The sequence below is a fragment of the Zootoca vivipara genome, chromosome 9 (assembly GCF_963506605.1).
Source record: "Zootoca vivipara chromosome 9, rZooViv1.1, whole genome shotgun sequence".
In the NCBI taxonomy this organism is placed as follows: domain Eukaryota; kingdom Metazoa; phylum Chordata; class Lepidosauria; order Squamata; family Lacertidae; genus Zootoca; species Zootoca vivipara.
Window position 1 is genome coordinate 6,608,185 of NC_083284.1, and position 144,179 is coordinate 6,752,363.

The 144,179-nt window shown below is 45.8% G+C and overlaps 1 protein-coding gene across 1 annotated transcript; it reads right to left on the reverse strand.

The window, feature by feature from the left end:
- Positions 1–12,605: 12,605 nt before the first annotated feature.
- On the reverse strand, positions 12,606–62,288 carry ADRA1D (adrenoceptor alpha 1D). Its single transcript, XM_035103101.2, has 2 exons — positions 60,229–62,288; positions 12,606–13,962 (listed from the first exon to the last, which is right to left on the reverse strand). The coding sequence occupies exons 1-2, from the start codon at positions 61,187–61,189 to the stop codon at positions 13,388–13,390; spliced, it is 1,536 nt and encodes a 511-aa protein (XP_034958992.1). The 5' UTR covers positions 61,190–62,288; the 3' UTR covers positions 12,606–13,387.
- Between the last annotated feature and the right edge of the window lie 81,891 nt (positions 62,289–144,179).

Consider the following 144,179-nt stretch of genomic DNA (forward strand, 5'->3'; position numbering starts at 1 on the left):
AATCCTGCCACCACTACCACCACCCCTCTCTGCCATCTAGTCATCCAAGGATGACCTCTCAGGAAATGGCTCTTCTTGACAGTGAAAGTTTCTGCAACAATAAATTGGCTGTACCTCTTACCTGAAGATACAGGAAACTGAATGCAGATTTCCAAAAAACAGCAAGGAGAGACAAGAGGGCCTTTTTAAACAAGCAATGCAAAGAAATAGAGGAAAACAACAGAATGGGGAAAACCAGAGATCTGTTCAAGAAAATTGGAGATATGAAAGGAACATTTCGTACAAAGATTACCATAATAAAGGACAAAAGTGGTAAGGACCTAACAGAAGCAGAAGACATCAAGAAGAGGTGGCAAGAATACACAGAGGAATTATACCAGAAAGATATGGAGGTCTCGTACACCCCAGGTAGTGTGGTTGCTGACCTTGAGCCAGACATCTTGGAGAGTGAAGTCAAATGGGCCTTAGAAAGCACTGCTAATAACAAGGCCAGTGGAAGTGATGATATTCCAGCTGAACTATTTAAAATTTTAAAAGATGATGCTGTTAAGGTGCTACACCCAATATGCCAGCAAGTTTGGAAAACTCAGCAATGGCCAGAGGATTGGAGAAGATCAGTCTACATCCCAATTCCAAAGAAGGGCAGTGCCAAAGAATGCTCCAACTACCGCACAATTGCGCTCATTTCACACGCTAGCAAGGTTATGCTTAAAATTCTACAAGGCAGGCTCAGGCAGTATGTGGACCGAGAACTCCCAGAAGTGCAAGCTGGATTTCGAAGGGGCAGAGGAACCAGAGACCAAATAGCAAACATGCGCTGGATTATGGAGAAAGCTAGAGAGTTCCAGAAAAATGTCTACTTCTGCTTCATTGACTATGCAAAAGCCTTTGACTGTGTCGACCACAGCAAACTATGGCAAGTTCTTAAAGAAATGGGAGTGCCTGATCACCTCATCTGTCTCCTGAGAAATCTCTACGTGGGACAAGAAGCTACAGTTAGAACTGGATATGGAACAACTGATTGGTTCAAAATTGGGAAAGGAGTACGACAAGGTTGTATATTGTCTCCCTGCTTATTTAACTTATATGCAGAATTCATCATGTGAAAGGCTGGACTGGATGAATCCCAAGCTGGAATTAAGATTGCCGGAAGAAATATCAACAACCTCAGGTATGCAGATGACACAACCTTGATGGCAGAAAGTGAGGAGGAATTAAAGAACCTTTTAATGAGGGTGAAAGAGGAGAGCACAAAATATGGTCTGAAGCTCAACATCAAAAAAACCAAGATCATGGCCACTGGTCCCATCACCTCCTGGCAAATAGAAGGGGAAGAAATGGAGGTAGTGAGAGATTTTACTTTCTTGGGCTCGTTGATCACTGCAGATGGTGACAGCAGTCACGAAATTAAAAGACGCCTGCTTCTTGGGAGAAAAGCAATGACAAACCTAGACAGCATCTTAAAAAGCAGAGACATCACCTTGCCTACAAAGGTCCGTATAGTTAAAGCTATGGTTTTCCCAGTAGTGATGTATGGAAGTGAGAGCTGGACCATAAAGAAGGCTGATCGCCGAAGAATTGATGCTTTTGAATTATGGTGCTGGAGGAGACTCTTGAGAGTCCCATGGACTGCAAGAAGATCAAACCTATCCATTCTTCAGGAAATCAGCCCTGAGTGCTCGCTGGAAGGACAGATCGTGAAGCTGAGGCTCCAATACTTTGGCCACCTCATGAGAAGAGAAGACTCCCTGGAAAAGACCCTGATGTTGGGAAAGATTGAGGGCACAAGGAGAAGGGGACAACAGAGGATGAGGTGGTTGGACAGTGTTCTCGAAGCTACGGACATGAGTTTGACCAAACTGCGGGAGGCAGTGCAAGACAGGAGTGCCTGGCGTGCTATGGTCCATGGGGTCACGAAGAGTCGGACACGACTAAACGACTAAACAACAAACAACAACAACCTCTTACCTACCAAAGACCTGTTCCTGTGCCCGCCTTTCAGTAAGCGATTCATAAGTGAGCAAATGCTGCCATCTCCTGGGCACAAGAACAAAACAACTACGGTAAGCTCTGGAGAAGAGCGGGGGCAAAGCAACTGACTGCTCACACCAATCGGTTAATGTCTCTCTCCTGACTGCATCCCTCCTTATCCCAAGGTTGCAGAGCCTGTAGCAGCAGCTTTATATCAAAGCAAGAGGGGTCTGTAGCCTCGGAGGACTTGCAATCCAAAAATAAGGTTGCACTTTCCAAACTTTGGATAAATGGCCGAGCAAACGGCAGCTTTGCTCGATGGTTTGACCTTCGTGGAGCTTAGGACAAGATCTTCCTTGTTCATGGAGCTACTGGAATTACATTTTGTGTGTGCATGTTCAATCAGGATGCAATCATGCTTCAAGTACTAGCTGGAAACCAGTGATGTAGCATGGGTTGCCATTGACTGGGGTAAGGCAAGTATTACACCCCCTAACCCGTGGTTCCGGTTAGGGCTTGATTGTTTTTTTTTACAGTTTTCTTTTCTTTTGAAATTTGCTCCCCCAAATTCTGCACCCAGAGCAACACCCCCTCTGCCCCCCCCAATCACGCTATGCCGCTGCTTGAATCTCATCCTGGGGGAAGAGCAAAAAATATTGTGATGCAATAGATCTGGCATGCCTTGAGATCTCAGGGTGATCAAACACCAGCCCAATGCTTGTATTGTTTTAAAATCAGGGTGCCCTGGACTGGCTGGATGACAAGGAGTGGTAGGAGGTACCAGCCGGCGAACCCCCAAGGGAACCCCCCAAGGAAGAAGGCTCAGAGCCAGGGGGTTGGTGGTGGGACATTGAGGAGAGATTGGAGAGAGAAGATTTGGGGGAAGGAAGTGTTGGATATAGAAGGGCAACAGGGTTTAGTGAGCAGGGAGAGCCAGTGATGGGAAGCAGCTCAGACTCCGAGGCTGAAGCAGAAGGGGGGACGGGACGTCAAGAAGCTGCAGAAGAATCCAGAGAGTCTCCTCCTGCTGTGACAATCTTCCCTTCCTCCTGGAAAGAACAGAAGTCAAAGGTGCGCAGATGCAGTTTGAAACTGGGAAACACCTGGAAGAGGAGGAGCCTTAGAAAGGGTGGAAGGCATGGACCTTTAGTCCTGGCAACTGTTCCACAGGAGCAAGACCTTCTGGGAAGTGTTGCTGGGCTATATTTCTTTTCCTTGAATAAAGAGTTACCGGTAGCTTCACTGACAATAGAGCCCTGCATCTTTTGTGCTGACCTGCATCTGACTCCAGTCCTGACCCAGGGGTAGAGAACCTGTAGCCCTTCAGAAGTTGCTGAAATACAACTCCCATGACACACAGTTTGCCCACCCTTGGTAAAAGGTAAAGGTAAAGGACCCCTGGACGGTTAAGTCCAGTCAAAGGTGACTATGAGGTTGCAGCATTCATCTTGTTTTTAGGCCAAGGGAGCCGGCATTTGTCCACAGACAGCTTTCCAGGCAGGGCCATCTTAAGCCCATCCAGCGCCCTGGCACTAGGTCCCTCCAGCGCCCCCCTCCAGAGCCTCTCCAAGGGCCCGGGAGTGCCAAGCGGACCCTAACCCTAACCCTAACCTCTGAGGACTCCGCGCTGCGCCTCCTTCTCGTTTCCCCAGCGCTGGGTTCCGCTCAGTGAAGCTTCGCCACCAGCGCATGAACCGCGGGACCAGCAAGAGCTGCTTGGGCGCTGTGCGTGCGCTGGTGGCAAAGTTCAACTGAGCGGAACCCAGCGCTGGGGAAACGAGAAGGAGGTGCAGCGCGGAGTCCTCGGAGAAGGAGAGAGACATGGCGCAGCCTCTCAGCTAGTGGAGCGCAATCCTCCTGGCCAGATCGCTGGAACCCTGCGCTCACTTGCCGCCCTTCCAGTGCCCTCCAGTGCCCGGCGCCGTGGTTCTCCACGCCACTAGCCTCTATAGCTAGGACGGGCCTGTTTCCTGGTCATGTGGCCAGCAGGACTAAACCACTTCTGGTGCAACAGAACACTGTGACGGAAGTCACAGCACATTGAAATGCCGTTTACCTTCCCACCACAGCGGTACCTATTCATCTATTTGCACTGGTGTGATTTCAAACTGCTGGGTTGGCGGAAGCTGGAAAAGAGCAACGGGAGTTCACTTCATCGTGGGGATTCGAACCGCTGACCTTCTGATCGGCAGGTCCAAGAGGCTCTGTGGTTCAAACCACAGTGTCACCCACGTCTTAGTCTATGTAGTCCAGTATGCTCTTTCCATAGTGGTCAACCAGAAGCCCATGAGAAATCCACAAATAGGAATTCAACGTCCTTCCCACATTGTCTGGCTGACAGCAATGGGTATCAGAGGGATATCACTTATGAACCTGGAGGCTCCCCCCCCCAATGACTTTGGAGTTTTGCATTTCTGTTGCGAAGGTCAACCGCTTCCCAATTGTTCGATCCTCCTTTTCCGTTTCCAAATCAGTGTGACTCACCCCCGCACCAAGCTTTCAGGGCAGGTTGGGATGGAAACAAAGAGAAAGATGTCCTGAGCCACTGTCGGTGAGACTAAATCGCTTACATAACTCCCAGCTTAAAACACCCCAAAATTAATTTGCTGCATTAAATACAGTGGCATTGATGGAACATCAGTATCGGAGATGAAGCACGTGAGATTTTCCCCATCACGATTCCTGCAGCAGCAAAGGAGGAGCTGGGCTTTTAGTATTCCGCTCGAGGGATGCTCTCGGTTAATTTAACACCGTCCAAATGACTTTGTTGGGTCCATCTCATTCTAGGCTAATGATCTTTAGCTTGTTGTTAATATTAGTCATGACAGCTGCAGATCTATGACTCCCTTCTAGTCATGGCAGCAGCAAATGCAAGAGCAGGATGGCGATTTTCACAAAGCAGCAGAACAGCCACTGTGGCATAGTGGTTAGACTGTTGGACTGGGACCAGGGTTCGAATCCCTACTCAGTTCTGAAACTCATTGGGTGACCTTGGGCCAGGCACTCACTCTCAGCCCAGCCTACCTCACAAGGGTGTTGTGACTTGGGTAGATGCAGTCATAATCCATGCATCTGTCCTGTTCTTCAATAGGATCCTTGTGAGCAATGGCATTACTTTAATGACAAAAGCATTGTGAGCAATGGCATTACTTTAATGACAAAAGCATTGAGGTTTCCTCCCAATGACCCATTTATGGAGCATTCCTCCTCATTTGATTGCACAAAGCTTAGTTTATATCCAGTCTTTATTGAACAATTCATTCTGATTCGTTTATGGGAAAGTTGTGTGAAAATGAGTCTTCTTTTTGTCCTGATATTCTCACACAAAGCTTATGAGGTGGTTGGTTAATAATACCCAGCTTTTATTGAACAATTTGTTCTGATTTGCTTGCAGAGCAGTTATATGACAATTAGCAGTTATCCCACATTCATCCTGTTTGGCTGGCAGGGTGTTTATTAAACATAGCTGCCAAGTCTCCCGCTGAAAAATGTGGGATCAGCAGCAGCGCGGCACCGGAAGTCGCTTCTACGCATGTCTGGACATGCGCAGAAGCAACTTCCGGTGCCGGCGCTGCCCGATTTCCGGTGCCCAGACATGGGCAGAGCGGCACCCGAAATGGAGCCTCCCTGGCAGGTAGGAAATCCGGGGGATTTCCAGGATTATTTTTCTATTCAGGATAAAAGCCAGGGGTTTCCCGTGAAAAACGGGAGACTTGGCAGCTATAGCGTTTATACGTCTTCCCATTAGCTGTTTATTTGCCCCACACTTTTCAACGCATTTCCCTTCCCCTTTCCGAACTGAAATTTCTTTTTTCTTTCATCTTTAAAAAGTGGATTTGTTGTGCCAGGGCAACGCAGGGCTAGACTCCACTTTAACTGCACAAACCCCAAGTTCTGATACACACTTGAATCCCTCCCATGAAATAGTCACCCATATAGTCATGATGAGTTTCGGCACCTCTTTTTCTAGAAAAATAGCACTGGACATCCCTATGCCCATCGGAGAAATGTTGGATGTTCTGTGACCCAGAAGAACCATTGGATCAGGACTCCCTTGCTGCGTGTGTGTATGTGTTGGGTTGTGGTTCTGTTTACTGGTGTTCACCCATGTTAAAAACAACCCTCCTTGCATGTAATAAACTAACACATCACTCGGGAGAAAGATTTAGTGCAGACCTTTCATTGATGTGCTATTTTTCTATCTGCAGGGGGAATTTTAGGTGGGACAGCGTTCAAAAATGCTAGGGTTTTTGTTTTGTTTTGTTTTTATGCAAACTGCTTAGAGATTTTTTTTTTATAATATCAAGCAGTGCATTTGTTTGCAAAAAAAATATGGCCCTGCCACTTGCAATCTGATGGAGCTGTCCAAAGCTGCAAAGAGCGATTGTGCCCCGTAATGAAATGTCATTAGTATTCTGATAACTCTTTGGGCGTCCCTTGATATTTCTGAAGCTGTTTTGTCTGACGAGTTTGCATTTCAAGGGCAACTCAATAGGCTCTTCTGGGAGCTGATGAATAAAGAGGAACACGTCACGTCTTAAACAATGCACCTTTTTTTTCTTTTTTAGGCAGAGTTGTGCATGTATTTGGTACAAATAAACAAAATAATAATAATGTGCATTCTGGTTTTGCAAAGGTATACATAAACCAATCCAGCAGAGTTTGCATCAAATGACAGGAAGGAAAAACCCACTCTGGCTAATAAATACACTTGCAGATTGTTAAAAGAGGGAAGAGAAAATAGGAACTAGACATGAAATATCCAAAGATTCATTAAAGGAAATGTACACCTATGTACACATCTGTAAACAATAAAATAGAAAGATTATAAAACACCAGTCCAGCATTACAGTGGATGAAGCTTTCTTCCCTCTATCGTATCATTGGTGAGATTTTGGTGATGTATGGAATTCAATCAACTGTGCTGAGCAGACGAGGGAAATCTGGGGATCAGATAGATCTGACATACACAATCCCTATGTTACATCCAAGGTCCAACATAGGGCTCTGCATTTGGTCGTTGCTGCTGCTGCTGTTTTCCTTCCCGCTGCAGAAGAGGCGAGTCTTCTGAACAATGAAACAGAGGCTTGCCTCTTCAGCGGTGGGAATTTTCCGCAGCAAAAGGACCAAGAGCAACGCTGGTCGTGTGCATAGCTCTGCCCTACATCTGCATGACCCTTCTTTGGATCACTCACTGAGGATGCATTCACAGATTCATGTGCTTACGTATCTGTCCCTGGATTCATGGTCTGATTCCATTTATTGTTAAACTGATACAGTTGACTGGAGTGGATTTTCTCAGAAGGTCTGGGCATGTGACCACTTTGCAATATATATATTTTTTCCTGGATGCAGGCCAATGTGATCTGGATACTTCTTCTTCTTCTTTCTTTCTTTCTTTTTTGAGTATTCACAAGCTTGGCTTAACACACCAGCATTTTACGAGAAGTTGACCTGACGCATAAATAACAAGCAAGCAGAAACAGTTCTATTTATTAGTCTTAACCTGGGCGCTCACTCTTGTGATCTCCCATTCGAAGGTAATCCATGTGATCCTGTTGAGGCTGCAATGAAGGCATATATGTTTGGTCACTCGAGGCAACGGAAACAGTGGGTTGCTGACGCAATCCAAGGGTGGGGTTGAGGAGTTGGAAGGGACCACAAAGGCCATCTATTCCAGCCCCCTTCAATGCAGGAATCTTTCTCGCTCAGTGTGGGGGATCTTTAGGGAAACCTGGTTCCGAACCTCCAAAACCTGCAGATTCTTTGCTCCTACTTTCCGTGGAAAGGAGTGCCAGCCAGCGATGAACCTTCTCATATAAGAGACTGCAGAGCAACTAGCAAGAGAGCATTTTCACAGACTCCACAGCATCGGAATCCACCTTGAGGCCATCCAACCTGACCTCAAGATGTGGGTATACTATTTCAGACCAATAGCCAGGCTGCCTAAACACCTCCAGTAAAGGAGAGCCCCCCCCCCAAGGTAGTCTAGCACACTGCAAATTCTTACCTCTTACCATCAGGATGTCTCCCAAAGTTTAATCAAAATCTGCTCACCTGCCATTTCTAACTGTTGGTTCCTATCTTGCACTCAGGCAAGAGAGATGCCCAACAGCATATCTGCATGGCAGCCCTTCAGATGTTTGGAGACAGCTATTCTGCCTCCTCTTTCCCATCTTCCCCATCCCCAGGCTAAACATCCCCAACTCTTTCTACTGGACCTTGTAGGGCTTTATTTACCATCCTGGCTCTACCCCTCTGGACATGCAGCAATGTGGAATAGAGAATTAGAATGTGCTACGCTGTGGGTTAAACCACAGAGCCTAGGGCTTGCTGATCAGAAGGTCGGCGGTTCGAATTCACGCGACGGGGTGAGCTCCCGTTGCTCGGTCCCTGCTCCTGCCAACCTAGCAGTTCAAAAGCACGTCAAAGTGCAAGTAGATAAATAGGTACCGCTCCAAGCGGGAAGGTAAACGGCGTTTCTGTGTGCTGCTCTGGTTCGCCAGAAGCGGCTTTGCCATGCTGGCCACATGACCTGGAAGCTGTACGCCGGCTCCCTCGGCCAATAACGTGAGATGAGCGCCGCAACCCAGAGTCGGTCACGACTGGACCTAATGGTCATGGGTCCCTTTACCTTTACACAAGCTAAACAATGGAAAATTGCTTTAGGATCTATGGAACGTTTCCCTTGATCTGAAATTGAGACTGAGGCAGCAAAAATGGATGTTTGGGGTGTATTGGGCTCCACAATGTCTTTATAAGAAGTATTGTCTGATACAGGAAGATGCTGGAGTTGTGATGTGGAAAATGCCACCAGATATACTCCTTTTGGGTCTGAAGTTGCTGTTCGTATCAATTTTGTACTGGCAGAACCTTTGATATTTGCAGATGTTTGTGTACTTTTCAATCACATTCCTGTATCAGGACAACTAAAGTAGATTTTCTGAGCTGCTATGGTCACTTAAAGACCTTAAGTTTGTGCTTGAAAGAATAAATACCCACCATCGATTAAGCAACAGTCTGAGGACCTCACCACACCCTGGCTAAATTTGAAAACATATTTTCTATGAACGCCTGTCTTGGGTAGATACCAATTTGGGCCTCTGGAGGGCTTACATCAACTTGTATGCATGTTTATTTTCAGTTGGATTTTAATTGCATTTTTAATATGAGCTGACCAGGTTTTATATCATTATGTTTATTTTGTTTTATTTCCCTTTCATCATCTTTGGGGTTGGACTAGATGATCCATTGTGTCCCTTCCAACGCCACAATTCTGCATCTAGGAATGGACACAGTTCTCCAGATACTGTACAAGCTGACCACTTTGTATCATCTCTCTTTTGCACTCTCTGTGCTTAAAACAGAGCAGCATCAAAGTACAATTGTGGCAACAGATGGCAGGATGGGATTCTGTTAACAAATTTTAAGTGTTTCACGGGGGCTTAGCAAAGCTGCAAACAGTTCGTTGTTACTAGAAAAGAGCTGCTTCCCCAATTGTGTATGCATTGTTATCACAGCAGTCAATGCTCCAGGAGAGAGCATATGTTTAGTATTCCTGTTACGAACCTGATTTATCTCCTCCACTCACTGTGCAACATCCGCCATATATATATATTGCTGCCTAGGAAAGCCATATATATATATTGCTGCCTAGGAAAACCCATCTTAAAGAAGCTTTTCATGTCATGGGAAAAGAATGGTTGCCTGCAAAAGCTTCCCATTAAGCTCTCCTAGTAGAGAGTAATCCAGGAAGCACTGCCCTCATGGCACCCAATAATTGCCCTCAGTTGCCCTCGGTTATGTCCTCACATGGCCAAATACCATTGGCTATATAGCATTGTGACATCATCATGCTCACAGCATGGTATCTTTGGGCAGGATTGACTAAATGTCCGGTAATTTCCAGTGTTTTTAAATACATCTTTCCAACCCACCAAAATGTCTATCTTTAGCTTGGTGGGGGAAAGGGGGGGGGAAAAGAAGCAAAACTAGAGAATATTCATTGCATCCTGACTATTACCTCAATGTTTGTGAAGCATCATGCACAGAAATTTGTGCATTGCATGGACGCTATCTGTTTTGATCCCAAATCAACAGAAATCCACAGATTTTAGTAGTACTCCACATTAACGGGTTTTTTGTTTTTTTAATTCTACATTCAAACTTTCCCATTGACCTCAAGTGGAATTTTGACTCTGCGCCACCAGGGTTTTGATGGCCAGTCAAAGTTGTTTCCTTATGAAAACAACTACAGGCGGCGTTCAATGGCTACGATGCTATTTTCAGCGCTTGGGTTTGATTCACAGTTGCTATGGGTCCTGATTTGCTGGCTGCCACCCAGGTCCAAATGAAAAAGGAAATGGGGTGGTGAGGGGGGAGGAATCATGTTTCGATCCAAGATGCCCTATTGGGATTTTTCCCCCAGTGATTTAGCAAATCTGGGGGTTCAGAGGATCTGCATGCAGTCACCGGTTCTTTCCAAGCATTAGTTTTGGCAAGTGTTATCTCAGAAACACACGCAGACCAGATGGAGTTGTGTGAGCTCAATCAGGGCCAGTTTTTGCCTGACACTATTGGCTGCCTTGGGGAAAATATTTTGATAAACACCAGAATGGCCGCCTGAAATTCATCCAGTCAGCATGTGCTATGACAGCACAGAGAAAAGGGAATAGAAAAATGTACATACAGCCCTTTCTTGCTGTCCCACCTTCCTTCCTTCCTTCCTTCCTTCCTTCCTTCCTTCCTTCCTTCCTTCCTTCCTTCCTTCCTTCCTTCCTTCCTTCCTTCCTTCCTTCCTTCCTTCCTTCCTTCCTTCCCTCCTTCCTTCCTTCCCTCCTTCCCTCCCCCCTCCCTCCCCCTCCCTCTGCTTTTCTCATTGTAAAATCACAGTTGCTCCCCATAAAATGCAACTGTAAACCTCAGTTTAGAGATTGAATCAAGCTGGAAACCTCTGCAAGGCCTACCAGTTTTTCCTTCTTTGGTCGATGCTTCCGTTTTGTGCAAATCTAAACATTCTCAGAATTCTGGGTGCTGGGCAACAAACTTGTGCTCCCACCGAACCCCTGCTTTCATTCTTGCTTAAAGTTTCTAGTCCTTATGACCACAAAGAGTCACTTGAAAGGACGTGGGCAATGAGAGACGCCAAGCTGGCTAAATAAGATTTCTGGCAGTCGGGTGGGGTGGGGATTGCTTTCCATGCATGAGCATATGCAGAGTGATTTCCCCTCACCGTTGAGTGACCGTCATCAACTCACAGTCATTTGGGCCACCATACAAAGACAATCATAGCAATGTGGGCTCATGTGGACGGCTGGTTGTCTGCCACACACAGTCATTGTGGCGAAGTGAATTTTATCACATTCCCCTAACCAAATGGGGAGTTTGCCAATTACAAATTGTGGGGTCCAGGGAAGGTGGTTAAATTCTCCTCGCCGTGTGAATGAGTCCAGTGGTGAAGCTGACAATCTCTCCAAACGGATTAAGGAGACCTGGTCCCCACCTTTTTTTTTTTAAGGTCCCTATTGTAATTCAGTGGTGCCTCTGGTTACGAACTTAATTAGTTCTGGAGGTCTGTTTTTAACCTGTAACCGTTCTTAACCTGAGGTAATACTTTAGCTAATGGGGCCTCCTGCTGCTGCTGTGCCGCTGGCGCGCGATTTCTGTTCTCATCCTGAGGTAAAGTTCTTAACCCGAGGTACTACTTCCGGGTTAGTGGAGTCTGTAACCTGAATTGTTTGTAACCCAAGGTGTTTGTAACCCGAGGTACCACTGTACTGACTTGACCTCACTTCATAGCTACGTTACATTTCATCTGCTTTTAGGATTCCTGCTGTTTTCAGCATTTCTTTTCTTTTAAATCTAAAGAACATCAGATTTGGGTTCTTCAAAACTCCAATTAGGAAGCAAGCTTCTAGAACACTTTGTTGCAGGAATAAATTTTGAAAATGGGGACATCTCCTGTTCTCTAAACCAGGGGTGGACAACCTTTTTCATACAGAGGTCCGCCTTCCCAGCTGGGTAGCTTTCTGAGGGCTGCATGCCAGCAATGGGCGGAGTCAGAGGCAGACATGGGAGGAGCAATGAATGCAAACGCTACCTTTGTACAGTAGGCATTTTTCCGCACATTCACACACTCTCTCTCACACACTGCTCTCCGTCTTCCATACAGAGAAGCAAAAGGCATCGTCAGAATTCAAGGGCGCACTTGAGCCAAGCAGAAACACTCGGGATGCAAAGCAGGGGCAGTGAGGGGCGTGGCCTGAGGAGAGGGCGTGGCCTGCAGACTGTTTCAAGGGCCTGATAGGAAGGCCTTGGGGGCCGCATTCGTGTCCCTCAGAAAGTTGCACTCCAAGCAGATATTCCCTCCATCTTACTTTCTCCCTTAAAACAACAATGACATGAAAGAGATATTATGTGCTAGACTCTGTTCCTCCTCCCCTCTGGATCAAGGGGTGGAGCTTCTGTGAGCTCTCTGATTGGCTACCCTCTTTCCCCCCTCTTGCCTGAGGTCACATGCCCTCACCTCTCCTGCTTCCACGTGGCCAAAAATGGCAGTTTTCTGCAGCCAATCGAGCTCAGAATAAAGAGTAACAGTTGGGTAAATTTATTGAAAAAAACCCCAAACCTGTCTATTGACTCGTGCCATTTATTTATGCATTTTGGGGTTGCTAGGCAAATACTTGGGGTTTTCCCGGTACCAAGTATTTTGGGAGGGGGCACAGATTAAAAAGGGTTTCCCAACCCTACCAAGACCACCACCCTTGCCTATCAGAGAAACAGAGATTCCCCATTGCTGTCTCCTGCGCTGACAAACTCTTCTTCCATGGACTACCCCAACGCTCACGGGAATCCGTTGAGCTAGACCTGCCCATGTAGACCTCGAAGGGTCCCATCCAGATCCATGGCAGATTTGACCGCAATATTCTGAGCACCAGTACAAAATGGGGCACCCCACACCTGGACTTAACATCGGGCATTTGCCAACCCTCTTTCATTCTGGTGGACTTTCCCCAGTAGAAGGAACGGGTGGCAACTTCTCCCCTCGCAGATTCAACATTTGATGACAGCTGAGGGAAAGAACTGGGTTCAAATCAAACAGTTTATAATCTGCCTTATCCTGAGTCAGACACAACTGAATCAGCATTGCCTACATGGCCAGGCAGAGGCTCTCCAAGGTATCTGGCGGAGAAGACACTTTGCTCCCCAGCTTTTGCTACCTGAGACCCTTCTTGGATGGGAGATGGCTTGCTGGGACAGAGCATGGGGCCTTTTGCACTCAAAGCCCGGGTTCCTGCACTCGCCTCCCAGGGCACCCACTCGAGTCTACCTGCCCCCCTTTTGACAGCCAACCACTGCGCGAGAGACATCGACAAAAGAAAACGGAACCCCAAAGGGCAGAGGTCCTTGCTGGCAATTAAATATCCGTCTCCTTAAGCCCGCAGGACTCGGAATCCGTCAAATCGTCATACATTTGGTACTCAATGCACTCCATGAACTCGTTGGGGATCCCGATGGAGACCGACTCCACCTCCGTTTTGTATGAGGCCACGGCGCCCCCTTTGACGGAGCTGCCCCGGATTTTGTGCGAGAGGCTGTTCATTTTTTCCTTCAGCTGGGTGGAGGGCTTCTGGAAAGGGGGAAAGAGCCTCCACCTCTTGAAGTTCAGAGTCCTCCGTTTGCTGGCTCTTTCCAAGCCGCCCGAGTTCAACATGAAGGAGCCGTTGAGGGTGGAGATCCTGGACCTGGGCTCCCTCTCGGAGTCTTGGCCGGACCCGTTCATGGAGGCCCCTCGCCAGTGGTTGTCGTAGACCCTCCAAATGGGCCTCCTCCTCCTCCGGCACTGGCACTTGAGGAGACGGGTGAAAGCCCTCTTGAACTCTTTGCTTGAGCAAGGGTAGATGATGGGGTTCACGCAGCTGTTGAAATAGCCCAGCCAGAAGATGACTTTGAAGAGCATCCCGGAGGGCTTCAGGGAAGGGAAGAAGGAACCTGGGCGGGAGAAGGGAGAGAAAGCAAGGCAAGAACATAAGAATGGCATCGTAGTGTCAGACCACGGACCTTAGCACCATAGAATCTTTTTTTATTATTATTTTAAAAAATTAATTATACTTTTCAGATATATACATTTCACTGGTTTTACAATCATGTTGACATTTTATTTTTTTTATTGATACACCAAAAAAGAAAACAAAAACAAAAATACAAATGAAAATATTGATAAACACAATATTAATAATTACAAAACAATACAGCAAAAAATGGTCTTTAGACATTTTGACGTTTTAAAACTTGACTTCCTTCCCCCTCTTTCTGCAGTTTCTTAAATTTATTTTTGATATCTTCTGCATATCCAAATTAACTTAACTTACTCATTTACTTACCTTCTTTAAATAGATAATCTTATGTAGCTGCAGGTTATTACAGTAATCCTGCCAGTATTGTTAACTGTTTACAATTTATCTGTAAATATTCAATAAACCATTTCCATTCTTTTATAAAAAGTTTGTTCTCTTAATTTCTTATTCTTCTGGTAAGCTTTGCCATTTCTGCATATTTCATAAGATTTTGTATCCATTTTTCCTTTGCTGGGACTTCTTTCCATTTTTGGGCAAGCAACATTCTCGACGCTGTAGTTGCATACATGAATAAATGTCTATACAGTTTAGGTACTTCTATCCTTCTTAGCATCACAGAATCATAGAATTATACAATTGGAGAATTGTAGAGTTGGAAGGGGCCCCAATGGTCATCTAGTCCAATCCCCAGCAATGCTTGAATCTACTGTAAATATCCCTTCTAGACATCTGAAGGCAGCCCTTTAAAGGGAAGTTTTAAATGTTTGATGTTTTATTGTGTTTTTAGTATTGTGTTGGGAGCCGCCCAGAGTGGCAACCCAATCAGATGGGAATTATATATATTTATTTATTATATATAATTTATTATTTATACCACGCCCATCTGGCTGGGTTTCCCCAGCCACTCTGGGCGGCTTTCAACAAAATATTAAAATACAATAGACAAACTTACTTGGTCTCTAAGGTGCTACTGGAAGGAATTTTTTTATTTTGTTTCGACTACAGCAGACCAACACTGCAACCTACTTACAACTAGAACAATTTGTATACCACCCTATACCCATAGGTCTCAGGGCGGTTACAACATAAAATCACAATATAAAGACACAAAATACATATGAAAAACAAAACAAAAACAAAAGTAGAGTTGGAAGGGGCACCAAGGGTCATCTAGTCCAACCCCCTGCAATGCAGGAAGCCTGACGCACCTGGAGGGCACCAGGTTGGGAAAGCCTGGTCTCCATTATTACTGGGAATTGATTGTGTCTGGGCGTTTGTGTGTCAACCCAGCCTCAGCCAAAACCTCAAGGCGAGATTCTTCTCCCAAAAGTAATAATGAGTGCTTGCCCTAATGCCATTATCCGCTCCTGGAGTTTTGCCTTCAGAAATAGAAAGCAGAACGGCTAAGAAGCCAGCAGGGCCAGTCCTTTGATTGTGGCATGATGTTCTTGGATAATTGGAAGAGGCTTTATTGTGCAAGCATCAAATCCTCTCTTGTCTATTAATCCCCATTTGTCCCCATTAATCCCCCACTAACCCTCTCGGAGTTCCGGCACGTGGCGTTTCCTGGCTCTGTCCAGCAGGTGGCTCTCTTGCACTCTGCCCGGGCTCCGTGGCTAATGCCCAGGGAACTCTAAGAATAACTCTCTGACTCAGCCTGACTGTTTTTTAATTTTAGATGAATCATGACGCTGCGTGACTGTGGTGTTAATTTGTATTATGGGTAAATAGCGTGCACTTCCAAGGCACTGGTGCTAAACCCCGGTGTCAAAACAGCTCCAAGGGGAGCGCTTGGCATCGCGGGCAAGGAAACATTGGAATCCTGAAAGTGAGAACAGAAAACACCCTCTCACAAGAAGGCCCCATAGTTTGCTGGCTGAGAAAAGGAGCCTCCGAAACCTGTTTGTAGAGGGGAGGAAAAAACAAACACCCAGCAACACTGTGGGGGTCCTGGATCTGCAGAGTCTGAACTGTGGGCTTCAACTTCAGAAGCTGCAAGATTCCAGGGCAAGTGATATATTCATTCACAAGAACATAAGTAGATCCTGAATACAGGCTTCAAGCTCTCGTGAGTTGCACTGGCAAACCAAACACAGGAAAATGATGCATACAGGGTCAGACCTTTCGGCTCTCCAGCTCAGGATCGTCTACATGCCAGAAGTGAACTGGATCTGGCCGGTGGGCCAAATCCTTAACTCCCTTACACCTTGCAGGCCAAATTTGACAGGTGGATGGGGAAACTCTCTTGCCAAGCAGCTGCCATCACAGTGACATCAGGTGATGGTCCTCAGGACTCCAACACACCTGCTCGGCAGGGTTGAAGTCACAGAATCACAGAACTGTAGGGTTGGGACCACAAGGACCATCCAGTCCAACTCCCTGCAATGCCGGAATCTTTACGCCCAACGTGGGACTCGAACCCACGACCCTGAGATAAAGAGTCTCATGCTCCATGCACTGAGCTATCCCAGGTGATAGGGTGGTGACTTGAAGCCTGCTCCCTGCAGGGATTGGCTGCATGACTGAGCCGGGAGCTTTGTGAAACTCTCCCTCCCTTCTTCCCTCTCCCTGTTCCACCTCTCTCCATATGAACCTCCCTAAACGCAGACATCATCCTCTGAGTCTCTTCTTTGAGGTCCAGAGGGTGGCAACATGAGAAGGGACATTTTCTGTTCCCCATTTGTGGGACGCCCTCCCCAGCTAGCCTCACCTGGTGCCTTCATTGTACACCTTTAGGCACCAGGCGAAAACATTCCTCTTCAACCATGCCTTGGGCTGATTGACATCTGACACCCTTTTAAATGTGTTGTAGAAAGGGGGGGGTGTTTGTTTTTGTTGTTTGTTTTTTATTATGCATTTTATGTTTATTGTACTGTGGTTTTATGTTGCCAACTGCCCTGAGATCTACGGATCAAGGGAGGCATATAAATAATGATAAACAGCCTTGTGGGCCAAACAGCATCCTCTGCTGGGCTGAATTCGACCCAAAGGACTGAGTTTCCTCAGCCCTGATCTGCACTGCACTGGATGGCAGCTACCTGAAGCTCTCCGGGATTTAAGACAGGGATCTCTCCAAGACGTACCTGGTGATGCTGAGGATTGAACCTACGAGCTTCTGCCTGCCAGGAAAATGCTTTGCCCCTGAGTTCTTGCCCTTCCCTGAAGACTCTGGTTGACTAATGGTGTGTGCCAGCACACAGGCAGAGGCGAGGATTTTAACCAGCAAATATTAACCAGTAAGGCTGTGAGTAAAAGCACACCCTTGCTTAAAAGTTGCAGCTATTTTGGAGCTGGTACGTTGTTAACTGTACCAGGGAATGAAGGGAAGAAAGAAAAAAGAGGAAACATTGAAGATGGACACCCCTTCTAACAAAAGATTTCAACCTGGAAATATATTTAGCCTGGAAAAAAGGAGAGGAGATATGATAGCCACCTTCAAATATCTCAAGGGCTTGCCAGATAGAAGAGGGAGCAAGCTTGTTTTCGACTGCTCCAGAGGGTAGGACTCGAACCAAGGGCTTCAAGTTATAAGAAAGGAGATTCCGACTAAACATTTGGAAAAAAAAACTTTCTGACAGTAAGAGCTTTTCGGCAGTGGAACAGACTCCCACGAGTGGTGGTGAACTGACTCTCCTTCCTTGGAGGTTTTAAAGCAGAGGTTGGATGGCCATCTGTCACGGATGCTTTTGCTGAGATTCCTGCATTGCAGGGGGTTGGACTAGATGACCCTTGGGTCCCTTCCAACTCTAGGATTCTATGATTAGCCTGTGTTGTTTATTAAATTGTCATGCTATTTCACACATCTCCCTAAAAGAGGATGTCACGTGTTATGCTCTCTCTCTCTCGGTTTTAAACAAAATAGCCGAGCTATTATTCTGGAATCCCAGGCAGGGATGCAGCCAGAATCTTTCAGAGGTTTCTTGTGCCGCAATTGGCAAGCCTCAAGTCCCTTTTGGAAGGGCATTTGTTTATCACCAGACTTGCATTCTGGAGCAGCCTGGAACCGACTCCCAAAATGCCTTGGTGATGCTCTTTTTTGCTCTCCCCCTTCAACTCCCTCCTCAAAAGTCCAACCGTTCTGTGAAATAAACACATCTCCCCACCGTTTAACCTCCTTCCCTCCCCCCCCCCAGTTGACCCTGCGGTGTGTCAAATTTAAGACTGAAAGTTCCTCTGGGCAGGGATAGCTCTGGTAGTAGAGACTCATAATCTCTGTGTTCAAGCCCCACATTGGGCAAAAGATTCCTGCATTGCAGGGGGTTGGGCTAGATACCCCTCATGGCCCCTTCCAGCTCTACAATTCTATTTACTTTTTATCCCGTAAAGCAGGTCCAACATCCTCAGGTAAGGCCCACAGGCACTGCCACCTGCCCCGGGTCTGCAAACCACCCTTTTGAATTTCCCACAATGCCCCTGAGGTAACGCCACCCCAGAGCATTATGGGAAAGGTAAAAATAGTGGCTGATCCCTGCCATCACTGAGCAAGTCCATGCCTGGGGGTCCACAGATATAGGAGGTGGACCACCAGAGAGCTATTTCCCTGGGAGACATTAAAAAAAATTACCAATATTTCTGGAGCGAGTATAGACAGTTGTGGCCTTTATTGACCAAAATAGATGCTTTGGGCTGCACCGATCCACCCTGATTCCCAAACAGCAGTGATTTATTCCAGCAGGAGAGTAACTTGCTTCTACACGGCTTCCTCTGCCCCGTGAGAAGAAGCATTTGGAAAACAGACAAGCCAGCCAGATTTTTTAGACCTCAGCTTGGAGGGAGGGAGAGATGGAGGCTGGGATATATGCAATTCAGCCTCAGGCCGATATCGGCAACTGTGCTCATCCACAGCACTCATTTTCATTCGGGTGCTCCTGCTTTACGGAGGACATTCCTCTGTTCGGTAGGGTCCTCTCTTTAAGGGGCTGCCTTGTCAAAGACCAGAGAGTTGGGGGACCCGAGAAGCGGTGCCCACCAAGACATTAACACCTGGGCAGCAGACCGACAGCACTTTGACTGCAATTTTAGCAACTGTTTCTAACTCTTTTGCCTCTGTGCATATAAATCGGGGCATGCAAATACGATGCAAATGTGTGCTCAATATAGCCCCCCCTCTCCCTTTTGGGGACCTGCTTGAATGGCACCTGCACCAGAGTTAGGAACACAGGCAGTTGCCTGAGTTTGGCACAGAAAAGATTGACAGGTGCACAGCTCCAGGGCTCTCTGTCAGCCTCTTGCCAGACCCCTTCACGGGGTATTTTGTGGGTGCTTTGGCACCCAAGGCCCCAGGGAGTCGGCACCTATGCTGGGATGTTCCCTTGAGATGCAATACTACTTAACTGCATCGAGAGGAAGGTAGGCGTGTCTTTGTGTGTGCATGCGTGGAAAAAAGCGGGCTATAAAGGCAAAAAATAATGGTGTGTTACCGTCTCCCTTCTTTCCAGTATTAGGAAATGGTCCTAGCTTTGTTGTTTTCCTTTTAAGTCTCACTGGATAGCTCAGTCAGTAAAGCATGAGACTCTTAATCTCAGGGTCGTGGGTTTGAGTCCAACATTGGGCAAAATATTCCTGCATCGCAGAGGGTTGAACTAGGTGACCCTCGCGGTCTCTTTCAACTTTACGATTCTACAGACTATAAGCATCAAATGCAGCATATGGTTAGAAGAAGAAGAAGAAGAGTAGTTTGGACTTTATATCCTGCCTTTCACTCTTTTTAAGGAGTCTCAAAGTGGCTAACATTCTCCTTTCCCTTCCTCCCCCACAACAAACACTCTGTGAGGTGAGTGGAGCTGAGAGACTTCAGAGAAGTGTGACTAGCCCAAGGTCACCCAGCAGCTGCATGTGGAGGAGCGGGGAAGCGAACCCAGTTCACCAGATTACGAGTCTACCGACTTATCCAGATGACTGGAGATTTGAACCCTGCACCTACCATCTGGAGGGAGCCAAGCAAACCTGGAGACCCCAAGGCTTGAGAGTAGCTTACTTGGTAGAGCATGAGATTCTCAATCACAGGGTTGTGGATTTAAGCCCCACATTGGGCAAAAGATCCATGCATTGCAGGGGTTGGACTAGAAGACCCTCATGGCCACTTCCAACTCTGCAATTCTACCATGATTTTATGATTTTATGAAACAATGAATGGGGTTCTCCGCTTCAAGTCAAATCTCCCTTTGGGCTTCCTATACTCTTAGCCACCAGAAGTAACTTACGATGAGGCTTCTTAGCGTTCCGCTCAACATTCCTGGTACGTGACCAAATTGAGATTTATTCATTCTCTAGCTCCCTGACGTGGCTGGAGAATGGAGTTTGGTTGTGCAGAGGCCTGTGTTCGCCTCACTGTCTGTGAATCGGGCTGCTGGCTGATGAATTACTAGCGTGTGACGAAATGCACCGATCGGCTTCCCAGCTGAACACCGCAGGCTTAGAGATGCGAGCGGCTGTTCTTGGCTCTATTCATCCCTGGGGCCACGTTCATCCTTAAAGCAACCCCAGCTCTCATCCATGGCAGTAAATGAATTTGCACCAGAGGAGAAATTGGCCCTTCTATTGCGTAGGCCCGAGAGAGCTGTTAAGCTCTTCCGCAGATTAAAATCTCCATTGGCAAAACAGGGGCCGGTGATATTTATTATCTGCTAAGTGAGATGAGCTTAATGGCCTGGTCACATACAGGACAGTCGCATGCTGGTCGCGAGGGGCTTACGAGGTGGATGAGCAGGGGCTCAATCAAGCTCTCCGGGGCTTGTGGTTTGGCCCCAGCATAACCCTACAAGCCCCCGTAGAGCATTTGCCTTAGAATAATAGAACCACAGGATAATAGAACCGCAGGTGGCGCTGTGGTCTAAACCACAAAGCCTAGGGCTGCCGCTCAGAAGGTTGGCGGTTCGAATCCCTGCGACGGGGTGAGCTCCTGTTGCTTGGTCCCAACTCCTGCCCACCTAGCAGTTCGAAAGCACGTCAAGTGCAAGTAGATAAATAGGTACCGCTCTGGCAGGAAGGAAAATGGCATTTCCGTGCACTGCTCTGGTCCGCCAGAAGTGGCTTAGTCATGCTGGCCACATGACCCGGAAGCTGTACGCCAGCTCCCTCGGCCAGTAAAGCGAGATGAGCGCTGCAACCCCAGAGTCGTCTGCGACTGGACCTAACGGTCAGGAGTAGCTTAATAGAACCACAGAATCATAAAACAAGGGTCCTCTATTCTGAGCCCCTGCAATGCAGGAATCTCAGCAAGAGCATCCCTCAAAGATGGCTATCCAACCTCTGTTTAAAAACCTCCAAGGAAGGAGAGTCCACAACCTCCTGAGGGAGTCTGCTCCACTGTTGAACAGCTCTTACTGCCAGGAAGTTCTTCCTGGTGTTTAGTCGGAATCTCCTTTCTTGTAACTTGAAGCCATTGGTTTGAGTCCTGTCCTCCAGAGCAGGAGAAAACAATCCGGAGGGAACCCGAATTGCCGTTACCTCTGACTGAGCGCTATGGCTCAGTCAGTAGAGCGTGAGATTCTTAATCTCAGGGTTGCGGGTTCGAGCCCCACATTGGGCAAAAAGATTCCTGCATTGTAGGGGGCTGGACTAGATGACCCTTGTGGTCCCTTGCAGCTCCACAATTCTATGATTCTATAGAGCATTTGAAGGCAGTTGGACAAAAGGAAGTGTGGGTGATCCCTGAGCTGGCGTGTCCAAATGATCCAGCCCAGCTGAAATGCCACAGAGACCAAACTTCATGATAGCGTCAGCACGCGCGTACGTTTGAGCATCGATGATACATGCAGAAGCAACTTCAGCAACCAGACTCCTTTCCCCCTCTCAGCCAGCTTAAGTCTCGGCCTGGCCTGCTGCATCTTGGAGGTCATGAGACTTTCCTTGTTTTGTTTTGACTGCCTCTAAGCAGCCCGTGATTGATGCCTCTCCTTTTAGTTAATTGCGTTTCTGCTCTTGATGCTTTTATTGTGACATTTTATGGCTGGCTTTATTTTTTTATTTTTATTTTTAAAAAAGAATGATGACATTCTGCTTTTATGCCTTCTGCTTTGAGTCTCCAGAATGGCAGCATAAAAACAAAATTAGAAAAATGAAAAAGCATGGTGGTGAAGTTGCCTCCTTGCCTCCCCCAGTTTCTTGCAGCGAGACAGCTTTTCTTCCTATCTTCTCCCCACCTCTTTCCAGCAGAGACAGGGAAGAGAGAATATGGGTTGCCAGTTGCAAAAGCAGGTGGTGCTTATCAAAGGTCGGGGACTGCCGGCTGCCACCCCTCGCAGTGAGAGCATGTCCAGACATGACCTTCAGACCTTGCTGCTGTTGCATGATCCATGTTCCCTGCATTTCAGCCAAGAAGACTGAGCAGGTTGTGGAGCGAAGGTGTCAGATTTGAGGTGCCAAGAGTTACTCAGAGACCCTATTCCCCCACCTGAGCTACAATTCTCTCTGGGGTTTAATCATAGAATCATAGAGTTGGAAGAGACCACAAGGGCCATCCAGTCCAACCCCCTGCCAAGCAGGAAACACCATCAAAGCATTCTTGACATATGGCTGTCAAGCCTCTGCTTAAAGACCTCCAAAGAAGGAGACTCCACCACACTCCTTGGCAGCAAATTCCACTGCCGAACAGCTCTTACTGTCAGGAAGTTCTTCCTAATGTTTAGGTGGAATCTTCTTTCTTGTAGTTTGAATCCATTGCTCCGTGTCCGCTTCTCTGGAGCAGCAGAAAACAACCTTTCTCCCTCCTCTATATGACATACTTTTATATATTTGAACATGGCTATCATATCACCCCTTAACCTTCTCTTCTCCAGGCTAAACATACCCAGCTCCCTAAGCCGTTGCTCATAAGGCATTGTTTCCAGGCCTTTGACCATTTTGGTTGCCCTCTTCTGGACACGTTCCAGCTTGTCAGTATCCTTCTTGAACTGTGGTGCCCAGAACTGGACACAGTACTCCAGGTGAGGTCTGACCAGAGCAGAATACAGTGGTACTATTACTTCCCTTGATCTATACGCTATACTCCTGTTGATGCAGCCCAGAATTGCATTGGCTTTTTTAGCTGCTGCATCACACTGTTGACTCATGTCAAGTGGGTTTAACAGTCCATCCCTTTTCTCAGGGAGCTCTGGGAACTGTAGCTCTGTAAGGAGACCAGGGGATCTAACACCTCTCCTCACCCTTAAAAAAAAACTAAAAAAAAAACTACAGCTCCCAGAATTCTTGGGGGGGGGGCAGCCACGACTGTTTAAAGCAGCACCGTGGTGCTTTAAATGTATAATGCAGACATGGCATTGTGCTCTGACGGCATGATATGAATAATGGTGATTTTAGCACAGCGCTGAAGTGACAATGATAATATGGGAGCTTGGAGCCAAATCTTCTTCTCGTCTCCCCCCCCCCCCCCCGCCGCCAAGTCAGATCTGCAATATTCAAGAACATGGTGCAGGCCAGGGGTTAACCTCCAAGTTCACATTCTTAGAAAACCAAAGGGAGGGAGGGACTTGGAAGCTGGAAAAACAAACACAGAATAGTCTTGGGAGAGGCTCGGCCATCACGGAACTATTTTTCCAAGTCTCCAAGTGAACAGATTTGAGCACCCGTCGCATTTGCCCTTTTATGATTTGTCTGGATGGATGATTTGCCATCAGTATTTCCAGAGTCACCTTTTGCTCTTTAGCAGGAAGCGTTTTTCTATATCCCCAGCGAAAAGAGAAAAGGGCGAGGGTTGGGGGGGGGGGGAAACTGCACACTCTCTGGTTCGATTAATGTGAATCAATCGGTTTTGACACAGACTAATCCGGCATGCCCCCTGTCAATCAGCATGCAAACCGAAGCACAGCTGGCTATCCTTTGAAACTGACAATTCCCTACTGCTGTGATGATACAGTCTGTTCTCCAACCCCAAACTGTGCAGGAAAATACCCATGTTGGTAAAAACAATGCACAGAACCATACCAAGGGGAGAAGGAATGGCATGCAAAATTGGGTGTATGAAGCAAACTTGTGTATTGTTTGTTGATTTGCTGGACAACCGCCCTGAGACCCCTGGGTTCAGGGTGGTATATAAATTCAATAAATAAAATAAAAATAAAATAAAATCAATACAGCAGCAGCAGCAGCAACAACAACAAAGAAAACCCACAGCTTCAAAACAGCAAAACGTAAAAGCAACTTCATTTCTCAGGGAACATTTTGTGTCTCTTGAAGGCCCTCCTCTTTCAATCCCAAAATATTTGCAGGCGGAAATTCAGCAAAACCCTAATAAAACTGTGAGGGGAGTCTTGCCAGATCAGACCAAGGGTACGTCTAATTCATATTTTCAGCAGCGCTCAGCCAAATTTCTCTGGGAATAATGAATAAAGGAAGAGCCCTGGAATTCAGTATATCAGGACAAAAGCCCATTCGGTCCAGCAGCCTGTTCTCATAGCAGCCAACCAACTGCCTATGGGAAGCCCCCGAGAAGGACCTGAGCACAACAGCGCCCTCCGCTGGGGAACAAATGCATTTGTCTATGCGCCAAGATGGTCAAGGGTCTGGAAACCAAGCCTTATGAGGAACGGTTGAGGGAGTTGAGTATGTTCAGCCCAGGGAAGAGGAGACTGAGAGGAGACAGGATATGTCATCTTCAGATATCTAAAGGGCTGCCACAAGGAAGCTGCAGCTCGGGGTCTCATCTACTCTACAATGCTATGATTCTATGTATCCTCTGGCCCCTGGGATGTCTTAGGGCAACAGAATCAAAAGCCTTTCTACGCTGAGATTTCTGTCTATTTCATTGATCTGACTTACACCATTCTGCTTATTTCCCTATTTATTTTCATTCTGAGTTGTTGCAAGTGGCTTTGGAGGCTGGCGACCAAGCCAGACGCAGAGCATCCATCGTCGGAGGCAGTAAATTCCTCCAAATCTCCAGTTGCTGGCAATTGCAGGCGGGAAGAGGGTTGTTGCGCTCAGTTCTGCTTGCAGCCTTCCCAAGGGCATCTGCTGGACCATGGTTGTGAGAGCAGGACATTGAATGGCAGGCCCCATTGGCCTGATGGCGCAGGGTTCGTCTTGCTCCCTCAAGGAACCGCAACCAGCCAACCCACCAAGGAAGTTGGAGAATGAGTGGACTGAGGCCAGGAGAAGACAAGCAAAACCAGAAGCCCCCCCAAAAGTGAGCCATGTGGCCATAGGGTGGAGGGGGGGAGAGTCCTTTGTGCCTTGAGCAGCTCCCAGCTGAGACAGCTCCCACACTGTCCCTTTTCAGGCTTGGCTGGGGCGCTTGCCAAAAAGAACACACTTGACTTGCCAAGTCCCCAGCTTTTCACCAGCTGATTCTGTGTGAAAAAATGCACATAATTTCCCATAATTTTTGATGACAGGGTGGGAGGGGAGGGGCCACCTCCTTCTCTCCAAGAACCTTGGTTGCTCTTCCTTCCCACCTAGAGAACCCAGCCAGTTTCCTTGGAAGTGTTCTGTGGAAAGATCTGAGCTGGCCACTCATGTTTAGCAGCTTGAGGAGGGCTACTCCATTTTTGTTCCATTGGTGGGGAAGGTAGAAAGAGTGGGGAGGGGTAAAAGCAGGACACCGTGAATGGTCCTGCTTGCTACCTTCCGCCAAAGGGAAAGACAGAACGGGCTTTGTTTTCGAACTTCTATGAGACGGATCTCTGCTTTCGTACACAATGAGCAACTTCCTCTGGGGTTCTTTGGCCATGTCCCCCTTTGTCTCCCTCTCGTTTGGCGCCTCCTTGTTTTGTGTCCTGCTCTTTGATGCATCTGCAACCTCGGCCCAGACCAGTGCCAAACTCAGCCAGCAAAGGAGGCCAGTAAAGGAGGTCAGCTCTCAGGAGCAGAGAACATGCTTTGCAGTCAACAAGGACTCAGGCTCTATTGCTGCAACCTCCGGTTCAAAGCAGGGCTAGGGAAGACATGGGCCCGAGACCTGGCAGAGGGTCTCCAAGGCGGTGCACGTGAGCATCAGTGTGACCCCTCAGTAGCTCCCAGGGTGTTCACAAAAGTAACCAGTGTGATGCAGCAGCAAACAAACAAACAAACAAACAAACAAACAAGCAATGACGCAAACAACTAATGCAATTCTAGGCTGCTTCAACAGAAGTCTAGTGTCCAGATCAAGGGAAATAATTGTACCACTCTATTCAGCCTTGATCAGACCACACATGCAACAGTGTGTCCAATTCTGGGCACCACAATTTCAGAAGGATGCTGACAAGCTGGAATGTGTGCAGAGGAAGGCAATCAGGATGATCAAGACTCTGGAAATGAAGCCTTATGAGAAAAGGTTGAAGGAGCTGGGTATGTTTAGCCTGGAAAAGGGGAGACTGAGAGCAGATATGATAGCCATCTTCAAGTATATTAAGGGCTGTCACATGGAAGATGGAGCAAGCTTGTTTTCTCCTGCTCTGGAGGGTAAGGACCTGAACCAATGGATTCAAGTTACCAGAAAGGAGATTCAGATTAAACATTAGGAAGAATTTTCTGAGGACAAGAGCTTTTCAGCATTTAAAGGGTGTGGCTTCCCCCAAAGCATCCTGGGAACTGCAGTTTGCCCCTCGCCAAACTACAGCTCCCAGAAAACTGCAGTTCCCACAATTCCTTGGGGGCAGTCAGGTGCTTTAAAAGTACAGTGGTACCTTGGGTTACAGACGCTTCAGTTTACAGACGCTTCAGCTTACAGACTCCGCTAACCAAGAAATAGTACCTCGGGTTTAGAACTTTGCTTCAGGATGAGAACAGAATTCACGCGACGGGGGCCTGGCAGCAGCGGGAGGCCACATTAGCTAAAGTGGCACCTCAGGTTAAGAACAGTTTCAGGTTAAGAACGGACCTTCAGAACTAATTAAGTTCTTAACCTGAGGTACCACTGTATGGTATGTACGCAATCTGAGTTTGCAGCCTGGTAAATGTAGGTCTAAAAAAGATGAACACCCCCCCCCCCGAATAATGTCTCCACCATCTCCTCTTGAGCACTGGGACTTGACTTATCACTGCCATGGCACTATCACAAAACTTTGCTTAAAAGTCCTGTCCCATTGTCCCTCAGGGACCAATAATGGCATTTTTGGAAGCTGCTGGAGGAGTTGCAGTTTCTCGGGCTGGAAGAATCCGGGCTGAGTCCTTGCAGGGAACACTCTGTTCCCTGTTGCAGCCAAGGGAAGCTGTGTATCTTTCTTGAGATACCTCTCCCAGTGACCCCTTGCGCCGTCACCACTGCCGCCGCCACTATCAGCTCATTCCTGGCAGGCTCCCCGATGATGTGTGCTCTCCAGCACATGAGCATGGGAAGAGGGCCAAGACACACATGTCCTTTCTGCAGCTCTGCCCAAAGGAGGGCGTTCAGTCTTGGGGAGAGGATCCTGGCATCTAATGCTGCCCACTTCTTAGCAGGACACGGCCCTAAAATGGCCTAGGAAAAAAAAAGCTCATCCATCACCCTTTGGGCGATAGGCTCTAAAGTGGGCCGACCATCTGTCACTTTCCAGCAGCTTAATCACCAAAGTTTCCTGGGCAAAATTGATGCAACATTTAGACAGCCTTGCAAAGAGGTGACCTCATTAGATCATGGGGGAATTACATAGCAAGACCTCTGCACACCCTCCAACATTCCTCTGGTGAAAATAGGGACATTTCTCACTCCCCCTCCCACAGCTGACCCTCCTCGATCCCCTGTTTTTGTGTGAGCAGAGCATTTCCTATCAGAAGAATGGCAAGTGTGACCAACCAGACACAGCACACATGCCTTCCATTGTCCTGAGAAAACCCCATCAGAAGGTGGCGGCTGTATCTCCTCCCATACTCCCCAACATTTCTCCTATGAAAATAGGGGTGTTCTAGGGTTGCCGTATTTTGAGGAGCAAAAAAGAAAAAAAGAGAGAGGAGGACGCTATGACGACTCTCATTTTAAACACCCCTACTATATGAAGGCTATAGAAGCTGTGATATATTGCCGGGGGGGGGGGGGACAGGAAAATTGAAGAGCAAAGCAAGTCTTCAACCATCAGTTATGTCTATGCCTCATCCAGAATGTATAGACAGTGACAGTTTGGCAAATGTTAAAAATCCACCCAGACAGAAATTTTACCCCTGAAAAAGAGGATGTGTCCTGGAAAAAGAGGGCACATGGCAACTCTAGATGTCCTATTCCATCATCATTAATAATAATAATAATAATAATAATAATAATAATAATAACACTCTGCCCATCTGACTGGGTTGCCTCAGGCACTCTGGGCGGCTTCCAAAATATATAAAAACATTGAACATTTTTTAAAAAAATACACTTCCTTATACAGGGGCTGCCTCCAGATGGCTTGGGGGGTTGCATAACCTCCAACATTTCTCTGATGAAAATCGCGATGTCCCAAGGAAAAGTGGGACAGTCCGGAATCAAACAAGAAACTGGGATGGCTTCTGTAAATCCAGGACTGTCCCTGGAAAATAGGGACACTTGGAACGTGTGCCCTAAGGCGACCTTGGAAAGAGCTGGCATCATTAGATCACAGGGGGAATTTGTTGCTGGACATCTGCTCTTGCTAAACCTAGGCAGCTGGATCAGAACAGAGCAAGACCTTTGCTCCTCTGCCATCAAACTACTGCCATTAGTATGACTAAGTCTGAACCTCTGAGAAAATAATCCTCGGTCGTTCTGGAAGTCCTTAGCTGCTTTGCAGGCAGACTTAGCAACGTACACCTTGCAATAGCAGTCGTACAGTCGTATCTTGCATCCGAAACGCCGTGGAACTCAGACGTTTTGGCTCCCAAATGCTGCAAACCCAGAAGTGATTGTTTCGGTTTGCGAACATTCTTTTGGAAGCCGAACGTCCAATGGGACTTCTGCAGCTTCTGATTGGCTGCAGGGGCTTCCTGCAGCAAATCAGAAGCTGCGATTTGGTTTCCGAATGTTTTGAAAGTCGAATGGACTTCTGGAATGGATTCTGTTCAACTTCCAAGGTGCGACTGTACGCTTACATTTGCCTGAACCAACAGGATCTCCTCCTCTTCCTCTTCCTCTTCCTCTTCCTCTTCCTCTTCCTCTTCCTCCTCCTCCGCCTTGTATTTTTATCAAAGATTTCTTGGTTTACAAAAGTATGTGCAGTGTCTCTTTTTTCAAGTTACATTTTCTACAGATCAGTTTTATTTGTTGAGACATTAGTGTTACATTAGGAAGAAAAGGGGGAAAGAGGTAGATGGGAGAAAGATGGGTGGGTGGCAATGTTTCTATTTTACTTAATGTATGTGTGGGGTTTTGTGTCAGCGTTGCTTGTGCAGGTTCTCTTTGCTATTCGCTTGTGTTCCTTGGTGGTGAGAGAGGTTGGGGTTGGCCTAGGCCAGGCATCCCCAAACTTTGGCCCTCCAGATGTTTTGGACTACAATTCCCATCTTCCCCAACCAGTGGTCCTGTTAGCTAGGGATCATGGGAGTTGTAGGCCAAAACATCTGGAGGGCCGCAGTTTGGAGATGCCTGGCCTAGGGTGTGGTTGTTCATTTGTGATTGGCTGTGGTGAACTTTGTTTTCATGTAAGAGTGGGGTGTGTAGGTGTTTTGGATCAGGTTAGCCATATTGATTCGTATGCTGTTGGTGGATTCTTGTCAGGGGCATAGGAAGATTTGGGCGGTGGGGGCGGGCCGCCCCTAGCAGCGCGACCCCAGGGGCGCCATCACGGCTGCCCACCCCGCCCCCAAAACACGCACCCCGCCCCTGCGCGTGGTGCGCCCCGCCCCAAAATGCATGCGAGGTGGCGGCACGCTTGTGGGTGGCGTGACACCCCTCGCCTCCGTCCAGGAAGAGCGCACGCTGCAGCAGGGAGAGCGTGCATTGGCTGAGCAATCCTCTGCAGCGCCTAGCGAGGTTTTAGCCGGGCGGCTGCCGGGCTTAGCTTGCTCCCTTGGCCGACGCGCTCTCTCCCTTACTGCTTCCACATGCTCTCCCTGGGTGGAGTTGAGGGGCGGGCCAGTGAGGATACGCTTGTGACGCCCCTCGCTGGCCTGCCCCTCGACTCCATCCAGGGAGAGCGCGCACCGCAGCAGGAAGGGAGAACGCGCGTCAGCCAAGGGAGCAAGCCAGCGTCACAATGCTGCGGAGCGGTGCCCCACCTCCGGGGGGTGCCTCCGCTTTGACGCCCCGGATGCCAAAGCGGCTAGCAATGCCCCTGATTATTGTCATTGTCTTTTTGGGCTGTGTATGTGATAAAGGGGAGCCATACCGGGGTGAAGGCGGCTTCTTCTATTTGTCCCCGTGTCATTTTTAGTTTATTGGTTAATTTTTCTAGTAAGGCTGTTTCCCATACTATTTGGTACCATTGGCCCATGCTTACTCCTGACAGGTCTCTCCAGTGTCAGCTTATGATGTTTCTGGTTGCTGAGAATAGGTAGGTTATAAGTTCTTTGTGATGTGAGTGGGCATTATTGTCTTGGAAGGTGTTTAGTAGGGCCAGTTCTGGGTGATTTCTAATACTTGCTTAGTTATTTTGCATATTTCTTTTATGGTTGTTGTCCAGAATAGTTGGATTTTGGGGCATTCGCACCACATGTGGAGGTATGTGCCTGTGGAGTTGCACCCTCTCCAGCATTTTGGTGAGGTTCCTGGGTGTATTAGCGCTGATTTCCTTGGTGTTAGGTACCACCTGTAGGTGAGCCAACAGGCTCTTCTCATGTTCTTATGTACTACTAAAAGGAGCACCACCTCTGAGAAGACAACCCAAACCATTGCGTTGTGGAACCTTGAATACTAATACGTTCATTATGACATCAGCCAGATTTGTGATGCATCATAGACATGGACTGCATATACCTAGCACATTTAAAGCACCCTCCACAATAATCGTGGAAATTGTAGTTTGTTAAGGGTCCTGGGAGCTGCTGCTCTGTGGGGAGACAAACTACAGTTCCCGGGATTCCTTTTTTTGGGGTGTGTGTGCATGGATGTGCTTTATATATATGGTGTGTATGGAATTACACACACAGACACAGCTGTGAAGGAAAAGCGTAAACGTTGGCGCTAAAAGGTCATGAAAGGCAAAAAGTACAGCCTCTGACAGTTCAATCGAAGCTTAAATGCAGGTGAAATAAGCATGTCACAACAGCAGCAGGTGGAGATAACAAAATCATCTTAGCATTGCCAAGTAAAGTAGCACTTCTAATGAGACAGGCCACCATTGTCTCTGTTCAGACCCAGATGAATAGGATTAAACTCTTGGTGAGTTGCAAAACAGTTTCGCCATCAACTTTTCCTTCAAAGTTCCTTTTTTCAAGGCCAGGAGGCATGGTGCACCTGAAGGTCAGTAAGAGAGTATCCTGATAGGCTGAAGTGTTTGAATGCTGCAATTGTCGCATGAAATCTAGATCAGCGTTGCTGAAATCAATGGTTTCACAGGCCAGTCCATCTGCTGTCCCAGTGCCCTGAAGGATATCACCTGCCAGCGCACCTGCTATTTGTGGTGGCTATTGATGCTCACCTTTGACTGCCAGGTATCCTTCCAAGGTTGGGAAAACAGCAACACCTAAGCACGTTTCTCCAGTGAGAGTGAGTGCAATGTAGCAGGTGTGGCCAGAGCATTAGCATTCGCTGTAAGTAGCCAGGAGTCATGGACTGGTTGGACACAGGGGAAAGGTGGGAGGAACCAGCTGGGGAACCACCAAGGGAAGAAGGATCTGAGCCTGGGTTTTGGTGGTGGGAGAAGACTGGGAAGAGGAGGTGTCAGAAGCTGAAGAAATTACAGGGCTCGGTGAGCAGAGAGAGTCTGTGGCAGAGAGAAGACCAGGAACCGGGGCAGAAGCTGAAGCAGAGAGGAAGGAGGCCAAGAGGCAGAGAGGAGACACCAAGCCATGGGTGTCTCTCCCTCCTGCTGCAAGCTCCTCGAGGTGCAAGCCTGGGCAGTGTGTATGAATCAGAGGACTCTTATTCTCTTAAGCAAACATTGCCAGTGGATTCTTTTCTGTTTAAGTTAGGTTTTATGGCCCTCTTAGTTTTAAAATATGTGTTTTATCTGTATTTTTAGTTTTAATAGTTTTTTATTGTTTTAGATTGCATTTTAATTACTTGGTGAACCACACAGCGAACTCAGAGGCGGACGTATAAATTCAGCTCATAAAACAAGTTATTGCAGGATTGATGATTGGCTGAATTTGATACCCAGAAAGGGAGTCTTGTAATTAGAAGCCCAAAAATAGCATTCTAGCATTGGCAAATGGTGAGAATGCTCTCAGAAGCAAGACCTTTGAGAAATGACAGCGGAACGGACTCCCTCGGGAGGTGGTGGACTCTCCTTCCTTGGAGGTTTTTCAGCAGAGGTTGGGTGGCCATCTGTCAGGGATGCTTTAGCTGAGATTCCTGCATTGCAGGGGGTTGGACTGGATGACCTTTGGGGTCACTTCCAACTCTATGATTCTACGATTCTATGATTCTGTCACGGGGAAAACAGCCCCTACCAACCAAAATCAGTGGAAAAACAAAGGATACAGAAAGCTGGGTGAGAGAGCTGCCTCTAGTGTGTTCTGCGGCTAATCCATCCCGGGTCTTCAGCACCACTTTGCTCTCCCGAACAAACATCACATCTGACATATGGCGATGCTTGGCATGCTCCTTTTTCAAATATGCCTTGCGTGGGTTGAGATGGGTGGGAAGTTGAACTTCTCAGCCTGGGATCTGGCCACTTTGAACAACCTACAAGCAGTTCCGTTTAAAATAAGTTCTGAAAACGTGGGTAACCAGTAGAAGAGTGTCTATAATAAACCTTCATGCTGAGGCCTGGTTTCCCAGGTTGCAAGAAAGGAGATTGTGACTCAACATCAGGAAGAACTTGATGACAGTAAGAGCTGTTTGACGGTGGAACAGACTCCCTCAAAAGGTTGTGGACTCCCCTTCCTTGGATGTTTTTAAGCAGAGGTTGGGTGGCCATCTGGCATGGACACTTTAGCTGAGATTCCTGCCTTGCAGGGGGTTGGACGAGATGACCTTTGGGTTCCTTCCAATTCTACAATTCTGTGATTCCACCAGGGTTTGCTGTGGAATCAGCTGATCAGTGCTGACAGAGAGCCATGCTTGCTGAGCACACTTCAAGGCCTCCTGTGCAGCTGTATCTTCCCTGTTTAGGGAAGTTTTAAAGGTGTGACATTTTAATGTATTTTAATCTTTGTCGGAAGCCACCCAGAGTGGCTGGGGAAACCCAGCCGGATGGGTGTGGCTCAAATAAATAATAATAATAATAATAATAATAATAATAATAATAATAATAATAATCTGTCCGACACAACCTCACATACAACATTGGGTGTGTCAGGTCTAATTTGACCCGCATGTAAGAGGTTCCCTTCCCCTGGCTGACAGTGACAAGAATATCTAGCAGAGCTACATCATTATATTTTATTTTTGAGATGGGGTGGGGAAGCTCTGTAATAGCTAATGGTCATTATAGCTCCTTATTCTAAAACGGAACCATTTTCATTTGTTATGTCAAGGGAAATAAGTTTCCACAGAGCAGCTTAACATGTTTTATGCTGGGATTTAAAGGAGCTTATTGGAATGCTGTTCTTTGCTGTCTCCAATAGACTTTCCTCCCTTCCAGACACAAAATTTTGCCTTAACAACAAATGTTGGTTCATGATGCATTTTCCATTTATTCTGGAAGAGCTCCTGCAATATGAACGAGAGGCAACTATCCTAGTATTGGATGCCTCCTCGTTGAATTAGTTGAGCATGTTTGCACAGTGCAGCTTGGCTTAAGCACTCTGAACACAGATGCCCAATAGCATCTTCCTTTGAATAGACAATTCTGTGGTTTGTGCCATCTTGCATATTTTATAGGATCATAGTCGTGTGTGTGTCTAGTCACACAAAGTCCCTTTGAGTTCAGTGTGGATTATTTATTAATAATATCAGAAATATTTATTTGTTGCATTCTTGTGCCTCAAAGCGATTTCTACAATTAAACATGTACGGTAAATAACAAAGGCATTAAAACCAGATCCAAAACCAGCAAGAAACAGAAGCTGAAATACTCGTCCAAAAATATGTTTCAGAAGACAAATCCTACCCACCTTACTTAAAAGATGAGTGCAACGAAGGGTGCTGACACAACTAACTACCTCCCCAATTTAAAAAAACCCCAAAGCCCTGTGTTAATAAACACATTTTTGCCTGCCACCTAAAACCAGACAGTGAGGGTGCCAGGCATGCTTCTCTGGGGTGAGCATTCCACAAATGGGGAGCCACCACTGAGAAGGCCCAATTTAGTGTCACCACCTCCCTCAGAGAGGGCACATGGAGAATGGACTCAGTGATGAAAGGAGCACCTGGCTTGGTTCCTGTGGGGAGAGAGAAGTGGGTGTGGATACTGATATGGGAGTTTGTATGGGATTGCATTGCTAGAACAAGCAACTAAGGAAATGCGTTGAATTGGCTGTTGAATCAGGCAATGCATTTTTTAAAAAAATTGAAATTCTTTAATATAGAAGTGTTTGTAAAAACTGCTCGTGCTATGATCTCTCTCTCTCTCTCTCTCTCTCTCTCTCTCTCTCTCTCTCTCTCTCTCTCTCTCTCTCTCTCTCCATGAAACAAAGTCTGCTCCTCTGCTTCAGAATCAGTATATTATGCAATTTATCCCCCCCACTTCAGAATCAGTGTTTATGCATAAATTGCATAACCAATTTATGCAAATGTCATCGCTTAATGAATCTATTAAAATTAATCTGCTTCATTAACTGAGATGCCTCCAATTGAGCGAGAGCCCTGATAATTTATACTACTTTTTGCTAATCCCAGGAACGGGCTGTGAATAATGACCCATCCTTCGTCAGTCATTTGAAATCTTATCTGGCCACCTCCTGGCTTTTGGGGTTTCAGCTGAGGTTCTCCCACACACCTTCAAGCCAATATTTGCATCCGTGAGAGCTAGACTGTTATTGGTTTTTTAATTGAAAGCTGAGATTCTCACGGAGTTGAATTCCATGCTCAATATCACATCCCGAGCTCTTTCTGCACTTCTGAGGAACCACGGAACCTGCTCAGCCCTGACAATCTGAAAATTTCCTCATCCAGATCACCAAAGCAAGGTTGGCAGAGCAAATCCGATCCCAGTTCTCTTATTTGACATGCTGTCCTCTGCTTGATTAAGCCTCGAATTTCCCCCTGAATTTCTCATTACGTGTCTCGTGTCTGTAATTAAGACAGAGTGCAACTTAGCAAACAGACTAATTTCCAGCCCGCCATCTTTCTTCAGGCTGTCTGCACGATGTAAAATATTTCCCCTCGAAAAATGCAGGGACCTGCAATTATCTTATCTTTCCTTTTCCTTTTCCTTTCCTTTCCTTTATTATTTTTTTTTTAAAAAAAGGAGTTGAAACCCACTCACAGACTGAACGAACAACCTTCATGCGAATGCCAGCCGCTAAGGAGGTAGAACAATGGCTGCACTTTGAAAAGTAATATTTTTAAAAGGGGAGAAAAAGGTTCCTCATTTGGCATTTTCAGGTTAACACAAAGGGGAAACGCAGTCCCGAAAATCTGGAAGGACCTCAAGTAACAATGAGGCAAACGGTTGCAGAGGTTTAAGGTTGGACTGCTTGTCAAGAATATTCATTGAAAGAGCTTTAGTTGGGCCTCCCATTGGATGGCTTTCCTTTCCTTTGCAAGCTCCAATCACCCACTGACACGCTGATATTATCTGCCACATTCAATTGTAAGTGCGGGCGACGGCAGATTCCACAGGGGTCCGAGTGGCTAATGGCTTCTTTCGAACCATTGCCATCACAGGCGCAGGGCAGACAAGCCAGTTGTGTTCTGAGCTTGGCCAGACCTGTGGAGGCCTGAGGTGTGCATGAAGTGGTGCTGTCCTGAAGTGGTTGAGTGGGGATGTACCGCTTTTTAGATAGCAGGTGAGCAATACTGTCACACCCCAACACAGACCCTCCAAGTATCCCTATTTTCCAGGGACGTCCCTGATTTGGAGAAGCCGTCCCGGTTTCTGATTTGATCCCGGAATGCCCCACTGTTCCTTAGGATGTGCCTAATTTCATTGGAGAAATGTTGGAGGGTATGGAGTTATCTGACCCCCGAGGCATCTGAAGGCAATCCTGTATAGAGAAGTTTTTTTAAAAAAAGTTTAATGTTTTATTTTGTTTTTATATATGTTGGAAGCTGCCCAGAGTGGCTGGGACAACCCAATCAGATGTGTGGGGCATAAATATCCTATTCCAGGGGTCCCCAAACTTACCTCTGCGAGAGCCGGTGCTGCCAGCGCCAATTGCACTGCGGGCCGGAGTGCGCGGGAGCGCGCACCCATACACGTGCACACACGCGATTTCCGACACACTTTTGGGTCGCCAGAACACCAGAAATAGCTTGTGTGCATGCGCATGGGCCTCCTCTGGCCCGGAGGTGCGCCGTAAATGACGCTTGCGCACACACACAAGCTATTCCCAATGCTCCGGCGACCCGGAAGTGGGCAGCCGCGCCCTTAAGAGTGGGTGGCGGCTGCGGGGGTTGCCGGTGGCCACATAAAAGAACCTTGTGGGCCGCATCTAGCCCGCGGGCCTTAGTTTGGGGAAGCCTGTCCTATTCCATACCCTCCAACATTTCTCTGATGAAAATAGGGACGTCCTAAGGAAAAGTGAGACATTCTGGGATCAAATCAGAAACTGGGATGGCTTCTGTAAATCTGGGACCATCCCTGGAAAATAGGGACACCAGGAAGGTCTGCTAGTTTTCTCCTTGCAGGAAGCTTTTGTGAAAAGGCAACCACCTCTATCTGAAGTAGAATTGTCTGTTCTACCATGTTAGGTCTATACCACCTCATTCTGCATGATGAGTAGATGCCACCTAAGGCAGGTCAGACTGTCAGGCGCAGGACGTAGGACAACACAGCAGAGATAAGACTATGTAGCATGATAAAATAGGTCTTAGATGGGAGGTTTGGGGTCGGTCTCCACCCCCAAATCTACCTTTATGGTACCCTCAACCAAGTACGTTTTCTACCCCTCGCCTTAGGAGAAGAGTTTTGACAACGTCCGCTCAACAGTGACACCTGGCAAGGCACAAAAGGCACAAATGAATGAAATAGGACTTTCTCCCCAATTACTGTTTCCATGTGTCATTTGACCCAGTCACCATGGCGATCGCATCCATTGGGAAAAGGCGAGGCGATGACTCACCCTAAATGGCTTCTTTGGAGCCACAACACCAAAACGGAGCAATCTTTAAATCTTCTGTCTGCCCCAACAAGCAGAAGTCGGGAGATTTCCTATGGAGACGTCGACAGCTTTAAAAGGCCTCTGCGCCTTGTGTTTTCATATTTCTTCCCTTGATTGACAGGGCTATTTTAATAAGGCTGAACTCAGAGAAGGCCACCCGTCAGAAAAAAACATTAGGCCCTATTAAGGAACTCGACTCAAAGGAATGAGGGACCCATACAAAGTGAGCAATTTGGGGTCCTCAAGTAAACAGCAAATGTGTGTATTTGTGCCCATGTGGCATAATTCCCATACCCAGTGCTTTTTTTTTTCCAGGAAAAATGTGCCGGTACTCACCAGCAAGTTTGTTGCGTGAATCATGTTCCAAGAATTTAAAGCTGTTCCAGTAAGAGATCACTGCTACATTTATGAAAGCAAATCCTATGTGCGGGCAAAAACCAAAACAAGCCCCACTTTCTTTTGCGAGTCCTAATTTTTCCAGCACACAGAACATTGATGGGCCGATGTGTTATGCAAGAGAGAAGAAGATGATCCAGAACGAGAATGCAGATTTGGTTAAAATTTGCATTTATGTGTATAGGTGCTATCATGAAGGATCTAGGAGTCTTGGTAGACAACAAACTTGACATGAGTCAGCAGTGTGATGCAGCAGCTAAAAAAGCCAATGCAATTCTGGGCTGCATCAGTAGGAGTATAGCATCTAGATCTAGGGAAGTAATAGTGCCACTGTATTCTGCTCTGGTCAGACCTCACCTGGAGTACTGTGTCCATTTCTGGGCACCACAGTTCAAGAAGGATACTGACAAGCTGGAACGTGTCCAGAAGAGGGCAACCAAAATGGTCAAAGGCCTGGAAACGATGCCTTATGAGGAACGGCTTAGGGAGCTGGGTATGTTTAGCCTGGAGAAGAGAAGGTTAAGGGGTGATATGATAGCCATGTTCAAATATATGAAAGGATGTCATATGGAGGAGGGAGAAAGATTGTTTTCTGCTGCTCCAGAGAAGCGGACACGGAGCAATGGATTCAAACTTCAAGAAAGAAGATTCCACCTAAACATTAGGAAGAACTTCCTCACAGTAAGAGCTGTTCGGCAGTGGAATTTGCTACCAAGGAGTGTGGTGGAGTCTCCTTCTTTGGAGGTCTTTAAGCAGAGACTTGACAGGCATATGTCAAGAATGCTTTGATGGTGTTTCCTGCTTGGCAGGGGGTTGTACTGGATGGCCCTTGTGGTCTCTTCCAACTCTATGATTCTATGATTCTATGACTATAAAGGCGGTGAATGTCCTGTGTGAGTGCCTGGAGGCCGTGGGAGGATGGATGGCGGCTAACAGATTGAGGTTGAATCCAGACAAGACAGAAGTACAGTGGTACCACAGGTTAAGAACTTAATTCGTTCTGGAGGTCTGTTCTGAACCTGAAACTGTTCTTAACCTGATGTACCACTTTAGCTAATGGGGCCTCCTGCTGCTGCTGTGCTGCCACTGCACGATTTCTGTTCTCATCCTGAAGCAAAGTTCTTAACCTGAGGTACTACTTCCGGGTTAGCGGAGTCTGTAACCTGAAGCGCCTGTAACCTGAAGCATCTGTAACCCAAGGCACCACTGTACTGTTTTGGGGGAACAGGGGGCGGGCAGGTGTGGGGGACTCCCTGGTCCTGAATGGGGTAACTGTGCCCCTGAAAGACCAGGTGCACAGCCTGGGAGTCATTTTGGACTCACAGCTGTCCATGGAGGCACAGGTCAATTCTGTGTCCAGGGCAGTTATCTACCAGATCCATCTGGTACACAGGCCAAAACCCTACCTGCCTGTGGATTGTCTCGCCAGAATGGTGCATGCTCTAGTTATCTCTCGCTTGGACTACTGCAATGCGCTCTACGTGGGGCTACCTTTGAAGGTGACCCGGAAACTGCAATTAATCCAGAATGCGGCAGCTAGACTGGTGACTGGGAGTGGCCACCGGGGACAACATAACACCGGTCCTTCCGGGCACAATTCAAAGTGTTGGTGCTGACCTTTAAAGCCCTAAATGGCCTTGGTCCTGTATATCTGTATGTCTCTACCCCCATCGTTCAGGCTGGACACTGAGATCCAGCTCTGAGGGTCTTTTGGCAGTTCCCACATTGCGAGAAGTGACGTTACAGGGAACCAGACAGAGGGTCTTCTCGGTAGTGACGCCCGGCCTGTAGAACGCCCTCCCATCAGATGTCAAGGAAATAAACAACTATCTGACTTTTAGAAGACATCTGAGGGCAGCCCTGTTTAGGGAAGTTTTTAATGTTTGATGTTCTGTTGTGCTTTTAATTCTGTTGGGAGCCACCCAGAGTGGCTGGGGAAACTCAGCGAGATGGGCGGGGTATAAATAATAAATTATTATTATTATTTTATTATAATGTAAATAGACATGCAGTCTGCCTCCACCTGCCAACTGCTGAAAAGCAACATCAAGGCCTCTGCTCCCTCTCCTACTTCATTTTTAAGAAATAGGCAACCCAGTCAGATGGATGGCCAATTAATAATAATACGAATACGAATATGAATAATAATAGACTGGTGTTTTAATCATGGCAAAAGCTTTTGTGGCCTTCAGTTGACTCTAGTTCATGAAAGCTTATGCCAGCCCTGTGCTGACTGGAAGCTGATGGGAGATGTATTCCAAAACCAGGCACCAGGTTGGGGGGAGATTGCTTTATACTTTAATGTGCCCTCAAATTCCATTTCCCCCCATAAGAAGATCACTGTCCATCATTCTTAAAGGTAGAAATTTTCTGTCTGGACAATGGCTTCACTTCTGAGCAAATCAAGCTCATGCCCAAAGAAGATTAGTTGTACGAGAAGCTACTACATACTGTACAAATAAATTTTTACAAAATACTATTTTTTTCTGGTTTCGGAGCAACTTATTCATGTCCAGAGATTTATTCACTTCCCAGCAAGGTCCTTTTCAAGAGACAAGGTGCAGGAAGAATTTAGACACTCTTCTGCAGATCGGCCAACTGATAGTCTTGGCAATACCTGTGCAACAGACTCTCTAACGTTGGGGTGGTAGAAATGAAGATGACAAAAAATTGATCCATTTGACTCAAATCAGATTGGCTAGACCCAATTTTTTTTTAAGGCAACATGGACTAGGTGGGATTTGGGGCCCTGAATCTACAGCTTCCTTGATTTCATAGGCAATCTGTAGCTCAGGACACTAGGCAGACCCAACTGAGACACCAGTCAGGTCTGATTTTTCACTAAGAGTTCCACTGTCAAACATCAGAAAGTTAATCCTGATGTTGCGTCGCAATCTCCTTTCTTGTAACTGGAAGCCTTTGGTTCAAGTCCTTTCTTGTAACTGGAAGCCTTTGGTTCAAGTTTGTTCCCTCTTCATCGTGACAGCCGTTGAGATATTTGAAGATGGCTATCATATCTCCTCTCAGTCTCCTCTTATCCAGGCTAAACATACCCAACTCCTTCAACCATTCCTCATACGGCTTGGTTTCCAGCCCCTTGATCATCTTGATCACCTTCCTCTGCACACTTCTGTAATTGTGATACCCAGAATTGGACAAAGTATTCCAGGTGTGGTCTGACCAAGGCAGAATAGTATGGGACTATTATTACTTCCCTTGATCTGGACCCTAGACTTCTGTTGATGCAGCCTAGAATAGCATTTCCTTTTATTTGCTGCTGCATCACACTATTGACTCACGTTGAGCTTGTGATCAAGGGTCAGGAGAACTGGCCAGGGGAATCTATTCACCAAGAGGGTATGAAAGCAACTTTGGGCCTGCGGAGGAATATCAATTCCAAGTGCAGAGCTTAAGCGTTTCAGCTGGACCCGGCGGGCAGCACCAGTGTAATAATGGGCTCCCATTCTAAGCCCTTTTCCTGAATAGCTGCCAAGGAAAGGGTTGAAGAGGCTGGTGAGGGGGGGGGGAGCACGACATCAAAGCCATCTGCTATAGCAATGGAAAAGGCAAGCATATTGTTAGCAAAAAGGACTGAATGTGAAGCAGCAAATCTGATGCCCTTATATAAATTTATGACACAGCCCACACGCGGATGCCACAAGCAGTTCTGGTTGCAAAAGGCTCTCGAAAAGCATGTTGCTTCGCAGCCCTGGAAGAGGTTCCGGAAAGGGCAGAAGAAAGGAGAGAGAGCTTTTGGTACACATTTCCTAATAGGGAACGGCAAAAAGGCATTTGCATTTGGAGGGGGGGGGGAAGTGTAAAGAAAAGAGAAGTGTGGGGGACACGCTCCGTGAATCAGGGCAGAGTGTGGCTCAAAGGAAATCTTCCATTTGCTCCTCAAAGTAGGACGTGAAAGCGAATTGGGACAGTCGAAGCGAGGGCCATTGCTCACATCACATTTTGCTGGGAAAGTATAGCATTAAGAAGTACAGTGGCTGGTGTGCCAGGCTAGGACCTTAGGAGGCTAAGGTTCGAATCCCCACTCGGCAATGAAGCTCACTAGGTGACCTTCGGCTGCTCACTGCCGCTCACAGGGTTGTTTGTTGTGGCGATTAAATGAGGAGGGTGGAGGAATATACCATGTATGCTGCCTGGAGCTCCTTGGAGGAAAATGTGGGATATGAAATGCAAGAAATAAATAAATGCCTGCAGAATAGCTGCCATTCAGCATGTACTAGCCTTCTTCTCCAGCTGCTTTGGGCTACAATGGCTGGATTTGCTGGGGCTGATGGGAGTTGTAGTGCAAAGGACCATATGAAGGTTAGGGAAGGCTGTGGAGCAGCTCATGGCATGTAACCTGCATTCCCCCCCCCCGATGCTGTGGACACCACATCCCCTCCCCTCCCCGGCCCAATGGTCTAGTTCAACAACACCTGGAGGTCAACAGGTAGAAAGCAATGCTCAACTAGATTAGGGCTGCCATACATCCAGCTTTCCCCAGATATGTCTTGGAATCACTCAGAAAAATGGCGTCTGGGTGGATTTTTGCTGAATCAGCAAAAGGTCTGGGAAAACCCGGACGTACAACAAGAAGTAGTGCTATTTTTTTAAATAAAAATATTTATGGAAAAATGAAACAAATCAAATCAAATGAAAAGATGTCCCCCCTGAAAAGCTCAACAACTCTGTCCGGATTTTCACTTTTGGGAATATGGCAACCCTAACCAGATGGACTCGGTCTAATGCAGATTCCTCTATTTCTACAAGGACACTTATCGCTTCAACTAAGCTTTAGTTTTTAGACATCAAGACTGCAAAATGTTGTGATGATTGCTATACGGGCAGCTTTTTAAACTACTTGATAAATTTACGGAGGGGGAATATATCACCATTCTGTGCAATCTGTCTTCTCATCCAGTATAGCCTGTAGTATAGTTGCCTGGGGTCACAGGGGGTCGAAGACCCTCTCCCAGGGCTTTTCCCCCAGCCGGAGCTCACCGGAGCTCAGCTCTGGCACATCTCAGTTGGGCGCCATTGCCATTCTTAGAGAACCAGGGTGAAGTTCATGGTGAGATCCCTACTCTTTTCATTTCCTGCATGTGAACTTTCTGGCAGCATCTGGCCAGATCCAGGATGCAGGACTACGTACCGTATTTTTCGCTCCATAAGACACACTTCTTTTTCCTCCTAAAAAGTAAGAGGCGATGTCTGTGCGTCTTATGGAGTGAGTGTGTGGTCCCTGAAGCCGAATTGCCCAGAGGTGAAGGCAGATCATGCTTTTTTTTAATAGAAAGAACTAAAGGCTAACAAGAGGGGAAGAGTGTTGAAAGGACCCGCTCAGCAGCTGATTGCAAGAGATCGGGGAGGGAGATAAAGGAGCTAGCTCCCTTCCCGGCCCTGCCCAGGCCTCAATTGTTGTCTGCAGAGAGAGGCTGCTTGTTTCCCCAGCGACATGTGACTGGCTGATTAGATTATCTGTCTGGAAACTGTAGAAACGGGTCCCTTTCCTTTCCTAGAGAAGCTGCAGAACTGTGAGTTGAACCCCATAAAACAGGATTTTTCCCCTTTGCAAGGTAAGCTCAACAACTTTGAGCTGATCCTCAAAAAAATGGAGCTTTCCCCCTTTGCAAAAAAAGCTTCCTCAAATATTTAATTGTGGGGGGGGGGGCAAAGGCACCTAGGCCTCTAGGAGTTGGCTGCTCTGCCTAGGACAATTCAAGAAAGCAATTTTTTTTTAAAAAAATCTTGTTTTCCTGCTCTAAAAACTAGGTGCGTCCTATGGTCAGATGCGTCCTATGGAGCGAAAAATACGGTAGACCTTGTATCTCAACCAGTAGGGTTCTTCTTATGTTCTTAGAACAGCAGGCAGGGAACTATTTCTAGTCAGCAGGCCAGATGTTCAGCTCCTTTTCTTAGGCTCTGCTCCTGCACTCCCTTTGCCCCCCCTGAAGTTGGCTCACTCAGGGCAGATGGAGAATTTGGGAGAAAGACCCACACTTTCCAAATCGATATGTGTTCACCCGTCTCTGAATTTTGCGGTGCAGTTATCCAACCAAAGGATGTGTGAAAAAATACATGTGTTAGTCAAAAAAAGTGCTTTTTTCTAAAAAAATATATATTTAGGGGTACTCTCATTTTGACTCAAGAAAATCGCCATTTTATAGTTCAAATCGGGAAAAATAAATACAGTAAATGAACAAAAGTACAAAGATCCACAAAATGTTTAGGGGTATGCGTATTCCTGCGTCCCCCCAGAAGAAAAAAAAAGCACTGGCTAAAAGTGTGTGCATTTTCAGTTGAGAGAAATAGACAGGAAAATGCACCCATTTTCGTGAAAGTTCTACTGATATACAGTAAAAACATTGCAAATGGATGCAGAAATTGAGCATATTGAATTTAACAAAAGAGGAACTGAAATTTGACCCAGGAGAAAGACGGTCAGCAAAGTTTGCTTACGAAAGCAAACAGAGCTACGTTTTCTGGGAAGATTCAGAGCTAAACATCAATCTCTCCTCTCCTGCTTTTTTATATGTGCATCTAGCAGATCTGGGTTTAGGATTCTGCTGCTATTGTCTAGTCTGGACAGCTGACCACACCAGTCTAAGGGACTGAGTCAGATTATCTCACCCCTCCAGCTACGCAAGGATTGCACACAGCTGTGGGCTAAGATTGACTTTTGCCTGCCAGTTATACTTAGATACGGATCTCCTATCGGCATATTCTTCCTCTCCTCAATTCAGGCATAAGAAAGGGCGTTGGAGAGAATGCTATCTTTGGGGGGGGGGGGAAATATCTGAAGCAATTTCAAAACCCCAAACCAGGAGATTTTTTGACCTTGATTACTGGTCTTGACATTTGAAAGGTTGGAAAACATAAAACGTATTTTTGATTGGGGCCAGTCACACCTGGGCAATTGTAATTACAAGTTTTGAGAACTTTCCTTGACACTCTAATTGGGCATGTTTGGTCTGCAAATGTCAGCAGCTGTTTCTACTCTCTTCCACAGGAATGCGAAAAGCTGAGGATAAAGCACTGCTCTATCTCCTGTTTCAGAACTCAGTCAGACTGTATAGGGCAGGCCTCCCCAAACTTCGGCCCTCCAGATGTTTTGGACTACAATTCCCATCATCCCTGACCACTGGTCCTGTTAGCTAGGCATCATGGGAGTTGTAGGCCAAAACATCTGGAGGGCCGCAGTTTGGGGATGCCTGGTATAGGGGCTTTGCACATGCATGAGCATCTCTCGCCATGGGGGTGTGCATGTGTATTTGTGGCGCTTATTGTAGAAGTCTGTAATTCCTTGCAAGTAGAAAGCTAGCAGGTCAAGGAGAAGGTGAGATTAGAACTCTCTTCTGTAAAATGCTAGTCTACTATTTGCACGTGAGCACACACACACACACACAAGCATCCAGTCACATCAACTGCAGTCTGAAGCAGGATAGACCAGGCAGTATAGGCCAGATGGGAACTGGACTATAGGCATCCAACTCATAACCTAAGCTGAAAGGATCGGGTTGCCAATGGAAGAGGCCTCTTGCAAACTGTTATGGAGATGTGGCATACAGACGGGAAAAAATGAGAAACTTGGAGAAAATGAAACCAGCACCCTCGCCCATTCCCAGATCAGGAGGATGGAGGAGAAATTTGGTGCAGTTCACGTTTAAAGGTGAACGTAACAATTCAAAAGAAAATGCAAACCAAAACACAGCCATCCTTTGAAATCCGCACAAATTTCACAATACAGTTCTCTAGCTAAGTAACATGTACAACTTATTGGGTCGACAAATCCCTTTTTCTTTTTCTTTTTAGAAAAGCCTTCAAAAATTAAAGACATTTCTATTCTTATTTCTGACTCACAGCTCTTGAACGACGAGCAATGCCCCATACGGCTGAAAGAAATGGCTCTCCTTTGTCTCCGCATTCTGACCCAAAGCCAGCACCCCTCCCTCCGAAACAGCATCATATTTCCAATGGGAAAGCAGATCAAAGGCTAAAAACGGTAATGCAAAGGAGACACTTTCCAAAACATCCCGTCCGGTCTTGTTATCGAAGTGGGCTGGCGCTGTGCCAGCTCCGCTTGCCAGCCACCCTCTTAAGCCATATGATAATTCTCTCGGAAAAAGACCCCGAGAGCAGAAATACCAAAGAGCTTGGGGAACCTGGCTAAAGCACACTGTCCCAGAGCAGTGGAGCAGAACCTCAGGCCCGTGTCCAAATGCAGCTCTCCAGGCCTACTTATCAACCCCCCGGAGCCTGCCTAGGCCACCCTCTGCCCTTCTCTGGGTGCTTTTGCCTGCCTGGAATATGTCCCCAAACTGCAATAATGCCTCTTGCTTGCCTGGATGGAAGGATAGAGGGATATGTGCCTGTCACCTGTCTGTGTATATGTATTATTTTTAAACTTGGTTTATTAATTTTATATATGGCCCTTCACCTAAGGATTACAGGGTGGTTTACAGTGTAATGTTTGTATATGTGTGCGCATATATACGGTTACAGGTAGGTAGCCGTGTTGGTCTGAGTCAAAGCAAAATAAAAAAATTCCTTCAGTAGCACCTTAAAGACCAACTAAGTTTTTATTTTGGTATGAGCTTTCGTGTGCATGCACACTTCTTCAGATACACTTGAAACAGAAGAGTCAGGCCCTTATGTATATACAGAGGGTGGTGGGGGTGGGTGGGAATGGGTGATGGGCTGATGGGAGTGGTAAACCTGTAGATGGCTGTTAACGACTGCTGATGACTGCAATTGGTCCTGTGGGGAAAAAGCAAGGGCTGAGGCGCTAAAGAAAGCTAGATCATGCATAATGAGATAAGAATCCTATGTCTTTGTTCATCCCAGGTGGCTCCATGGTTTTAAGCTTGGTAATGAGTTCCAATTCAGCAACTTCTCTTTCCAGTCTGTTCCTGAAATTTTTCTGCAGCTGTTTTATTACAGAAAAATCTCTGCTGCGTCTTGAAGGAACAGAGACCTCTCTCTCTGTGTATAAAATAATAATAATAATAATAATAATAATAATAATAATAATAATAATAATAATTTATTATTTATACCCCGCCCATCTGGCTGGGCTTCCCCAGCCACTCTGGGCAGCTTCCAACAGAAAAATGAAATAAAATAATCTATTAAACATTAAAAGCCTCCCTAAACAGGGCTGCCTTCAGATGTATGTATATATATACATGTATATGTGTATATGTGTGTGTGTGTGTGTGTGTGTGTGTGTGTGTGTATATATACTGTGTGTGTATATATATATATATATATATATATATATATATATATATATATATATATCTGTGTTGTTTTTTTCTGGGGGGACGCAAGGATACGCATATCCCTAAACATTTTGTGAATCTAAGTTTGGCATTGTTGAGGGGAAGTATTTCAAAGCTCTCTCTCTCTCCTGTCATACCTCGGATCTTGAATGCCTTGGCTCCCAAACAAACCAGCTCCTGAACAATCAAAACCCAGAAGTGAGTGTTCCAGTTTTCAAACGATTTTCGGAAGCTGAACATCTGGTGCGGTTTCCGCAGCTTCCGATTGGCTGTTCGGTTTCCGAACGTTTTGGAAGTTGAACGGACTTCATTCGACTACCAAGGTACGACTGACTGTATATATATCTGTAACAACATGCACGCACAATGTAAGGCTATTATCCCGCAGCGCCCCCCTCCCCATTGGAGGGTTTGTAGGGTATCCTCCCCAACCTGGACTTGCATGAAATCAGGGCAGGGGAGCAAAAACAACAGCAGAGGAAAACGGCGAGTTTAAAGGTAAGAGTCACATCCATTGTTCCAGCCACTTTTGCCTATGGCCCCATCAACCACAGGCAAATGGTACCCGGAACTTGCCCAGAAAACTTTAGATGAATGTATTGAATGAAAGCCTATCTATCAGTCAGTACTGTGCGTCAAAAGTGCATTCATATCCCAACCCTCATCTAAGGACCTCAGAACAGGGTGCACGGGTTGTCTCCCTTTTCCCATCACAAGAACCTTATGAGGTAGGTTAGGCCAGACAAACACGACCTAAAGCTACCTGAAGGAGACATTTGACTCAAAGTTTCCCCACGCTCAAGTCCAAAGCTCTGTCCACAAAAGCACGCTGGCTTACCTGGCACACATCTAACACACTGTGAGCGATATGAATTGGTGTGGGGAGAGGGCATAGCGGTGAGGTGGCCCTAATGTGGCAGCTTTGGATTTTTCTCACCGGGATTTCTGCACCGTGCACCAAGGGGCATGCGATGTTTTGCCATTTTACAGATGGGGAAAACCGAGGTCCAGTGAAGAGAAACAACGTCTCCGCCCGCTTGCAGTGGAGAAAAGGAAGATGGGGTCATTAACCATCTTGGCTTCCCAAGTCCCATTCCCAGCACCCTTTGTCCCCTCGGGTTTCCTCATCCTATTAGAATGCTCTGCAAGACACATTATTTCAAGAGTGCGCTTGTCCCTGTTGCAAAGCTGAGAATTCTTGAAGGGCACGGAAGACAGAAGAAATACCCTTTTCTATTTTGCTGCGTGCCAGCGGGATATTGTGTGCGCAGGCATGTGTGTGTTACTGTTGGAGGCTACAGCTTTCTGGCTTTCGACCAAAAGTATTAGTGAAAGTCCGCATCAACAGAGAGAGCTATCCATAAGGATTAGCATTAAAGAACCGTTTCCTCCAGTCAAATCATGCCTGCCTTTTGCTGTGCCAATAAATTACTGGGCATTATGAAATGTGACTTTCTCTGTTTCGCGGTGGCAGCCTTTTGATTGGTAGAACTACGATCTGGGAAACAGGGGGCAAAGGACAGGAACCTTCCGGGGGGGGGGGGGTTGCCAGCTGCCGGGGGTGGCTGGAGAGTGTTGCATTATCCCCAAATTTAAATCGGCACTCAGCTGCAAAGCTCAAAGCACGTTCATGAGGCGGTCATCACCTCTTGCGACCTGACCTACCTCGCAGGGCTGTGGTGAAAGCTAAGGGCGTTTATCAGGAAAGATGGAATAAAATTGTAACAAGTGGGAAGTGCAGCAAATTGTTATCGTGCATCTCCCTCTTTCCCAAGTTTTGGCTGAGCATGTGGATGAGGGGGACGATATTGGTGTCCGTGGGCCGTCCTCAATCTTCCCTACCCGTGAAAGCACCATAGAATCATAGAATCATTGGAAGGGCCGGCCCTACCATTAGACAGAATGAGATGCTTGCCTCAGGTGGGAGATGCTGGGGCGACAGGCAGGAATTGCAGAGCCAGAGCTTTGCATGCACTGCATGGCCTCTAAGCAAGCATCTTGCCATCAGGTGTGGTGGAAAATGCTGTCCTGTCACCGGGATTGAAATAAGATGCACTGGAAAAGCAGGAAGCTGCCTTAGTACAAGTCAGAGCCTTGCTCCTTCTAGCTCAGCATTGTCTGCACTGACTGGCAGAGGCTCTCCAGGGTTTTAGAGCAGGGTCACTGGCTGTAACCTGGAGATGCCAGGAACTGAAACTGGGATCTACTACATGCAAAGCAGATCCTCTGCCACTCAGCTTGGCTGCTAGTCCGATCAGCTGGACTGCATGGAATGGGGAAGGAACAAGCATCATTTTCAGCTCAGCCCATAACATGTCTTTCTGTGTGTGTGTGTGTGTGTGTGTGTGTGTGTGTGTGTGTGTGTATTTATTAATTTTTTTCTATTTTACATTTTAGAATATTCATTTAAACAACCTAAAAATATCAGTGACTTCCCTTCTTCTCTCAGTTTGCAGGCCATAAATCCCTGCACGTTTTACATAAACTAAACCATTCAGTATTCCATTTTTACATCCCTCAAAACTTATTTACACTGTTGAATTTATCTTAAAGCTGCCATCGTTTTCAAACGTACACAACTTTCACCCATATACTCAATAAACATTTCCCAATCTTCTTTAAACGTATGTTCTTCTTGTTCTCTTATTCTATAAGTTAGGTCCAAAAGCTGCACATATTCCATCAGTTTAAGTTGCCATGCTTCTTTAGCTGGGACCTCGCTCGTTTTCCATTTTTGGACTAACAAAACACGGGCCACAGTAGTGGCATATATAAACAGCCTTTTTTGACACCTGGGAATTTCCATCTGAATTATCCCCAGGCCCGTAACTTGTCTTGGGCTCGTCCTGGTTTGTATGATGCTCTTTTAATCATTTAGATTTGTTGCATACTGCGTGTGGTGGTCTTTGCAGGAAGGCTGCATAAAAATATTAGGCGCACACAAAAAATGTTAGGTGCACACACACCATAATCAAGAATGCAAGAGCAGAAGATGATCCCGGCTGGTGGAGCAGGCCAAAGGGGCCCCGACCTATCCAACATCCTAGGATCACAGTTGCGGGATATTTAAAGCGCAGCTAAATTCATGTATTGCTAGGTAGACACATGACGGGAACTGAAACTCACAGAGTTTCTGTGAGAAACACTCCTGTTGTGCCCCGACGGGGGGGGGGGGGGAGGGTGTAGGTTCAGTGCTGGATTTATGTATAAACTAAACAAGCTATGGATTAGGGCCCCGCTCTCTTGGGGCCCCCAAAAAAATTAAAGGAAAAAACACCTGGATGTACATTTCCAAACTATAAGATAAAAAACAAATAAAATAAAACCTACATACAGCAACAGTGTTTTGTGTTGTGTAGGCTCCTGTGGTGTAAGTCATGGGCCCCGTCTGCTAGCCTGCTCCCTAAAATATCACTGGTTTGCTCCTTTCTATATATAGGGTGCCTACGTTCTGCATGTGCAAATGGCTTTAGATACCTATGAGGTCCATAAATTACCATATAGCATATATTCAACACAAAAAACAGTGACAATCTGTGGTTGACAAAGGGCAGCGCTGGACATATAAAGGGCCCCATTACCTTCAGTAGCTTAGGGCCTCATCAAACCTAAATCCGGCCTTGTTAGGTCCAACCTGCTTGGGAACACATACTTCCTCTTTTGCCAGCCACATGAGAACATCTGCATCTTTGAGCTCCAAGCTCAGACACCATTTCTAACTAGACTTAAGTATGTAGTTGCAACCAAATTACTGTACCATTTGAAGCCTGCACAAAGCTGCTGTATCTGTTTCTCTTCAGCAAGGATTCTGAGTAAATGTTACCCCCCCCCCCTTACAAGACTGTTTATGTGGTTGTTATGTTAAGTTGGAGAAAAAAGGGGGAAATGCCAGGGAAATCCAGTCTGCCTTAGGGCATCCTCAATGACTTAAACCAAAAGGCTAAAGGTCTCTAATCTGGTACCCTCCAGATGTTTTTGACTGCAGTGAGGCTGTGCTGGCTCAGACCAGAGGGCACCGGCTTGGGGAAGGCTGGCCTAAAACGCTTTCCATGCTTAGGAAAAGGCGTGTATAAATAAGCCTGCCTTATTATATGTGCCTTGAGCAACTTCCTTACGATCCAAAGCTTTCCAACAAACCTTCACTATTTCTTGGCTCGCCGGAGTATAATCAGGGATTAATATACCATGCAATGGTCCCCAAATTTAATTTAATTACTCCCTTCCAGAGTGGATGGCACGGTGTTAAAACATTTTAAAGGGGGACATTCCGTTTCCAAAGCGCAGGGCAACAAATGGCTTTGATGACAAGCTATATTTCTTTGGGCACAATACCTCCATCAAATAAAAGTCCCCTTTCAGCCGGCAGGCTGTAAATTCAGGCTGCTTAGCCCTTCCGAGTCCATCTATTTCTGTAACAATGCTGGGCTTTAAGAGAGAGAATATATATCCACGCCGGGGAACAGCTTCACAATTAAAACTCTACAAGCACCATCACTTGAGTGGCTCAGAACCTTTCCTGTTTATCATCCCGACCCCCTTTTTTCCGTTCCTGAAGGTGGTGGGAATAAATTAGCGTGTTGGATAATTCTATTTGTTCCAGCAGAGTCAATTAAAAACACACACAAAGGGAATACTGGACAGGTAAGCAATGGCGAAATCAGAAGCTGGATTGCACCAGCTGCACCTCCCCACTTAAAAGAACATTAACCCACCTTGTGTTAGGTCAGCGCATCAGGGATAGCTCAGTTGGTAGAGTTTGAGATTCTTAATCCCAGGGTTGTGGGTTCGAGCCTTACATTGGGCAAAAAGATTCCTGTATTGCAGGGGGCTGGACTAAATGACCCTCATGGTCCCTTCCAGCTCTACGATTCTATTAGTTTATGTGATATTATGGATAATTACAATAAAAACAGCACAGCACCAGCCCTTTCATTAAAAGCAGTCAGTTCCAAAAAGTCTATAGCAATAAGGAGGTCTTCACCTGCTGGCAGAACGACAAATAAATTCTGTTTATTTTCAAAAGTGCTATGATACTTTTGTTGTTTTAAGTGCAGCCAGTCTTTGCTCCCTGACCCATGAGGTGATGTCATCAGAGCACAAGAAGACAGCTGCTGGATCAGGCCAATAGCCCATCTAGTCCAGCATCCTGTTCTCACAGTGGCCAACCAGATGCCCATTATGGGAAGCCTGCAAGCAGGACCTGACTGCAACAGATGCTCTCCCGCCCCCTGTCGTTTCCAGCCACTGTTTGCTCAGGAGCATGCATGCTACTTTCGACTTCAACATCAACTTCGTTGGACTGTTCATGTTGTGCGGATGCCTGGTTATCGTCTTTCAGAGCAACTACTCTACTCCGAACTGGCATTCACTCTCAACCCTTCTTGGGGATGCCGGAAATTGTCCCTGGGGCTTCTGCATGCAAGGCAGATGTTCTGTCACTGAGTCATAGCCCTTAACCCCTTCTCTAAGCCATCCACAAGTAAGATTAGAAAAGATAAGACGCATTAATCCTCCCCCTTGACAGAGAGAGAGCGGCCGCGGAGACCACATAACACCGGTCCTGAAAGACCTACATTGGCTCCCAGTACGTTTCCGAGCACAATTCAAAGTGTTGGTGTTGACCTTTAAAGCCCTAAACGGCCTCGGTCCGGTATACCTGAAGGAGCGTCTCCACCCCCATCGTTCTGCCCGGACACTGAGGTCCAGCTCCGAGGGCCTTCTGGCGGTTCCCTCACTACGAGAAGCCAAGTTACAGGGAACCAGGCAGAGGGCCTTCTCGGTAGTGGCACCCACCCTGTGGAATGCCCTCCCACTAGAGGTCAAAGAGAACAACAACTACCAGACCTTTAGAAGGCATCTCAAGGCAGCCCTGTTTAGGGAAGCTTTTAATGTTTGATGGATTTCTGTATTTTAATGTTTGATGGATTTCTGTATTTTAGAATTTCTGTTTTGTTGGAAGCCGCCCAGAGTGGCTGGGGGAACCCGGCCAGATGGGCGGGGTATAAATAATAAATTATTATTATTATTATATAACAAGAGAGAGAGAGAGATATTGCCTTCCCATGTTTTTGCTGACATGTTCACTGAATGCTGTTATTGTTGTTATTATTACAGTGGTACCTCTGGTTGCGAACAGGATCCGTTCCGGAGGTCCGGCTGCATCCCGAGGAATTCGCAGCTGGAGGACTGCTTCTGCGCATGTGCGCGGCGTGGCTTAGCACGTCTGCGCATGCGTGAGCGGCGAAACCCAGAAAAATACTTCCGGGTTTGCCACTTTCGCAACCCTAAGTTTACATTACCCTCAGGTAAGCCGAGGGTCCACTATATTTAAATTTGTATACAGCCCTAACCCGGAGGTCCCAGGTTGGCTACAGCATAAAATCACAACATAAAAACACAAAATACATGATAAAAACAAAAACAAAAACAACCCAGTAAACCCTGCCTCCCCAAGGGCATTGAATTTCAATCAGCCAAAGACCTGGTGATAGAGGAACGTTTTCACCTGGCCCCTAAAGGTGTAGAATGAAGGCACCAGGCAAACTTCCCTGGGGAGAGCATTCCACAAATGGAGCCACTGCAGAAAAGGCCCTGTTCTCATGTTGCCACCCTCCGGACCTCCCATGGTGGAGGCACACGAAGAATACATGGAGCGAGGACCAAGTCTGCTGGCCTTAACTTAAACCTCCACACATGCACCCTGAGATCAGAGCAACCATGTCAATGGCAGATGTTTTATAGGACCAGGAAGAGCCTTATTGGGCTGCTTGCATCACTTGATCCTTGCTGAGCTGGCATTTCCTGGCCATCCAGCTATCAGGCTGATGCAGAGACAGAAAAGCCCGAGAGAACCGGGGGCACAAGCGACTGGACCACTTCCAATTCTCTCGCTGTTTGGTTTTCCAGCCAACTGTGGCCTCTTCATTTCCACCAACTCGGATCCTTTAATCCTTATTCCAGATAGGTAAAAGCTGAGTCATGTCCGCTCTGCCAGACTGTATAAAAATAGCCTGGTCACTTTTTATCTCTTATTCTATCTGATAAAAATGTCCCTGTTAAATATATCCCAGGGAACATGAAATGGAGCAATAAAGATTCCGGACAACCTTGCTTCCCCAGTTTCTTTCTCTCTTTTTCAATTAAAAGCTTACAAGTTACCAGATGTTGGCCTGCTGCACTTGCTCCTGCTCCATGCCCATATAGGACACTCTGCCCCTCTTGAGAGAAGGGAACAGGCTACCTTATGGCTTCACCAGATATTTACAAGGGTTTCTAGGAATTTAAGTATGCCCATCTGCATAATTAGGGAGCATCCCATTGACACTGACATCTGCTTAAGATGCGCCTGCCATATAAATATTGTCATCTGTCTCCTCCACCCTCCCCCTGACTCCTCAAATGGAAAAAAGCTCCCCTGCATGTAGAAAAACTACAACAGGCAGCGGGTGATGCAATATTGTGAGCCATCCTGTGTCATTTTATCTTGTGAACTGCCCCGAGACCTGCGGGTATAGGGCAGTATAAGAACAGCAGCAGCAGCAGCAGCAACAACAACAACCCTTTTGCATTCTGAAATCACGCAGTCCAGAATTCTAGCAACTCAGTTTGCCACCTTTTCTTTGTAATGTATAGGTAAACTATACATTATACATAGGGACAAAGGTGAAGTTCTGCACTTAGGCAGGAAGAACCAGATGCACAAATATAGGATGGGGGACACCTGGCTTACTAGCAGTACATGTGAAAAGGATCTAGGGGTATTGGTGGACCACAAACTTAACAAGGGAGAGAATTTTTCAGATCTTCTACCGTAATTACTAAATCATCAGCAAAGGCTTTCAATTTAAATTCATTCTTCCCAGTTTTTATCCCTATAATCTCTTTTTCTGCTCTTGTATTTCTTGCAAGTACTTCCAGGACCAAGATGAAGCTGACTTCCTTTTTTGCTTCTGCTTTGCCAAATCAATTTATTTATACCTAATTTCTTCTTTGAAGCTTTATTTGGCATTTACCTCTAATTGGAAAATCAACTGCTTACGGTGACAGCATGTGGCTTTGGCTGCAGGGTGCGATGGAGCTATGAGGGGACTCAAGCCTCTTCCCCTTCCTCCTCGCAAAAATGGTAACGGGGAGGTCAGGGTTTCAGCGAGTTCTCGAACTGAACAGTGGGGGCGCCTAGCCCTAGTGCGAGTTCTCCCCACTAAACAGTGGGTTTTTTTTTAAAAAAGGGGGGCACCTAGCCCTAGCGCTCGCCCCCGGAGCCCTAACAGCCAGAACCGTGTCGTCCTTTACTCGGACGACACGGAGTGCGCCACCATTCCCTCTGCAGCAGACCGGAACAGGACTGTTCTTAAACCAAGGTACCACTGTAGCTTATAAGCAGGCAGGCTAAAAATATGCCCCTTTTAGAGGCTAGCAGACTTCTTGGAAGGGTGATTGCAATAAGACTGGAATTAGACAAAGAATGAGTCCACCAGCACAGGCAACCTGCTCATTATGGGACTAAAATCAGGGTAAATCTAAATGATAATTTTTGCATATGTCATTTCACAGGGATGCTGAGTGCCCCTTACGGCAGAAGTGTTTAACCCCCAAGGCAGGGAGGAAAAAGGAGACCACCAACTAATCAGCCATTTCTCCCTTGTTGAACAAACAGCTTTTCCAAATTGCCTCATTAGCCATGCAAACTTGTCTTGATTAATTGCACAGGTACTTCTTGATGACTGCATCATTACTCTGGGGAGCAGAGAATCTGTGGGGTTGGGAGGGAGGCGGCTCCTGTTACAGATACCCATCAAGGCAAAAGCAACCTTCACAGGTGGCATTCCAAACTTTCCGCAGAAGACACCAGAAAAAGATTCTGCAAGCTCTCCAAATAGCTCAGCCTAGTTGTTGACGAGGATCATGTTATGTAGGAGATTTTGCAACCCAGCTCCTTTCCTGGGGATAACACATGCCAAGATACATCAGGTGGGGGGGGGGGAGTGGCTCACTGTGGCTCCTCCGCACGCTGGGATTCATCGAATCATAAAATTGTAGAGTTGGAAGGGACCACAATGGCCATCTAGGCTGGGTTGGCGCCCAGGAACAACTTGCTGAAGGACAGACCTTGAGCAGGAAGCGACAGAGCACCACAGCTACGCAGCACATAATCAAACTATGAAACTCACCTCCCCAGGAGGCAGTGATGACCCCCAAGCCAGTTGGCTTTTAAAAGAGGATTGGACAAATTCATGGAAGAGAACCCTGGGAAGCTGCTGCCAGTCAGTGCAGCTAGCACTGGGCAGGATAAACGAACGGCCTTCCTCGGTATAAAGCAGATTCCTATGTCTAAAGCGCAGCCATGGATGGATTTGCGAACCATGGTTAGATTGGGGGCAGTTATCCACTCCTACAAACAAACGGGGAGAGGCCATAGCTCTGTGGCATCTTCTTTCCACGCAGAAGGTCGCAGGTTTGATCCTGGGCTTCACCATGTAGGGCTAGGAAAGACTCCCAAGAAGGAGCCCCTGGTGAGCCTAGACCAGGGATGGGGAATCAGTGGTCTTCCCGATCTTGTTGGACTACAGCTGCCATCATGCTTGGTCATGCTGGCTGGGGATGATGGGATCTGGAGTTGAGCAACATGGGAAGAGCCATAGGTTCCTCATGCGGGGCGGACTTTGGACTTTCAGATTTCATTAGCGCCCTGTAAAAGCCCCAAACTCGCCTTCTGTTCTGCTCCATTCACTATGCTATAGTTGTGATGTCCTGCAGTGCCCCCTAGGCTTGGTGCCCAGCATGGCAGAACCGGTTGCGCCGTCCTAAATCAGTCTCTGCCAAACCTGACATAAGGAGCAGTGGATTGACTTGCTAGACAGTCGTCTCCTCTCTGGGTTAATCCAATCACCCCCTTTTTATAATTTTAAAAACCATTGCATATTTTTCTATCATCTGTGGACACGATGAATAATTGCTTCCTCTTTTCTTATCCACGAATCATGAGGGTTAGAATTTAGCATACAAAAAAGTAAAAAAAAGGAAGAGAGAGTTTCTTCCAGTCTGCTTCTACAGTTCTTACAGGATTCCTTGCAACAGAGAGAGCTACTGAGCTACAGCCCTTCCCCAGCTAGCTTGCTCTTTTCCTCCATTTGCACAGAAAAAAATGCATAAAAGAACAGCATTTCCTAAGAAACAATAGGATATATACAGAATAGATATGGATTGTGGCTATTGTCATGTGTACCCCGGTTCCTAAACCAGCAGTGGCAGCATACTGGATACAAAGGAAACAGGAGTGTGCACACAGCTTTAGTTTGCAAGATCCTTTTGAAAATGATATGAAAAGGTGTTATGTATGTTTGAAAGCAAAGAGATAAATACCGGTAAAAGCATTCTAGGGTAGACTGCTTCTAAGCATGGAAGCTCCCTATTAGCATCATAGCAATCAGTCTCACCTCCTCCTTGCAGTGGGATGGAATAAGGTAATGATCCTGCCAGCAGTGGCGTAGCTTCATGCTCCGCCACCGGGAGCAGAGAGCAGGTGGGGAGGGGCTGGCGGGCATTCTGGGGGTGGGGCACGGCGCCCGTAGGGGCATGGTACACATTCTGTGGGTGGGACGCCCAGTGCGGGCGGGCGGGGATAGCCACCATGGCGCCCTCGGGATCGCGTGCTGCCCGGGGCGGAGCGCCCCCTTGCTACGCCCCTGCCTGCCAGACTCCTAAATTTATTTTTGGATCTGCAATCATTGACTTTCTGATGGTGGAGAGGAGAGGAGCATTTTTAGCATGTCATACTGTGCGATTGCAGAAAATGTTGGGATAGGCATGTCTATTTTTTGAAGGGGAGATTTGTTTGTGTTTGAGTCAGACTCCACCTTTGCCTCACACTCACTTCGTGGCCTTGGGAAAGTCCCTTGTCTCTCTCTCTCTCTGGTCCAGCCCTCTATCTAGGCTGCCTTCAGACTGCCATAATTCTATGAGCAAAATGATTCTCAAAAACATACCAGGAAATTTTGGTAGATTGGATTGAAATGCTCTGTTGCCCTGGCTCAAGAAATCCACTTTGAAAGCAAAACAAAAGCAGACTTTTCTTTTTTGCAGCGAGGAAAGAGACAAGGAAAAGTGTGAGCTGAACAAATGATTAATAGAAAGCTGTATAACCACCACTACGAAAGCAAAGTGGGATGAATACAGAATGGACACTCGTCATATAACCTCCCCACTAACATATCAGAACCAATATGCAATAAAGACTAGAGAGAATCTCATCTCTGCATGAAGGATGATGGCTCAGTAAGCAGGTTGCTTGGAGGAGTTCTGAGTCCAACCCCAGGCAAATGCCACTGGGAAACATATTAGTAAAAGCTAATGTTTCACTGTTGTTTTCCACTGTTGACTTGGAGCATAGAGATTCCATTTAGCTACCAATGGGCTCCCTTGGGTAGGGCAGGGATGCAATAGGTAGGCTTTGCATGGCAGGGTCTGTGGCACCCCATCACACTTTGGGGAGGCATCTTTCTGATGGTGGAAACCAACTGTTTTAGCTTTGTAGCATGGGTAAGACTAACAAATCAACAGCCTGCCTGTATCAGGTGACTTTGGAAAGACTGCCCAGAGTCAGAATGAAGAGGGAAAGTCTCATTGGCATATTTCACAGGGGAGGCAGTGATATCGGTCGAGGGTACCAGAAATCTGGTTGCAATCTGAGCGAAGCCTCCCTTTGCAAAGAGGATACCTGGGCACCTCTCTTGGATTTTCATGCAGCTGAGCGCCTGGTGTCCCAGCATCCTTTGCATGGCTGCAAAGGATCTTGGGAGACGCACCTTCTGATGTGCAGTGCAGCCGCATGGGACAGCAAATTGCTGGGGCCTCCACTCCCCATTCCACCACAGTCCTTGGAGTAGTCAACATCAAGCGGATTAAGCTCCCGTGCAAATTTGATGGGTGCTTCTTGCTTCCAAATGAGCATGAATCACTGGATGCTGACCGGTGCTTCGAAAAAGAGCACCGCCTCCTATCTATAGCATGACCTTGCCATGCAGATTAGAGGAAGGGCGGTAGCTCGGTGAGAGAGCATCTGCTTTGCATGCAGAAGGTCCCTGGTTGAATCCCCAGCATCTCCTGGTAGGAAGCCTTGGAGAGCCACTGCCAGCCAGCTAGGTGTACCAATGGCCTAACATGGGGTAAGGCAGCTGCTTCCTTTTGGGACTGACTGTGACTCAGTGGTAGAGCCAGGTTCAATCCCTGGCATCTCCAGGTAGGACTGGGAAAGGCTGCCTGCCTGAAACCCCAGAGAACCTCTTCTATGTAATATAGACATTGCTGAGCTCAATGGACACAGGCATGGCCAAACTTGGCCCTCCAGCTGTTTTGGGACTACAATTTCCATCATCCCTGACCACTGGTGCTGTTAGCCAGGGATGATGGGAGTTGTAGTCCCAAAGCAGCTGGAGGGCCAAGTTTGGCCATGCCTGCAATGGGTCTGATTCTCCTATGAAGCTCATATGATGAGATTGGCAGCGAGTGTTTGGATGCTACTCGAGTCTTTTCTGAGCCTTATGATAAGCATGGTTTAAAATTTGCATTTTCAGTCAATTAGTTGACAAGTACCAGTACTCCGTATGGCTACTTTTCTGCTTGTATGGCTCATTGCAACATGAGAAAATTTTATATAACTTTGCATGATTATTTACATCCATGTGGGACATTGTTATTATGGGATATCAATATACTTTTTTTATATATAAGCAGTTGGGTCTTAGTGATGATTGTGTTTTCTCACTTGCAGGTGGACAGAAACATTTCGGATAAGGAAATTAAATAAAGAATTGTCCTCTTCTCATCTAGCATCTGACCAACTATATTCTGTGGGGTCACAACAACAACAGCCCTGCAAGGGAGGCCACTGCTGGCTTAATTGGACAGGTGGAGTGACAAGGCCAAAACTTAATGATAATAATAAGCTATCCAGAGTACCTAAGGGGTTCCAAGGGATTATCATTGGCTGATAATTATCCCCGCTGCCAGCCTATTTTATTTCTAAGGGAACCTAGGAAAGTAGACTTAACAAGGTTGTAAAGTTCACCCTTGAGGAGCAACTGGAATTCACAATTTATTAATCACATTGCTTGATCACCTGTCCTCTAAAGGAGCTTAGGCCAATATACAATAAAACATTTTTTTTTAAAGTATCGTAAATAAGATGTAACAGTAAGCAACATACTTTAAAATATCTATCTATAAAGTCAGGACCATTAAAACACACCACATATAAAAATATAAAAGTGAAGACAGATGCAATGTAAGAAGAGAAGACAGATGTCATGTAAAAGATAACTCACATCGCACAAGAGAAGTGCCTCACTTACCGAAAGACAGTACGAAAAAGAAAGGCAGCCAGCAGAGGATGAAAACCCCAACAACGATTGCAAGAGTTTTGGCCGCTTTCTTCTCCCTGGAGAACTTCAAGAGGCGCACTGAGAGAGAGCTCCTGAAGGTGTGCCCTTTTCCCTTGGTGCTGGCAGCCAGGGAGTCCTCGAGGACACTGCGGCAGTGGATCCTGAGCACCACTTCCATGGACTTTCCACGCTCTTTCTTGACCCCGGCCTCCAGGCTCTTGGTGGTCCTCCTTGCCACCACATAGATGTTGAAGTACATCACCAGGATGACCATGAGCGGCAAATAGAAGGAGAAGAGTGAAGAGAAGATGGCGTAGCCCGGCTCCATTGTGATGCTGCAGGTTTCGTCGTTTTCGGGCGGCTCCTCCTTCCAGCCCAAGAGGGGCCCAATGGAGATGACCATGGAAGAGAGCCAGACCACCACTAGGATGATGACCGCCTTCTTCTCAGTCATAATGGTGGGGTACTTGAGCGAGTATTTGACCCCGATGTACCGATCCACAGAGATGATGCACAGGCTCATGATGGAGGCGGTACAGCAGAGGACATCTACCGCCGCCCAGATGTCACAGAAGATGCGGCCAAAGATCCACAGGTCCAGAACTTCCAAGGTGGCCGAGAAGGGCAGGACAGTGGTGCTGAGCAGCAGGTCAGCAATGGCCAAGTTGATGATGAAGTAGTTGGTCACAGTCTGCAACTGACGGTTGCAGGCCACCGAGAGGATGACCAGGATATTGCCCACGATGGCCGAGAGGATGAAGAGGGCGAGGAAGACCCCCACGCCCACCGACTGCAAGGTCAACCTCAGTGCCAAGGAGGTGCTGTTGTCGGGGTCAACATCCCCCCCTGCCCAGGACCCGTTGACCCCCTCAGCTTCTTCTCCCGTATGGTTCCCATTCAAGCTGGCATTAATCCGGTCAGGGAAAGTCATTCTTTTTCAAAAGGGACCAGTCTCCATGGGAGATGGGTTGAGCGTGATGGAGATGCCAAGAAGATGAGCAACAGGCATGGCTCACTCTCTCCCTGGTACCATCACCAGAATCACCTACAAGGATTTTGAACTCCACACTCCCAAGAGGAAAAAAAAGTCTCTCTTTTTGCACAGGAGGAGTTTCCTCCCACTTATATCTCTCCTCCTCTGCAATCCGTTTTTTTTTTACACCATCGTTTCCTGAAAAGGTGGACCTCTCTCCACGTCACTGCACGCCACCAGGGATGCTGTTGTGTCCCTACTCTTCTCACTTCATGCACACACACAAATGAGCAGCAAAATCCTCTTGCAAAGGTGCTGGATTTCAAGGAACCCACTTTCTCCCTCTTCCCCCGACAATGTTGCGCGGGCTACCACTTTCACCTCCCTCCCTCCCTTTCCCCCCTCTCACCTCTGTGTCCATCAGGGCCCCTGAGCTGTCCCCTTCGTCCTCAAGCCACCTCCTCCACTCAATAATAATATAAAAAAGTATTTGAGGTGCAAGCACCTCTCCCAACGCACGCGCGCGTTTGCAAAAGTCCCTTGTAAAAGGCTGAGCAGCAACAACCCCCGTACGGTTGGGGGGGGGGAGATAAAAAAATAAAACAGAAAATTGGGACCGGGGGTGAGAAGGCAGCAAATCACTCCTTTAAATAACTCCTTTTGGCCCCCTCGCTTGTTCCCCCCATCGAGCGTCCTTCATCCAGGAAGATGCGTTGGCTGCGGAGGCTTTGGAAGCAGGACCGAGCTGGGCGCAAGCGTCGGCGTCGTCAGTGTCCAGAGCCGGCGTCTTGACAGTTTCCCGGACATCCTTCCAGCTTGTCGGTCCCAGAGGATGCGACGCAGGAGAGCGGAGGGAGAGAAAAGGGGAACGGTGGGGAAGACGCCGCCGGTGCCTCTGCAGCTAAATCCGAGCCCCCTCTCCAATCGGACGGGAGAGAAGTGACGGTTGGGGAGCCAGAGGAGCAAAAGTAGCTGCGTCCAGGCGCGCAAACTTTGCGCTGGGGAGCTTTGCGCGCTCGGCGTCTCCCGGGTCGTGTCGTCAATCTTTCTTTCTTTCTCTCTTCATCTCTCTCTCTCTCTCTCTCTCATCTCTCCTCTCTCTCCTCTCTCTCTCTCTCTCTCTCTCTCTCTACTCTCTCTCTCTCTCTCTCTCTCTCTCTCTCTCTCTCTCTCTCTCTCTCTCTCTCTCTCTCTCTCTCTCTCTCTCTCTCTCTCTCTCCAGCGAGATCTACGGTGCAGCAGCGAAATCCAGCAAGGCGCCCTCCTCAACTCCTCCTAGAGGGCTTGTGGCATCCTTCTGCCGGCGTAGGGTGGCCGGAGGGGCTGGCTCTGCAAGTTTGGCAGCGAGGGTGGGTGGCCAACCGCGCGCAGGAGAGGCGGGAGGGAGGCACAGGCGAGACTCTCTTATTTTTTTTTAAAAAGAGGGACGGAGCGCGAGGTGGGCGGTGGGATAAAGCACTGGGTCGTCGGGGGGGGGGGGGAAGGCCCTTAAATATATATACAGTATACCGAAAATAGCTTCATTGAAGGATTTCCATTTCCTGGGCGAGGCGACCGAGAGACGCTAGAGAGCAGCAAAGGGCTGGTCGACGGCGCTGCCGCTAATGCTAATGCGCTTCTGGTCCATTGCAAAGCCCTCGGTGTTTATTAGAGAAGCCGTAATTCTGGGATGATACACCTCGGCGCCGGGGCTCCCTGCAACCTATTTGATTTGCTTTACATGGGAGGAAGCCGGAGGATTAAAGCCTTGCAGCTCCTGTGCTTTTTAATTTTTATTTTAAAAAGGCGTAAGTGCATGTCCAAAGGCAGATCTTATTGTACGTGGGTTCTGCTTGATGCCAAACCAAACCCACCGTTGCAGGCTGTTCCCAGGGCATCCAGGTGGTCGTGCGAACATATGCTGGAGAGTCACGGACGGCTGGTTTGCTCGTTTACCTGGAGTTTCTGATCCTCTCCTTCAACTGACTTCAGCCTACGATTCAGATTTCAATGTGACGAAGGATTGCAATGTGATGGTGACCACACAGAGGTCTGTGCCCCCCCCCCCCCCAATAGCCCAAACATTTTCTTTTACCCTGTGCAATGTCTCATTGTGATCAATGGATCTTATTTCCATGTAAACATATTTATTTTATTTTATTTATCTTGCCCTTCCTCCACTTGAAGGATCCCTAGAGTTGGATGGGGTGTTTGGAGTCCCAAGTTATCTAGTCCCAAAACCAATCTGGGTTGGGGAGGCCAGAAGGACCATTTGGCTCAAGCTCAAAGGGTGCCTCAGAGCTAGACACTTTTCAAATTTTTGGCACTTGCTTTTATTTATTTTATTTATATCCCACCTTTCCTCCAATGAGCTGAAAGTGGTACGTGTACATGGTTCTCTTCCTCCCCATTTTATCCTCACAACAACCCTGTGAGGTAGGTAAGGGGGAGAGAAAGTGACTGGCCTGAGGTCACCCAAGTGAGTTCCATGGCTTAAGTGGAGATTTGAACCCAGGTTCCCATCAGTCTGATAAGTTTCTCAACTTGTTTTTATGTGCATCAGACCAAATGGTGGAACACTCTCTCAGTTTGGAGCTGCAAATTTAAACAAATTAGAGCTGTGCTTTGCTAAAAGGCACTCTTTTTTGTTTTTTTGCTAACTGATATAGATTTTGTCATATGCTTAATGTCAGCTGTGACGCTGCACGAAAGCAATATTTCCCCTCAATAATTAGTGCAGTCGCACAGGAAAGGCTAGAAAAGTATATGTTAAATTGTATATGGGGCGGGGAATCAAATCGTGTCTCTTTCTCTCTTTTTTCAGTGCCTTATTTTGTTTTGATATGTTTCCATTTAAAAATTTTTCATTGTGGCTAGGGAGAGGATTCAAAAACTGGGAGGCCAACCTCCCTTCTCTCTCTCTTATAAATCTTAAAATAAATAAATAAATTAAGTTTTACATTGCAAATTTAAATTCAAACACTAGACATCAACATCATCATTTAGGATTCCCTGAATTCTTTGACTCCCCTCTGTCCTTCCATGGTTTCCATTCTCTCTCTTTTTCCAACTGCTTCACTTATTTTCTCTATTTTTCTTAAATAATCCATTTTTACCTTAATTTTTTTATACATTACAAGTGTTACCCAAATCCTGCCAAAGTTTTTAGTTGTTTACAATGTTCTCTTAAAATACATTGTAATCCACCCCCCCATTCCTTCTTAAGTCCCTTTCTTCCTGGTTTCTGATCTTCCCGGTCATTCTCGCCATTTCGGCATAGTCCATCATCTTCATCAACCATTCGTCTCTGGTCAGGATTTTATCTTCTTTCCCAACCTCTTTTCTCAATGCAGGACATCCACAGAGAAATATCCTGAAAAGAGCAAAGAAGCATAGAACTGGAAGGTACCCCCAAGGGTCATCTAGTCCAACCCCCTTCTCAATGCAAGAATGACAGATCATGTAAGCATCCTGAACAGAGTGGTTGGTATTTTTTTTAAAAAAAATAATTAATTTAAACTTCACAGTGGTACCTCTGGTTGCAAACGGGATCCATTCTGGAGGCCCGTTCGCAACGTGAAAAGCCCGCAACCTGAAGCGGCGTATCTGTGCAAGTGTGTGGCGCGATTTGGCGCTTGTGTGCATGCGTGAACGACGAAACCCGGAAGCAACCCTTTCTGGTACTTCTGGGTCACCGCGGGACAGAACCTGAAAAAATGTAATATGAAGCAAACATAACACGAGGTATGACTGTATGTTGTTGTTTAGTTGTTTAGTCGTGTCCTACTTTTCGTGACCCCATGGACCAGAGCACGCCAGGCACTCCTGTCTTCCACTGCCTCCCACAGTTTAGTCAGACTCATGTTCGTAGCTTCGAGAACACTGTCCAACCATCCCGTCCTCTGACGTCCCCTTCTCCTTGTGCCCTCCATCTTTCCCAACATCAGGGTCTTCTCCAGGGAGTCTTCTCTTCTCATGAGGTGGCCAAAGTCTTGGAGCTTTAAATGTTATGCCATAAGGAGAGCCTGGTGGATTAGGACCTACCATCCTGTTTCCACAGTTGCTGAACAGAAATCCACCTTCCGCTGCTGTGGTTTCCAGCAACTGGAATTCAGAAACATTTACTGCCTCTAATTGCGACATAAGAAATGTTTACATATAGAACGATGCTTTCTGGAAGTGAGTTGTGGGTAACTTACAGCTGCCTCAACACCTTCCACATGTTCTGGGTAAGGAAGTAGCATCACATGGCAGGACAGAGCCTCGAACAAAGGTGTGCTCTCACTAATAGATTCCTATTAGAAATTGTAGGTACCAAGATCCCAAAGGAATAGAAAAGACTCTTCATGTATGCGACAACAGCAGCACGGATCCTACTAGCCCAGAGCATAGCTGTCAAGTTTTCCCTTTTCTTGCGACGAAGCCTTATTCAGCATAAGGGAATTTCCCTTTAAAAAAAGGGAGAACTTGACAGCTATGGCCCAGAGATGGAAAGAAGAAAGAATCCCTACCAGAGAGGAATGGCAGCTTACCAGGCATCCCCAAACTGCGGCCCTCCAGCTGTTTTGGCCTACAACTCCCATGATCCCTAGCTAACAGGACCAGTGGTCGGGGAAGATGGGAATTGTAGTCGAAAACATCTGGAGGGCCGAAGTTTGGGGATGCCTGGCTTAGACTATGCTGAAATGGCAAAACTGACTGGGAAACTCAGAGACCAAGAAGACAAGAAATTCAAGAAAGAACGGGAAAAGTTTATTTAGGAGACCACTGTAAGCAGATGAAAACATTAGCAGGATTTTAATGCCACTTGTAATGTAACAAATACAGTCATACCTCGGTTTAAGTACGCCTCGGTTTGAGTATTTTCAGTTTAAGTACTCCGCAGACCCGTCTGGAACGGATTAATCCACTTTCCATTACTTTCAATGGGAAAGTTCACTTCAGGTTAAGTACGCTTCAGGTTAAGTACAGACTTCCGGAACCAATTGTGTTTGTAAACCGAGGTACCACTGTATGATGGATAATATGGATAGATACAAAATATTGACTATGAAATAATATGCAGTTGGAAATGTTGACAATAGGACCCATGGAGGGGATGGGGGGAAGTCGCGAGATTCAGAGAAATCTCGCCTTATGGATATGCATTTGGCATTGTAACTAATTTGCATTTGTAAAATCAAATAAAAATGAATTCCAGAAGAAGTGCTCTCCCAAGCCCACATTCCCAGCATGTTTGCACTCATGTCTCAGAAACATCTATGCTGGCCTGGTCGTGTCCATGGAATTGAAGATGGCAGGATCCCCAAGGACATGCTCTGGCTTCTGGCACCAGACCCACTGACAGACCAGCTACAAAGATGTCTGCAAACATGACACAGACAGTCAGGTTGTGTATCCATAGCAGTGACCAGAGGAGGAATGACCGTTGGGAGGAGCGCAGAGAGAAGAAACGGCCTGGTGCATCTGCAGCAGCACAGCTGGATGCCTTCCTCTGCCCCAGCTGCAACAAAACATGTCTCTCCTGTACTGGTCTCTGCAGCTGCAGCAGGTGCTCCAACCTTCGAACAGTTTGACTTCACTCCTCCATTGCCTCCCGAGACAGACGGATGCTGACCAACCAACCAGGGCAACACACATACATACTTCATTTCCATGGATCAGGCAACGGCTTGCGAGATTTCATGGGAAGGAAATCCTCTCGCACTGCTGAAGGGCTGGAGAACATTTGTGGTTCTCCAATTGTTGGACTCCAAGTCCCATCAGCGCCCCCCCCCCCCAGCATTACCAAATAAAAAAAGACATATAAACCATCAGTTTTGCATTGGGACAACCAGTTAGGCCATATACCTCTTTGCACTGGTAACATTACCTAATAGCCCACTTATCTTGCAGCCGGTGATTAAATAGAATATTTTGGGGACTTTCTCTGTCTGCTGTCTAACACGCATAGCTGCCAAGTTATCCCCTTTTTACAGGGATTTTCCCTTATGCTGAATAGGCTTCCTCGTGAGAAAAGGGAAAACTTGGCAGCTATGCTAACACGGTGGTGGGAAACCTCAAGCCTGGGAAGATCAATGTGCCCCCCCTAAGCCTCACCACCTGGCCCTTGGGACTCTCCCCAGCTACATCACCTAGTGGCCCTGCTTTGCACCCTCTTTGAAGGCTTCAGCTGCTTAGGATCCCTGGTAATGCTTCTTGCTTCCTTTGATACAGAGGGGTGGGGTATAGAAATCAGCCTGCATCACATCAATTACATCAATTGCTCCACCCACTTTTGCTCCTGGCCCCACCCACCAGTATCATGTGGTCTCTGGAAGGTAGTCCAGAAGGGACTGTGGCCTCCATTCTCCATTTCCTGGTCAGTTCTCATAGGCACCCTCTGGCAAAGAGATGAGAGCTGGTTCTATCAAACATCAGGGTTGTTTTTTTTTAATAGTGTGTTTATGTGTGTTTTTGCTTAAGAAGGAGGCTGCATGGAAACTCGAAAGCCTGGTTTTGCAGCATGTCCTGTAAACCATTTAGAAGTAGATTAATGAATTGTGTATCTTTTCTTTTCAAATCTGCTGGTGTGGGGTGGGAGTGGTGGGGTGAACAAAGCCCTTGGGACTGTTCCAGTTGCTTTAAGCCCTGACAAAGAATTCATGTGACTTTCAGAATGCTGAGGTACTTTTTTTTGGCAACAAAATATTAAAAGCCACATTTGATACTGCTTTGCTGTGAGCAACCCTCCACGTTGCATTCTCGCTTTGCTGTGGCTTGGACCTGGCATTTTATAACAGTATTGTGGCTTGCACATGCTGCTTTGCAACAAGACAACCTCAGCTTTAAACCCTGGCATCTAGTGAAGTTTTTCTTTCCAGCTAGCAAAATCTCCATCCTTCTCCCTCCCCAGAGCCCCCATCCTAAGGACTGCTGGGTTCCCCTCTGGAAAGACTTTTTGGATCCCAGAGTACACTAATTCCACTTAGCCTGAATTCCAGACTAAGATCCACAGTCTAATCTGGGCTTCAGTGGAAACAGAACTTGGAATGGTCTCTGGGCCTGGTGTGCCAGGATTAAGAAAAAGTATCATGGCTGTGAATAGCGTAGAATCAATGATAAAAATTTCCTTAATAAAACTAGTACAAAAGGCACCATAAATCAGTAGATCAGATTTATACATCAATATAGCTGGGTCACCCTTTATGCAAAGGGTGAGTTTTAAGCAGGCACCACAATGCAAATACTGTAGGTACCTGTCCACACGGCAGGTGCCACCACACTCAAGGCCCTGCTCTCAGTGGACGTAAGGCAGACCTCAGGAACATATGGCACTACAAGCAGTGTCTCCCACATGGATCAAAGTCAGGGGCATAAGAACATAGGAAGAGCCTTATGGATCAGGCTAATGGCCCATCTAGTCCAGCATCCTGTTCTCACAGTGGCCAGCCAAATGCCCATGGGGAATCTGCAAGCAGGATCCGAGCACAAGAGCTCTCTCCCCTCCTGTGGTTTCCAGCAACTGGCACTTGGAAACTGCTGCCTCTGACGACGGAGGCAGAGAACAGCCATTATGGCTAGTAGCCCTTGAGAGTCTTCTCCTCCACGAATTTGCCTAATCCTCTTTTAAAGCCATCCAAGTTGGTGGCCATCGCTGCTTCCTGCAGAAGCGAGTTCCATGGTTCAACTATGCGCTGTGTGACAAAGTACTTTCTCTTATCTGTCTTGAACCTTCCAACATTCAGCTTCATTGGACATCCACAAGTCCTAGACTTAGAGAGAGAGAGAGAGAGAGAGAGAGAGAGAGAGAGGAGAAAGCTTTTCTCTATCCAATTTTTCCATGCCATGTATAATTTTATAAATGTCTGTCATGTCACCTCTTACTTGCTTTTTCTATTTATGGAAAAATCCCAAATGCTGCAGCCTTTCCTCCATCCCCTTGATCAGAAAAGATGGCCTTTTACAGAACCTTTTGCAACATGACAATATCCTTTTTGCAGCGAGGTACCCAGAACTGTGCACAGTACTCCAAATACAGTTGTACCATTGATTTGTATGATGACATTACTGTATGATGATGTTGGCAGTTTAATTTTCCATTCCTTTCCGAATTTGCTATTTTCACACTTGCTGTACACTGGGATTACATGCCCATCAAACTATGACCCCAAGGTCTCATTCAAGTTCTTAACCTTGGCCCAGTAGCATTTCGGCAGCCAGTGCAGGTCTTTTAGCTGCCTCCTATCGACAGGGTGTCCACTTCAGAAGCATCGCTGTGACATTCTGCATTAGCTATATCTCCCAGCCCAATGTTCAGGGAAGCCACAGTTAGACTACATTGTAGTAATCCAGTTCTGGAGATTACTAATGCCTGGACGACTGTAGCCAAAGCTGTCCTGTCAACTGCCAGAAGGGACTCCTAACCACTGAAGCCACTTGCGCCACCAGTGACAAAGAGGGCAACAGGTGCACTCCCAAGTGATGTTCCTGATCCTTCATGTGGGATATAAAACACATAGCAGTCAAGTACAACATTCCCAGAATGGACATGCTAGGGGATGCTTTGTACCAGCCAGGAGAGAACTTCCTGTTTCCTCCTGAGCTGGGACAGAGACTCGCTCTGCATGTGACTTGATGTGAGTGTGGCCTGATCTGGGTAGGGGAGAACACGTTCTTCTTTTGCTCTCCTCTCTTCTCCATTTTGTTTTTCTCTATGTGTGAGCAGAAGTGACTGCCTGTCTGCAGTCACTTGGGACCATAGCTGCCAAGTTATCCCTTTTTTAAGGGATTTTCCCTTATGCTGAATAGGCTTCCTCGCGAAAAAAGGGAAAACTTGGCAGCTATGCTTGGGACTAACTCCCATATGGGATAGTTCCACATGTATATATACTTTGGGGACCTAAGTCTGCCTTCAGTGATCTAACTGTGAACTGAATGAATGTGAGTAAACCACTTTTATATTCACTTGATATTCACTTATATTCTTTTTAAGAGGGACAAGAAGGGATCTTACCAGGAATCTTATATAGAGAGGTTCAGACGAACCTGCAACAAGCAAACTGCTGTGTGTTTAAAGGGGAATGTCTAAACTTGGGCTAGTCACACTTCTCTGAAGTCTCTCAGCCTCACTCACCTCACAGAGTGTTTGTTGTGGGGGAGGAAGGGAAAGGAGATTGTTAGCTGCTTTGAGACTCCTTAGGGTAGTGATAAAGTGGGATATCAAATCCCAACTCTTCTTCTTCTTCCCCCCACACTTCAGAGATAGTCCAGCTCTATCCAGAGAAGCCCATCAGAGGGAGTGCAAGCTCAACCATTAAAGACCTTATATCATAAATGGGACTTCTGGGATATGCTCAAACCATGCTAGGTCTGATCTTAGAGTCGGGTTTGGAATCATTTTGCCCTCCCCCAGTTGGGACCCAGTTTGACCCAGATTCCAAGTGGGGCAGAATTTGCCACCACCCCAATCCCTATCACAGTAAGCCCTGTGTGTGTGTGTGTTGCACACTGCCTATCTCCATGTTTCCAGGATTGCCTTCTGTCTTCAGACACCCGGGACCACCTTCCCTTCTCTTTTGCATCTCAAGCCCCTGACAGTTTGTATCTGGCTGCAAGTCTTCATAACAACAGAGTGCAATGAAAATGGCTAGGCATTTAATCTTGAGCCTTGTTTACATAAACAGCTGCTTTCCCCATAGATCTAGGGTGAACCAACCAACAGAGCTCTTCCTTTCCTCCTCCTTTGCATCTGTATTTTTTTTTTTGCCTGGGGCTCCAGGTCTGTCCCCTTGGGGTTGCATTTAGCACTAACCCACTTAAAGAATTTTAAGTACTCATATTAATGCTTCTTGCCAGAGGGTACCTGCACCATGAATCATGCACCCCTGCTAAACCTTGTGTGCGAACCGAGATATTCTTGACTGCCATCTCTAAAAGACACAATGCAAATCCAAAATAATTTTGCACATTTACTTTGTATAAACTTTTGTAGGTTTTTTTGTGGGGTGGTGGTGGGATTTCAGAATCTGAAACTTGGGTTTCTGCAGAAGTGACTTTTTTTGAGGGGGCAGGAGAAAAGAAAAGCGATAAGAACAGAAGTCTGAATGGCATGCCAGGTCAGAGTCACCCGGCCTGCAATGGCTCTGCGGTGTGCCTGGCCCAGCTGGATGCAAATGGAGCTGGTCCAAAAGCCACAGAGGACCATTGACACCAAGATGTCGAGAGTGCAATGCTTTCCCAAGGGCCTTTTCAACCCCAGCTGGTGAGCGGCGGGGAAGGACGGATGACTTGGTCTGCACCGAGTGACAAATGCTTCAAGGGATTCCTTGCTGGGAGGAAAGAGGAGAGTGAGCATAACTTAGCCCAGACACAGAACACAGTTGTCCCGGGGGCTTCTAGCAGGGATAGGGAACCTGTGGGCCCCCAGATGTTAAATTCCTATGAGCTCCAATCATAATGGCTTATAGCCAAGGATTTTGGGTGTTGTAGTCAACCTGGGTTGGATAAACACCAATTGAGGTGACCTAATCTACATCATATTTGGGGCTCAATAGCTTTAATAGCTGTGGGATAAACCACTGAGCCTCTTGGGCTTGCCGATCAGAAGGTTGGCGGTTTGAATCCCCATCACGGGGTGAGTTCCTGTTGCTCGGTCCCAGCTCCTGCCGACCTAGCAGTTTGAAAGCTATCCTATATAATAAAGTCCAAGTGTCTCTGCGTCCAGTCCCTGTGTCCCTGGGTTTGCGCTACTGCGCATGTGCCCCACAGACACAGGGATTGGACGCAGAGACTTGACGCACAAACATGCACGCTCTCCCCACCCACCCCACCCCTCTGCCTCCCATTTCCCTGCGGCCGCCAACCACCGCTCCCAGCCGGACAGCCGTTGGGACTCGGAGCGGAGTGGCAGGGGCAAAGGAAGATGTGTGGTTGGGGGGAGTTGAGGAGCAAGGAAACCGTAGCGCCGCTCGGAGGAGGAAATGCCTTTGAAACCCCGGCTTCCCTGGGCTTAGGCAGCCCCAGCCTCCGCTGAAGCCCGATCCTGCATGAAACAGGTGGCTGCTAAGGCCGCCTGCGACCCCGAAGAGACGGATGAAGGCCGTCGGCCTCATTGAACATCCTGGGTCTTACTTGCAAGTAAACCGCCTTTACGAGCGGGCCCTTTGCGGGCTGAACGCGGGGGTGGTGAGCGGCAAAAATTCTGGGTCTTCAGCTCTTACAGGTCGGGGGATAAGACCGAGAGCCTTTTCAGCAGATGATGGCGAGGTTTCCCGACTGACCCGGCGGAGTCCCCGAGCCCTGCAGTGAGAATCCCCAGCTGCTCCCCAGGATCTAATATCGCGCTCGACTCTCTCCCCTTTATCCCCCGAGCTTTTGCGCTGACCTTCGTGATCCATGAATTAAAGTCCAGGCAGGAGGCAGATCTCGGCTCTGTAACATCATCCGCTGCTGTGCCTGCTTGGATTTTTTGTATGCGTGTTTTCATGTCCGACCATTTATTGCTGTAAAACAAAGATATAGAATGGGATGCCTTCATTTTTCCTTTCCTCTTCCTCTTCCTCTCCCTCCCCCCCTCTCTCCGAGGGTGTTTACTTTTCTTTTTTTCCTCCACAATAGGAGAGGGGAAAGGAGGAACGCTCCAGGAAGTGAAGCACCCCCCCCCCCCAATCCAGGATCCTTACAGGTTGGGGACACGCAATGGTTAAACGAACATTTAAAAACAGTATACCACTTTTTCCATAACTAACATTGAGGCAGAGTCGCCTCTGAAATTCTGTAGGACAAACATTTTTTTAAAAGTACTGAGAAGCACTCTAGGTGTCCACCAGTCCTTTAATCTTCTTGAGGGTGGACATGGAAAGGCTTTTCCGCTTTCTACTCGCTCCTGCCCCTCCCGCAGCCCAGCCTCCCCTGGAGAATGAGAGAGGGAGAGAGAGGTCTAGGCGCGCGCTGCTTTTTGCCTCACAGGCTCCCATGGAGAGCTTTCCCGCGCGCGCCGGCTTCCCTTCGCGGAAACAAGCGCCACGTTCAAGGCTCCTTTCTTGAGACATTGCGTGAGATAACCCCGTGCGAGCGAGTGCGCTCTGTCTCCACGCAGGCGCGCTCGCTTCTAAGCGGCAGCGGCCGTTACAAGTGGTGGCGGGCGAGCAATGTCAGCTCTGCTGTCTACTTTTCTACTTGAGGCCACTGCCATGAGATCAAGAGTCTCGTGCTCAACTGACTGAGCCATCGCAGCTCCTTTTTTTCCATTTTGGTATTCCCCTTGCCCAAAACAATGACCTAAATTAGAAATGCAGCGGTGGTGAGGTGCTCAGTACCTACGTTATTACACCCCCACCAGAAGTTACAGCATGGAAGGGGGCTGAGGGAAGGGACAAATTTGTTGGTCTTCCACTGGGTAAGCCAGATCTGCCACAAGCCTACCACTGTGCCTGGGAGACTTATGGGAGGACAGAATTAACAAAATGTAAAATGCCATTAACAGCATTTATTCTAAATATGGTCAAACTATCTCTCTGCTTTCTGGAACAGCATGTCCCTGTCGTGTCCTTCAGGGAGATATTGGGAATGTTTTTTAAAAAATGTGTTCTGCAGATTTCAAACTTTGGGGGCAATACCTTGATTTTAGTAAATGGACACAACATATCAGTACACTGCTTCTCTTCCATCCCTCCACTCACAGTAAATGGGGACAAAAAAAGTTTCAGAACAGGCTTGAGTTGCAACCAGTTGCAATCTTTGAGTTGCAAAGATGCTATTTATGCTGCAGCATTGCAGACACTATTGCACTGACCTGAGTAGGGTTCTTTTCAATGCTTCTCAAGTTTCATTGTTGCACCACATATGTTCTAGCACCCGTTAATTTAACGGGCTTCATGATACTAGTAGTGCATAAATTGGGTACTGACTCCAACAGCATCTGTGAAGGTTCCTCATCCCTTGTCATTACTGACAAGGCTTCCAACAGGGAGGCTTTCCCAGCAATGCTGTGGATTGAACCTTCCCTTTTGCTTGTTCAGCGGATAATTGTTCTGCAGGACCACGGAGAGCTCCTAAGGACAGCAGAGGTTCTTCCAACAGCAGCTAGTGTTGAACCTTTTTTTAAAAAAAATGTGGGTGGGGGTGGGTGGGTATGTGTATGGCTACACTGTGTGGTGAGCCTCTGAACTGCAGGCAGCTTCTCTGTGAAGAAACTTATTGGTCTGCCCTGCCCACTGGATCCTTCTAAGCAGGAAGGTGTTTGCAGTTGACTAATGGCCATGCTGGCTGGGGCTGAGGAGAAGGAGTTCAACCACATCAGGAGGGCACCACATTGGTTACGCCTGCTGTAGGAAATTGCTTTATGCAGAGGTAGACCGATGGCCCCTCCAAACTCAGTAATTGGATGGATAATTTGTTGGGGAGTGTGTTAATCTTCACCTTGTAAATCAGTAAAGGTCTTAAGCTCACCAACACCAACAAGTTTTTTTTAAAAGCAGAGTTCCTTTACTTAGCACACATAGAACACAAACTCTATATTTACACACTTTATGCAGGTTCCAGAGGGATTTCTGTACTTCAGAGTCCTTGCTTAACAAAGTCCACACACAAGTTTTAAGTCAATTTGCACGGAGTCCTGCAGCAGCTTAGAATTCTCTGAGTCCTGAAAGCTGGCAATTCTCGGATTCTTCTTCGAAGATGAGCTCTTCTCAAAGTGTTCAGGCAACTCCACAGTTCTGCAATAATCAGCTATTTCCTGCTAATGACCAGTGGCCCACTTCCAACGACCCACAACCAATGCTGTAATCTGACCCCTTTTATACCCAACATTACCTGCCTCATGTGCTCCGTAACACTGATAGGAAAGTCATGAGAGTCAGCCAGGTGCATCTCAGGAATGAGTCAGAATGAGTCAGCTCTTTCTTCTCTAATGAAAGGAATTAACCCATTACCTGCATTCCTTAACATCATTGGTCCTGATTATTGATTATCGAATTTCTATACTGCTTAAAATATTAAAAATATCTCTAAGCGGAGTACACAAAAAAAGCAGCAACAGACAACTTAAACAAAATACAGTGGTACTTTGGTTGTCAAACTTAATCTGTCTTTTTGACTCCCGGAACCGTTCAAAGACCAAGGTGTGTGAAATATACTCGGAGTCCTGTAGTGACTTCATGCTCTTTATTGCAGCTTGTAAAACAGTGAATGAAATGCCCCCCAAACCTCAGGCTTTTATATACATTATTTACACAATGAGTCCCATCTGATTGGCTGATTCTGCTTCCCTCCTAGAGCCTCATTGGTCTTTTCCTGCAGGCCAATCAGTTGTTGGACTCTATGATCCTACCAGCCTAATAGGCTGATTAACTTATTCCTGGAGCCCGATGGTCTTCTCCTGCAAGCCAATCAGTTGTTGCATTCTAGGATCCTACTTGCCTATTGTTCTAGGATCCAAGCTTAGTACATAACAGTGTGGCTTCCGATTGGCTGCAGGAGCTTCCTGCACTCAATCGGAAGCCATGGAAGCCACAACGGATGTTTGACTTCCAAAAAACGTTCGCAAAGTGGAACACTCACTTTTGAGTTTGCGGCGTTTGGGAGCCAATTTGTTCGGGAGGCAAGCCTTTTGACAGCCAAGGTACCACTTGTGACGATCACCCAAATTTAGGGACAGCATGGAAGGAGTTAAAGGGATTAGCCAGTTAGAACCCTAGGGGGCGGAGTTAGGAGGACTATATAAACCCACCCTGGGAAGAGGAGGTGGCTGATTTTTGGAGCTTTGAGGAAGGGTGGTGGGAAGTTCTGAGAGGGGCAGGGGAGAGAGAGCCTGAGGGTGTGAGAAAGATGGTGAGGAAAGAGGAAGGGAGAGATAGTTGGAACTGTGATTGATTAAAAGCTGTAGGTACAGGCTGGTATAGGAACTGTTATTAAAGATAATAAGAACTATTCATTCAGAAACCACATGCTTATGTACTGAACTTCAATAAACACAGTTTGTTCCAACATTATCCCTGACTGGAGTGAATGAAGAGATTACCAGGCATATACTAGTTGGTGGCAGTGGGTAATTGATCAGTGGCTGGTGCAGGTACCAACGGACCGTCAAACGTCTGGGGGTTCTGTGCAGGTGGAGTGAACCGCCACACCATTGTATTAAAAAAAAAAATACACAGTTACAAATAAAAAGTTGCATTAATACAAAGTTACTAAAAATATAGATCAATATCATTTCATTTTCCTTCTGACACACCCTCCCTCTCAGCCTCCAGGTGCTCATGCAAGCTCACCCAGAAAAGTTTCAGCTTGGGGGTTGCATAACTAGTCTGACTCAGCATCAAGATGGAGCAGGTGGTCTAACCTGGGTTAAAGATGGCTCAAGGTCTGACTTGGCATAAAGATGAATCAGGTGCCAGACTTGCTATAAACCACCTGCCTATGTAAATTTGCAGTTATATTTTTATACACCTCAAAATACTAGAAATAATCTTTTGCACAAATTCATATGCAGGATTTTTCTTCTTCTTTGTTTAAAAAACATGTTCTAGTTTACCTTCATTAAAAGTATTTCTGGGGCATTCCATCCTGTTTTGCTCTTGAGACAGAAGTGTGAATGTATAGTGAGTCAAAATAATAATAAAAATCCTTTTTTTAAATTTTTGTTTCAACTACGGCAGACCAACACAGCTACCAACCTGTATAGTGAGTGATTGCATAGTTTAATTTTAGGCTGGGTCTGCTTTTTCCCTTTTCCAGCCCATTGCTTTATGTTTGTATTTGCATCTCATATGCATTTGATCAAATGGCCACCATCTGAAGTCTCCATATGCTCATGTAAGAAACGGAACACAGAACTGCAGGATGTCGACAGGAGTGATTGTTTTTAAGGCAATTTGTACTTTGTCATCAGATGCCATCAAACATGATGTCAGCTCAGGAATTTACTTCTCCCAGCACCACTGAACGGATTAGAGCAGCTTAAATCTGAGGTTTTCCGCTTTAACTGGATTGCAAATTGCTGCCTTCACCTTCTGAGCCTATGAAGCAGCTGTGGAACATCAGCAGTTACCTTCTGCTGAGTGAGACTGTTGGGTCCATGTAGCTTAGTACTGTCAACGCAGGCTGGCAGCAGCTCTCCAGAGTTTCAGACAGACAAGGAGCATTCCCAGCCCTATCTGGGGGGTGTCAGGGATTGAACTGGGGTCTTCTACGTGCAAAGCAGGAGCTTTGCCACTGAGATGGTGTGGTTGGGGCAGAGCAGTTCCCCAACCCATGTGCCAGCGGAGACCCAGCTTAGAATTTCGAAAGGCCAAACTGCGCATGGTCTGAATGATGGGAAAGCAATTGAAATGGACACGAAATAAAAACCAAATAGCTGCAGGGAGAAGATGGTTTTCACTGTGATCACAGCGAGCGAGGAGGGAGGGCTTAACCCTTCCCTGCCAGCTGCTATTAGTCCCAGCACATTCTTCAGGCTAATGGCAGTTTGGAGGAGGGTTTTTTTTTTGGTCAGGTTTACAATGGGGAGGGGAGGGTTACAGGAGGGCTGGGGGAACTTATTCCACCCGAGGGCCACATTTCCTTCTGGGCAACCTTCTGGGGGCTGGGGGCCAGTAATGGGCAGGACCAGAAGAAAAAGTGGGTGGAACAATGAGTGTAAGTTTCACCTTTGTACAGTAGACTAGTTTCAACACACAAACATGCACATCTTCCACCCCACCAGTAGGGGGTAGGACCAGATGACCCGCATGTCCCTTTCAATGCTACAGTTCTATGATATAACAACAACAACAACAAACAACAACAACAACAACAACATATTTATGTGCTGCCCATCTGACTGGGCTGCCCCACCCCAGCCACTCTGGGTGTCTTCCAACAAGTTTAAAACATTAAGCACAGTAAAACATCAAACATTAAAGAACTTCCCTATACAGGGCTGACTTCAGATGTTTTCTAAAAGTCTGATAGTTGTTCATTTCCTTGACATCTGATGGGAGGGCATTCCACAGGGAGGGTGCCACTACTGAGAAGTCCCTCTGCCTGGTTCCCTGTAGCTTCACTTCTCTCAGTGAGGAAACTGCCAGAAGGCCCTTGGAGCTGTACCTCAGTGTCTGGACTGAACGATGGGGGTGGAGACGCTCCTTCTCGTTCTATCAAGTGCCTTTTCCTGCTGGTGAGCTTCCTCTGTGCTTTGGGCTGGCCGCTATGGGGAGTAGGAAGCTGCCTTTTAGGAATTCAGATTATTGGCCCACCTAGCTCAGTGTTGCCCACACTGACTGGCAGCAACTCTCCAGCTTTTCAGGCTGGAAATCTTCCCAGTCCTATCTGGAGATGCGCTCAGGGATTGAATCTGGGACCTTCTGCTCTGCCACTGAGCCATAGCCCTTCCTAGACCATGGACCAGGTTGACCTTTGGACTGATCCATTAGAACTCTTCTGATGTTCTTAGCCAGATGAAGAGGTCGCTCAGCTGGAGACCCTCTGATAAGGGAAGCTGCAAAGAACTTGTGAGCCAAGACAATGTTTAAAAAGCCTCACACATCGCTTCCAGCAGAGTGGAATTGACAAATCGGGAAGAGAGAATCCCTCAGCTTCTTGATCAGAGCGATTAGCCACCTGAAGAGAAATAATGGACAGCACCACATGAAGGTAAACAGTGGCAGAATGGTGGAGCAAAGGGCTTATCCACTGCTACAGTCTCCGACTGCCCGCTCCTTTCAAACCGTGGCTTTCTTTCCCTTCTGAGCAATCAAATGTATCAGCCGGCAATCAGCCTCCCACAGCTGCTGGCAGTTTGACTCAAAATCACTGGAAGGGCTCAGATTCTGCCCTCTCCTCCGGTGTGCCTGGCAGCCCCACCGACGGGCAGCTTGCTCCGATGAGAGCCAGACGTGCCTGCAGGTGCAAGAGGCAGCATCAACAAGGGCTGCCCACCTCCATCCCCCGTGTCAGTGGAGTCCTCTCCCCAAAGGCTTCATTGCCCCAGTCCCATTTCAGAGGCATTGGGCCTGCATGCCAATCCAACCACTCGCTTCGAAAGTCAGCAGGATCAAAGGCAGCAGACTCTGTTCATTATTTTAAGCCAAGAAGGTGGTGGCATGTTTACATCTGCAGGCCAGGTGCTCAGGGGTTGGTTTTGTGGTGGCAAAGACATAGTCAACCAATAGTGCGCAAAGTTAGAAAGAAGTCTCTGTGTCAAAGGACCTGTCAGACTGTAAACTGTGGTCTCTCTGGCTCTGCTTTGGGGCAGAATGTGCTGTTCCCCACAGAGCCTTGCTCAGGCGAAAATCCATGCGTGAGCAGTTTTTTTTGTTTTTTTTAAAATGGAAATCTTTAATACATATTTTTCAAGTGTTGTGTATAGACTTCTACATTAGTAGAACATGTAAAAGTCACTTCTATTAAGATGAATAAGGTTTTAAAATTGGATTGTTAAGATTATAAGGTTTTATGGACGTGCATGAATAAGCATAAAGCAATGAAACCAAGAGGGTGAGTGGAGGAAAGTCAATTGAGTTAAGATTTATGATTTGAATTTTTGTTTGTGGTTTTTTGTTTTTTTTTTGGTCATTATAAAATTTATAATTTTTTTTAAAAAAACATATAGAATAAGAGAACAAGAAGAACATACGTTTAGAGAAGATTGGGAAACGTTTATTGAATATATGGGAAATAACTGTGTGCAGCTGAAAACGCTGGCATCGCTAAGATGAATTCAACAGTGTAAATAGGTTTTGATGGATGCAATAATGGAATACTGAATGGTATAGTTTTTGTAAAATATGCAGGGATTCATGATATGCAAAATGAACGGAAAGAGAAGAAGGGAAGTCATTGAGCTCTTAAGGATGTAAAATGAGTATTTTAAATGGTAAAACAGAAATTTTAATAATAAAAAAAGAATCCTCCCTGTGCTCCATGGACTCATTCCAACAGGTGGCTCTAATGCCAGTGTGGTGTAGTGGTTAAGAGCGGCAGACTCATAATCTGGTGAACCAGGTTCGAATCTCCGCTCCTCCACATGCAGCTGCTGGGTGACCTTGGGCTAGTCACACTTCTTTGAAGTCTCTCAGCCCCACTCACCTCACAGGGTGTCTGTTGTGGGGGAGGAGGGGAAAGGAGATTGTTAGCCACTTTGAGACTCCTTCGGGTAGTGATAAAGCGGGATATCAAATCCAACTCTTCTTCTTCTTCTTCACCAACTTGGGTGGCTTTAAAAGAGGAATAGGCAAATTCATGGAGGAGGGGAGGGCTATGGATGGCTCCTAGCCAGGACGCCTGTGCTCTGCCTCCACAGTTAGAGGCAGCAATGCTTCCGAATGCCAGTTGCCATTGGCCTGATCCAGCAGGTTCTTCTTATGTTTTAGGTTTTTCCTAAGTTACCTGTTTGATCAATATGCCATTCAAGAGAGAAGAGAGGCAGGACTCTGCCAGCCAAAATGCGTCGATGGAGAAACACACGCTTTGGCAGACGTTCTGTACCCAAGTGTGTGGCTGGGATCGCTTGCCTGTGTTGTTTACGATCGGTTACCCGAGTTGACCTGGGAAGTCATTATCGAGTGTGTGTCCCCCCCCCCCCCGGGCATACCCGTTATTTGAATCAATCTTTTTAATCTCCAACCGATAAGGATCCTGAGAGCTAATGAGTCAACCTGACAAAGCCTTACTCTCCAAATGAGTCATGGAAAGCATTGGCGAGAAGACGGGGAACAACATACAGCATTGGCAGGATGGAGCGAAAGGAAGAAAAGAGCTCGGCCGTACTGGCAAAAGCTCTTGCAAGAAGCTCACATCAACACAACAATTCTAAGCGCATAAGAACAGCCTGGCTGGATCAGGGCAGTGGCCCATCTTAATCTAATACGCTGTTCTAACAGCGGCCAACTCCAATCCATTCTCTTCCAAAGTAGGCATCACAGTCCCTTGATGATCTGGCTGCAGAAGTTCTTCCATCTGTTCCCTGGAAGCCTACCCATCTTAATCAGGATATTATTATTATTATTTTGTTTAAGATTGCCTATACTTTCTTTTTAATGATCCTTCTCTCTCAGATTTTATTGATTGGTTACCTTTTTATTCTGCCCTTCCGCTGCCTCTTGGGAGACAGTGTCCCATGTTTTATTCCCACAATGGCAATCATCTCCCATCCTAAGCTAGGAACATCCTCAACTAGTATCCCCCAGTGATTGTCATGGGTGATGGACTATTCCAGTCTTGCAGAGGAGCCCACAGTGTGAACAACTTGCTATGACAAAGGCTAGAGGTGGAGTGAAGTATTTGGATAGTAGGCTTCTGGGTTACATTGGGCCCTCAGCCTGGAAATGGTTCCCCACCCCCAATTTAAATTATGGAATTTGACGAACTTCAGAATCCCTGGAACTCTCTCCCACAGGAATGTGATGCCCTCCAACTTGGAAGCTTCAGACAAATGTCACAGTGCTTCTGAATGCTGGTGTCTTGTAACCTCAGGAGGGGAGAATGCACGTGCGGTCAAATCCTGCTCGTGGGTTTCCCCACAGGGATCTGGTTGGCCACTGTAAGAACAGGATGCTGGACTAGGTGTTCTTATGTTCTTAACTATTCAGCTGTGAAGCAAGGCATGGTGGCTGTTCTCTCCCCTGGAAGGGGGTTGTCAGCCTGGAGCTTAACAGACAGGTCTCTTCAGTAACTGGCAGATAAGGCTTTCATTGGCTACAAATAATGATGGTTGTATGCCACCTCAAAGCAGTGAACCTCTGAATTAGCAGTTGCTGGGGAATGATAGTGGGGAAAGGCTGTGGTGCTCACGAGTTGCTTCTCAGGGGGTAAGTTTCCTCCATTGGAACCTTTCCCTGCCACATTACAATCTTACTCAGCCAGTGAATACACATCCTTGGAATGTGTTCCGTCAATGTTAACTTTAAAGACAAAAGGGCCGTACTTAAGCTGGTGATCGCCAAAGGAAAGCGCACCAGCCTCTTGGGAACAGACTGGTTTCCTGCTTTAGGGCTGGGCATCTCTGGGCTGAACTCAGTAACAATAGCCCCAGAAACATTTGATAAGTTTTATGGGGAGTTCGCATCATTATTTGATGGCAGTCTGGGGTGCTATAAAGGGCCTCCCATTAACTTCGAGTTGGACCAAGGGGTGGCTCCAGTTTGCCTCAAGCCAAGACGCGTGCCATTCGCTTTGCAGCCCAAGATAGAGGCAGAACTCGGCAAGCTAGTCCAGCAAGGGGTATTGGCACCAGCTGACTCAGCAAGATGGGAAACCCCAATAGTGACCCCGCTAAAAGCAAATGGGGAAGTGTGCACCTGTGCAGACTATAAATGCACAATAAATAAGGCAATTCGGGGAAATTCTTACCCCATTCCAGTGGTGTCTCAACTGCTGGCAAAAGTGGCTGGAGGCAAAATATTTGCAAAGATCTCTCTCTCTTAGGCATACCAGCAGCTACCTGTAATGCCACAAACAGCAGAAGCTCAAACTATTGTAACCCATAAAGGGGCATTTAAGGTGAACCGATTGCAATTTGGAGTAAGTGTGGCCCCAGGAATATTTCAGGGCATTATGGAGAGGTTATTAAGGGGGGTGCCTGACACCCTCACGTATTTTGATGATGTTTTAATATCGGGGAGGAACTCCCACGAGCTGGAAAGCCGCATCAGACTGGTGCTCAAAAAGTTCCAGGAAGCTGGGCTCCATCTAAAAAAGGAAAAGTGTAGTTTTGGAGTTCCTACGGTGGAGTTCCTTGGTTACACCATTGATGCTGCGGGAGTGTACCCCATGGAAAACAAGGTTAAGGCCATCGCCAATGCCCCCAGGCCCAGCAACAAAACTGAACTCCAATCGTTCTTGGGTCTGGTGAATTTTTACCATGTGTTTTTACCGCACAAAGCGGCAGTGGCAGAGCCTTTGCACAGGCTTCTGCAGAAGAAGTGCGTCTGGCATTGGGGAAAGCCGCAACAAAAGGCTTTCGAAACCATTAGGGGAATGTTGTCTGCTGAGAGCGTTTTGGCCCATTATGATGAGATGAAACCCATCGTACTCACATTTCAATATGGACTGGGAGCTGTGCTCAGCCACAGAGAGGCGGATGGGTCAGACAGACCCATTTCGTTCTATTTGAGGACTCTTACTTCCACCGAGAGGAACTACGCGCAGATCGACAAAAAGGCATTGGCTGTGGTAGAGGGGGTAATGAAATTCCACGACTATGTGTATGGATAATCGTTCTTAATCGAAACGGACCACAAGCCATTGCTGGGTCTGTTCAACCCCCACAAACAAACCCCTCAAATCCTGTCCCATAGAATGCTCAAGTGGTCGATTTTTTAAAACGGGTTCCAATATAATATATTCCATGTGAAAGGGAAATTGCTTTGTCATGCAGACACCCTCAGTCGGCTTCCACTCCAGGGGGCTAGTGATTGTGACCCAGCACCAGCCGAACAGGTCATGATGTTAGAGACACTGCTGGGTGCTCCTGTGACCGCAGAAGAAGTTGCGTCCAGGACTCAAAAGGACCCCACACTCTCCTGTGTCCTTGCCTGGGTAGGGAGGGGGTGGCCCAGTGGTGGCCAAGAAGAGAAGTTCTGCCCATTTTTAACGCGGCAGCATGAGCTATACCTTCATAAGGGGTGCGTACTCTGGGGGGAAAGGGTAGTCATCCCTAACCCACTTAGGAACCGCATTCTAGAAACCTTGCATATGGGGTACCCGGGAATGGTCAGAATGAAATCCCTGGCCAGCTGTTATGTGTGGTGGCCAGGGATGGATAGGGAGATAGAAATGTGGGTACGCACATGGAAGGCATGCCAAGAGGTTCGACCTGAGGTTCCCTGGGCACCTATTCATTGGTGGGAACAGTCCAGAGCACCATGGAACCGTCTTTACATAGACTTTGCAGGGCCCTACCAAGGGGAAACGTTTTTTGTTGTGGTCGATGCATCCTCGAAATGGTTGGAAGTAGCATTAGTCCCCAGTCCCACTTCAGCAGCCATTATCAAGGTATTAAGGCGGCTGTTTGCCACGCATGGTCTGCCAGAAACATTGGTGTCAGACATTGGGGCAGCATTCATGTCAAGTGAGTTCAGAGGCTTCCTCGCTGACAATTTCATACAAGGAGTGACCTCTGCCCCTTTTCATCCCTTGTCTAATGGTCAAGCAGAACGAATGGTGTGAACTGCAAAGGGTGCTATTTCACATCTACTGGAAGGTGACTGGGCAGCCCAAATAGCTCGTATGCTGTTCTTACAGCACGCCACACCATGCACAGCCATGGGAAAGTCACCAACCAAGCTACTGTTAGGTCGCAGGCTGGTGACAGCCCTGGACTTTGTGCATCCAGATAGGATGCCCTCCTGTTCGGCATGGGAGCCGCCCCAACCCGAAGGAGACAGAACGAGATACCTTAATCTGGAGGGTCTTGTTTGGGTGAGGAATTATGCCAGAGGTCTTGGGTTCCGAGGGTCGTTTCGCAGGCCAGCGGTCCTGTGTCATATTATGTCATGTTGTCACAGGGTCAGGTCTGGTGTACATGGATCAGCTGGCACATGGATCAGCTGAGACACAGGATACCCAGCAGGAGTGATGACGAGGGACCAAACACCCCCACATTAAATGAAGAGTTGCCGCCCCCGAGTCAGTGCACTGATTAATGACCCACCAGGGCAGTCGGAAGGTGAGCTCCTCGCTGGGAATACGGAGCTGGCAGAAGATAATGAGCTGGGGGTGGGTCATTGGAAGGGACAGCTGTAGCCGATACTCCCAAGGAGACTCCTCAGCCTCCAACCCCTAGTGTCACAACACTGGAAGTGAGACGATCTAGTTGAAGTCGCAGGAAGCCACAGTCCCTGAAAGACTTCGTGTGTAACTCTCACTAAGTGTGTGTGTGTGTGTGTGTGTGTGTGTGTGTGTGTGTGTGTGTGTGTGTGTTGTGTATTAAAGTAATAGCACAGCCAAGTATGTATTGTAATATAGAGTTTATTGTATTGTATTACAGAGTTTATTTGAATGTACAAGTTCCAGTGGGAACGTCTATCAAATGAGGAAGTGCTTTCTTTTTATCTGTCCTAAAGCATAAAACACCAAGGCAGTATACAACATTAGAACTCTGTTAAAACAAATATAGGTAACCATTAAAGTTTACAGCTTCAGTATCTGTACAGCCATTAATAAGCCCCTGGGGGTGGGGAGTCAATAGATAAAGATGCAATGAAAAAGAAGTCTGCCAGGATTAGCAGAGTCTCTAAATTTTAGTTTGGCCTTGAACTTAACAGCGGCCTGCAGTGACAACGAGTCTCATTTGGAGTTGTTAAGGCTGTGGCATTTGTCGGAGCTGGGGAGGAATTGAAGGAGAGCAGCCTCTGTTGCTACACAGCCCGAAGGTCCATCATCTCATAAAGCTCAGCACCAATAATGCAAAATTCCGGGCTTGCCATGTTAAACCTTTTCCCCTCAGTGTTTTGGCACAGAGGCATCCAATGACATTTGAATATTTAGCAGTGTTTTGGAAAGGGAACACTTCCCTGTCACCGTCGCCTCTCTTATTGACACAGTTGGGGGACATTTGTTTAATGGAAGTTGCTGCTGAAAAGAGGGGCAGGCTCCTTGAGCTCCTGTGATTGGTTTGCAGTATAAAGCCTCGGGATTGTTCAGATTTAGAAGCATAGCTTTTGTTTTTTTGACCGGGCCACAAAACCCCTAGCCAATGGGGGAAAGCTGTCAGTTTTCGGGGTCCTGAGGTGGTGAACAGATGCCCTGGTTTTTTTGGGGGGGTTGTCTAAAGCCACCTGGAGGGTTTGAAAATAAGGTTTAAGCTTGGTGCTAAGTCTCTTATTCTTAAAATGGATGAGCGGTCAAGTTCATCTGAGCCTTTTTTTGACCGGGCCACAAAACCCCTAGCCAATGGGGGAAAGCTGTCAGTTTTCGGGGTCCTGAGTTGGTGAACAGATGCCCTGGTTTTTTTGGGGGGGTTGTCTAAAGCCACCTGGAGGGTTTGAAAATAAGGTTTAAGCTTGGTGCTAAGTCTCTTATTCTTAAAATGGATGAGCGGTCAAGTTCATCTGAGCCTTTTAATCCTTTTAAAAACAGGGAAAAGAATTCAAGTCAATATTTTTCAGGCTTGCTATCACCGCTGCACTTTAAAAATTAAGAGTTGTTTGGATAATAAGGTAACCGCTTTTATTTTAACTGGCGTGACCCAAACCAAACACACGCTGGAAGGAATCAGGCCTATGCCAAGGGCGTCTAGACAGCGCCATGCGGGATTAAAACAAATGATTATGGAAACCAAAGGAATGGATCCTGCCAACATGAGTGGCATATATTAATTTCTATGTAGCTGCTTGCATGGGTAAGGGAACCCAGCCGTCAGGAGGCAAGAATAGGATTGAACTTGCCTGGAGTAGTACTGGGGTGTAGTGGTTAGAACAGGGGGGAGGTAGGCAAAGTAGAGCTCACGAGATGTTGCTGGACTACAATTCCCATCATCTCTGACCATGGATCAGGCTGGCTAGGGGTTTTGAAAGGCAGAGTCCATTCTCAGAGGCCCTGCACTTTCTGGAACAGTTAAATGTCTTCCTTGAAAGGCAAAAATCATTGCACACACTCAAACACAATGTCCTTAGGGGTTGTTTTTTTCAAGAAAAAAGGGCATTTGAGTCTTCTGAACATCCACAGAAAAGTGGAGTGGGGAGTGGGGATTTTAAAAAACAAAACTCGCCAGCACTTCTGCTCTCCCCATTTGTTTCTCTCTCTGTCCCCCATAAAGGGTGGGGAAGGTTCATATACTCTTCTGGGCAGCTTTCCAAGGTCCACCTGTCCATGGTGGGCAGGGCCAGAAGCAAACATGGGAAGAGCAACAGGTACAAATGTTGGCTTTGCACAGTGGGTGAGTTTCTACTGTCACACACCTCTAACCATCCTCCATCCTAAGAAGCAAAAGGCATGACCTTGAGGACACCTTCCAGCCAGGCAAAAACACCCAGGGTGCAATGCAAGGACAGTGGAGGGGCTGGCCTGGGAAGAGTTCAGAAGGCCAGACAGAGAGGCATGGAGGTCCGTCTTAACCCCCTAGGCCTGAAATCCCCCACACCTGCTATACAGGCTTCTAGTGGAAAGCAGTAGTGACCTCTGACAATACTTCACAAAAGCATTTTGTTTTGTTTTTTAAAAAAGCCCACAGAGTCTTTTAAAAAAATTGTATTTTCAAACTTATTTCATTATTATGGACAGAGACAAAAGCTGGACATGGCTACAGAAACAGGGTTCCCTGCTTTTTTTAAAAAAAAATGCATCCGCTGTACAAACTTCTTTTCATTTATTTTCTCATCAGACAGTGTCTTCCTTTCTAAAGTCTCCAGGGGAAACTTCCATGTTTTTATAGTATCTGTCAATGAGGCCTGAGACCATTTATTCTTCATCCCACCTCCAAGACATGCCCTCCTATGTGGTACTACCGGTATGTGTGCATCAGGGCAGAAGGGGAAATGGGATTAGCTGGGGACTTTTTACAGGCTTCTGCAAAGCAAAGAGCTGAATTTCAAGCAAGCACCTGAGCTGTCAAAAAGGCTTGTCCTGATGCATGTATAAAGCAGGAGGATGGGTGGGAGGAGGGAGCCACTGAGAAATCGCTGGATGGTTTGCAAATTGTTGGATGGTTTGTAATTCTGCAAGGCTTCCTGTCTTCCAATTATTCAACAACTGCAAGGGCAAAAAGTGTCATCCTCTCTTCCATTTACGAACAGTGCAATCCTGTGCAGGTCTACTCAGAAGTATGATCAGTGTTTTTTTTTCTAGGAAAGAAAAAAGGGTGCTCAAACTCACCATGAAGTTGCCACACTTTTAACCAGTGGTTTTCCTTTTAGAAAAAGGGTACCGGTACTGTGTATCCTTGAGTACCCCCAGAAAAAAACACTGCATAAGATAATTGAGTGCAACAGGGCTTACTCTTAGGTAAAGGGGGAAAACGGGGCTGCTTCATTGTGCCAAATCATCACCATCATGTATTAAATTTGTATACCACCCTTCATCCAAAAATCACAGGGCGGTTCACAACATAAAAATACAAAATGAAAACACAAAATACGTTATAAAACAAAACAAAAGCAAAACAAACAAAAACCCCAATTTCCCCAGACATATATTATTATAATGTGTCAACAGGCACCAGCCAATTCAGTTCAGGATCCGGGATTTAGCTGGATCTAATACATAGCCCGAGTATTTTTCTGAGAGACTTCCAGACCTTTCATGAGCAGGGATGGATGAAAGTAGTTAATCTTTTTGAGATTTAATGGGACACTGTGTTCTTTGGAGTAATTCATTCAATATGGATTGGACAGATAGAGGAGGGCCTTTGTTGCAAAAGCAACAGCTGATAATGTGGTGTGCTTTGAGGAACATATATTCCACAAACTGAATGGCTTGTGCCTTTGGGGGCTGTCTTTCAGGGGTTAAATGCTGTCCATTTTGTGGAAGTTCTCCCAAGACTTTATGAATGATTGTAATTGAGAAGTATTACACTGTAGTATGTAGTAATGAGGCCCCTCCATTTGGCCTTGCGGTGTTATTAAAACCCAAGAAGGAAGATGGTGTTGAGGCCCTACCTCACTCTTGGAGAGTTTTGGTTAACCTGGCTCACAGGGAGCTCTCCAGGGTCCTGTTCAGCACTCCTTTGCCAGGCTCACCGCTACTTAGATGGGACTTCTGTAATAACCCTAGTGCTCACCCGCACTTCCAATTATCCCACTGTTTTTCTCCAGGGAATCGGAACAAATGGCAATTGGGTTTTCCACAAATTGCTGTTTGTTCTGATCTAACATTAAATGGGTTTTCCTGGGGAAAGTGACAGGGTGAAGGCAAAACTTTTCAGACTCATGGCTAGAAAGCATGGGGCAAGTAGAAAACTGCTCAGACCCCTGCTTTCCAGCCATGGGACAAACATAACTGTGGAAGAGCCCTTAGATTGGACCTGCACTAATCTTGCTTGACCCATACCCTTCAAGGCCTAACACCTCTATGCAGACTTTGCATGCCCCAGACTTGACCTGAGGGAAGATAGGACAGGATTGTTAACTGATGAACAGCACATGGGTAGCAGTGTCTACTTGGAAGTAGGTCGCATTGAATTCAGTGGGGGCCTGCTCCCAGACAGGGGCATTGGCAGGAATATAAAGGCCTACAACATGAATTTGCATAAACATGTGGAGTTGTATCCAACTAAATCAGAGTCAACCCACTGGAATTCATAGTCATGACTAACTCAAAACCATGGATCACAATGGGTCTACTCTGAATGATGAAGGCTGCAATTCTAACACTAAACTGGGAATAAGCCCCATTGAATTCAGGAGCATTTCATTTATGCTTATTTATTTTTATATTTATATCCCACCTTTTAATAATAATATAATAATAATTTATTATTTATACCCCGCCCATCTGGCTGGGATTTCCCAGCCACTCTGGGCGGCTTCCAACAAAACATTAAAATACAATAATATATTAAACATTAAAAGCTTCCCTAAATAGGGCTGCCTTCAGATGTCTTCTAAAAGTCCGGTAGTTGTTTTTCTCTTTGACATCTGGTGGAAGGGCGTTCCACAGGGTGGGTGCCACTACCAAGAAGGCCCTCTGCCTGGTTCCTGGTAACTTGGCTTCTCTCAGCGAGGGAACTGCCAGAAGGCCCTCAGCACTGGACCTCAGTGTCCGGGCAGAACAGTTGGGGGTGGAGACGCTCCTTCAGGTAAACTGGACCGAGGCCGTTTAGGACTTTAAAGGTCAGCACCAACACTTTGAATTGTGCTCGGAAACGTACTGGGTGCCAAAGACCTTGAGGTGGCATGCATGGCTCTTTCCCTGAATCCTCACAACAACCCTGTCAGGTAGGTTAAGCTGAGAGACAGTGAACAGCCCATGGCCGAGTTGGAATTTGAATTCTGGCCTCCCATTTCCTAGTCCAGCACCCTACACTATGCTGGCCAGGATTGTCCTGTTAGTAGGAGACTACCTGCCAACTTCATGTGAACAAATTCATGCATCTATAATGATATACATGGAACATTCTGAAGATCTCAGACCCCAAAGAGTTGGGGTTTGGGCCCTTTGGGAAACCCTTTAACGCTGCTTCCCTCTGAGTTATAGCCTGGTAGAAATGCTTAGATCAGGAATAAATTCTCTAAACACCACTTAACAGCCACTACCCAGCAGAAAATTGAGAGGTCTGGCTTTCTTTTCCGGTGGATTAGGGTTAAATGAACCTGAAATGCTTCAATTTAGTCCAAAAGTTTTTGCTGCTTCTGCTTTTTAAAGTCCATAAATTAGCTGGCAAAGGCAGTTAGAATCATGTTTCCCCTCTGCCTTTTGTCTCCCAGGGTGGTTGGATAATCCCATTGCTGCTTCCAAGATGGAACCAGGACGCAATGAGATATAATTAAAGCAAACGAGAGAGAAAAAAGAGAGGGAGCTGCAAATAGTAATTAGAGGAGCCTTATGTACCGATTTCAACCTGGAGTGATGGAAAATTAAGATTCGGAAAGATGACAGGAAAGAAAATGAAACTGAAGGTCAGTTATTGAAATACAGAGTTTGAGGGGGGCAGGGAGGTTATCTTGCCCAACCAGCATTAGATGCAGGAATATCTGAGCACCTCCCGCAAATAGGCATATGCCCATTTTGGTTCTCTATTTCAAATCCTAAATCCAGTTCTCCACATTTCTGCAGAAATTTGCGTTTAAGAAATCCGTATGAAAATTAGTGGGCAGCATTTTAGCGTGATTTTCTCCCCCAAAATGCATTTTTTGTTTGTTTGCTGTTTTGACGTATTGCATTTATTTTGACAACTAGTTCCTTCTGGTATGATACATTTTTGTAAGTTATTTTTGCCGGAGCCCTCCCCCCTTCCTGTGGTTTCCAGCAATGGTATCCAGAAGCACTGCTGCCTCCAGCTGTGGAGAGAGAGCACAGCCTTCGTGGTGAGTAGTCTAACCTTCTTTTAAAGCCATCTAGGTTGGTGGCCACCCCTGCCTCCTGTGGGAAAGAGTTCCACAGTTTAACGATATCCACTACAGAGAGTTACCCAATATATGGTCTTTGCAGTGTCAGGTGAAAACCTCCTCCTCCCAGACCTTTTAAACCAGGCTTCCTCAACCTCGGCCCTCGAGACGTTTTGAGACTACAATTCCCATCATCCCTGACCACTGGTCCTGCTAGCTAGGGATCATGGGAGTTGTAGGCCAAAAACATCTGGAGGGCCGAGGTTGAAGAAGCCAGTTTTAAACTCTCAAATTTAATGTCCAAACTCTGTTGAAATTATTTCCTGGTGTTGCTGGCAAGGTTTTTCATTTTGTCTTTTTTATTGCATTGATTTTATTTGCTGGTTTATATTTCTCTCTCTCTCTCTCTCTCTCTCTCTCTCTCTCTCTCTCTCTCTCTCTGTGTGTGTGTGTGTGTGTGTAGGTAGGTAGCAGTGTTACTCTTGTAAACCACCCCAAGTTATTGTAAATAAAATAAGGACATTTTCTGGATCTTATCCCGTGCTATTTTTCTAGAAAAAGAGGTACCGGAACTCACCATGAACACCCCCTTGCTTTCTTATAATGGCAATGGCGCCCATCTGAGAGATTGAAAGAAAGCCCTGATCTTATCCTTTCTTCCCCTCTCACCAACTCTTTCCTTTTCCTAGCAAACTCCAATATTGGGTTCTAGCTTTGGAAGTTTTTATTCTGGCTTAAAAATAAAAAGCTGAAGAGAGAGTTCTCTGCCATGCCGACAGTTTGTTATTTCATTTACACACACCGGGCATCCTGGTAAGAAACCCATTGTGTCAGCCATTGTAATGAATAGCCGCAAGACAGAGGGAAAGGAAAGGAAGTCCAGAGGGGTGTTTTTTTTTTAAAAAAAGGAAGGAAGAGGGAAAGAAAGCACAGAGTAAACTTGCATTCTAAATGCACTTTTTGAGTTCAAGTTGTGCTTGGGGACTTTGCCCTTCCTGTGAGCCTGATTTTTGGGAATGGCGAAAGGCCACACACACACACACACACACCATGAATGAAATGCTCACAGCTAAAAGAGAAATGAAAAAGTTAGATGTATATGGACATAGCCACACTGCAGAACAAAAGTGGTGTATTTGCTACTGCCCTTTCTCCCCTACAGGGAACTGTAGGATGGCTGGGAACTCTAGCAAAATTATCGGCAATCTCATCAAACTACAGTTCCCAGGATTTTTGTTGGCGGGGGACACACAACACACAGATAAATTGTAAAACAGTTATTTACACCTGCAACTGTTCCCTGAGACATGTGACTATATGGGGTAGTCTTGCCTAACAAGGAAATAATTCTAGAAAGGTGTTCAAGGCAGACTCAAGCTGATACTTTGGGTGGGGCTGTCTTTAGGAATGTCAATTGTTTTATTGAAGTTCTTCCCAGACATTCCCCAGATGTCTCAAAAGCTGCAAGAAGTTTCCTAAGCTCTCTCTCTCTCTCTCTCTCTCTCTCTCTCTCTCTCTCTCTCTCTCTCTCTCTCTCACACACACACACACACACACACACACACACCACACCACACACATACACTGCTGATAATTGAAATATGGATGTTAAAACTTTGGGAGGTCGCCCAAATGATGACACCTGTTGTCCTACCTATATTGCAAAAATGGGTGTATAAACTGGATGCACTTGATTTAATTTCTGGAAGAAAAGAAACTGGAAAAAGGAAAAATTCCTGTTGCCAAACCATATAGATCAGGCATCCCCAAACTTCGGCCCTCCAGATGTTTTGGACCACAATTCCCATCTTCCCTGACCACTGGTCCTGTTAGCTAGGGATCATGGGAGTTGTAGGCCAAAACATCTGGAGGGCTGCAGTTTGGGAATGCCTGATATAGATCATGTGTTGCCTGATTTATGAAGATGCTTGACCTGCTTGGTCCTCTCTCCTTTTCACTTGTGGAAAAAGAGTACCGATTAACACACTGTTTGAAAAAACGGATATATAAAAGCTTATTGAGAAGCAGAGGAAAATACTTGAAAGCTTGAGGCCAGGTGGTCTAATCTGCACTCATCTGGAAAGCTGAAGACCATTTTCAGTCCTGCTCATTCTTCTAAGGGCTGACGGCTGAAACCACTGAAAGCTGATCTAGACTGATGAAGGCTTCTGGTCTTCTCTAGCCCTTGGTACGACATGTCCATTCAGTGAGATTCAGCTTATCTCTCTCCACATGCGCCCATCTCTAGATGGGAACAAAGCATTTTTTAAAAGAAATAATTGGTGAGGGAAGAGGAGAAACAGCAGGTAGGGTGTGAGCTTTCCTTTACTCCCAAGCTGCATCTCCAGTTGATAACAAGGCTTGTTATTTAAGTGTCTGTCAAGACCTGAGATGAATTTTCTACTGCCCAAGGCAAAGCACTGAGTTTGATTTCCCCCACAATAACTTGTGTCAGTCTGACCGAGAGGACAGCTTAAACTCCAGCTTCTGAGGTCAGGATATTTCCACGTGGCCAACTTTTATGGATAATCACTTGTCTCCAAAGAAGGGTTCTGAAAATCCTACTTTGCTAAAGAAATCCTACTTTGCTGTCTCGCCCAGATTGCTGAGAAAAAGTCCTCTATGTCCTCACTTGAGTCCTGTCAAGAGTTCTTCTCTGATGTGTAAATGGATGGTCTCAACATGAAATGGTGCATTATATTTCATTGGGGCTCATATGTCTTATTTCACCTTATCCTGTGGTCAAATTATTATGTATTTATAAAAATATTTGTATACTCCTATTCATATTCTTTTTTAAAAAAATCAAAGCAGTTTACAACAGCATCTATATACAATAAAGACCATGAGAAAGTTTAGACTCAGAGATCATCAATGAATATGGAAATAGGTTTTCTTAATGGCTGCCTAAGTTTGGTAGCATTTTTTTAAATTTTTTTTAAAAAAAGCAGATATTTAAAGGTTCAAGCAGAAGGCACCTGCTGAATTTCTATTGCTGTAGGTGCAGGACGATGGCACTAAAGACTCACCTTCTTGTTACAGTTGGATCATAGAATCATAAAATTGTAGTGTTGACCATTCAGTCCAAACCCCTTCAATTCAGGAATCACAACTAAATCACAGAAGAGCCTTGCTAACTCAGGGGACCACTAGCAATGTTCCTGCAGATTATTGCAGTGATAGAGCTGGGATATAATGGTTTAGGTGGTCCTTAAAGTCCTCTGGGCCTAGGTTGTTCAGGGTTTTGTAAATAATACAAGGATTTTGAACCAGGCTTGGTAGCAAATGGGGAGCCACTGCAGATGTTTTAACCATGGTGCCACGTTCAAATATAGTATGAATTAAGACCTAGTAATAATGTTAGTGGGTCTACTCTATTTCGAGGCGGGAAGGAGAAATTACTCAGTGGACCCACTGAAATTATTAGGTCTAAATTAGCCATGGCCATTCATTTCAAGGAGTCTACTCTGAGCAAGAGTTAGTTGACCACAGCCTTAAGGCTCTTTGCAACTCTTAGAGCTTGCAGGATCCACCTTCACCACCCAAGTCTCTGCAGGGATATAATTTAAAAGTACGTGAACATCTGCAGACAACAAAGCTTTTTCCAAAACAAAGTTAATGTGAACAGTTTCTGACCACAGAGAAGACACCGCAAGGCAGGTCCACAGCAAACTCTTCATGGAGGGATTCTTCTTCTTCTTTGGCGATCACTCGTAGCCGAGTAAGATTGTCTTCCATAAACACAATTTTAACAATGGGTCCGTAAGTGACCGTGGAGGCCAATTCTGGATCCACAGTGGTCTTATCCACAGATTCTGGCTTATCCACAGTGGGGACATTGGTTTCCAGGCGGGAGTTGATCACGGTGTGGATTTGCCAGGCGTGCCTTCCTCTTAGCATGTTGCGTCTTGAGATTGAGATTCTTTAAAGCCCATGACACCTTTGGTAAAGGCTGTTCTCCAACATGGAGAACATAGAGGCATTATCAGCACCTAGCCAATTCTCTCCTTTAAAAGTACCATGGAGACAAATATACATGGAACATCAATTTTTGTTGAATCAATCTTAATCTCAAATATAAAGAAACAGTACGTACAGATAGGAAAGCAGCTTTCTATCTATTGATTTCTGCCCTTGGGGGCCTTTTTTGTCTCTGCCAATGTAAAATGCTTTGTGTATGTGTGTGTGTGTGTGTGTGTGTGTATTCATTCCATGGCTTTTCCAAAGAAAAACTGATTTAGGGATGCAGGCACTATCATTGGTTCCCCGAAATGTATTAAAATGTAGTTTGTAGTAGAAAAGAACACCCCTAAAATATTTTGTTGTTTTAAGCATTTTCAAACATCTGGGTTAATGGTTTTTTGTTTTTGTTTTTTCTAGCTCGCTAATGTGGGTATAAAATTTATATCTAAGAAATGTGTTTGATATTCTGAAACTTTTCTGGTACCCATATATTGATGATTTGCTTACCGTTCTTGTGTGCTGCTTTGAACATAATTTTGAGGGAAAGCAATGTATAAATAAACTTGATGGTGATGATTTGCATCTGAATTGCTTTTGCAATTTTTTGATTACACAAACTTAGCGGTGCTGATCAAAGATAGAGAAAGACAGGTAAGATGCAGTTGAAAAATGGAGGCTAAAAAGAGTATGTAAAAAGTACTAAAAATTTCAGGAAAAAGAACAGACTATATGCAATACAATATTTATAATTTATTAGGATAGGCTAAGGATGTATAGAGCTATTACTCATATTCATGAGTACTAAGTTTGATGGGACTATATTTTCTTTTTTATCTTTATTTCATTTAATTGTTATAACATGGAATATGTGCTCTAAGGTATACAGAATATACAGTGTAAATTATTAGATTACAGTGGAACCTCGGTTTATGAACACCTCGGTTTACGAATTTTCGGTTTATGAATGCCGTGGACCCATCTGGAACGGATTAATCCACTTTCCATTACTTTCAATGGGAAAGTTCGCTTCAGTTTATGAACGCTTCAGTTTAAGTACTCCGCGGACCGTCTGGAACAGATTAATCCACTTTCCATTACTTTCAATGGGAAAGTTTGCTTCAGTTTATGAATGCTTCAGTTTATGAACAGACTTCCGGAACCAATTGTGTTCATAAACCGAGGTACCACTGTAATAAAATTCCCATTTTCCATTCTGTGTCTATCTCATTCTATTTTTGTGACTTTCCTACACCACAACACAACATCCTTTATTATATTTTGAACTTGTCGTTGTGTTATATATATTAGTTACTTTGGCCCCCAGAACAATCTTACAATAATTTTTCCACTCCTTTACGAACTGCATATCAATAAATTGCATATCAATAAATTTGTTTTGGAATGCTGTTTTGTCATATATTCTTCTAAACAGTTCCATTTCTTCTTAAGTTTTTGATTCGACTGAAATCTAATGGCTGCTGTCATTTTAGCCAACTCTATGAATTCACATACCGTATTTTTCCATGTATAAGACTAGGGTTTTTAAAAATATATATATATACCAAAAATTAGATTTAAAATTGGGGCTCATCTTATACACGGGTTGTGCTGAGGGGTGTTTTCTTAATTTGGAGTCCCCCAAAACAGGGGTCGTCTTATACATGGGGGTGTCTTATACACAGAATAAATATGGAAATTTGTTTAACCAATCCTCTACTGAGATTATATTTTCTCTACTGAGATTATATTTTCTTTTATCCCATGTATCTTGATTATTTTAATATTTGTGTCAGTCTGTTTCTGGGCACAATTCAAAGTGCTGGTTATGACCTATAAAGCTATGTATTCTTTTATTAAATCTGTATTCCACCCTTCAGCCGAAAATCACAGCACGGTTCACAACATAAAAATGCAAAATTAGAACACAGAATGCGTAAGATGAAAACAAACCAATCATGCCTCTCCCATCAACACATTTTAAAGGCCATAGATTTTAATCAACCAAAGTCCTGATTACAGAGAAATGTTTTTGATAGGCTTAGGTCCAAGCTATATGTACTGGGAGCTATATGTACTGGGCACCACTCTGGCGAGACAGTTTGCGTGCAGGTAGAGTCTCAGCCTGCATACCAGATGGAGCTGGTAGACAGCTGCCCGGGACACAGAATTGACCTGCTCCTCCATGGACAGCTCCCTCTCTTTACTGTGTTGGGTTAGCTCTGTCTGCCCTCCAGTGTCTCTATCAGGCTCTTCTTATTTTCTTCTGCTCTTACTTGACTGAAAGTTCCCCCTTAGTACGTCAGACCCTGCAAGTATGCATTGCCATTGGCCAACTAGCTGTTAAAGTGTTCAGAGGTGTCAATTTAGGAGCCTTTCTTCGCTCTGAGCGTCATCTCCCGGCAGGAGAGTTTTCATCTTGTTGCTCCTCTGAAGTTCTTTGGGCTGGCAAAGGCTGGGGGGGGGGCAGGGGATAGAGCCAGGCAAAGCACAAGACATCACAAGGCATCACGTCCCTAAAATGTGGGCTGGGAGATAAACAGGGACTGGGAGGGAAGCAAAGAGGCATTTGCCACCAAAGAGCTTTATATAGTCCCGGATGTTTATCCTGGCCTTCGGTTGAGAAGATTCATTCCATTCCCTTCTCTTCTTGCTTCTGCCAAGACTGTCCGTCTTGCAATGGGAAGGGGGAAATCCAGATCCCCTATATACATACTGCTGTGTAAAACTCACAGACCCTTCCCCTGACTCTCACAGATTCAGAGTCAGACCCGGTGAGCACCTGGCAGCAGACCAAGCCATCACATTGGTCACCTGCGGTAGTCTCTGCCATGGTGAGATGTACTGTGTTTCTATTTAAACCATCATAATCATTCCTTAATTGGCACTTATGCATTTAAATCAGCACATGCAAATGTTATGCAAATCTACATCTCCCTCTTGTCCTCTTTTTTGTCAGTGGCTGCTCTAACCAGGGCTGTCTTAGGGGTATCCAGCGCCGTGGAGCAAAAATCCCTCCGGCGCCCCCTCCCCCAATGTTTCCCTCCCGGCGGGCACATCAGAGACTCTGGTGTCTTTATGCTATATAGTTTATTTACACATATATGCAACTTGGGCCTACAGTGGAGGGCTTTGCAGCATTGTCACCCCAAGAGGGTCTTGTTTCTCCCATAGCTGCAGCCCTGGATTCAAACAGGCCCCAGCCATGGCTCTGACTTTCTGTAGCTTGCTGACTTTAACAGACTGCAACCTCTTCCCTCAAGGTCACATTGCTGCGAACTCTAAACCCCAAACCCTGGCTTTTGTTCTTCTAACTAACACCGGGTAGACCTTACCTACTTGCCATCTGGCACAACCCCCCCCCCCCTCAATAGGTTTCTTAATGGGCCACTACCTTCCTTTTGTCTTCTTAATGGCTCCTCTCCCAGGCGATTACCAGTCTGGCCTGGCTATTCCAGCAATTGAATCTGTGATGGATCCAGGAATTAGAAGGGGGATCCAAGTATTCAGCATACCCCCCCCAAAAAAACCTACCTACCTACCCATTTTTAGCTGTTCTTATTATCTGTGAGCCACCTTGAGTCCCAGCCAGGGAAAAAGAGAGGGGTAAAAATAAATATATAATAACAATATAATAAATTAATAATAATAATAATAATAATAATAATAACAATAATTTATTATTTATACCCCACCCATCTGGCTGAGTCTCCCCAGCCACTCTGGGCGCCTCCCAATCGAATATTAAAACAATACAGCATTAAATATTAAAAACTTCCCTAAATAACTACCAGATGGTAAGGCACAACTGGCAACATGGCAAGGCTATTGTGCAGCAGTTGGGCAAGGAATGTGTTTGTGTGAGAGGCTCTCTTGAGCACCCTGCCACCCTTCTCTACAGGCCGGTGTTGGGCTTGCCCTTGGGGCGTGAGTTTTCTTATACATTCACTCCAACATCTGGAAGGTACTCAGATGGGGAAGGCTGGTGTTCAGCGACGCCTGCAGAATTTAAGATCCTGGAGTTTCTGAGGCCTAGCAGTATTTGGGAAGGCGCTATAGCTTGATGGCAGGGGGTGGGGGTGGGGTGCTGGGAAGACGAAGGCAACAGAAGGCTGTAGGAAGGATGAGGTAATCCTAAGGAGCGTGGATGGTAGCAAAATGCAGCACTTTCTTCCTAATCACAGTAAACAGCATACATGAAAACTTAGCAGGTGGTTCCTGGCCGTATGCTGCAGCCTAAAATTGTATCCTTGTCATTCTAGGCGTAGCTGGTTGGGTGGAAGAACTCTCTTCTCATGCTAGACTTCCCTTTTCTTTAAGAAAAGAAACAGCAGATGGATGAGGTTTTCCTAAATACTTGAGGAGTGAAATTCCTTGAATAATCATTCAAATGTAGGCACGAAGCAGAGAACCTGCTTGTGGTTTTTAATTTTTTAATCCCTTGCTATACATTTTAATGAAAGGCATCGTAGGATGACTTTAGTCTGGAGCGGGAGGGTTCTGCCAGAGAGCTAGTGCTGTGGTCAGAGAGTTGGGTTCAAATTGAGGAGACCCAGGTTCGAATCGTGACTTAGCAAGAAAGCTCCCCGGATAGCCTTTAGCCCATCGATCTCCCTCAATTGATTTTAACCCACGTCACAGAATCATAGAATTGTAGGGTCAGAAGGGACCACAAGGGGCATCTAGTCCAACCTCCTGCGATGCAAGGATCTTTTGCCCAATGTGGGGCTTGAACCCCTGACGCTGAGATTAAGAGTCTCATGCTCTACCGACCGAACTATAAGTCTGGGGTTTCATAGGGTTGTTATGAGCAGACAATGATCAGAGGTTGAACCTTGTATGCTGCTCTGAGCAGTGTGGGAGAAAGGATAGAGCGGTGGTTCTCAAATATTTCCCTCCAGACCACACTTTCCGAATTAAAAAAATTCTTGTGCCACATCATATATGAATGATGTGGCACAAGGAGAAATACATTGGAAAACACAACTAAGGTTGTCTTCAGTATCACGATATTAAACTGAAATGTTAAAATGTTTCTTTGATTATCATCAAATCTTCCTGCCACAGTTGCCATTGTCTCCTGCCACACCCTTTGAGAACCACTGGAGTAGGGTAATACATAAATAGTAATTGTTGCCTAAGGTGGGGCTAAGCCTGAGCCGAAACACCTTGCAAATATTTGTGTTCTGTATAAGCAGCATGCGATTTCCTGCTATTTTGCTGTGGAAGATTTTTTTTTTTCTGAGCGCTTTGCCACTTGCTATACCGAGTCTTGCCAGGAAATATCGTCAGTGGGAAGTGGTAGAAAGAGCCTTGAGCTGCTTCTTGTTGACTGAATTTCCCAGAAGGCTTTGGGAGCACTGCAATATGACGTGAGGAGGTGGTGTTGCCCCAAGACTTCCCAGGAAATGTGGAAGGATGGCAGAAAACTGTGGAGGGATCTCTGCAGCCTGAGGCTTTGGGAACACAAATGGTAAAAAGCAGGAAAGCAAATGGGACCCTCCCTGCTGCCCCAGCCAACTTAGGATGGCAAGTTGCAACCCCTCCTCAAAATTTCAGAGAAATTTCCATCCCCAGGGAATAGTTGGGAAATAATTGTTATGCAAAGTTCCACATGGGGACTTAACACTTGTGTTGTTGTTGTTGATGATGATGATGATTTCGCTCATGCATAACCTCTCAGGAGGCACTCCAAACCAATTTACAGCATAGTATGATAGCAATATGTATAAAACAGTTTACAATCACACCTCTTTTTGCGTCCACTTCAGGTGGTGGCTTTTCAGGTTAAGAATGTGGCAAACCTGGAAGTGTTTACTTCCAGGTTTCGCCGCACGCGTAGAAGCGTTCTGCGTGGTTTGCGCATGCGCAGGCATGTTCTATCATGCTTTGTGCATGCGCAGAAGTGCCGCTCTGGTTGCGGACTTTTCAGGGTGCGGATGGCACCCCAGAACGGATTGTGTCTGCAACCAGAGGTACCACTGTATCTACCTACCTACCTGGGTATCTATGAAACAATGGCAGCACATGTACAACATCAGTTCAAATCCAATCCAGATGCTAACTGGTATCTTGTTCATAAAACTGTGCAATGCACCCAAAAATAGTCTATTGTCAGGTCAGTTGCAGACAGTCCAACCAACTAGTAATATCACAGAATTGTAGAGTTGGAAGGGACCCTAATTGTCACCTAGTCCAGCTCCCTGCAATGCAGGAATCACAATAATGATCCTATTTTGCATAAGAAATGCAAATATGCTATCGGTTATGTTCAATGCCGTGTTGTATTCACTTTGAGGATGCTACCAGGATGCGCTCTGCGTGTTAGGCCACAATATACTTTTTTGATTATGACATCAGTGATACGGAAACAACAAGTTTCTTTGCATATATGGGCTGCCTCTTGGTTGGAAGAAGTTCTGCAACGGACAAAGAATACAATTAAAGAATTATGAACTAAGACTGTGCAGAACCACCTTAAACAAGTTTCTTTGGGCATAAAAGCCCTCTGTTTTCATTTGGACTTATTCCCCGTGAAATCATTTGATTGCCGTCTCAATCAGTTTACAGCTAAGCTCATGAGCTGTACTTTTCGGAATCATCTGCAGTGTGGCTCAGCTAATTCATTAGCTAATGCAAAGTGACTCACTGACGTCAGCCAATTCATTCATGACATCAGTTCCTTCAACCAGGCCCTCCAAGAATTTTAAATCAACAAACCAGTGGGAAAATGAACAGAAGATGGACGTAAGAGAGCTGGATTTGAGATAGCAATAGAAAATGAGTCACAGACTTAAGCCTCTAAATCTTTGGAAGGTGACAAGCAAGGAAGAACAGCAAAAGAAGAAGGATTTCAAGAGGATGATGGTGATGGTGATATCCCCCATCCCTGTCCAAAGTCTTTGTGGGGTAATCTCCTCACGAAAGCATCTGAATCCACCTCTAGCTTTCATCATTTACACATTTCTACCTTTTCAGCATCTAGGCACATAGGGAGCTGACTTCTACTGAGTCAGACCATTGGTCCATCCAGCTCAGCATTGTCTACACTGACGGGCAGCAACTCTCCAGGGTTTCAAGCAGGAGTCTCTCCAGCCCCACCTAGAAATGCCAAAGATTGAACTTGCCTGTGACCAGGTAAATGGGCATGACCCTGGTAGACTCTACAAAGGGGCTAGTCACACAGCCATCTTTCTCTTGTCTTATGCTGCTCTTGTCTTCTTGACCTCTCTTGACCATCCTAATGCTGTTGCTGTGTGCTGGCTCTCAGCCAGCAGCACATGGGCTCATCTCTCACAAAGGATGAACTCACACTTTTCTCTGTAACAGTAACTACAAGCTAAAGTCTGCCTTCAGGATCATACTGTGAACTGAATGTGAGTAAACCTTATCATTACTTTTAAAATGAAGACTGTTGTGCCATTATTGTTTTTAAGAGGGAACAAAGGGGATTTAGAAGGATCAGTCCAATCTGGACAAGCCAGACTGGATTGTTTAACTCAAATGGCTCTAATGTATCAACTAGTTTCCTGCTATATACAAGGGAATGTGCTCTGCTACTAGCTCACTAGCGTAAGTGAGGAAGGATAATATTGAATCAATACATCCTCTCCTAGTAACCTCAACATTCCCACAGCACTGAGCTATGGTCCTCCTGCTAGACCATCTAGACCAGGCTTCCCCAAACTTTGGCCCTCCAGATGTTTTGGACTACAATTCCCATCATCCCTGACCACTGGTCCTGTTAGCTAGGGATCATGGGAATTGTAGGCCAAAACATCTGGAGGGCCGCAGTTTGGGGATGCCTGATCTAGACCCTAGATGGACTAAGGGTCTGACTTACTTTGAGGCAGCTTGTTACATTCCCTAAGAGCTCTGCCCCACTGGCCTTCCATTATGCTGTGCCTGCCTCTGTCTCTCATTCCCCACAGCAGCCCCAAACCCAAAACCCACTGGGAGGGGCGTACCTAGGCACTGGCCAGATTGACCCTTGCAAACAGCACAGGCCAGATGGGGGTGGGGAAAGCCAGGACATGTGTTCCAAACATGACAGCGACACTCTGCTCCTAAGGATCTTATTGGCATGTCCATGGAGCGTGTGTGAGTTTTCAATCTTTCCACACGTCAAGAACATTGTCAAAGCAGGTCTGGGTGTTGAAAGCAGCTGCAACTGAGATTGCTGCTGTTTCTCGCTGAGCGCCTGTGAGCTCACAGCCCTCACCTCTTTTGCTTGGTCTAGAATCCAGTGAGCATTTCTATCCACCATAGCTGCAAGGGACCAGTTGTCAGTGCCCCGTTTCCGTGTGACGGGAATGAGTGCTGACAATATGCTTGTGGAAAGGAAAAGAGGGGCAGGGATTGCCACCACTTCTGTTTTCCTCCCTGCTGCGAATTAAGTGGGGCTGTAAACACTCTTGTGCAAAATTAAGTCATCTCCTTTAATGGCATTCTTAAAGTTAGAAATCCTTCCCAGCTGAAGGCTCCATAATCACATGCCACAAATGGGAGATTATTTCTTTCTGCTAAAATAGTAGATCCTTTCCTTTCAACTCTTCACTTTGATCATATTTAAAAATCAGGCACCAAGGAGTCTCGATTACACTCTTGGGCTTATCCTGGCATCGAACCATCATAGTTTGGCACCCAATATATTAAAATTTGGAAACAAATTTGGAAATTCTCCTAGTCAACCTGAGATTAAGGTGGTATTTGATTCAGGGCAGAATGAAAAAAAAAACCCCACAACACATAACAATTTATGGAACATTCATAGAATCATAGAATCATAGAATCGTAGAGTTGGAAGAGACCACAAGGGCCATCCAGTCCAACCCCCTGCCAAGCAGGAAACACCATCAAAGCATTCCTGACATATGCCTGTCAAGCCTCTGCTTAAAGACCTCCAAAGAAGGAGACTCCACCACACTCCTTGGCAGCAAATTCCACTGCCGAACAGCTCTTACTGTCAGGAAGTTCTTCCTAATGTTTAGGTGGAATCTTCTTTCTTGTAGTTTGAATCCATTGCTCCGTGTCCGCTTCTCTGGAGCAGCAGAAAACAACCTTTCTCCCTCCTCTATATGACATCCTTTTATATATTCGAACATGGCTATCATATCACCCCTTAACCTTCTCTTCTCCAGGCTAAACATACCCAGCTCCCTAAGCCGTTCCTCATAAGGCATTGTTTCCAGGCCTTTGACCATTTTGGTTGCCCTCTTCTGGACACGTTCCAGCTTGTCAGTATCCTTCTTGAACTGTGGTGCCCAGAACTGGACACAGTATTCCAGGTGAGGTCTGACCAGAGCAGAGTACAGTGGTACTATTACTTCCCTTGATCTAGATGCTATACTCCTATTGATGCAGCCCAGAATTGGCAATACCAATGAGATGGAAACATGGAAGGTGCCTAAAGAAGCCAGGGTGGCTATCTAAAGAACTTTTAACTGAGTTAAGATTTAAAAGGGATATGTACAAAACATGGAAAATGAGGGAAATCACCAGAGAGGAATTCAGACAAATAGCCAGCACGTGTAGAGACAAAGTCAGAAAAGCTAAAGCATAGAATGAACTCAGGCTTGCTAGAGAGGTTAAAAGCAACAAAAAGGGCTTTTATGGGTATGTCCATAGCAAAAGGGAGAACAAGGAAACAGTGGGATCACTTAGAGGAGAAGATGGTGAAATGCGAACAGGGGACAGAGAAAGGGCAGAACTCCTCAATACCTTCTTTGCCTCAGTCTTCTCCAAAAAAGAAAACAATTCCCGACCTGAAGAATATGGAGCAGACGATTCAGCAGGGGAAACACAGCCCAGAACAAGTAAGGAGGTAGTACAAGAATACTTGGCTAGTTTAGAGGTATTCAAGTCTCCAGGGCCAGATGAACTACATCTGAGAGTATTAAAAGAACTGGCAGAGGTGATTTCCGAACCACTGGCAGTAATCTTTGAGAATTCCTGGAGAACAGGTGAAGTCCCAGCAGACTGGAGGGGGGCACATGTTGTCCCTATTTTCAAAAAGGGGGAAAGAGAGGAGCCAAACAATTACCGCCCAGTCAGCCTGACATTAATACCGGGAAAGATTCTAGAGCAGATCATTAAGCAAACGGTCTGTGAGCACCTAGAAAGGAACGCTGTGATCACTAAAAGTCAGCATGGGTTTCTGAAAAATAAGTCATGTCAGACTAATCTGATCTCATTTTTTGACAGAATTACAAGCCTGGTAGATGAAGGGAACGCTGTGGATGTAGCCTATCTTGACTTCAGCAAGGCCTTTGACAAGGTGCCCCATGATATTCTTGTAAAGAAGCTGGTAAAATGCGGGCTAGACAATGCTACCATTCAGTGGATTTGTAACTGGCTTACTGACCGAACCCAAAGGGTGCTCATCAATGGCTCCTCCTCATCCTGGAGAGTAGTGACCAGTGGGGTGCCACAGGGTTCTGTCTTGGGCCCAGTCTTATTCAACATCTTTATCAATGACTTGGATGATGGGCTTGAGGGAATCCTGAGCAAGTTTGCAGACGACACCAAATTGGGAGGGGTGGCTAATACCCCAGAGGACAGGATCACACTTCAAAATGACCTTAACAGATTAGACAACTGGGCCAAAGCTAACAAGATGAATTTTAACAAGAAGAAATGTAAAGTACTACACTTGGGCAAAAAAAATGAAAGGCACAAATACAGGATAGGTGACACCTGGCTTGAGAGCAGTACATGTGAAAAGGATATAGACAAACAGTACATGTGAAAAGGATCTAGACCACAAACTTAAACTTGTCATGAGTCAGCAGTGTGATGCAGCAGCTAAAAAAGCCAATGCAATTCTGGGCTGCATCAATAGGAGTATAGCATCTAGATCAAGGGAAGTAATAGTACCACTGTATTCCGCTCTGGTCAGACCTCACCTGGAATACTGTGTCCAGTTCTGGGCACCACAGTTCAAGAAGGATACTGACAAGCTGGAATGTATCCAGAGGAGGGCAACCAAAATGGTCAAAGGCCTGGAAACAATGCCTTATGAGGAACGGCTTAGGGAGCTGGGTATGTTTAGCTCGGAGAAGAGAAGGTTAAGGGGTGATATGATAGCCATGTTCAAATATATAAAAGGATGTCATATAGAGGAGGGAGAAGGTTGTTTTCTGCTGCTCCAGAGAAGTGGACACGGAGCAATGGATTCAAGCTACAAGAAAGAAGATTCCACCTAAACATTGGGAAGAACATTCTGACAGTAAGAGCTGTTCGACAGTGGAATTTGCTGCCAAGGAGTGTGGTGGAGTCTCCTTCTTTGGAGGTCTTTATGCAGAGGCTTGACAGGCATATGTCAAGAATGCTTTGATGGTGTTTCCTGCTTGGCAAAGGGTTGGACTGGATGCCCCTTGTGGTCTCTTCCAACTCTATGATTCTATGATTAAGTTGTAGTTATTTTTAATCTTGATTAGCAGCAGAGCCAGTTGTCAGGAGAGATGGCTGCTGCAGACCAGCAATGTCTGAAGAGCACTGCACTGGCTACTGGGACATGGGTGGTGCTGTGGTCCAAACCACTGAGCCTCTTGGGTTTGCCAATCAGAAGTTCGAATCCCTGTGACGGGCTGAGCTCCCGTTGCTCTGTCCAAGCTCTTGCCAACCTAGCAGTTCCAAAGCACGCCAGCGCAAGTGGATAAATAGGCACGGTTGTGGCTGAAAGTTAAATGGTTTTTCCATGCGATCGGGCACTCGTCACAGTCCTCCGTGTACCAGTAGCGGTTTAGTCATGCTGGCCACATGACCTGGAAAGCTGTCTGTGGAACAACGCCGGCTCCCTCAGCCTGAAAGCGAGATGAGCACCGCAACCCCATAGTTCCTTTGACTGGACTTAACCAAACCATCCAGGGGTCCTTTACCTTTTACCTTCCCCCCCCTTTACATTGGCTACTCTTGCCATAGACACAAGCCGTCTTCAGTCTGCATATTCAGGGCTACGAGTCCTGGGCCATAATCACCCATTTCCCTTGGCCTCTGCCATTTTATGAAACTAAAACCCTTTTCATCTTTAAAATTAGTTTTCAAAAGAAATTCTTTGGCGCTCCAGGAGCCCTTCACGTGGCCCGATCCAGACATGCTTTTGATCTGGCACCGAGTGGGAATATTTTGATGGTTAACCACCAAAGAAGGTTTTGTGCATTCATGTGTTCCCAAGCCCCCCCCCAAAAGTGCACTACGGCAACCCCCTGCACCCGAAGCAAAGTCCCTCGATTCTTGGAACGTGCGTCATATAGCAGATTTGCATTTTGGAGCTGAGGGTAGGTGTGTTGGCAAAGGAGACGCAGGAGAGAAGCCAGAATATCTGCAGGCTCTTCCATCTGAGAACAAACAATTGAAATTGCCAGACAAACGGGATTAAGCTGGACCATACATGAATTCCCTGCATGATCAGCGTCTAGGAGAAATTTCATCCTCCCACTTTGGATTTGTAGGGGTGGCCAAGGTTTGTGCTCTCAGAGCCTGGTAGATAGACCCTTCTATTTGTTGTCTTCTCTGCAAGCTCCTTGACTCCAGGATCTGTCACTTCCTACTTTATTTCATGAAAAGCTAAAGCTAAAGGACCCCTGACACTTAAGTCCAGTCGCAGATGACTTTGGGGTGGTTACATTCAACAAGCATACAATTTGTAAGGGATGTTAGGGGAGGTGTAGTAAAGGTAAAAAGGTTAAGGACCTTTGGACAGTTAAGTCCAGTCAAAGGAGACTAGGGGTTGCAGCGCTCATCTCACTTTCAGGCCGAGGGAGCTGGTGTTTGTCCGCAGACAGCTTTTCCGGGTCATGTGGCCAGCATGACTAAGCCGCTTCTGGCGCAACTGAACACTGAAACCAGAGCAGCGCACGGAAATGCCATTTACTTTCCCACCGGAGCGGTACCTGTTTATCTACTTGCACTTTGGGGCGTGCTTTCTAACTGCTAGGTTGGCAGGAGCTGGGACAGAGCAACGGGAGCTCACCCCGTCGCAGGGATTCGAACTGCCGACCTTTCCTGCTTGGCAGGGGGTTGGACTGGATGGCCCTTGTGGTCTCTTCCAACTCTATGATTCTATGATTCTGATTGGCAAACCCAAGAGGCTCAGTGGTTTAGACCACTGCGTAACCAGCATCCCTACTTTATTTCATAAAATCATAGAATTGTAGAGCTGGAAGAGACCGTGCAATGCAGGATATGCAGCTATTCCATACGGGGATCAAACCTGTGGCCTTGGTATTATCAGCGCCACGCTCTAACCAACTCGACTCTTCATTCATTCAGTCATTCATTTATTCCCCACTTTTTCCCCTGACAGGGACTCTGGGCGGCTAACAGATAAAATAAGAATAGCCCTTCATCTTGAGAACTGTCTGTTCATTCCTGCTCTCTGGTTGCTGTTCTTGAATGAATTAGCAGCCCATAAGAGGAATTGTTCTCTGTTCCTATGACTGTTAAGGAGCCTTTGATGAGGAAGGAGATCGGGACCTTTTTGAAAGTACAGTACACAATTTCTGCTGGGCTAATAACACTCTTAAAGAACTCCAAATGATCAGTGAGACAAGAGTTACCTTTGGAAAAGGTATATTCTCTAGGGGTTGTTCACACCTTACATTCAACAAGCATACAATTTGTAAGGGATGTTAGGGGAGGCGTAGTAAAGGTAAAAAGGTAAAGGACCTGGGGAGTCAAGGGAGACTAGGGGGTTGCAGCGCTCATCTCACTTTCAGGCTGAGGGAGCTGATATTTGTCCACAGACAGCTTTCCGGGTCATGTGGCCAGCATTAACTTAACCGCTTATGGTGCAATGGAACACCATGACGGAAGCCAGAGTGCATGGAAATGCCGTTTACCTTCCCACTGCAGTGGTACCTATTTATCTACTTGCACTGGCATGCTTTCTAACTGCTAGGTTGGCAGGAGCTGGGACAGAGCAACCAGAGCTCACCCCGTGGGGGGGGGGGGATTTGAATCGCTGACCTTCTGATTGACAAGCCCAATAGGCTCAGTGGTTTAGACCACAGAGCCACCTGCGTTCCATGACGGAGGGGTAGTACCTCTGGTAGGGGACACGTCATGCTCCTTTTGGGGTAGTTTGTCCATCTTTGGCCCCCACCCTGCACTCAGCTCTCACCTGTGACTCCTAGAAGCTGTGAGCATGCGGCAGTTGCCACACCCCAGGAAAGACTTCAACTGGCCAGCTAAAGGAACCGAGAGAAGCTGATGGGTCTCAAATCCTCAAGTTAGGGACTTCCCCTTCACGTGAAGACTGGCTCCTATAGATTCAGTGGAGGAGATCTATAGTAGGTCCAATGATCAAGAAGGCAGTTTCTGCATGTGCTACAGAGGGAAGTGAGGGACAGGACTTGTCTATTTATAGAGGCAGCTTGTGCCTGTGCTCAGTGTAAGGTGTGAACAAGACTTCTTCCCACCTTTAAGGTTCCTTCTGTGCATTCCTGCATCTTGCACACTTTTGTATTTCCTTCTTTAGATTTAGGGATGTTCCTGCCCCCCACATTCCCAAATCCACTTGCTGATTTTCTGCTTCAACTACCGGTATTAATACAGAGAAAATATGCAATTAGATTCTTTCAAATGAATGTTTGGAATAAATTATCTGAAAGCTTCAGGAAGGGTAAACAAGTATGAAAAATGGAAAGTTAAATTCAGTCTGAAGTGATAAAAATGGCAATTAACAGTTTCACCCTATTCCTCTCTGCGCACAGTTGGTGGACACAGTCATTATTTTTTGAACACAATGGCCATCTCCCTGCAATTGTGGAAATGTGAAACATTAATCCCAAATCTCCTGTCAATTAAATGGCGAGCAGATCCAGCTTTTGCATAACTTTAGAAGTTCTATTTCTTTTCCTGAGATGCAGCTTTCAACAACCTGCCATTTCCACCCGCCCTCCTTATTTCACAGGATCGAACTGTTCACACACTTCAATCATGTTGTTAAAACACTGAATTTTACAATCTTGTCCAGTTTGTCTCCTTCCCTGCTTCCCTCTCTGCCTCTTTGGATTTGCAAAGCCTTTCGAATGCCGACAGTTTACTGTTGTTCGTCTGTTCAAAGATAAAAAGGAGTCCATTAATCTTTCAGGGGGGTATGTTCAAAGCAGGGACATTTTTTTGGGTGGGGGAATGATCTGTCAATAACATTTTTCTCTTACGCAATGCAGAAAACATCTGTTTTACATCAGAACATGTAATTTCGGCACTTACATAAGGTTGCGGTTGAAGAGTTGAGTGTTTTAGCTGCTTCTATAGTTAGAACATAACAAAGGGCCTGGCATGGCGGTGGAGGAGGCTGAATTATGGCTTAATAAAAACTCATTAGCAGTGAAGAGGGTGACTAAATAGTTCAGACGGAAAGTCAGATTACCCCAGAACCATCCCCTTCTGGAATGGCTTTCAGAGCCGTAAAACATGGACCTCAAAAATGTGTTGTAGTTGAGCAAATGAAGTCAGGAAGAGAGAGCCTGCTTTAGTCAATTGAGCCATAGCTCAGTGGTAGAGCATCTGCCTTGTCTGCGGAAGGTCCTGTGTTCAATTCCTGGAATCCCAAGGCAGGGCTGGTGTCAGGCTTCAGGGACCCAGATTCTCCTCCCCTCTCGTTGGCAGTAGATAAGCAGAACAAAAAGGAAGGAGTCTCTTACCAGTTAGAGATTTCAATGATCATAATGAGAGAACAAAGCATCCATTCCTTGGAATGAAAGTGCTCCCAGTTAAGGGTTCCACCCACTTCCCCCTAGTCACCCATGTCACTTCTGTGTCTTGCAACCTGATCTTGCAACCACTTTGATTTCTGTGATGCCACCTTATCTGCCCTCCTTGACCTTGGGCTGATTGGTGACGGTTTCCAGCAACATTGAGTCTGTTAGCTCTCTCTCTTCCAGTTCTTCTTCTCCTAACTGTTCACCCCCCCCCCCCCAGTTCTTCCCAACTTCAGTCTTCTGAACTATGTCCCTCTGCAAACCATTGTTCCACATCTATATTGTCCCACTGCTCCTGGGAAGACTCGGGATCCTGATTAGGAGCAGTGGGAAGGGGGAGGCTCCCACCATTCCTCCTCAGAGCCACCCTCCGCCACACGGTCCCTGACAGCTGGAAGGAATCACAGAGAGCCACTGGCAGTCAGTGTGGATGATCCTGAGATAGATGGACCAATGGTCTGGTTCAGGATAAGGCAGCTTTCTCAGCTACGCATAGCTCCATCTGTTTTCAAAACCTAGTACACAATACCCCAATATGAAAGCATCACAAACCCTCCCTGCAGGTTTCCATTATTGAAACTGTTCTGACTCATGCTAGCCTCCTGGTTCAAGTTATATTAAGCACTTTTCAGAACGCAGGTATTAATAATGCATATCTGATTAATAACACTCCGGCATAGGTTTGACTCCAAGTGCCAAGGAACGATATTTGTCTAATCCACTGGCACTGCAGTTTTCATACAAGAATATATAGATGACATTAACACAGCAGATTCCAGAGGCGTAGCTGTGTTTGCTGCTCTCTCGCTCTCTCTTTCTCTCTCCGTCAGAATCTCCTGGCACCTCAAAAACTAATAGGTTTATTGTGCCTTTCGTAGATTAGAGCCCGTTTCATTAGATGCGCGGAATATCATATTCAGTTTGACAATGCATTTCCCTGCGTGGGCACAGCGCACAAACAGGTGCAGCAAGACAGAGAGAAAGACGGATGGGGAGTAGGGAGAGAGATTGTAAACACTGGTGCCAAAATGCAGGAATTATAGTCCGTGAACAGGCGTATACAAGATAAGCATGCTGCTTGTTCAAAACAACAGTCACTGACAATGATCTAATCTAGGCATGCCAAGCCCAGAAACCACTTAGACTTGTGCTTTGGTAGGTCTCCGTGGACAGTAAATTCTAGCTGTGAGAGGACCACCAAGAACATCTGTGTTGATGCCTTACATTACTCAGAAGAAAGAAGAAGAAGAAGAAGAAGAAGAAGAAGAAGAAGAAGAAGAAGAAGAAGAAGAAAGATTTTTTTTTGACAGAATTACAAGCCTGGTAGATGAAGGGAATGCTGTGGATGTAGCCTATCTTGATTTCAGCAAGGCCTTTGACAAGGTGCCCCATGATAGTCTTGTAAAGAAGCTGGTAAAATGCGGGCTAGAAAATGCTACCATTCAGTGGATTTGTAACTGGCTGCCTGACCGAACCCAAAGGGTGCTCATCAATGGCTCCTTCTCATCCTGGAGAGTAGTGACTAGTGGGGTGCCACAAGGTTCTGTCTTGGGCCCAGTCTTATTCAACATCTTTATCAATGACTTGGATGATGGGCTTGGGGGCATCCTGAGCAAGTTTGCAGATGACACCAAATTGGGAGGGGTGGTTAATACCCCAGAGGACAGGATCACACTTCAAAATAACCTTAACAGATTAGACAACTGGGCCAAAGCAAACAAGATGAATTTTGTTAAGTATTTTGTATGAATTTTGTAAAGACTTCAGAGAAGTGTGACTAGCCCAAGGTCACCCAGCAGCTGCATGTGGAGGAGCAGGGAAGCGAACCCGGTTCACCAGATTACTAGTCCACTGCTCTTAATCACCACACCACACTGGCTCTCTACTACTCACTGACTTCCATAGGAAATCTCCTTGCCCACACTTTGACTGTTCCCAAGTTCAGTTGAATACATGCCTCAAGTGACAACTGGTGCAGGCCATTTGAGGTCCGAATCCCACAGAAGGAATATTCTGACAGATTCGTCTATGCATATGTGATTATTTGCAGCCATCAGTACACATGCACCCATGAATCAGGCATCAGTGTTTATCTGTGCTATCATTTTCAAAGTTCAGGACTTAGCTTGGTTTTCTTTTTTCTTTATTTACATATATATTTATTTATGCCATCCCCTTCATGGATCAATGCCTTGTCGTGGCGAAGGGGCTTGAATAACTCAGAGAAGCTATGAGCTATGCCATGCAGGGCCACCCAAGATGGACAGGTCATAGTGGAGAGTTTTGACTAAACGTGATCCACCTGGAGAAGGAACTGGCAAGCCACTCCAGTATCCCTGCCAAGAAAACTCCATGGACAAAGACAACAGGCATATAAAAGTTATGACGCTGGAAGATGAGCCCCTCAGGTCGGAAGGCGTCCAACATGCTACTGAGGAAGAGCGGAGGACAAGTACAAGTAGATTCAGAGCTGATGAAGCGGCTGGGCCAAAGCCGAAAGGACGCTCACTTGCGGATATGCCTGGAAGCGAAAGGAAAGTCCGATGCTGTAAAGAAAAATATTGCATAGGAACCTGGAATGTAAGAACCATGAGTGGAGGTAAGCTGGATGTGGTCAAAAATGAGATGACAAGAATAAATATAGACATCCTGGGCATCAGTGAACTAAAATGGAAGGGAATGGGCGAATTCAGTTCGGGTGACTATCGTATCTACTACTGTGGGCAGGAATCCTGTAGTAGAAATGGAGTGGCCCTCATAGTCAACAAAAGAGTGGCAAAAGCTGTAATGGGATGCAATCTCAAAAATGACAGAATGATCTCGATACGAATCCAAGGCAGACCTTTTAACATCACAGTAATCCAAGTTTATGCACCAACTACCGGAGCTGAAGAAAGTGAAATTGACCAATTCTATGAAGACCTACAACACCTTCTAGAAATGACACCAAAGAAGGATGTTCTTCTCATTACAGGGGATTGGAATGCTAAAGTAGGGAATCAAGAGATAAAAGGAACAACTGGCAAGTTTGGCCTTGGAGTTCAAAATGAAGCAGGGCAAAGGCTAATAGAGTTCTGTCAAGAGAACAAGCTGGTCATCACAAACACTCTCTTCCAACAACACAAGAGACGACTCTACACATGGATATCACCAAATGGGCAGCATCGAAATCAGATTGATTATATTCTCTGCAGCCAAAGATGGAGAAGCTCTATACAATCAGCAAAAACAAGACCTGGAGCTGACTGTAACTCAGATCATCAGCTTCTTATAGCAAAATTCCAGCTTAAACTGAAGAAAGTAGGAAAAACCACTGGGCCAGTAAGATACAATCTGAATCAAATCCCTTATGAATACACAGTGGAAGTGAGGAACAGGTTTAAGGATTTAGATTTGGTGGACAGAGTGCCTGAAGAACTATGGATGGAGGCTCGTAACATTATACAGGAGGCAGCAACGAAAACCATCCCAAGGAAAAGGAAATGCAAGAAAGCAAAATGGCTGTCCAACGAGGCCTTACAAATAGCGGAGGAGAGGAGGCAAGCAAAATGCAAGGGAGATAGGGAAAGATACAGGAAACTGAATGCAGATTTCCAAAAAACAGCAAGGAGAGACAAGAGGGTCTTCTTAAATGAGCAATGCAAAAAATTAGAGGAAAACAATAGAATGGGGAAAACCAGAGATCTGTTCAAGAAAATTGGAGATATGAAAGGAACATTTCGTACAAAGATTACCATAATCAAGGACAAAAGTGGTAAGGACCTAACAGAAGCAGAAGACATCAAGAAGAGGTGGCAAGAATACACAGAGGAATTATACCAGAAAGACATGGAGGTTTCGTACACCCCAGGTAGTGTGGTTGCTGACCTTGAGCCAGACATCTTGGAGAGTGAAGTCAAATGGGCCTTAGAAAGCACTGCTAATAACAAGGCCAGTGGAAGTGATGATATTCCAGCTGAACTATTTAAAATTTTAAAAGATGATGCTGTTAAGGTGCTACACCCAATATGCCAGCAAGTTTGGAAAACTCAGCAATGGCCAGAGGATTGGAGAAGATCAGTCTACATCCCAATTCCAAAGAAGGGCAGTGCCAAAGAATGCTCCAACTACCGCACAATTGCGCTCATTTCACATGCTAGCAAGGTTATGCTCAAAATTCTACAAGGCAGGCTTAGGCAGTATGTGGACCGAGAACTCCCAGAAGTGCAAGCTGGATTTCGAAAGGGCAGAGGAACCAGAGACCAAATAGCAAACTTGCGCTGGATTATGGAGAAAGCTAGAGAGTTCCAGAAAAACGTCTACTTCTGCTTCATTGACTATGCAAAAGCCTTTGACTGTGTCGACCACAGCAAACTATGGCAAGTTCTTAAAGAAATGGGAGTGCCTGATCACCTCATCTGTCTCCTGAGAAATCTCTATGTGGGACAAGAAGCTACAGTTAGAACTGGATATGGAACAACTGAGTGGTTCAAAATTGGGAAAGGAGTACGACAAGGTTGTATATTGTCTCCCTGCTTATTTAACTTATATGCAGAATTCATCATGCGAAAGGCTGGACTAGATGAATCCCAAGCCGGAATTAAGATTGCCGGAAGAAATATCAACAACCTCAGATATGCAGATGACACAACCTTGATGGCAGAAAGCGAGGAGGAATTAAAGAACCTTTTAATGAGGGTGAAAGAGGAGAGCGCAAGATATGGTCTGAAGCTCAACATCAAAAAAACCAAGATCATGGCCACTGGTCCCATCACCTCCTGGTAAATAGAAGGGGAAGAAATGGAGGCAGTGAGAGATTTTACCTTCTTGGGCTCCTTGATCACTGCAGAAGGTGACAGCAGTCACGAAATTAAAAGACGCCTGCTTCTTGGGAGAAAAGCAATGACAAACCTAGACAGCATCTTAAAAAGCAGAGACATCACCTTGCCGACAAAGGTCCGTATAGTTAAAGCTATGGTTTTCCCAGTAGTGATGTATGGAAGTGAGAGCTGGACCATAAAGAAGGCTGATCGCCGAAGAATTGATGCTTTTGAATTATGGTGCTGGAGGAGACTCTTGAGAGTCCCATGGACTGCAAGAAGATCAAACCTATCCATTCTTAAGGAAATCAGCCCTGAGTGCTCCCTGGAAGGACAGATCGTGAAGCTGAGGCTCCAATACTTTGGCCACCTCATGAGAAGAGAAGAATCCTTGGAAAAGACCCTGATGTTGGGAAAGATTGAGGGCACTAGGAGAAGGGGACGTCAGAGGACAAGATGGTTGGACAGTATTCTCGAAGCTACCAACATGAGTTTGACCAAACTGCGGGAGGCAGTGGAAGACAGGAGTGCCTGGCGTGCTATGGTCCATGGGGTCACGAAGAGTCGGACACGACTAAACGACTAAACAACAAAACAATGCCATCAAAGAGCATAATAACAAATGTCAAATAAAATAAAAGTAGAAAGAGACAGCGAGAAACTGAACATCATAAATTAATATCATAAAGTTCCAAATTACACAAATGTGTTTACATTATCCTGTACTACAGTACTATCCATTACTACAGTACATTATAAAAATATAAATAAATATGCTATCATATTGCTTCCCTCGCTGGTTCTCACCTTAAGTATAAGGTTAAGCATGCAGTGTCCCAGATTTTAATTATCCAATCTTTCAAGGATGGTGTTCTTTCTATCCTTCCCAATTCTGACAAATGAATTTCCGTAAGAAATTATGAGATGTTGCATTAATTCCCTGTCCTCTGTTAGTCTCTTTAACATGTTCAAATAGGAGAATTGGGGGGGGGGCGGGAATGGTTAAAGTCAGTGCTTCTTTTCATTTCGACTCAAGAAAACCACCATTTTATAGTTCAAATCAGGGGAAATAAATACAGTAAATGGACAAAAGTACAAAGATTCACAAAATGTTTAGGGGTATGCATACCCCTACGTCCCCCCAGAAAAAAGCGCTGGTTAAAGTATAAGCAGTTATTACTTCAATTTCCATTGCTATATCTTCCCAGAAGTTTCTGACCTTAGGACATGCCCAAGATATATGCCATATCCCAGCATTTGCAAGGAGTAAGATGATGTTTGTGGGTGCAGCAGAGGGGGCTTCTGAAGCACAATAAATATATAAACTGGAAATGGAAACAGAGATCAGTGTTGTCCCATCTACTGGAAGAAGTTACACCAATTCACAGTGCTGCTGAAGATCCGGAATGAACTCATTTCAATCACAGCCAGAGAGTGTTTTTGAATTGCGGAACAGGGCGGGGTTAGACAAGGCACCCCATCACAGATCGAGATTTGTTTCCTGCGTGTCAAAAATAAACAATAACACATCCCGCCAAAGTCCAATATATTTTTGTCACTTTTTCTGACAGGCAATTTTCTCCTGGGCCTTTGCTAACCTCGAGGGGAATAAAGAACCTTATTTTGTTTTCAGAGGGCTGTTGTGTTGAAACGCAAGGGTCCTCTGGCTTTCAAGGTCCAAAGGACTTGAACTCTCTGGTTTGGCTTAAGCAACAAAGAGCAGAAGTGAAATGCAATAAGTTTGGGCAACTGTAAGGCCTGTCAGGCACCTTATTCTGGGATCACATCAGCATACATGGTTGGTTCACAGCAGAGCTTGAATTCCAGGTGTATTTGTGTGCACAGAGGCCATCCCTCAAACTTTTCGGGATGCCTCCTCTCCCAAGCTGCTGTTTTAGAAAGACATAGAAGGCACAATTTAGCCTGCTTATCTGAATTCAAGGAGTCTCCAGTTTCCACCATATCTGTCCTTGCCTTCATGTTTGCTTGATGAGGGCAGACTGGTCAGAAGATACCAGGTTGGCACAAGCTGATGGGTAGTAGTAATCCATGGAGGCGCAGGTCAATTCTGTGTCCAGGGCAGCTGTCTACCAGCTCCATCTGGTACGCAGGCTGAGACCCTGCCTGCCCACAGACTGTCTCGCCAGAGTGATGCATGCTCTAGTTATCTCCCGCTTGGACTACTGCAATGCGCTCTACGTGGGTCTACCTTTGAAGGCAGAGGAGACCTGTCTCCTATACTTTTTGTGAAGGTTCACTTACTACCGTTAGCTAAAATGATATGGCTAAAACTGGGATGAGACAAAAGATGGAGCTTATGCATTTCATTAAATGTTGCCCACAATTTAAGGACAGGTTCACATACTTACATTTGCAAACTTCATTTTCTGGGGGAAAAAATGGAGTCAGGGTGCATAACGTTAGCTGAGTAACTTGAATAACCCAGATGGAGCCCAGAGAGAACACAAACTGAGTGAAACTGAATGAGAACAGTATATAATATGAGGAGAAAGAATCAGAGTGGCTTTTGTCTTATTTACCGCAGGAAGATATTCAACAACACATACAGGGGGGAAACTCCCTCAGAACTGCACAGTCAATCAGCAAGGCTCATGCCTGAGGCAACACCTCCAACACTACCACCTGCTTGGTTGACTGACTAACCATCAGCAGAATTAATCCTTAGGTTACCAACGGAATGACCCATGCTGCTGTGCTTCCAACTCATGGTTTGAAGAAAGTGCACAGGAGGAAGGTTTTTCACCATCACCACTATTTTTTAATACAGTGGAACCTCGGTTCCCGAATGCCTCTGTTGTCGTACATTTTGGTTCTCGAATGCCGAAAACCCAGAAGTAAATGCTCCCGTTTTTTAACATTTTCCGGAACCTGAACATGCAACGTGGCTTCCGCTGAGTGCAAGAAGCGCTTGCAACCAATGGGATACAAGAATGCATTATATTGGGGGAAGTTGCCCCAAAAATGTATATTAGGCATCTCTCCATATAAATATTACAAGAAAAATGCTGCTGAATTTTGATGAGGGCTTAAAGCAAACAATTCAGAAACTGCTGTGGAGATGTGGAGAACTGAACTCAAGGTTATAAGAAATGGAGAGATGTTGAAATGGAGAGCTTCAACTATCTCTAGTTAGACTAGTTTCCCAGAGCTCTGCTGGCTTTAGCATTCATTAGGGTTCTCCATATCTTCCTATCTGCTGCTTTTGTCTCCAGTGAGATACAAAGGATCTGGTGGGAGGAGAACATCAAGAGACTGCAAGTAATTTAATAACAACAAGAATTGGGTTTGCCAGCAAAGTGGAAGATCGTTGAAGGTCACCCATTAGCAGAATGGTTAAAAATTTCTTGAAGTGGCTCTTAAAAATATAATTAGGCTTATACATCCCCATAAGCTCTTGTGAAAGAAGCAAAAGGCTAAACAAGGTAAGAATATATTTTGAAACTCGGAATCAGTTTGTAATTTCCTGGAACTCAGGGTTCAAGCAGGGTGTATGCTTGAAATTTCAGTTTATAAAAAACAGAGTAAGGATTCCTTTTCCTCTGAAATGAACTTAAGTGTTAATTAGCATTCTTGTTGCTTCTGATAGTGAAGTCCTTGGTGTAGTAACCGAAGGAATGAGTCAGAAAGGAGGGAGGGATGAAGTATTGTATGTGGGGTGGATCTTATAATACATAACAGGGGTAGTGAACCTTTTTCAGACTGAGGTCCACGTACCCATCTGGGAAACTTTTGAAGGACCACATACATAACAGCAATGGGTGTGGCCACAGGCATTAATTTTATCTTTATGCAGTAGGCTAAATGTGGAGGGGAAACCACAGAATTCTGCTCAATGTGTAATTTGAGCTCAAACAACATACAACATATGAAGATGCTTGTTTGCCCAGATTGGAGGAGGATTTCAACTGCACCTGTGATTGTTGGAACCGATTTCCAACCTTTCAAAGTGCTTGCCAGTCATTGCCAGCAGAAGGCAAAGGTCCATGTCTTAGAGAAGTTCAAAATCCCTTCACCGTGATGTGCCAATGCATACTGACAGATCAGGACTTGTCTCCTATGAACCTACCTAGGATCCCAAAGTCTTTTAAACCTTAGCAGCAGCCTGTTGTGTCCCTGTGCCAGACTCGAGAGCAGGTGCTTAGTCCTTCCTGCCAATTGAAATTGTTGCCATCTAAGTTGCTAAAACCCTGGGGGAGGGGGAGGGGGAGACAGGTACTAGGGTTGCCATATTTATAGAAGAAAAATTCAGGACAAAAAAAGTTGTTGAGCTTCGTTGAGCAATCAACCTCACATAAACTGAAAAAAGATAGGAACAAGAGCAGTTAAAAGCAACCAAAAGGGAGGGAACATGAAGCAGAACAAATCTTGCCTTGTGGGTGTCAGAGGGACTCCTTACAGGGACCCGAACCCAGGGACCCGCACTTCGCCCAGTGACAGCACTAGCAGCGGGTCAGGAGGAGGGAATGAGGAATGGACTGGGGTGCAGAGGGGGCTCTTAGACATGTCAGAGCCAAGGCACCAACCCAGCTGGCCAGAGAGGAAAGGACAGCACAGCGAGGTGCCGGAGCCTCTGCAATGCTCCAGCCAAAGGACGGGAGAAGGAATGCAGCCCCTTCTGGCACCCGAATTGAGGCACATGCCCACACGCAGGGCTAGGGGGAGGCGCTTTGGGGTGCCCAGGCTTTTATGCTGGCCGGAGAGCTGGAAGGAGCCATTGCCGGGTTCTGAATCGGACTAGGCAGTCATGTTTTCTGATATCTCTGCACTGTAAATAGTATGCACAATAAAACTCTGAAAGACAGAGCGGACTGGAGCGTCTTTACTTGAGAGTAGCCACAACAATCCCCTGACAGTGGGCCTTCAGTTCAGGCCTGGTTTGTGGCAATCAACCTCGAAATCCTGGACATTCTCTGAAATTCCTCTCGGATGCTATTTTTGCCGGTTAAATTGCAGACAGGTACCATATTGCATTTGCCTTTTGCCTCTCGGTGGGGCTACTAGAAGTGGGGGTTTTGTTGATTGAGAAAACTGCATGGGGGAGGGTTTGACACCTGCTCCTCCACTGCCATTGCACAATAAAAACATAAGAGGAACCTGCTGGATCATGGCCCGTCTAGTCCAGCATCCTGTTTGCACCGTGGCTGAACAGATGCCTGTGGGAAGCCTGAAAGATGGATAGCAGCACAACAGAATGTTCCCCACCTGTTTACTCCCAGCAAGTGGTATTCAGGGGCGCAATGCCTCTGACAGTAGAGAGAAAGCACAGTGGTCATGGCTAGTAGCCATTTGTAGCCTTGTCTTCCATGAATGCCCAATCCTCGTTAAAGCCACCCTAATTGCTGGCCATCACTGTCTTCTGTGGGAGGGAGTTCCGTAGTTTAACAACCCATGGCTGCTTTGAAGATATATCTGTATCTTTATATATCATGGATCATGGATGCCACACGTCAGCTGTTGCTTGGCCCTCAGAGTAAAGGAGAGCCTGACATTGGGGGAAGGCTGACTGAGAGAGATCTGTTGTTGTATTGGCTTTATTGTGGGAAAGCCAGACAATTAAGAGGCAGGGATTCGGGACACTGTACTTTACTTGAATGCTACCACCAGTGGATTTGATACCTCATTGAGTTGTATATTTCATGCCAGATACAAAACCGTTGACATATCCTGAGGGCGTTGGCCCCTTTCTCAAATGTCACTTCCTGACAATAGGGTGCCACTCATGTAATCAGCACAAATCAACTCAGATTAGTCCCCCCCCTCCTGTAGCGTTGCTCTTTTTTTTAAAATTATTAAAAGGAGCTTTACTTTCACGGCAGTGCTTGGTGGCGGTGGGGAGCCAGCCGCATCAGTTTGCCCTCCCCGTTTATTTCTGGGTGCAACTTCTGTCGCTTTTTGCTCAGAAGTTCTTCCCATACTGCAAGTCCCCCCTGCAATTAGCCGTACCTGCAATTTTGCAGTCACCCAAAATGTAGAAAGCCTGACAAGCATCCAGAAGAATCAAGCAGAGGAGGCTGGAGCATCACCCAGGAGGAGGGAAAGAGGAGGTCCCACCCTAGAGAAAAGTCTCATTCCAACGAAAGATGAATCAAACCCTTTTTAGAAGGAGGTGGACTCCCTCTTCCACCTCTCACCCCACTACCCTCCGCAAGCAAGCCTATCCATCAGCTCATTACAAGGCCTTTAGGAAACCTATGTGTGCATCTGTGGGCAGGGGAGATCTTGAGTAGGTTTTTTCCCCTGGGGTATTCTGACACACTGAGACTCAGATCACAGAGGAGAGTGGGTGAAATTGGCCTGGTTCTCCCCACTCCATGCATCCCGGAGGACAAAAGTGGTCCTTCAGACCTCTCTCATTGGCCCTTGAAACTCTCTCCCAGATGATCCTGCTTTGCATCCTCCTTGGCTGCTTTTGCCTGGTTGTAATGCATGTTGGACGTCCCTTATGTGGTCCCCGACTAAACTAAAAAGGGGTTACACCAGCCCTGGGATAATTTTGGTTGCCCCCATTCTTCATCTCTTTGAGGATGAGGTGGAGCAGGAAATAAAGGAAGGGATGGAGGAATGCAAATATGGTGACACCCCCCCCAGTCAAAATCCAACAACATCCTGAGAGTACCACATGGAGGCATACCCCTTTACAATGTCCTGCCCAGCACTGCTTTTCTGCTTTTACTGGACACCTTCCACATTTTTTCCAGGCTTTCCTCTATGACCATGGGAACTAGAAACTTGAATTTTTTTAAAAAAGTTTCTATTCAACAAAGCAAATTATTTGAGGGCCCCTTGCTACACAATTGTAAGCATGGGTGAACTTCTTATATTCAGTCTCTAGTCAATCCCCTTGTTCAGCCATCACTCAGTCTAGAGAAATCTGCCCATAACCAGGCATTATCATTGTCAGGGGATTGTTGTGGCTACTCTCGAGTAAAGACGCTCCAGTCCGCTCTGTCTTTCAGAGTTTTATTGTGCATATTATTTACAGTGCAGAGATATCAGAAAACATGACTGCCTAGTCCGATTCAGAACCCGGCAATGACTTCCTTTGCATCTTGGACCAGCATAAAAGCCTGGGCACCCCAAAGCGCCTCCCCCTAGCCCTGCGTGTGGGCGCACGCCTCAATTCTGGCGCTGGAAGGGGCTGCGTTCCTTCTCCCGTCCTTTGGCTGGAGCGTTGCAGAGGCTCCGGCACCTCGCTGTGCTGTCCTTTCCTCTCTGGCCAGCTGGGTCGGTGCCTAGGCTCTGACACGTCTGAGAGCCCCCCTCTGCACCCCTCTCCATTCCTCATTCCCTCCTCCTGACCCGCTGCTAGTGCTGTCACTGGGCGAAGTGCTGGTCAGGATGACTGGGGGACATAGCTGCCAAGTTATCCCTTTTTTACAGGGATTTTCCCTTATGCTGAATAGGCTTCCTCGCAAGAAAAGCAAAAACTTGGCAGCTATGCTGGGGGAGGGTCCCTGTAAGGAGTCCCCCTGACAATCACAAAGCCCATTCAGACTAAGGGCAGGATTTTATCATGAAGCCTAATCAGAGAGAGGGCAATGCTTCCTAATCTCACTTTTCACCCATTTTTTTTTGCAGGGGGAGGGAGAATGGTGTCCACTACAAACCAGGCTAGCTGCCCCCTGGTACCTTTTCTCTACTCTCCACCCGTTTTGCACCCCACCTCATAAAACATCAACTGTAAAGATGCAACCAATTCAGTAAAACTGGGACTGGGCATTTTGGCTGAGTCCTATCTGCAGCTTCTGACCTACTCTTGCCAAGAGGAGTGCAGAACACTGAGACTGCAGCACAAAAAGATTGTCAAAGACCTGGCAGGCCCCAGTGATCAGTTGGTGGGTTGTGCTTGGCTCAGTGGATCACAAGATGCACAGACCTAATCCACACCCTTCTAAAAACAGGGAGCTCGAGTCCAGCCACCCCATCACCCAGCTGGTAGTAGCAGGTATCCAAGTAAGCCATTATGGCTTCTGATCTGGACACAATCTATCTCCATTCACAACCTCCAAGTGGCATTCGGACGACAGTTTGGTTTTTATCCGCCAAAATATCTCGCTGGTGGTGATATTTGCTGGATGCCAGACCGAGTATTATAGCTGCGACTTCCTAAGTCCAAATACCTGGTGTTTACTCTTCAAAGAGTAGTTTTGTTACGCTGCAGTGCCTGGAGATAAATAATTCCGTCTAGACAGAATTCTAGCGCTGGATTCCTGGGGATTTTGTGCTGTTAATGGTTCTTCAATCAATATGCAGCCTGCCGCTCGGATCATAAGCTATAAATATGATATTTGGCTCTACCTTTTTTTTGCTGCATGCTATTTTAAGGTGAAAGCAGGTACAATTCCACATTTCATTACTCTTTTAATATGTTGATTGGGTTGTAAGTTGCCTCGAGCATTTTTACAAAGTGGGATTGAAAATGAAAATGTTGTGTGAAATATTCTCCCCTCCCCACACACCATTCCTTGGGGGCTTGTTCACACATGCAGCATCAAGCGATGACTTGAGTGAGTGAAGGAGTCAACACATATCACACACCAGCAAGAGAGCTTTCATCACCTCGGAAGTGACGATTCTCAACTGAATCGGTTCACACATTCAGCTGTGAATTGTTCATCACATAGTGGCCATGTGAAACTAAACAGAAGGGCTGTGGATCAGTAGAGCACATGTAGAGCACATGCTCTTTTTTAAAATATATTTTTATTAATTTTTCCAATTAAAACCAATTATATCACATTCATTATTTCAAATTATACACATATATATCAATCAAACCGAATGTTATGCCAAATCATCTAAAAATTTTTTTTGGGTTCCCATGCTTCATGAAATTGGGGATTCCTCGCAACCGTCCACTGCCGTCTTTTTTCTAAAGTTCAAATCGTCTCTCCGAGTCCATAATAATCCAGATCTTTCCCTTACAGTCACATAGATGTTTTCCTCTTTCAACCGATTATTTCCCAGCTGCTGAGATAAATGTCAATCAAAGTTTCACAAATGTTCTTTATCCTGTGTGAGTTAATCAGTCCAGCCTCCCCATAAATCTTCTTGGTCTGGAGCATCCCTATTTCGTTGACTCTCAACACGAAGCAGCGCCATCTTAAAAAAACTCAAATCACTTTCGTTTTCTCTCATAGATTAACGATCTTTATAAAATTTACAGCTTTTCCAGGCAGAAGAACCAGACCTCACACCATGCATAGACTCTTGGTAAATTAATGGATCTCCTTGCCCTATAGCTGAACTTAGCTTCAGGTCGCTGCTCCAATTCAAAGTGCGTCACAACTCATAAATCCTCCGAACGCGTCCAGGCACTCCTCCCATCCAACTAGAGGGGGGCTTTTCTCGTCAGCAACTCCTCATCTTCAAAAAATATGCTCAATAACAACAGTTTATAAAGTTCGTAGAGCACATGCTTTTCATGCAGCAGTTCCCAGGTTCAATCCTCAGCATCTCTACCTAGACCACAATAGGGCTGCTGCCAGTCAAGGTAGACATTACTGAACTGGATGGGCCAATGGCCTGGACTTGCTAGAAAGCAGCTTTCTATGATTATATCTTCCTAAATTAGCCCTAGAGACATGCATCACCCCAATACACTAATTCAGCTGTGTGGCATGACTTAAAAAAGAAGGTGGGAGGTTAAGCATCTACGGCCTCATTTTCATTGGATCTGGGTTCCTTTGAACCACGTATCCTAATTGGAATATGTGCAGAGGAGGGCAACCAAGATGATCCAGGGTCTGGAAACCAAGACTTATGAGGAACAGTTGAGGGTATGTTTAGCCTGGAAAAGAGGAGAGTGAGAGGAGATATGATGACCATCTTCAAATGTCTGAAGGGCTGAGACATGGAAGATGAAGCAAGCTTGTTCCCTCCTGCTCCAGAGGGTAGGACTCAAACCAATGGCTTCAAGTTACAAGGAAGGAGATTCCGACTAAACATCAGGAAAAACTTTCTGACAGTAAGAGCTGTTTGACAGTGGAACGGACTCCCTTGGCAGGCAAAAGACTCTCCTTCATTGGAGGTTTTTAATCAAAGGTTGAATGACCACCTGGCATGAATGCTTTAGCTGAGATTTCTGCATTGCAGGGGGTTAGAGTAGATGACCCTTGGGGTCCCTTCCAACTCTATGATTCTATAATTCCTGCATTGAACCACTGGATCCAAGTTACAAGAAATGAGATTCAAACTAAACATTGAGAAGAGCTTTCTAAGCACAAGAGCTGTTCAACAGTGGAGCAGACTCCCTCAGGAGGTTGTGGGTCCTCCTTTCTTGGAGGTTTTAAAATCTGTGTTTCTATGATTCTATGACCTCAGATTCTCAGTTTACAAATGCATATCTCTTACCTGATTTATCACTGTATTCCTTAAGTGACTCTAATGAAAAGCAACGTGTTGTCAGTTGACAACAAACATATCAGAGGAAAAATGGACTCAAGGTACAAAGAGACATCGGCATTGTGGCAACAAAAAGTGCTTCTTTTGAACGTGTGGCGCCATCTTCTTTTGCCCATGGCTCCATATATTTAGAAAGGACGCCACAGCAAACCAGGTTGCAAGGCAAACTAACTATCAGCTCTGGATAGAAAGGGGAAAAAACCTTATATTTAGGCTACCTTTTTCATCAAACAGGTGAATCAATCAATTTCGGTTTCTCTGTTTTCCAATTTGGGGTCCAGTTCTTCACACTTCCAGATCAGTTTGTGGGAATGGAAATCCTCTTGAAAATACTTCAGCATCTTAACATGAATTTCTGCTATTATACCAACATTTGCAATATGTTTTCCTTGATACAATGCATTGTTGTATCTCATTTTCACAAACGTGTATTTCTTATATGTGAAAATGCATTTACCAAGGTAAAATGTGCATTAACACTTGGCTGAAGAACTGCATTGCAAAATTCAGAGAACTGTGAACTTCAAAGCACCACTGTTTTTTTGTGTTTTTTTTGTATGTATTGTTTCAAAAGGTGCAAATTTAAGTCTGATTGCCTTTAAATTGTGAACTGCTCCAAGTTTCTCCCTCTCTTCCTGCCAGCAGCAGCGTCAATTCTCTGAGTGGTTGCTTACTGTTGACTCCTGAATTATCTCGGAGAAGGGGGTGAATTTTAATTTGCAATTAAAACTTTATTGCTCGTATTAATGGAGTAAAGCTTGCTAACTTTCAAATAAAGCCAGTAAGAAATGTGTGTCAGATCAACTGGAAAGGACTCATCTTTGTGCGTGTGGACTTGCAATGCAGTACAAGGAATTAGTTGCAAAAACCTGCCTTTTTGAACCACTGCCGTAGTTCTCTCTGCCTCCTGTAAAGCTGCACAGATAATCCAACCGCTTGGATGATTCATCACCTAAGATCAGTTGCGGGGGAAGGATGTCTTAGGCGCCAGCAAGCCTCTCAAAGGATGACAGCTTGGAAGGAGTTTTTGGGGGGAGGGGAGGGAGGTCTCTGTGTATTTATTATTTGGAAAGGTGTTTGCTTTATTCCACCTCGATCCTTTCAGAAACCCAAATTAGCTAATGAATGTCATTGGGAGGTGACTTATCCCAGGGAGATTTTAGCTCTCCTGGGGAGTCTTTTCATCATTTTAATTAAGTGCGGAATGCCAGTGTTGACATTACAGGGGTGTAGCTTCTCCGTTTCCTTCGATAAACAAGATTAACTTGGGACATATTAGGAGACAAAGGGAGGGGAGCAAAAAATGTAAACAAAAACACGACTTTCTTTCTTGTGGAAGACGTCAACCTGGGTTGAAATGAACACACTGGGTGTCCCTGGGAGATGCCCACCCCAGCCTCAGTTTCTCCATGTGTTTTTTTCTCCACCCCTTTTGATAACTTTTCTCAACTCCCAATTCAAGGGAGTAGACTGGCACATCCAACACAGCCAACCTTGCAGATGGGCACAAAGCATTGACCTTCATCCTGTGTGTGTTTGTTTGCCATCTTGCCATCTCCTTTCTTGGCTTTCCAATCTCATGCTCTTAGAGGAAGTGCTGTAGATCAGAGCATCCTCCCTTCACAAAACTGGTATGATCGCTGTTGATCTTGTTCTTCTTCTGATGGGCTACAGTACTTGTATTGAGCTTTGGGTCCTGCAAGTATGTCATAGTTGCTTAGATCCTAGAGCTCCATTAGCCTAACAACAGAGCAAAGAGCTCAATACTTTGGCACACTATTAAATTCTAGTCTTCTGGTGTCTTTTTATTTTTTTTAAAAATATTATTATTATTATTATTATTATTATTATTATTATTATTTTAAAATACACCACTTTCAGATTTCTTGTTTGGAAAGGTAGTTTAGGAATGTTATATATATATATATATATATATATATATATATATATATATATATATATAGTTACAGTTCACATCCAGGACAGCACATTAATGATCCCATCCTAAGAAAAGTTTTATTATAATAAAGAAACATGAGCTTTTGTTTGAGCAAAGGGGAAGGAACCCACTTCTAATGTATTTTGCTGCAGTATGACTTGTTAGATTGGTGTTCTTGCATTAAGTCCCAGAGCAGGGCCCCTAAGCTGCCTTAAATTGTAATGGATTACATTTCCATATTATCAATCATGTATCACAGTTCAGGTGCCTTGCCTGTAAACCACGATGGCTCTTTTCTGGCTTCTCACTCCAAATGTGAGCTCAGTTCCAATCCAGTCATTTCCTGTTATCTCCAAGGTTCAAGATGTGAGCTCCATAGCTGATGCATTGAAAGTTGTGCCACCCGGACGAAGGAAGCATCAGCAGGCTTGAGGGAAAAGTCTACCCTCCTCTCAAAAAAGTCTGCAGGGGAATAAAAACCCCTCACATCTAGTGAGGACTGAACACTCTCATTGGCCACAGAATGCTGAGTGTCTTTTGGGAGGGGAAAATTGAGAACCAGGAGCAGGAATGGAATGGAGTTTCCGGAATCCCCATGCTGCAACATTGTGTTGCAGTTCCCATTGAGAACACTTCAGTCTCCCAGGACATTCTATACAAGATCTCAAAGTAGCTGTCTTATTACAAAAGAATTTCAAAAATAGACTGGAAAGAGTAGTTGCTGAATTGCAACTTATTACCAAACTTAAAACCATGGAGAGACCTGGTCTGAATAGAGAAATTGGATTCTTATCTCATTATACATGATAAAGCTATTTCTAGCCATTGCACCCCTTGCTTTTTCCTGCAAGACCAATTGCAGTCGTTAACAGTCATCAACAGGTTTACCACACCTATCAGCCAATCACCCATTCCCACCACCCTTCTGAGTAATACCCCTCCCCACCCTCTCACTATATATAAGGGTCTGGTGACTTCTGTTTCAGTGTATCTGAAGAAATGTGAATGCACACGAAAACTCATACCAAGAACAAACTTAGTTGGTCTCTAAGGTGTTACTGGAAGGAATTTTTTTTATTTTGCAGTTCCCAGTTGTCCAATCTCATAGAATCATGGAGTTGAAAGGAACCCAAGGGTCATCTAGTCCAACCCCCTGCAATACAGGAATATCAGCTAAAGCATCCATGACAGATGGCCATCCAATCTCTGCTTTAAAACCTCCCACGAGGGAAAGTCTACCATCTCTCATGGGAGTCTGTTCCACTGCCAAATAGCTCTTTCTGTCAGAAAGTTATTTTGAATGTTAAGTCAGAATCTCCTTTCTTGTAACTTGAAGCCATTTGTTCGAGTCCTACACTCCAGAGCAGGAGAAAACAAGCTTGATCCCTCTTCCATGTGACAGCCATTGCGATATTTGAATATGGCCATCATCTCAGTGCCAACCAGCCCCAGTATTCTTCCAGTGTTTAATTCCATTATGTATAATTGGTTACAATCGGTCTTTGTACATTTACTATCGAGGACCGTGTTAATTGATTTTAGACAGATGTTCGCAATAAGGGGATATTGAAGATCAAGAAGTTGATTTAAACAAATTCGCTTAACAGGATGGGATAATTAAATATTATCTTCCACCTGCGGTTCAAACTCTCTGCGACCCAAACGGCCATTCTGAGGATACAGAAGTGATGCAGAACTGACCATATGTAAAGATGGCAGCTCAACACAGGCAACTCCCCACTTGGAAATGATCTACATGTGCGCAACCTCTCTCAAACACACTGTTTTTGGCACTGAAAGGGGCTGCCAGGAACTGGACTGAGGAGGAATAGTGGGAGCCGTTTCCCCTTCTTCTGAACCTTCCCAAGGGCAGGAGGACAGTATTGATTTATAACAGTGGTTTGCAGAGGGGCATAGTCCAGAGGGGGGAAAGCTGGGAAATACTGGGTGAGGAACAGCTAGAAGAGGAAACACCAGGAGAGGGACAGTTGGCAGATTTAGTGTCCTTGGACAGCATTCCTGACCCCCCTTCACCTAAGACTAGATGGGCTTTGGAAGTGATAGAACAGAGAGCTCAGTGGCAACAAGCTCAGATTATCCGAGGTAGGAGTGACGTAGATTAATAAGGACAGAGGAGGTGAACCTCTACTGGGAGCAACACCATTTCTAGAAGAGAGATGCATTCCTTTGTTTCTCGCTGTGATTATTAAAGAAACTAACTGGTAAGAATGCTCCTTTCATTTGTTCTGCTTATTTACTGTCACTGGGTGAGGGGAATCTGATTCCCCGAAGCCTGACAGGGGGCAAGGGGCAGAATGGGGCAAGTGTGGAATGGACTGGGGTGGACTGTAAGGGACTTCTGCATGTCCCGCTGATGCACATGGTGGCGAGGAATGGAAGTCCCGCTTAAGTGGGGATTCCCCTGTACAGTAGAGGACATCCATTGCACACAAAAGCTCCCAGATTAAACCCTGGGCATCTCCAAGTAGAGCTAAGGAGGACTGCTGTTTAAATCCTTGGAGAGTTGCTCCCCATCAATGAAAACAGGCAACAGTGAGATAGCTGGACCTATAGTCTGCCTTGGTATAGTACAGGCTTCCTCAACCTCGGCCCTCCAGATGTTTTGAGACTACAATTCCCATCATCCCTGACCACTGGTCCTGCTAGCTAGGGATCATGGGAGTTGTAGGCCAAAAACATCTGGAGGGTAGAGGAAGCCTGGTATAGCACTATAACAGCCAAAGGCAGAAGGAGCATCATGGAGCCTACCTCCATTTTCAATGGGCACCTTAGTCCTGAATGGACCTTGACTCCAAACCTGTGTCAGTTCAAGTAGTGTTTAGCCACCATTAATTAAATCACGGTGGGGTCCCAGATCCAAGGTTATAGTTGCAACATGAAGGACCGAACTACGCTTTATGCAATGCGTAACCAGGGCGCAGGTGGCGCTGTGGGTTAAACCACAGAGCCTAGGGCTTGCTGATCAAAAGGTCTGCAGTTCGAATCCTTGCGACGGGGTGAGCTCCCATTACTCGGTCCCAGCTGCTGCCAACCTAGCAGTTCGAAAGCACGTCAAAGTGCAAGTAGATAAGTAGGTACCTCTCCGGCGGGAAGGTAAACGACATTTCCGTGCGCTGCTCTGGTTCGCCAGAAGCGGCTTTGTCATGCTGGCCACATGACCTGGAAGCTGTATGCCGGCTCCCTCAGCCAATAACGCGAGATGAGCGCCACAACCCCAGCGTCGGTCACGGCTGGACCTAATGGTGAGGGGTCCCTTTACCTTTACCTTTAACCAGGGGCAGTCCTAACATTAGGCAGGGTGAGATTGTCTCAGGCGGCAGGTGCTTGGGAGACAGCAGGAACAGCCTTCAGCTAGTGCTTCTGTTTCCCCCCAGCCATTGCCTTTGGCTGCCACATAGCCTGTCCTGGGTAGGTGTGGGGGGAAATGTTGATTCTGTTCACATTGGCCTGGTTCCCTATAACCTCACTTCTCGCAATGAGGGAACTGCCAGAAAGCTCTCGGAGCTGGACCTCCATGTCCAGGCTGAACGATGGGGATGGAGATGCTCCTTTAGGTATACATGACCAGGGCTATTTAGGGCTTTAAAATTTACTAAGACACCTTGTGAACAGCCTCCCCTTCTCCATTAAACAGCTTGCATGGACTGGCCAGCTACTCCTCATGCCGCCGATGATGTGGCCACCTACTGGCAGCCATGCAAACTGCAGGGCGTGATGACATTCTACATTTTTATGTACAGTATATAGGAAGACTAGTCAGGACTGGCCCTACCATTAGGCAGAGTGAGTCGATTGCCTCAGAGAAGACACAGGATGATATTGGCTGACCCCCCCCCCCGATGTTTACAAGGCCACACCTCCTGGCCCACCAACGCCAGCACGAGCTTTCAGTGGCCCAAACTTTGACCAAACATCGCCACTGATGGTTATGGCTGCAGTTGAATTTTGTTTTCACATGCGTTTTCCCTGTTATCTTTTGTTTTATGGTATTTCTGCTGATTTATCGCTGGGCGCTGTTCTGTTCTTGTGGTGTACAGCAATTTGATGAGTTACTTTTGTATTGTCTTATTTGGAAGCTGGATTGTTATTTTTGTTTGTGTTTAAACTGGAAGGCAGAGTATAAACTGCTTAAATAAAAGAAATAAATCTTTGGCAGAATTGTTTTTGCTGTCCTACCAAGCAGAAAGTTCCATTTTTCAACAGCTTTATTAGTTGTTTTCTAATGTCTCCATGCGTATGCCAGCACAAATGCTATTTTGTTTTAACCAAATGTCAAGTGTCACATGCTAAGCATGTCCAGTGATTTTAGAAGACAATATTTGACTTTTTGTATGCATGTTACATATGTAGCTACTATATATTTTGTGAAGTTGTTTGTCTGTCATTCCACCTGTCTTCCATGGATTCGACATCTTGTGGAACCGTAGAGAATTCTACTTTCTGAAAAGTGTCAGCTTTCATTATTTCAAAGGGCAAAGCATGCATAGCTGCCAAGTTATCCCTTTTTTACAGGGATTTTCCCTTATGCTGAATAGGCTTCCTCGCAAGAAAAGCGAAAACTTGGCAGCTATGAAAGCATGTTTCTAGTCCCTAGCACTGAAACGATATCCTTCAAAATCTATGAATCTGGATGGATGCAGCTGCCAATTGTGGTTTCTCTTGTTTTTTCATTGTTCCAATCTTAAAATCAGGTCAGCTCATTTTCACACCAATGCATGAATTTTTATTTGGGGAAAATTCGGCATGAAAATTCATATGCATTTAGGTGCACCTTTCAAAATAACGTTTCCACCTTTCTATGCAATTTTGCCTAACCTGCACTATTCATGCAAGCAATTTCCCCTAATATACTGCAACCTTTACATAATTTCCAGTAATACTTGCATCCTTGTTGCGACTACTCTAGAGTAATGACTCTCCGCCAGCTTGTCTTTTAGCCGTCTTTATTGGTGCACTCTATTTACAGTGTGGAGAGGTGTTGGAAACATGTCTGCTCATTCCAATCCAGAATCCGGCACTGCCCTCCTGCGTAATTTCCCCCAGCATAAGAGTCTCGGGACAGTGAAGCTCCTCCCCCTTTTCCTCCTTCATAATTCCGGAACCGGGGGAAAGGGTCTACGCTCTGTGCTTTCCCTTTCCCCCCCCTTCTATCTCTCTCTCTTCCCTCCTGTGTAGCCAGGGCTCTCCCATGCTGTCAGAGCCCTGGCACTCTCCCTCCGCTTCCTGGCTAGCCCCTTCAGAGCCCGCACTTCCATCGCTGCTTGGGGAGGAGCTACTCCTGATGCAAGGGGGATGTTCTCTATATGGTCTTCCCCTTACATTTGTGAATACTATTTGGTTGGAGAACTGCAATGCAATGTTTGGAGAAATGCAGATGTCAAAAGATTGCTGTGTTTTAGTTCACTTACTGGTTCAGGAAGGATGAATTGGAATTAGTTCACATTAATATGCAAATGGAACAAATTTCTCCCCCCAACTCCTATTTGTAGGCGAGGCCTGATGAAATGTCAGAACACTGCAAAAGATTCCCAGTGGTAAGGAGCAGGAGTCTCATGCCCTGCAAGGGAACTTCTTCTTCCCCTAAAATCAAATAGCACTGAAAAAGTAGAAACACACACTTCATAAATAAATCAGTTTAATTCTACAAACTACAAAGATGTCGAAAGGACTGGCTCCGAATTTCATAGCACCAAGGAATTCCTTTTGAGGTTGGATGGGTTTTTTCACTCTTCACTGCCCTCCATGAGAGACAATGCATTTTCAAGTAGCATATTGATGTAGAAATCTATTTTATTCATGGAACATTGATGGGAAAAGCTGAAGAATTATGGAGGATTTCCCCCTCAAAGGCTGATTGCCTACTGTGTTTGATCTCTTAATTATTATTATTTAAATCCTCCAACACTTTTGTCTAAGCCAAGGATATTGAGCTTCAGACCTGGGTGTCAAAACCAGCCCTTCAGATTTCTCCAGCTGGCCCTTAGGACTCTCCCCAGGCTACAGACCCTCCTGCACTACACCCCTCACTCAACACTCCTGTTTTGCCCCCTACTTGGCTGTTTTGGCCTGGACTAAAAGGCATCCTTGGATCATCATAGGATCATAGAATCTTAGAGTTGGAAGGGACTCCAAGAGTCATCTAGTCCAACCCATTGCAATGCAGGAATCTCAGTTAAAGCATCCATGACAGACGCTTATTGGTTGCCTGGCTAGATGATACTTATGTTAGAATATTTACAACTAGCAAAACTGATGGTAAGTTAGGGGAGTATCAAATCAGAAAATATTTGGAGAATGGAGAATATTTAAGGATTACTTAAGATTATACTGTACTAACCATACCATATTAGCAGAACTTGAATGATACATTCAACTAACATGGGGTTCTGAATAGACAGAAATGATACTAAAGAAGATACAACTGTGTGAAAAAACCAATGATAGTATAAATAGTATAATGAGAACAATTAGAAGGTTTACATCTAGAAGTTTTATTTAAGTGACAATTAAGAATACCTATATTTCTATGTACATAGCTTATTTTTTTCTATCTTTTTTCGTATTCTTGTATCTTTTTTCTTCTTATTTGTCTTATTTCGCTTTTTTTCTTGTGGTGATGATCATGTATATTTTTGTATAATTTGCAATTTTAATCAATAAAGGTATTAAAATTTATTTAAAAAAGAGAAAGAAAGAAAGAAAGAAAGAAAGAAAGAAAGAAAGAAAGGGATGTGTGAGTTTAAAGAAACCTACAGTAGAAAGCTAAAAAAACAAACAACCCACATTCATTGCTCGGCTCACTTTTGTCTCAGGCCCCACCCACCACTGGCATGTGGTTTCTGATAGGTTGTCCAGAAGGGAATATGACCCCTGGGTTGCAAATGGGTTCCCCATCAATAATCTAAGGCTGGATCTACACTGATCTGTTTAACGTTATTAGAACGATATTAGATATCATTCTGTCCAAGGGGAGACTTGTAAATTAAAAGCTGACCCTGTTTCCCTACTTCTGGTTCCTGGTTACTCTGGCCTCACATTTTGACAACACAATATGAACGTTAAAAGCAGAATGTAACATGTCCATCTACGTTATGAAAACCTACCTTTCCTTAACATTATGTCGGGGACTGGACTGAACAGGAGGAATGGGAAAAGAGCCCTTGGTCTGATCAGCTTCTCTCAGAAGAATCATAGAATCATAGAGTTGGAAGAGACCACAAGGGCCACCCAGTCCAACCCCCTGCCAAGCAGGAAACACCATCAAAGCATTCTTGACATATGCCTGTCAAGCCTCTGCTTAAAGACCTCCAAAGCAGAGGAGGAGTAGTGGGAAGTTTCACCTTCCCTGTCTCCAGCAGTTTCAGGAGGAGAGGGAGACAGGGATGATGTACAGCTGAATGAGGAAATTCCTAGTTACGAGATAGTGGAGGAGGAGAAGTTAGAGAGTAGACAGCAGAGACCTCCCTGGAGGGTATGGGAGACCCTCCTAGTCCAAGGGCTTGCCAGTCCTTCTGCATTCAAGAACAGAGAATGCGGAGGGGATGTGACTCTTGTGACTTCCTGTAGGGTTTCCAGGATGTTGTGGGAGACGGAAGAGGAGGGACTCAGAATAGCCAACGTCTCCTATGCTTGGAACAAAATAATTTTTTTCCTTCCAGCGGCACCTTAGAGACCAACTAAGTTTGTCATTGGTATCAGCTTTCATGTACATGCACACTTCTTCAGATACACTGAAACAGAAGTCACCAGATGCTGATATATGGTGAGAGGGTGGGGAGGGGTATTACTCCCTCCTTGTGGTGGAGACATAGGACATGCAACCAGATGACTGAATAAAAAGCCATAGAATACGAACTGTTCTTCTTGCCCCTGAGGTTGCTGGGGGAGGAGAGAATTCTCCACACCTGACACATTATAAACCATGAGTGTAGACCCGCCCCTGCGTTCAGTCTGTTCTTCTTAAATATGGATGAGGTAGGCTTATCTCTGGGGCAATTGAACCGTGTGCTCTAGGTTAGAATTCCACAGTGATCCTTAACTCACTTCTAAAGGGAACTACCTCTGGGTCTGGCTTGTGGGTAGCCTTGAAGCTGATGGATCAAGGGATCAAGGGGCATGTGACTCATGGCGCAATGACTTTGATATCCGAGGCACAGTGGATTATTTTTATGGCGCACAACAGGAAAGGAAATGGCTCAGTGGTGATGGAAGAAGGATTAAGTGGAGTTGGAGGAGATCAATTCCTCGGGCTTGGGATGGGGCAGGGGGAGGGTGTGCAATGGCGGACAGGATTCAGGCTGTGTCTGGGAGACAATTACATGAAGAAAGACGGAGCAAAGCCTCACCTGTCAGGCACCGCAGGTGAAAAGGAGATGAAGAGCTCTATGATGCCATTAAAGTCTCAAAGAGAATTTCAAAAGTGGCAGGCAAAGGGAGGAGGGGTATTGCAATCTATAGTTAGACTCTTCACATGAAAAGGAAGAAAGGTGTTATCTTTGAGCATGAATAGGCCACGTCAAAGGAGCTGTGTATATTTTCCTCTTGGCAGAATAGATATAAATTACACACAAAGCAAGGGGGGGGGGGAACCCAGCAACAAAAAAAGAGGCCTGGGAATAAATGTGAAAAGGACAGACACAACACCAGAGCATCCTGGATCAGGCCAATGGCCCATGTAACACAACATCCTGTTCTCACTGTGACCCACCAGATACTTGTGGGAAGTCTGCTCGTATTCCAAGGTGGCCAGTGTTGTGGCCAGGCCTTGGACCACACCAAGGGATCCACCAAATGGCAGCCTGGATCATCCAGCTGCCCGCTAATTGGCCAATGCCAGCAGAGGTTCATTCTTTGCCAATCATTTCATGAAAGATGGAGTTGTCATGATGCATTGATTGCCATGTCAAGTTATAATAAGTCCGCTGTGAAAAGGGCTTCAGTCCATGCAGAGACATGTCTTATAACAATCCTTGACCTCAGAGACGAAAGAATGAAACTTCCTATCCTTTCTATACAGTAGTACCTCGGTTTTCGAATGTCTCCGTTGACGAACATTTTGGTTTACGAACACCATAAACCCAGAAGTAAATGCTTTGGTATTCGAACACGCCTCGGAAGTTGAATATGCTATGTGGCTTCTGCCGAGTGCAAGTTCCTGAGGCCTACCTGTCAGCTGTTGAGTCCTCTGTTTTTGAACGTTTCAGAACTCAAATGGTCTTCTGGAACAGATTACTGTACGTTTGAAAACTGAGGTACCACTGTATTGCTGAAATAAATGAACTTTTCGACGATATTCCGATTTTTCGAGTTTCACCTGTGCGTGTGTGTGCGTGTGTATGTATACACACACAGATGATTAAAAGATGATTAATACCTCGCCACATACCTGAAACCCTGGTGAGGTATTAATCATCTTTTTTTAAACCCACCATGCCATCAGGAAGTTTTGAACTGAAAGAAGAAAAGTGTGGCTATCAAGCACCAATATAATGTTTTTTTTTAAAGTAAGTCACTCACAGTTCATGTGGAAACAGGATGAAACAATGAATGGGAAACTCAATTTCAGTTTCTCTCAGTTTGACATTTTTGCAACCTTGAGTTCAGTTTCCCACACTTCCACATTCATTTAAAATCGCCTAATATAAACGTTTTTGCAAAGCAATTTCATAATATACTGAATTTCTGCATGCTATTTCCACAAATATATGCATTGCGCACACTTTACCTTGGCATGTGCCTTTTTGTACACGTTACCTGGCTGGAGAATGCCACTGCCAAATGTGGAGCCGTGTGAATGTCAAAGACTAGCTGTTTTTCAATTTGCATATCATTTCGGGAAGCATGAATAAGTTAGGTTTGCCTTTAAGTGTGGAATAAATCCAATTTCTCCCCCAGTCTTGGACTTGTAGGTCGACACATCCAAAAGTGAGATGGATTAGAAATAAAGCAATTCACCTATCTGTAACTTCCGGTATCAAAATGATCCTGCTTCACTGATTCTTCAGCCCTAGAATGCGCACTGTGGCCAAACCTATCCACCCACTGCAATTAAAAAACCACACTCCAGGCTCTGTGGTGAATGTGCTTCCTACCTCTGCTAGATCCTTACTCATTCAAAGCATGAACCAAACACTTCTGAATTTCAGTTTTCATCAACACTCCCCTGGGGTTCCAGTCTACATTTTTCTGGCTCTGCATGACATCTGTCCCTAGGCAGGATTGAGACAAGACCACCCAACAAAATGATGGGAAGCAAAGGGAAAAACAACAGTGAGAGCATATTGTCAGGAGCCTTAACATTTATAGGTTGCTGCATAAATTTAAGGTGAAGTTTGCTTGGGGAAAACCGAGAATAGATCTTAGGGTTGCAAAGCAGGTATGAATCTCCTGTAGAAGAAAGGCAGCAATGAATGACTAAATGATTGTTGACAATTTGAGGGGGGGGGAAGGGGCACCAGAAATGCACACCTCTCTGGTATTGGATCAAGAGAGAGGCTGGGGCTATTGCTACCTCCCCAAATTAAACCTGATGCAATAAGAAAGAAATAGGGTGCATTTAGACCGGACGTGGGGAATATTGTGTTAGTTTTCCTGATTATAACGCTAGTGCCCCTACCCAGTTGTCGTCTAGCACAAGCCCTTTGATCATTTGTTCTCTTAATAGCCCATCACCCAGGAGGATAAGAGACCTTGATTCACTTGCAACCCTTGCTGAATCCAGGAAGTAGAAGTGTCTAGCACTCATCTTAACACCCCAACCTTGATTAAATTCCTAATACAGGATCTAGGGATCAGAGAGCTCTGGCACCAACAAACTCATAACAATACTTATGTGGAAATGTGGCCAACTGAACTTGCGAATGGAAAAAAAGAGAAACTACAAAAAACTGAAATGGACATATTTCCCATTCTGATTCAAATAGGAACAAGGCAGTAGTCCTCGTGATTGCCAGACACTTCATCATTTACAGGATACTCCTTTATGGAAGCTTTGGAGTGGGTGGCTGCTGTTTCATGTGTGCCCAACGTGGATTATTTATGTTGTGTTGAAGAAATCAGCAGTGAAACTGAATTGGGAGTGATGGAAACGAGGAAACTGTCCCTGTGACATATTAAAGATACAGCAAGGCTGAGCTGTGATGAGGGCAGCTGTCCATCGCTTGAACTCTTCTTCACCCCCTTCAACTGCATGCAGCTTGGTGCTCCCCCCAGTTCTCACAATCTTCAAGTGGCAAAGATGTAAGTGACACATCTGCCCCTTGGACCTTGCTAGGAAGTCAGCTTGACATCTGCAAGCCCTCTTTCCTCGGGGTGGGCGGGCTCTCTGGGGGCTTCCCCCTCTCACTTGGAAGGGCAGGGAATGACCCTCGAGGTTTCCTGCATCCTGTGTGAAACTGCCCCTTTGAAGAGCATCAAAATGGAAACAGGAATGGAGGCCAGCGACTCGCCCATCTGCTCTGCACATTTCAAGATCACACATGGGAATGTTGGATTGATGCCTGAACAAGCTTTCCGAAGAAGTGGAGGACAGGGAAGACAAGGACACCCTTGCCATTTAAAAAACCTATTTTAGATCTGTTTAGGCTTGACAAGTCTTGCTATATCATACACCATCAACGGTGCCTTCGAAATGTTTACACATCACTTGGGAAGACAGGCGAACTAATGCCAGTGTACTGGAAGAAGCAAAGATCACCAGTGTTGAAGCAATGATTCTTCTGGACTGGTCATGTTGTTTGGATGCCTAATGATAATCTTCCAAAGCAACTACTCTACTCTGAACTTAAAAATCGAAAGCGTAATGCTGGTGGTCAGCAAAAGAGGTTTAAAGACTCTCTCAAGGCAAATCTAAAAAATGTAGGATAAACACCGACAACTGGGAAACACTGGCCTGCGAGCGCTCAAATTGGAGAACAGTCTTTACCAAAGGTGTCATGGGATTTGAAAACACTCGAACTCAGGACGCAAGGGAGAAACATGCTAAGAGGAAGGCATGCTTAGCAAACCATCACTGTGATCAACTCCCGCCTGGAAACCAATGTCCCCACTGTGGAAGGACGTGTGGATCCAGAATTGGCCACCACAGTCACTTACAGACTCACTGCTGAAACCGTGTTTATGGAACACCATCTTACTCAGCTACGAGGGATCGTCAGAGAAGAAGAAGACCCCCCCACCCCCACCCCACATCTTTCCTTACAGTAGTTCAAGGTGTCACACCAAGTTCCCCTCCTCCTCATTTTTATCCTTACAACAACCTTGTGAGGTATGTTAGGCTGAGACTGGCCTGAGATTACCCAATGAGTTGTATGGCTGAATGGGGATTTGGACCCAGGTCTCTGAGGCCCCAGTCTGACACTCTGACTGCTAATTCACCCAGCTTCCTCTGTGAGCAACTTTAGTTCTGCACTGTCCCAGTGCTGATCCTTAATCATTTCCCATTTAGGCTCGCAGCCCTCTCCCAAAATTGCCTCCGTTCACACACCTTCCTCCAATACGCTTCCATGACATTTGGGGAAGGGCTGTGGCTCAGAGATAGAACATCTGCCTTGCAGGCACAAGGTCCCAGGTTCAATCCCCGGTATCTTCTGGTAGTGGAAGGAAAGTCTTCCTGTCTAAAACTCCAAAGAGCTGGAGCCAATGTAGACAGGACTGAGCTAGATGGAACATCGGTCCGACTCAGTATAAGGCAGCTTCCATTGGTCCTAATATATATATGTTGTTCATTTTCATATCTATATATGTTGTTCACACACACACACACACACACACACACACAACATGGTCTACCAGGTTCACTGATTTATGGAAGTTGAGAACACAGCTTTATGAAAGTGAGTCATGGGCAACTTTCACCTGCCAACTGGAACTTGCAGATAAAGCAAAATCGGTTAGTGCAACCAATTGCTTCATTTAATGTACTACTGGAAATAAAAGGCTTGATGCTATTTTTTAAAAAGCTAATCATTTGGCATTTGGTGCCATTTCATATCAGTCCTTGAGAAAAAAGGAGTTTGATGGTTTTTCAAACCCACTTCCAGCTCCTGCAACTGGCAATTTTCAAACACCCCACATCTGTAAATCAATGAATGGAATACTGCGGGAAAGGTAAAAATTGAACAGCGGTTTTCCCTTGCTCTCTTCTAAAAAAGAAAAAAAAGGAGGGAGAGAGAGGCTTTCCTTTTGTTCACTTCTTTGATTGATTTTTCAGAACAAAAGTAGTTCTGCCTAATGTAGAGAATAGACAAGAGCAGGTCGAGGGGAAATAGAATAAGTTGTGCATCTGAATAAGCCATAACTTCAGCAAAAAGGGGAGTCTGGCTAAAAGTCACAATGGGCTTTGTTCCTTCTAGAGCACAGGTGAGCGATCTGTGGCCCATTTTCATTTTACATGGTCCACAATGTCACCATTCTTCCATCCCAGTTCTCCCATCCCAATAGAGTCCCTTCCCTTCTTGAGCCCCAATGACAAGTTTTAGTGGGACATTTGAAAGGCCATAGAATGTTAATCAGCCAAAGGTCTAGCTATAGAGAAACGTTTTCCAATTCCTTTTCCAATGATCCCTAATGTTTGTTTGCCTTTTTCACAGCTGCCGCACGCTGGGTTGACATCTCCATCAAGCTATCTACTACGACCCCAAGGTCTCGTTGCTCGTCTGTCACCCCCAGTTCAGACCCCATGAGTGTACAGTATTCATGAAATCAATACATTTTGCCCCAAAGCCCCAAACTTTACCCTTTCTTTGGCACTGAATCAAATTTGTCATTTTACCACCCATTCACTCGGTCTGGAGAGTTCTTCACAATCTCTCCTTGTTTGAACAACCCTGAACAATTTAACGTCATCAGCAACCTTAGCCACCTCACTGCTCAGCCCTACCTCAAGATAGTTTATGATCAAGTCAAAAAGAACACATCCCAATAACAACCCTTGGGTGATTCCACTTTGTACATTTCCTTCTTAATTTCCCCAAACTTTTAAAAGTGCTCACCCCCTTCATCCTATGTACTGTAGGTAGAAGAGGCAATGGTGGTTCTTCTTTGGGGGTGGGGAATCTGAATTAGTTTTGTTCTAGTTTAGCATACCCGTCAACATTTCTCCGATGAAAATAGGTATGTCCATGTCTATTATTATTATTATTATTATTATTATTATTATTATTATTATTATTATTCTGACTGGGTTGCCTCAGCCACTTTGGGCAGCTTCCAATATACAGTATAGAAAAACATAATAAAATAAAAACATTTAAAAGCTTCCCTATCCAGGGCTGCCTTCAGATGTCTTCTAAAGGTTATATGGCTACTTATCTTCTTGGCTCGGGGGTTGCATGACTCCATACCTTCCAACATTTTGCCAATGAAAACAGGGACATTTTAAGGAAAAGCAGGACATTCCGGGATCAAATCAGAAACCATGACAGCTTCTGTAAATCCAGTATTGTCCCTGGAAAATGGGGACATTTGGAGGGTCTGGATTAGTCTTTATTCTGAATTAGCTAATCCAGAATGCTTTTGTCTCTGGCTCCACCCACTGCTAGCAAGGATCCCCCAATGAAAAACTCCCAAGGGAATGCAGCCCTTGAGAGGCAGATTACTGGTCTTCCCTATACAGTGGTACCTCGGATGTCGATCGGTTGTCGATTCCGGAAGTCCGTTTGACTTCCAAAACGTTTGGAAACCAAAGCGTGGCTTCTGATTGTCTGCAGGAAGCTCCTGCAGCCAACACAAACCGGAACACTCACTTCCGGGTTTGTGGCGCTCGGGAGCCAAAACGTCAGGGTACCAAGGCTTTCGACAACCAAGGTACGACTGTACTCTCAAGGAGAAGGTTCCCCTTTTACTTCCACTGCTGGCCAGATTTGACAATACTAAGCTAGTAGAGCAGTGCTATTATTCAGTATAGGACAGCTTCCTGCATAAGTTGTGCTAACCCATTCTTGCTCTTCAGCACTTATTTCATGGTGCACCCCAGCATCCCCAGGACTGTTTTGCCTGGTTGATACCATCTGGAGTCAATTCACAAGGAAAAACAAAGTGGTTTGGTGACAGGCATGGGATAGGCAGCTTGGCACGGCTTGCGGCCTTCAGGAATGCAGGTCCCAAGGAAGCCTGATGGGGATGTGTGTGCCTTGGCAAACTTGTCTTGCTTCGGTTGGAGGCATCTCGGAGCTGCTGCCCAGGCCAGCTGTTGACAACTTTCCTCCAAAGGGTTTTTGATGAGCCACGAAGCGGTCAACAAACAAAAGGCTTCGGGTTTCAAGTTGAAACCCTCACATAGTTTGACCAATTAAAGTCATTTGCTGGAAACGCCACGAAATGGGACGTTGCCTCATCCCCATACGTTTTTAATGTCTCTCTCTCTCTCCCCCCCCCCCGTCTCCTCTCCACTGTCGCTGTACAGCTTAAACACAAAACAGAACTGGGAATACAGTAAATATTAGCCATTCCATTCCATCCTCTTGCTGGCTAGTTAAACAGCTGGGTATTAGAACTACTAGGAGATGCTCTTTGGAAAGAGATAATCAGTTCCTAAATTAGATACAAGCGCCATTAACTCATTTGTGTGTGTGTGTGTGTGTGTGCCTCGTCAATGTAAAGTTATCTCGATCTGGCTGGATGCCAAGCTGTCTTGAAGATTAAACAAAGCATATGTTAGCAGACTACACCCTCACCAACTCATCACTTCTTAAATTGATCTGTCTAAAACAGGGGTGGGGAGCATAAAACCCGGGGTCAAATGCAGCCCTTCAGATTGGGAGTGGGAAAATCTGACAACTTCAATTTCTATCAATTTCACACTCTCCATTCTTAAGTTTTGTTCTCCACATCACTTTGCGACTTTTTAAAAAACGTCCTCATGAAAATTCACCAGCACTTTAGTGCAAGTTTCACCTAATATACACATATATGTATGATGCAGTTGTATCTAAGTATAGACATTTTCGCAAGCAAATTTCCTTAATATAAAGTGGTACCTTGGTTGTTGAACGTATCCATTCTGGAAGACCATTCAACTTCTGAAACGTTTGACAACTGAGGCACAATGGGTGGTCAGCAAATTCCATTGAGAAAATGGAGAAACGCGCCTTGGAAGCTGTTCAACTTCCAAGGCGCATTTGAAAACAGAAGCATTCACTTCCGGCTTTCCAGCATTCGAGTCTTGAAGCATTTGGC

What these genes read in the sequence shown, in the direction of transcription:
- ADRA1D (XM_035103101.2), bottom strand. Translation starts at nt 61,189, where the DNA reads ATGACTTTCCCTGACCGGATTAATGCCAGCTTGAATGGGAACCATACG. An exon ending in CTTTTTCGTACTGTCTTTCG is followed by an intron (nt 13,963 to 60,228) that starts GTAAGTGAGGCA and finishes TCTCCCGCCCAG; the next exon opens with GTTCCTTCTTCCCTTCCCTG.